The sequence below is a fragment of the Durio zibethinus genome, chromosome 17, assembly GCF_047325235.1.
Source record: "Durio zibethinus cultivar Kanyao isolate XHJ-2024 chromosome 17, ASM4732523v1, whole genome shotgun sequence".
Lineage (NCBI taxonomy): Eukaryota > Viridiplantae > Streptophyta > Magnoliopsida > Malvales > Malvaceae > Durio > Durio zibethinus.
This window is the reverse complement of record NC_143178.1, coordinates 2,438,397-2,575,366: the sequence shown is the minus strand read 5'-3', so window position 1 is coordinate 2,575,366 and position 136,970 is coordinate 2,438,397. Positions and strand designations below refer to the sequence as shown.

The 136,970-nt window shown below is 33.1% G+C and overlaps 20 protein-coding genes, 3 long non-coding RNA genes and 3 pseudogenes across 41 annotated transcripts; 17 read left to right on the top strand and 9 right to left on the bottom strand.

Annotated features, from left to right (window-relative positions):
* The first annotated feature begins 4,612 nt into the window (after nucleotides 1–4,612).
* On the top strand, nucleotides 4,613–6,861 carry LOC111318512 (increased DNA methylation 1-like). Its single transcript, XM_022921376.2, has 7 exons — nucleotides 4,613–5,422; nucleotides 5,518–5,617; nucleotides 5,698–5,777; nucleotides 5,896–6,125; nucleotides 6,232–6,318; nucleotides 6,426–6,525; nucleotides 6,630–6,861. The coding sequence occupies exons 1-7, from the start codon at nucleotides 4,613–4,615 to the stop codon at nucleotides 6,858–6,860; spliced, it is 1,638 nt and encodes a 545-aa protein (XP_022777111.2). The 3' UTR covers nucleotide 6,861.
* Nucleotides 6,862–15,554: 8,693 nt separating this feature from the next.
* Nucleotides 15,555–16,980, top strand: LOC149513960 (increased DNA methylation 1-like). Its single transcript, XM_089745788.1, has one exon. It carries the CDS (start codon nucleotides 15,954–15,956, stop codon nucleotides 16,578–16,580), a length of 627 nt encoding a protein of 208 aa, XP_089601914.1. The 5' UTR covers nucleotides 15,555–15,953; the 3' UTR covers nucleotides 16,581–16,980.
* Nucleotides 16,981–19,393: 2,413 nt separating this feature from the next.
* On the bottom strand, nucleotides 19,394–26,512 carry LOC111276855 (polycomb group protein VERNALIZATION 2-like). 10 transcript variants are annotated; one of them, XM_022862765.2, is made up of 15 exons: nucleotides 26,338–26,512; nucleotides 25,352–25,523; nucleotides 24,971–25,026; nucleotides 24,055–24,119; nucleotides 23,875–23,927; nucleotides 23,433–23,486; nucleotides 23,295–23,354; nucleotides 22,880–22,926; nucleotides 22,639–22,772; nucleotides 22,188–22,449; nucleotides 21,923–21,971; nucleotides 21,325–21,408; nucleotides 20,466–20,548; nucleotides 20,169–20,258; nucleotides 19,394–19,755 (listed from the first exon to the last, which is right to left on the bottom strand). In XM_022862765.2, exons 2-15 carry the CDS (start codon nucleotides 25,475–25,477, stop codon nucleotides 19,632–19,634), a joined length of 1,287 nt encoding a protein of 428 aa, XP_022718500.2. In that variant the 5' UTR covers nucleotides 25,478–25,523; nucleotides 26,338–26,512; the 3' UTR covers nucleotides 19,394–19,631. The 10 variants fall into 10 exon arrangements, with proteins under 10 accessions (XP_022718500.2, XP_022718509.2, XP_022718515.2 ...); XM_022862774.2 differs by having other exon boundaries at nucleotides 25,352–25,516; XM_022862780.2 differs by having other exon boundaries at nucleotides 20,469–20,548; nucleotides 26,338–26,511.
* Nucleotides 26,513–32,300: 5,788 nt separating this feature from the next.
* LOC111286550 (phospholipase A1-Ibeta2, chloroplastic-like) lies at nucleotides 32,301–34,072 on the top strand. Its single transcript, XM_022876572.2, has one exon. The coding sequence runs from the start codon at nucleotides 32,410–32,412 to the stop codon at nucleotides 34,009–34,011; it is 1,602 nt and encodes a 533-aa protein (XP_022732307.1). The 5' UTR covers nucleotides 32,301–32,409; the 3' UTR covers nucleotides 34,012–34,072.
* A 4,075-nt stretch (nucleotides 34,073–38,147) lies between these two features.
* LOC111276841 (RGG repeats nuclear RNA binding protein A-like) lies at nucleotides 38,148–42,193 on the top strand. The gene is made up of 7 exons (XM_022862743.2): nucleotides 38,148–38,543; nucleotides 39,238–39,541; nucleotides 39,668–39,733; nucleotides 39,868–40,000; nucleotides 40,505–40,660; nucleotides 40,750–40,803; nucleotides 41,639–42,193. Exons 1-7 carry the CDS (start codon nucleotides 38,360–38,362, stop codon nucleotides 41,813–41,815), a joined length of 1,074 nt encoding a protein of 357 aa, XP_022718478.1. The 5' UTR covers nucleotides 38,148–38,359; the 3' UTR covers nucleotides 41,816–42,193.
* A 51-nt stretch (nucleotides 42,194–42,244) lies between these two features.
* Nucleotides 42,245–44,534, bottom strand: LOC111276847 (GTP-binding protein YPTM2-like). Its single transcript, XM_022862755.2, has 8 exons — nucleotides 44,352–44,534; nucleotides 43,817–43,889; nucleotides 43,653–43,700; nucleotides 43,513–43,560; nucleotides 43,160–43,231; nucleotides 42,913–43,068; nucleotides 42,715–42,818; nucleotides 42,245–42,569 (listed from the first exon to the last, which is right to left on the bottom strand). The coding sequence occupies exons 1-8, from the start codon at nucleotides 44,363–44,365 to the stop codon at nucleotides 42,473–42,475; spliced, it is 612 nt and encodes a 203-aa protein (XP_022718490.1). The 5' UTR covers nucleotides 44,366–44,534; the 3' UTR covers nucleotides 42,245–42,472.
* Nucleotides 44,535–46,651: 2,117 nt separating this feature from the next.
* Nucleotides 46,652–49,351, bottom strand: LOC111286543 (monooxygenase 2-like). 3 transcript variants are annotated; one of them, XM_089746020.1, is made up of 5 exons: nucleotides 48,408–49,351; nucleotides 47,800–47,873; nucleotides 47,498–47,660; nucleotides 47,241–47,365; nucleotides 46,652–47,015 (listed from the first exon to the last, which is right to left on the bottom strand). In XM_089746020.1, exons 2-5 carry the CDS (start codon nucleotides 47,862–47,864, stop codon nucleotides 47,000–47,002), a joined length of 369 nt encoding a protein of 122 aa, XP_089602146.1. In that variant the 5' UTR covers nucleotides 47,865–47,873; nucleotides 48,408–49,351; the 3' UTR covers nucleotides 46,652–46,999. The 3 variants fall into 3 exon arrangements, with proteins under 3 accessions (XP_089602146.1, XP_089602147.1, XP_089602145.1); XM_089746021.1 differs by having other exon boundaries at nucleotides 47,241–47,345; nucleotides 48,408–49,297; XM_089746019.1 differs by having other exon boundaries at nucleotides 46,652–47,345; nucleotides 48,408–49,226.
* A 938-nt stretch (nucleotides 49,352–50,289) lies between these two features.
* On the top strand, nucleotides 50,290–52,302 carry LOC111286525 (HXXXD-type acyl-transferase family protein). The gene is made up of 2 exons (XM_022876543.2): nucleotides 50,290–51,111; nucleotides 51,265–52,302. The coding sequence occupies exons 1-2, from the start codon at nucleotides 50,593–50,595 to the stop codon at nucleotides 51,895–51,897; spliced, it is 1,152 nt and encodes a 383-aa protein (XP_022732278.2). The 5' UTR covers nucleotides 50,290–50,592; the 3' UTR covers nucleotides 51,898–52,302.
* A 2,433-nt stretch (nucleotides 52,303–54,735) lies between these two features.
* LOC111286514 (uncharacterized) lies at nucleotides 54,736–59,158 on the top strand. Of its 2 annotated transcripts, none has more exons than XM_022876523.2 (7): nucleotides 54,736–55,106; nucleotides 56,601–56,689; nucleotides 56,792–56,867; nucleotides 57,392–57,441; nucleotides 57,526–57,864; nucleotides 58,229–58,267; nucleotides 58,593–59,157. In XM_022876523.2, exons 1-7 carry the CDS (start codon nucleotides 54,935–54,937, stop codon nucleotides 58,770–58,772), a joined length of 945 nt encoding a protein of 314 aa, XP_022732258.2. In that variant the 5' UTR covers nucleotides 54,736–54,934; the 3' UTR covers nucleotides 58,773–59,157. The 2 variants fall into 2 exon arrangements, with proteins under 2 accessions (XP_022732258.2, XP_022732268.2); XM_022876533.2 differs by lacking the exon at nucleotides 54,736–55,106 and adding an exon at nucleotides 55,149–55,263 and having other exon boundaries at nucleotides 58,593–59,158.
* A 1,821-nt stretch (nucleotides 59,159–60,979) lies between these two features.
* On the bottom strand, nucleotides 60,980–62,316 carry LOC111286506 (uncharacterized). Its single transcript, XM_022876512.2, has one exon. It carries the CDS (start codon nucleotides 61,932–61,934, stop codon nucleotides 61,425–61,427), a length of 510 nt encoding a protein of 169 aa, XP_022732247.2. The 5' UTR covers nucleotides 61,935–62,316; the 3' UTR covers nucleotides 60,980–61,424.
* Nucleotides 62,317–64,275: 1,959 nt separating this feature from the next.
* On the bottom strand, nucleotides 64,276–67,041 carry LOC111286497 (putative glycerol-3-phosphate transporter 4 pseudogene; annotated as a pseudogene).
* Nucleotides 67,042–67,404: 363 nt separating this feature from the next.
* Nucleotides 67,405–72,033, top strand: LOC149513959 (uncharacterized). Its single transcript, XR_016329043.1, has 4 exons — nucleotides 67,405–67,535; nucleotides 71,201–71,306; nucleotides 71,419–71,450; nucleotides 71,903–72,033. It is a non-coding gene; the product is annotated as an uncharacterized LOC149513959 (long non-coding RNA).
* A 1,131-nt stretch (nucleotides 72,034–73,164) lies between these two features.
* LOC149513958 (uncharacterized) lies at nucleotides 73,165–74,349 on the top strand. The gene is made up of 2 exons (XR_016329042.1): nucleotides 73,165–73,576; nucleotides 74,214–74,349. It is a non-coding gene; the product is annotated as an uncharacterized LOC149513958 (long non-coding RNA).
* Nucleotides 74,350–75,063: 714 nt separating this feature from the next.
* Nucleotides 75,064–78,868, top strand: LOC111286490 (vesicle-associated protein 2-1-like). 2 transcript variants are annotated; one of them, XM_089746017.1, is made up of 8 exons: nucleotides 75,064–75,306; nucleotides 75,492–75,595; nucleotides 76,312–76,382; nucleotides 76,499–76,580; nucleotides 76,794–76,909; nucleotides 77,002–77,145; nucleotides 77,763–77,831; nucleotides 78,478–78,868. In XM_089746017.1, exons 2-8 carry the CDS (start codon nucleotides 75,535–75,537, stop codon nucleotides 78,610–78,612), a joined length of 678 nt encoding a protein of 225 aa, XP_089602143.1. In that variant the 5' UTR covers nucleotides 75,064–75,306; nucleotides 75,492–75,534; the 3' UTR covers nucleotides 78,613–78,868. The 2 variants fall into 2 exon arrangements, with proteins under 2 accessions (XP_089602143.1, XP_089602144.1); XM_089746018.1 differs by having other exon boundaries at nucleotides 75,188–75,296.
* Nucleotides 78,869–79,949: 1,081 nt separating this feature from the next.
* Nucleotides 79,950–81,457, top strand: LOC111318491 (carbon catabolite-derepressing protein kinase SNF1-like; annotated as a pseudogene). The gene is made up of 5 exons (XR_016329041.1): nucleotides 79,950–80,352; nucleotides 80,440–80,501; nucleotides 80,832–80,939; nucleotides 81,023–81,109; nucleotides 81,302–81,457. The product of XR_016329041.1 is annotated as a carbon catabolite-derepressing protein kinase SNF1-like (transcript).
* A 1,083-nt stretch (nucleotides 81,458–82,540) lies between these two features.
* On the top strand, nucleotides 82,541–84,484 carry LOC111276835 (bax inhibitor 1-like). Its single transcript, XM_022862731.2, has 6 exons — nucleotides 82,541–82,755; nucleotides 83,048–83,191; nucleotides 83,277–83,368; nucleotides 83,701–83,887; nucleotides 83,980–84,135; nucleotides 84,226–84,484. Exons 1-6 carry the CDS (start codon nucleotides 82,645–82,647, stop codon nucleotides 84,277–84,279), a joined length of 744 nt encoding a protein of 247 aa, XP_022718466.2. The 5' UTR covers nucleotides 82,541–82,644; the 3' UTR covers nucleotides 84,280–84,484.
* A 1,191-nt stretch (nucleotides 84,485–85,675) lies between these two features.
* Nucleotides 85,676–88,046, top strand: LOC111276821 (transcription factor IIIB). The gene is made up of 4 exons (XM_022862709.2): nucleotides 85,676–85,824; nucleotides 86,043–86,169; nucleotides 86,823–86,933; nucleotides 87,607–88,046. The coding sequence occupies exons 2-4, from the start codon at nucleotides 86,053–86,055 to the stop codon at nucleotides 87,838–87,840; spliced, it is 462 nt and encodes a 153-aa protein (XP_022718444.1). The 5' UTR covers nucleotides 85,676–85,824; nucleotides 86,043–86,052; the 3' UTR covers nucleotides 87,841–88,046.
* Nucleotides 88,047–88,258: 212 nt separating this feature from the next.
* On the top strand, nucleotides 88,259–90,543 carry LOC111276829 (protein BUD31 homolog 2-like). Its single transcript, XM_022862719.2, has 4 exons — nucleotides 88,259–88,501; nucleotides 88,913–89,014; nucleotides 89,108–89,295; nucleotides 90,121–90,543. The coding sequence occupies exons 2-4, from the start codon at nucleotides 88,921–88,923 to the stop codon at nucleotides 90,274–90,276; spliced, it is 438 nt and encodes a 145-aa protein (XP_022718454.1). The 5' UTR covers nucleotides 88,259–88,501; nucleotides 88,913–88,920; the 3' UTR covers nucleotides 90,277–90,543.
* A 5,221-nt stretch (nucleotides 90,544–95,764) lies between these two features.
* Nucleotides 95,765–101,602, top strand: LOC111276810 (GATA transcription factor 26-like). Of its 2 annotated transcripts, none has more exons than XM_022862682.2 (8): nucleotides 95,765–96,349; nucleotides 97,903–98,265; nucleotides 98,777–99,209; nucleotides 99,598–99,670; nucleotides 99,933–100,036; nucleotides 100,285–100,471; nucleotides 100,563–100,674; nucleotides 100,989–101,602. In XM_022862682.2, exons 1-8 carry the CDS (start codon nucleotides 96,310–96,312, stop codon nucleotides 101,291–101,293), a joined length of 1,617 nt encoding a protein of 538 aa, XP_022718417.2. In that variant the 5' UTR covers nucleotides 95,765–96,309; the 3' UTR covers nucleotides 101,294–101,602. The 2 variants fall into 2 exon arrangements, with proteins under 2 accessions (XP_022718417.2, XP_022718406.2); XM_022862671.2 differs by having other exon boundaries at nucleotides 95,767–96,349; nucleotides 100,557–100,674.
* Nucleotides 101,603–102,985: 1,383 nt separating this feature from the next.
* Nucleotides 102,986–104,866, bottom strand: LOC111276815 (uncharacterized). The gene has a single exon (XM_022862696.2). It carries the CDS (start codon nucleotides 104,603–104,605, stop codon nucleotides 103,166–103,168), a length of 1,440 nt encoding a protein of 479 aa, XP_022718431.2. The 5' UTR covers nucleotides 104,606–104,866; the 3' UTR covers nucleotides 102,986–103,165.
* A 249-nt stretch (nucleotides 104,867–105,115) lies between these two features.
* LOC111276806 (ATP-dependent Clp protease proteolytic subunit-related protein 4, chloroplastic-like) lies at nucleotides 105,116–109,148 on the bottom strand (annotated as a pseudogene). The gene is made up of 8 exons (XR_016329040.1): nucleotides 108,727–109,148; nucleotides 108,469–108,624; nucleotides 107,977–108,032; nucleotides 107,422–107,548; nucleotides 107,228–107,305; nucleotides 106,864–106,976; nucleotides 106,671–106,781; nucleotides 105,116–105,403 (listed from the first exon to the last, which is right to left on the bottom strand). The product of XR_016329040.1 is annotated as an ATP-dependent Clp protease proteolytic subunit-related protein 4, chloroplastic-like (transcript).
* A 592-nt stretch (nucleotides 109,149–109,740) lies between these two features.
* Nucleotides 109,741–112,391, top strand: LOC111276786 (light-harvesting complex-like protein 3 isotype 2, chloroplastic). Its single transcript, XM_022862616.2, has 3 exons — nucleotides 109,741–110,245; nucleotides 111,751–111,888; nucleotides 112,010–112,391. The coding sequence occupies exons 1-3, from the start codon at nucleotides 109,873–109,875 to the stop codon at nucleotides 112,252–112,254; spliced, it is 756 nt and encodes a 251-aa protein (XP_022718351.1). The 5' UTR covers nucleotides 109,741–109,872; the 3' UTR covers nucleotides 112,255–112,391.
* Nucleotides 112,392–112,502: 111 nt separating this feature from the next.
* LOC111276796 (uncharacterized) lies at nucleotides 112,503–114,346 on the top strand. Of its 2 annotated transcripts, XM_022862649.2 has the most exons (4): nucleotides 112,503–113,064; nucleotides 113,159–113,440; nucleotides 113,857–114,048; nucleotides 114,145–114,346. In XM_022862649.2, the coding sequence occupies exons 1-4, from the start codon at nucleotides 112,999–113,001 to the stop codon at nucleotides 114,178–114,180; spliced, it is 576 nt and encodes a 191-aa protein (XP_022718384.2). In that variant the 5' UTR covers nucleotides 112,503–112,998; the 3' UTR covers nucleotides 114,181–114,346. The 2 variants fall into 2 exon arrangements, with proteins under 2 accessions (XP_022718384.2, XP_022718373.2); XM_022862638.2 differs by lacking the exon at nucleotides 114,145–114,346 and having other exon boundaries at nucleotides 113,857–114,138.
* A 160-nt stretch (nucleotides 114,347–114,506) lies between these two features.
* LOC149513957 (uncharacterized) lies at nucleotides 114,507–117,481 on the bottom strand. 2 transcript variants are annotated; one of them, XR_016329039.1, is made up of 3 exons: nucleotides 116,743–117,481; nucleotides 115,626–115,927; nucleotides 114,507–115,089 (listed from the first exon to the last, which is right to left on the bottom strand). It is a non-coding gene; the product is annotated as an uncharacterized LOC149513957 (long non-coding RNA). The 2 variants fall into 2 exon arrangements; XR_016329038.1 differs by having other exon boundaries at nucleotides 114,590–115,089; nucleotides 115,801–115,927; nucleotides 116,743–117,462.
* A 10,097-nt stretch (nucleotides 117,482–127,578) lies between these two features.
* LOC111286483 (cationic amino acid transporter 6, chloroplastic-like) lies at nucleotides 127,579–130,626 on the top strand. The gene is made up of 5 exons (XM_022876480.2): nucleotides 127,579–128,028; nucleotides 128,143–128,365; nucleotides 128,778–129,108; nucleotides 129,230–129,458; nucleotides 130,056–130,626. The coding sequence occupies exons 1-5, from the start codon at nucleotides 127,641–127,643 to the stop codon at nucleotides 130,604–130,606; spliced, it is 1,722 nt and encodes a 573-aa protein (XP_022732215.2). The 5' UTR covers nucleotides 127,579–127,640; the 3' UTR covers nucleotides 130,607–130,626.
* A 3,649-nt stretch (nucleotides 130,627–134,275) lies between these two features.
* LOC111286477 (uncharacterized) lies at nucleotides 134,276–136,244 on the bottom strand. Its single transcript, XM_022876470.2, has one exon. The coding sequence runs from the start codon at nucleotides 135,864–135,866 to the stop codon at nucleotides 134,559–134,561; it is 1,308 nt and encodes a 435-aa protein (XP_022732205.2). The 5' UTR covers nucleotides 135,867–136,244; the 3' UTR covers nucleotides 134,276–134,558.
* Between the last annotated feature and the right edge of the window lie 726 nt (nucleotides 136,245–136,970).

The window sequence follows — 136,970 nt, the reverse complement described above, 5'->3', positions numbered from 1 at the left end:
GTTTTCTAAACCTAAAAATCTTCAAAAAAAATTTTACAACATTTTGCTTGCTGTGTTTTCTAACTTCTGCTCTCTTATTTTCTGTGTTTTTTTTTTTTTTGTTTTTCTTTGGCCTATGATCAGTGGGTATTTATAGAGTTTAATTAGAAAATTTTTTGACTAACTCTATAACTCCCACTTTGACAATAATTCAGCCTTATCTCATATAAATCTAATTCAACCATGATTCTGCCACTAGTCCAATTCACAGTAAAACCTTCTCTTTTTATCACCTAAAAAAAACTAATAATAAATCTAACAAAATAAGAATAAAAAAAATAGATAAATCAATAAAAAAATGAAGATTAAGAATCATCCCAATAAAACTAATAAAATAATAAAATAAATAAAAAGTAAAAAAATGGCCAATTATGCCTAATAACCTGGGCCCTATTGAGTTGGGCCCAATGGGCTTGGGCCTGGACCAAATAAGATGTCTACAAATACCCGATGATTGGATTTTGGGTTCATTGTGTTCCTGAAAAAGTTTAAAGTTTTTGGCGATCATTTGAATTTCACGATGCCCTAAATTAGGTTTTTGGCCATTTTTTGGAATGGGGTTTGATTTTCCTAGTGCACTTAGAGAGAGGTTAAAGGAAATTATTCGAGAAAAAGAATGAACCAAAGGTTTCTGAACAAAAAATAAAAATTCTTGATTTATATAACAAAGCCCAAATGACGTCATTTTGGTGAAGTGTTTGACTTGTTTGACCTACGTGCAAGACTCGACTCGATCACGGGTATTTTCTTTTCTTTTTTCGTTATATTTTTTATTTTGATTTTATTTTTATTTCATTTTGTCTATTTTATTTTCATTTTATTTTAGATTTTTTTATTTTTTTATCTTTAACTATTTATTTTACTCATTATTATAAATTAAACAATGCATTATTATTATTATTATTATTATTATTATTATTATTATTATTACTATTAAATACCTTTATGAATTTCATTTTATTTATTTATTTATAAAAAAAAGTGCCCAAAAAATGTTTCCAAAATAAATTTGTAAATCCTACTAAACTATTGGAAGATTTTTCATGAATTTAAATTTTTATGAATTCTACCAAACTGTTGGAGAATTTCATAAATCGATTTTTATAAAATTATTATTAATAAAATATTTTATTTTGATCATACCAAACTATTTGAGGATTTATATCTCAAATTAAATCTTACCAAACTATTGAAAGATTTAATGCATATTCTAAAAAATAAATTTACAAAGAAATCTCATTAAACTATTAAAATATCAGCATCAAAGTAAATATTACCAAACTATTTGAGGATTTTTTTGATTATTTTTTGAATAAAATATATTAATAAATCTGATGACGGAACCTTTTCAGAGTAGAATACTAGTTTTCATGAATATTCTTGAGGTAAGAGAATTATTTTAATTTGCTATCAAACTATTAGAGTAATTTTAAAATCAATTTTTAATATTAAATATTTTGGTAAATCATGAATATGGTTAAGGCTTGGATAATTTAAAATCAAAATAGTACTATCCTTTGTATGGGTGTTGTGATGGTACTATAATATTTTTCACGCGTAATCGCACTCCTGAATCTAAAATTTGATTTCGTAGACTAGAATATACTATTTAAATATACCCAGGTCAATCTTAGGATTCCTCTTTAAATGAGAGAAATTCTGTTAGATGACCAATCACATTTTAACAAAATAAGATTGATGGCAACTCCTAAGTTTATATTTAGCAATAGATCTATGAATCTATACATTATGATAGTATATATAATCTATATACTGATAATGCATAAAAAATAAACTCATAAATTAAACTTCTTTTTAAAGTAGTTAAGCATGCTAAGTTTGGTTCATGTTAGATTGTTTCAAATTTAGGGCACTCCAGGTTGATTAATTTAGGGCACAAATTAATTTAAATTATTAGATTAGGTGAGTTAGGTCAATTTTTGAAATATTGATAAATTAATTTGTGCTTCATTTTACTTTGCAAGCGAATGATAATCAATTTCAAGTTTAGACAAAATCATTTCGTGTTCATGTGATGATTTTTTCACGATTTCGGATTGAGTTGATTGATTAATATTTCAAGCATATCAACCAAAGCAACACAAGTTTTGTGACAATTTTTATTTTCAACTCTAAAACTTTTGACATTTCTCTAATAACAATGAATTAAAAATGTACTATATAAAAAATAATAGATAAAATTTTCATACTCAAAATATGTCTTTAAATAAAAGAATTTTTCAAAGGATTTAAGTATCAAAAATAAATCATAAAATGGTTTTCACCTAACATCAATTATATACGCTACAATGAAAATTCTATTGTAAAAATTTAACTTTTCCATACATAGAAAATATATTATATATAGCAACCAGTTTTTTTATAATTCTACTTATGGAAAATAAAATTGATTCCAACTGGCTGATAACATATTTAAAATATAAATATATAAAAAATATATTAGTTCACATATAATTTAGAAGAAAGGCCAAAAAAATTTAATTCACTTCCATACTAGTAAAAATTTTCACAACTGTACTCTAAATTAAGAGAAAATGTTAAATGTATACCAATTATAGCTAATATGTCTTATTTTGGTTTTTTTTTGTTAGTAGTTTATACTCATATGTTAACGGTGATATTTTCTATAAAACCGGTGAATCATTTTGAGAGAATCATTAAGAAAAAACTTTTGAAGTTTCTCCATCATTTCACAAAGTGAAACACTTTGCAAGATATAATTGCATGCAGTGTAATATTATTGCCTCGTTTTGCGTTTCACTGATCGAGTAGCTACACAATTTTGGCTTACAAGTGATAATTTTTTCAAATCCTAAATCATTGTTTCTCGTTAAGGTAAAACACCTTCGAAATGTTTGAATGTATCCAATTTTATCATTTTTGTCAAATTTCATTGACATTCATTTTGAATTACTTTTGTTTTTGATGAATTTTAATTGTATATTAAGGTGTTCGAAGAAGTTGCAGATCATTTATCTTAATCAACAATCACTGATATCGGAAGAGAATCACATGCATATCAAAACTAAATCGCAAAGTTTTATTCAAATAAAAAAAAAAGGTATACTTAGCCTTTTGCTTTTGTAATTAAAATAAAATTTATTATTACTTATGTTTAACTCACTATGTTGAAGGATTTATGGTTTTTGTGAGTAAAGTTTTTAAATGTATTAGCAAAATTGAATAGATCTAGTAATGGTTGGTGTTCCAAGAAAAAAAAAAACAAAAAAAAGGAAAAAGAGTGCTTATATTTATTTGATTATGCTTTTAGAACAGTTATTAATTACTAAATACTTATTGTGTTCTATAGACTTTTTTGTATGTTTTGCTATTTCTAATATTGAACTTCCTTACATTATTTTGAACATGGACAGTTTTTCATTGGTTCGCTCTCTAATAAAACTTCAATATATATATATATATATATATATGAATAAGAATTTATTTGGATTAGTGTAAGAGTTACCATTTTTTTAATTCTTAGATCGAACTTACATATATATATATATATATGAGTAAGAAATTATTTGTATTAGCTTAAGAGTTACACTTTTTTTTTTTTACTTTTAGATCAAAATTAAATCTATGACTCAATTCAATCAAAAATTTATTTTTGAATTAAGTAATTTGGATCCAATGGTTAAGAAAATGTGTAAAAGTTATAATAGTACAAGTGAATTCCTAATATATATATATATATATACACACACATATATATATAGAGGAAGGCTTAACTTACGGAAAAAAATTTATACTTTTTTTATTCATTGATTTTAATAAATTTAAAGGATGAGATTAAAATAATTTTTATTTCACTTATCTCTTTTGTCCTTTAGATTTATTAAAATCAGTGATTAAAAAAGTATAATTTTTTTTTAATTTTACATTTATGTAAATTAATCTCTTCCCATATATATTTGATAATTTCTCTCTCTCTCTCTCTCTTTATATATATATATATATATATATATATATATATATATAAGTATAATTCTAACAACCTCATAAAATATCCGGGTTTTATAGGTGTTTGTCTTTACCGGATTTAAAACTGCCAAATCAATAACTTATGTCACAATTGTACCCAAAAAAAATGATGACATGAAATAATATTCTTTTACATAAGTTCAGTCATTTAGATGGATTTGGTAGGTTTCTTTTTTGGAAATAAAACGTGAAAATTTATGTAAAATAAAATTTTTTTTTAAAAACAAGGTTTTGCTAGTTCTTTTGTTACCAAATATGATCAATGAAGATAACAAAAATTTAAGTACTTGTCCTCGTTTCAAAATCTACAAACATAGGATCAAAAAACATATATATATATTTATTTATTTATATGATTAAGAAAACTATAAGTTTGGAATGGAAACAAATGAAGCATTACAAAATCGGACAAACTTGAATTTGATACATTATTTGCATGCAATTAACCAGGTTTTTGTTCTCATATATATATATATATATATATATTTTATGGTTGTTGTTTTCAGTCCAGTTTTCTTCATTTCAGATACAGATGAAACAAGTTAATTTGAGGTTTCGGAAGATCATGACTTATAATTTGAGGGATAGGAACTTAATGAATATCAAGGCTACTTATTTGGGATCAAGTGGTTCGGATAATGACAGCCACGATGAAGCCACTGATTCTGACCCTGACTTTGGGAGGCCACCGCCTATGCCTAATCCAAACCAGAACAATGTTAGACTATTTGAAGCAATGCAGAGGAGTGTTGGTATCCAAATAGCAAATTCTTGGGGTGCAAATTCTAGCAGGAATACAACTGGGATCGTGGAGAGAAGGCGGCCAGGGCGCCCCACAAAGGCAAGGGCTAATGGGGAAGAAAATAGACAGGGCATCATAGAGAGACATAGAAGGAGGAGAAGGAGGAAAAGAACGAATTTTTCACAATTTCTTGAAGAAATAATAACCAAGAAAACAGTGTTGTCTTGGTTGATAAGATTGGGTATAGTTGAAGAAAATGAAGTCGTCCGGTACGTTCAGTCAGAGTCTCGAAATAAAATGGGAGAAGGCAAAGTCAATAAGGAGGGCATTTTATGTAGCTGTTGTTCTCGTCAGATTACAGTAGGAGAGTTTGAAATTCATTCCGGATTTAAAACCGGAAAGCCCTATAAGCATATAGTTTTAGCAGTGTCACAGCTTTCCTTATTTGACTGCCAAATAGAAGCATTGGAAGGTAGGAACGAAGAAGAAAAATGTACATACAACAACATGCAGCCTGAAGCAACAGCTGTTGACAAAAATGATGATGCTTGTATGATTTGTGCTGATGGAGGGGATTTGATTTGCTGTGAAAGATGCCCCTCAACATTTCATCCCAAATGCATTTTCATGGAGGTAATAATTATGACCACAATTTGCTCTATATATACTTTGGCATTTCTTTAACGTTTGTAATTAATTGATCTATATTTTTGGAGATGGGGCTGCAGAACATTCCTCAAGGTGATTGGCTGTGTCCATATTGTGTCTGCAAATACTGTGCCAGTGGGGATGGCCTTTTAAAGAAGTGTGTTCAATGTGAAAAACAGTGTATGTATTACTTAATATTGTTTAAGTTACACAACTGATCTATAACTATTTCTGCTTCATAACTTGAAACCAATTTACAGACCATAGCAAGTGTGGAGGAGAAAATTTGGACCTGATGAATTCTCCTGCCTCATTGTTCTGTGGAAGCAGTTGCACAAAGGTATTTATCCTCAATTTGAAAGCTATCCATTTTCCCCCATGATTTTTGTCTGAATTATACCATCATTTTTAGAGGTGATGATATTGGAAAAAAACAACTGACTTGAAGTTTGCAAAAGATATATGAAGGGTTACGGGGTATGCTTGGAGTTAAAAATAATCTTCAAGATGGCCTTTCATGGACTCTACTCCAACGGACAGAGCAACCATTCGGTTCCTACAAGTACAACAAAATACAAATCAACTCCAAGGTTGCTTTGGCTTGGCTGGTAATGAACGAATGTTTCTTGTCAACCATAGATCGCCATACAAGAGCCAATATTACCCAAAGTATTGTCTACAATCGAGGGTAATCAGTTCGAAACCTTTTCTGAAACTCCTTCAAAAAGTTCTTAAATCATGGCAATACATTACTGCTGACTACCAAGTACCAACATAATTTCTGTCATTCTCAGGTCCAATTTGACCCGTATTAATTATAGTGGCTTTTACACTGCTGTCCTGGAAAAGAATGACGAAATCATCTGTGTTGCATCAATAAGGTGTTTTTCTTGATTCTCATTCAAAGAAATCTATATAGATATGTCTAATTCTAGTAGCATGTGCAATTGCTTTTAACATGGCGTTCCATTTATCTGTTGGTTTCCAGGGTGCATGGAAAAAGGCTGGCCGAGATGCCCTTCATCGGAACCCGTGGGGTATACAGGCGTCAAGGGATGGCTCGCATCCTATTAAATTGTGTTGAATCTGTAAGCATAGATATTTAACTAAATTGAACGATTTCATCACATCACTGCTTGAGTCTAATATGCTAATCAATTGAAATGCTGCTGATAATATACTTGATATTCAGGCTCTTCGTGATCTAGAAGTTGAGAAACTGGTGATTCCATCAGTCGATCAACTTGTTGATATGTGGATTGGGAAGTATTTCTTCGCCCGCATTGAGGAGGTGCGGTTGAAGAAGGAGCTGTGCCAGTACAATACGGTGATGTTCCCTAGTGCAGTAGTAAAACTACATAAAAACTTGGCGATGCTTCCTGACTTGAACATTGGTCCTTCAGCAACCAATGGGGTTTTCTAAATCAGAACCACAATGCTTGTTTCAACACAGTTTCTAGGAGGAAGAGGATTATCTTGCTTGTTGACAACTTGGAAAATAATCTGTTAAGGTTGAAAATCTTTCAGTCATGTTATACACAGGATTTTTTTGGTTTGAAATTGTAGACTTTTCCCCCTTTATTTCTTTATGGATTTCTGTCATGTTTTATGAATAGATCAGATTGTTTGATTATTTTTTTCTCACTTTCTCGGAATTTAATCATGTCTGGTTTTCTTTAGTCAAATTTTTTTTATAAGTATAAAAAGGCTTATAAAAAAATTCAAGTTAAACCAAGAAAATATTAGAGAAAGAGACAGACAGAAAAGACAAAATCTTGCAAGTTGGAAAATAATTCCAAGTTAATATATGGAAATAATTCAGTGTTTAATGAAAAAATCAATGGAGGATTAATAGTTACTAATTTAAATGGGCACCCATCAAATCTTCCAAGAGAAGGACAATGGCTAATAGAAAAAATGAATAAGCATGCGACAAGTTAACGTTGACGGTGAAGGAGCAAACATACAGTTGGCAACTTGATCAGAGCAAGATCAATATAATAAAGCTAAGATTAGTAGGAATAAGCAATATAGCTAATGATCAAATAAATTAAAGTTTAAGAGAACAATAAAAATTAAGTTGAGATATGACTGAACAGTAATGTAATAATAAGAAATTAAGGAGAGATATAATTGTACAGGAAGTGAAACATGGTTATACTTAGTGCTTGTAGCAGTGATTACCACTTCTTAAATAACAAATACTTATTAAAAAAAAAAAAAAAAACAATGAGACTGAAATCAATTGACACTTCTTTATCTCAAAAAAAGTGAAGCTAGGACCAATACGAATAACGTATTTGTTGTCACAGCAAATGAGAAATAAGCATTTAGCTACCTTAAAGAAAGAATATTTGAGAACTGGTTCCAGCCGAAAAAAAAAGAAAATTGTAATAGAAAAAATGGAAAAAGGAATGAATGGGACACAACATGGGGTTCCCTTCCATGTTGACATAGGTAACACCTTTCATCTACCGCCACTATTCAATTTCTTAATTTATCTTTTATTGGAAGCCTATTTAATATAGTCATTCATACAATCATTAAGTGTTTTAAGATATGATACTAAAAATATATTAGTTTATGCTACTCAACCTTCCTTTGCTTAGATCTTATCTTATTCCAAACTATTGCAACAGAATAGCCATTGCCAAAGACATATCACACTTCAACACCATTTTCCTCTCTAATGAATTGGAGTGCAGTAGATCTAAGTTTAAGTAGTTTCCTCCAACTGTTGCCCTATTGCAATGCAACTTGCCATAAAAGTTTATATTTGATACACTTTTAGTATATAAATTTTATACACTATTAGTACATTAAATGGAGCCATCTTATTAATAATCAAATATAAATTTTTATTAATCCTTAAGATAAATACACAAAACTTAATTTTAAAAAAAAATTAATGATGTGGCATCATATGATTTACTGACAATGTATATAACTTATACACTAACAATGCATCAAATATAAACACATAGATTAAACTTTTTTAAAGTGATAAGTATGTTGACTCATATTCATGTTGGATTGTTTCAAATTTAAGGCATTCCAGGTTGACAAATTTTTGGGTCAACATAAGGTTAATTCAAGGCATTTTACTGATTTTAGGTTTGATGCAATATATCTGCTATCTAAGTTGATTGAATTCGTGTTGTTGATTTTTTAAATCAATTTAAAATATTGAATTAGGTGAGTTAGGTGAATTTTCGAAATGTTGATAAATTAATTTGTGCTTCATTTTACTTTGCAAAAGAATGATAATCAAGTTCGGGTTTAGATCAATTCATTTCATGTTCTTGAAATTAATTTTTTCATGACTCTGGACCAAGTTGATTGATTAATATTTCAAGCATATCAACCAATGCAATACAAGTTTTGTGACATATAATTTTTATTTTCAACCCTAAAATTTTTGACAATTCTCTAATAACAATGAATTAAAAATGTAATACATAAAACATAATAGAAAAAAAAAATTTCAGATTTAAAACATGTTTTTAAATAAAAGAATTTTTCAAAGGGTTTAAGTGTCAAAAATAAATCATAAAATGGTTTTCACCAGACACCAATTATATTGCTATAATGAAAATTCTATTGTAAAAATTTAATTTTTGCATTCATAGAAAATATATTATATATAGCAATATATATGGAAAATAAAATTGATTCCAGCTAGCTGATAACATATTTAAAATATTAGTTCACATATAATTTTGAAGAAAGGCCAAAAAATTTTAATTTGCTTCATACTAGTAAAAGTTTCCATGGTTTCCCTTTTTTCCTTTGTTTCTTATCCAACGTAAAATTTGTATCGTTAAGTGAGAGAGAATGGTAAGATTTATCAAAGGAGTCTCTGACCCTCAGCTCATCGAGATTGCAGTTGTCAATGAAATGGTTATGGTGATGAAATGCACCACTTCAATTTAATACATTGAATGAAACACAACATCAATATTTTTAGATTATTTATTCGTATCATGTTTCATTACGGATATATTTTTATTTATAAATATTTATTTTTTATTTAACATAAAAATTTAGTGATAAAAATATATTTTATAAATAAATGTATATTTACAATAAATGAAGATCGATTAAAATCCTTTATTTATGCAAAAGCTTGTCTAACGGAGAATTGTTGGAATAATTTTAATAATAATATATCACATGAATTATAGATAATAGTAAAAAGTTATTTTTTTTTAAAAGATATGATTATTTGTTAAGAGTTGTATTTGAAAAATTATTTATATCTAAATAGACACGTATTTGAATTGTTATGTCTATATATATATAGACATCTATTTAGATCATCATGCCTAGAGATTTTATTTTGGAAAAAAGAACAATTTTCAGATATAACAATTTATGTTAAATTATCATTCCATTGTTCAAATAAATTTTAAATTACTTTTATAAAATTTTGTTATATAATTTTTTGTAGAAGAATGATAGTCTTGTTATATGCCGATGAATACTCAATTGATTGATTTCGTTAACGCAAAATATAATCAATAATTGGGTTTTATTATATTTTTAAGATTTATCACCAATAACTCTTTTGCATACCAATTAATCAAGTGATGAAAGCAAATAAAATCTTAAATGAAATGACATTGACACACGTTTTAAAATCTTTTCTCAGTATCTCATGATTTCTGAACCCTAAGTTCTAACAAAAATGACACATGATCTTATAGCACATATATACATTTTGGCAAACAACCCATACAAAAATAATAATAATAATAATCCACAAAAAAAATTATAATAGAAAAATGTAATAATCGAAACCTTTTCATAAGACATTTAAGCAAGCTTAGTCACGTTCGTGTTGGATAAAATAATTCACAAAAATAATTATAATAGAAAAATATAATAAATTAAGAATTTGTATTGTTTAGATAAGTTATATTTTTTTACCCAAAAAAAAAATAGTAAATTGTTACATTACTTTGAAACTATACAATCAATCTACCAATCAAGCATTCTGCCTATTAACAATCAAATTATATTCTAACTATCAGGCAATATAGTTGTATTTATATTTTAAGCATCAACAAGTTCTTATTGACTAAGTCAACAACAACTAAATCTAATCCATGTAATCAAGCCCTAACAACTTCCTCAACTTGATGATCTTTTGATCTTTCTTCATTCTTAAATAATATGCAACACTTTTCATCCACATCCACTCCCCAATTTCTCAATGTATTTTTTGCTGGAAGCTTGTTTAATATAATCATCCATGCAATCATTGAGTGTTTTGAGATATAATATTGAAACCGGGTTAATTTATGTCACTTAACCTTCCTTTGCTTAGATCATATCTCATTATAAAACATCGCAACAAAATAGCCATTGTTAGGGATATGCCATAATTCAACACCATTTTCCTATCAGATGGATTGTTGTGCAGTAGATCTAAGTTAAAGTAGTTTCCTCCCACTGCAGTGCAACAAAATTTTTTCTAACCTTTAAGATAAATACATAAAACTTGATTTTTTAAAAAATATATATATTAATGATGTGGCACCATTTGATTCGTTGATAGTATATATAATTTATACACTGATAATGCATCAAATATAAACTCATAAATTAAACTTTTTTTAAAGTAGTTAAGCATGCTAAGCCAGGTTCTTGTGGGATTGTTTCAAATTTAGAGCATTCTAAGTTGACTAATTTTTAGGTCAGCATGGGGTTAATTAATTCAAGGCATTTTAGGTTTGATGCAATGTATCTGTTATCTAAGTTGATTGAATTTACGTTGTTGATTTTTTAAATCAATTTAAAATATTAGATTAGGTGAGTTAGCCTAATTTTTAAAATGTTGATAAATTAGTTTATGCTTCATTTTACTTTGCAAGCGAATGATAATCAATTTCAAGTTTAGACCAAATTATTTCATGTTCATGTGATGAATTTTTTCATGACTTCGGATCCAGTTTGTCGATTAATATTTCAAGCATATAAACCAAGGTAACACAAGTTTTGCAACATATAATTTTTATTTTCAATGTTAAAACTTTTGACATTTCTATAATAACAATGAATGAAAAATGTACTACGTAAAAAATAATTGATAAAAATTTTCAATTTCAAAACATGTCTTTAAATAAAAGAATTTTTCAAAGGGTTTAAGTGTAAAAAATAAATCATAAAATGGTTTTCACCTAACACCAATTATGCATGCTACAATGAAAATTCTATTGTTAAAATTTAACTTTTCCATACATAGAAAATAAATTATATATAGCAACCAATTTTTTTATAATTCTACATATGGAAAACAAAATTGATTCCAACTGGTTGATAACATATTTAAAATATAAATATATTAAAAATATATTAGTTCACGTATAATTTAGAAGAAAGGCCAAAAAAATTTAATTCACTTCCATACCAGTAAAAATTTTCACAATTGTACTCTAAATTAAGAGATAATGTTAAGTGTACACCTATTATAGCTAATATTTCTTATTTTGGTTTTTTTCTTAATAGTTTATACTTATCCATAGACAATGATATCTTCTATACAATTGTTGAATCATTTTGAGAAAAATATTAAAAAAATACTTTTAAAATTTCTCGGTTGTAGACATCTCAATCTGTCCAAGAGTCTACATTTGATTTTTACTAATAAAAAAATTAAAAAAAAAAAAGAAAAAGTGAAAAAAATAAAAAATAGGTAGTTGAGTTCATATGAAATTGTTGAAACTGGTTTGTAAAGTTAGAGTTGGGTTTAAGGTTGGAATTCAAAGGAAATTGGATTCCTTTTTGGATTGGAGTTTTCAAATTCAAAATCCTATAAATACATGCACATACAAATCATACAAACACACAAACAAAATCAAAGAGAGAGGTAGAAATAAAAAAAAACAGTCAATAAGATTTTTCGAAGATTTTTGGAGTTCTAAAAAAAATATTTTTTGAAAAAAATTAAAAAAATTCTCACATTTCGATGATTTTTTTTAGTCTTTGTCTTAAGCCAAGCCAAGCCGAGCCATTTTTTAAGCCATTCCATCTTTTCTCCCTGCAATCAAGTTGAGCCTTTTATCGACTGAGCTGAACCATTTTCCTGTTTGATATTTTTTATTATTTTTTTATTAATTTATTTTATTTATTTTCATAGTATTTTTGTGTGATTAAATTTAAAAAAAAATAAAAAATGTAAAACTTAATAAAATAAAATTTTGAGAATAACTAATAATTATCCAATGATAAAATTTATGAAAATTTCAAATGGTAGATTTTTATAAATTTTTAGGTGAGAAATTTTATCTAAATTTATTCCAAATGGTGGAATAATTTAGATAAAGTTTCAACAACAATAATTAATGTTTATTCTCAATAAAAAAACCAAAAAAATAAAAAATTTTGGTTGAAAATATTTTATGATTATCTAATGATGTGACTTTTAGAACTTTTCAAATCGTAAAATTTTTAAGAAATCTCTAGGTGAAAATTTTCTTTAATTTATCCCAAATAGTGAAAGAATTTAAATGAAATTTCAAGAAGAATAATTGTCATATTATTTTCTTTCCCAAAAAAAAAAGAGAAATAAAAAGAATTTCTAAATAGGCCCAAATGGTGAAAAATTTAAAAATTCAAAAAAATATACTTTTAAATTTGACTCAAATGGTGGAATAATTAGATATATTTTTAATAAAAAAATAAAAATAATTAAACCTTTTTTTTCTGATGATAGAGCCTCTTTAAAGAAACAAATGGGATCCTTGAATACTTTTGAGGTAAAAAAATATTTTTAATAATTCTACTAGATTGGTGGATAGTCTAAAGAATTATTTCTAATATTTTAACACAAAAATTAAAACCATTAGAGTCAAGATCTTAAGATAAATTTAAAATAAAATCTTACCATCCTAAGGATGGACATGTGAATGTGCTATAACTTTTTTCATATGTAATCGAACTTTTGAATTATGTTTTGATTTGTAGACCCGAACCTATTCTTTTAAGGACCCTTAATCAAGCTTAAAAGTTTCTTAAGATGATAGATTCTTTAGGTGGTCAATCACACTTAGTAAAAAAAGATTGATAGCGACTCCATTTGCTAAGTGTAGCTATAGATTTACGGATCTATATATTATGGCATTGATCATTTCACAAAATGAAATACTTTGCAATATATAATTGCATGTAGTGTAATATTATTATCTTGTGTTGCCTTTCACTAACCGAGCGACTACAAATTTTTAGCTTACAAGTGATAATTTTTCAAATCTTAAATCATTTTTTCTCATTAAGGTAACATACCTTCGGAATATTTGAATATATACCAATTTTATCATTTTTATCAAATTTAATTGACATTCACTTTGAACTATTTTGGTTTTTGATGAATTTCAATTGTATATTAAAGTGTTTGAAGAAGTTGCAGATGTATTTTAAGGTGTTCAAAGAAGTTACAAATCATTTATCTTAATCAACAAATATCGACATCAAAAGAGAATCGCGTGCATTTTAAAACCTAAATCGCAATGAGTCATTTCAAAAAAAAAAAAAAAGTATACTCAACCTTTTGCTTTTGCAATTAAAATAAAATTTATTATTACTTATGTTTAACTCCCATGTTGACGGGTTTATGGTCTTTATAAGTAATGTTTTTAAATGTGTATTAGCAAAATTGAATAGATCTACTAATGGTTGGTGTTCCAAGTCTTAAAAAAAAAATTAAAAGGAAAAAAGTGCTTATATTTGTTTGATTATACTTTAAAACAGTTATTAATTACTTAATCCTTATTATGTTCTATATTCTTTTTTTGTATGTTTTGCTATTTCTAATATTGAAGTTCTTTACATTAATTTTGAGCATGGAGTGTTTTTCATTGGTTCTCTCTCTAATAAAACTTCAACATATATATATATATATATATATATATGAATAAGAATTTATTTGTATTAGTGAAAGAGTTACATTTTCTTTTTGTACTTTTAGATCAAAATTATATATATATATATGAGTAAGAATTTATTTGTGTTAGTGTAAGAGTTATATTTTGTTTTAACTTTTAGATTAAAATTAAATATATATATGAGTAAGAATTTATTTGTATTAGCTTAAGAGTTACGTTTTTTTTTTTACTTTTAGATTAAAATTAAATTCTTAAGACATATATTTAATCATTTTGATTTAAAGGTACAAAAAAAAAGTGTAACTTTTATATTAGTGTAAGTGGATCCCTCCTCTTACATTAATGTAATTCTTATACTTTTTTAAATTTTTAGATTAAAATTAAATCTATAACTCAATTGAATCAAAATAATATTTTTAAATTAAATAATTTTGATTCAATAGTTCAAAAAAAGTATAAGGATTATACTAGTACAAGTGAATTCCTACTTATATGTATATATAAATATATATATATATATATATATTTATGATAAGAATCAACTTACATTAAAAAGTTCTATAATTTTTTTAACCGTTAATTTTAATATATCTAAAGGATGAAATTAAAATAATTTTTTTTTCATTTATCTCTTTCATCTCTTAGATTTTTTTAAATTAATGATTACAAAAACAAACTTTTTAAGTTTATATTGATGTAAATTAATCCATCCTCATATATATATATATATATATATAATTCTAATACATTCATTAAATGTTCGTGTTTTATCGGTGTTTGTCTTTCCCGTCTGCATAGATTTAATACTACCAAATCAAAAACTTATGTCATAATTGTACAAAAAAAAAATGATGACCTGAAATAATATTCTTTTACATCAGTTCAATCAATTAGATGGATTTGGTAAATTTTCCTTTTGGAAATAAAACGTGAAAATTTACGTAAAAAAAAAAATTGGTTTTGCTAGTTCTTTTCTTATTAAATATGATCAATGAAGATAACAAAATTCAAGTACTTGTCCTTGTTTCGAAATCTCCAAACATAGGATCAAAAAACATATATATATGATTAAGAAAACTATAAGTTTGGAATGGAAACAAATGAAGCATTATAATATGGGACAAACTTGAATTTGATACATTATTTGCATGCAATTAACCAGGTTTTTGTTCTCGTATATATGGTTGCTGTTTTCAGTCAAGTTTTCTTCATTTCAGATACAGATCAAACAAGTTAATTTGAACGTTTTGGAAGATCATGACTTATAATTTGAGGGACAGGAACTTAATGAATACCAGGGGTACTTATTTGGGCTCAAGTGGTTCGGATAATGAGAGCCATGATGAAACCACTGATTCTGACCCTGACTTTGGGAGGCCACCGCCTAGGCCTAATCCAAACCAGAACAATGTTAGACTATCCGAAGCAATGCGGTGGAGTGCTGGTATCCAAATAGCACATCCAAACCAGAACAATGTTCGACCATCGGAAGCATTGAAGCGGGATACTGGTATCCAAATAGCAAAACCAAACCGGATCAATGTTAGACCATCTGAAGCACTGCAGTGGAGTGCTGGTATCCAAATAGCATATTCTTGGGTGCAAGTTCTAGCAGGAATACAACTGGGACCATGGAGAGAAATCGGCCACGGCGCCCCCCAAAGGCAAGGGCTAATGGGGAAGAAGATAGACAGGGCATCATAGACAGACATAGAAAGGGGAGGAGGAAAAGAATGAATTTTTCACAATTTCTTGAAGAAACAATAACCAAGAAAACAGTGTTGTCTTGGTTGATAAACTTAGGTATAGTTGAAGAAAATGAAATCGTCTGCTACATTCAGCCAGGGTCTCGAAATAAAATGGGAGAAGGCAAAGTCAGTAGGGAGGGCATTTTATGTAGCTGTTGTTCTTGTCAGATTACAGTAGGAGAGTTTGAAATTTATTCCGGGTTTAAAACAAGAAAGCCCTATAAGCATATAGTTTTAGCAGTGTCACGGCTTTCCTTGTTTGGCTGCCAAATAGAAGCATTGGATTGTAGGGAGGAAGAAGAAAAACGTACATACAACAACATACAGCCTGAAGCAACAACTGATGACAAAAATGATGATGCTTGTATGATTTGTGCCGATGGAGGGGATTTGATTTGCTGTGAAAGATGCCACTCAACATTTCATCCCAATTGCATTTTCATGGAGGTAATAATTATGATCACAATTTTCTCTATATACTTTGGCATTTCATTTAATGCTTGTAATTAATTCATCTATATTTTTGGAATTGGGGCTGCAGAACATTCCTCAAGGTGATTGGCTGTGTCCATATTGTGTCTGCAAATACTGTGCCAGTGGGGATAACCTTTTAAAGAAATGTGCTCAGTGTGAAAAACAGTATGTATTACTTAATATTGTTTAAGTCACACTACTGGTCTATAACTATTTCTGCTTCATAACTTGAAACCAATTTACAGACCATAGCAAGTGTGGAGGAGAAAATTTGGACCTGATGAATTCTCCTACCTCATTGTTCTGTGGAAGCAGTTGCAGAAAGGTATTTATCCTCAATTAAAAAGTTATCCATTTTCCCTCATGCTTTTGTCGGAATTATACCATCATTTTTAGAGGTGATGATATTGGAAAAAAACAATTAACTTGAAGTTTACAAAAGATATATGAAGGGTTACAGGGTATGCTTGGAGTTAAAAATAATCTCCAAGATGGCCTTTCATGGACTCTACTCCAACGGGCAGAGCAGCCATTTGGTTCCTACGAGTACAACAACGTACAAATCAACTCCAAGATTGCTCTGGCGTGCTTGATAATGAACGAATGTTTCTTGTCAACCATAGATCTCCATACAAGAGCCAATATTACACAATGTATTGTCTACAATCGAGGGTAATAAATTCGAAACCTTTTCTGAAACTCCTTAAAAAAGTTCTCAAACCATGGCAATACAGTACTGCTGACTACCAAGTACCAACATAATTTCTCTCATTTTCAGGTCCGATTTGACCCGTATTAATTATAGTGGCTTTTACACTGCTGTCCTGGAAAAGAGTGACGAAATCATCTGTGTTGCATCAATAAGGTGTTTTTCTCGATTCTCATTCAAAGAAATCTATATAGATATGTCTAATTCTAGTAGCATGTAAATGTGCTTCTAACATGCCATTTCATTTATCTGCCGGTTTCCAGGGTACATGGAGAAAAGCTAGCTGAGATGCCCTTCATCGGAACCTGTGGGAAATACAGTCGTCAAGGGATGGCTCGCATCCTGTTAAATTGTGTTGAATCTGTAAGCATAGATATTTAACTAAATTGAACGACTTCATCACATCACTGCTCGAGTCTAATGTGCTAATCAATTGAAATGCTGCTGATAATACACTTGATATTCAGGCTCTTCGTGATCTAGAAGTTGAGAAGCTGGTGATTCCATCAGTCGATCAACTTGTTGATATATGGATTAGGAAGTATTTCTTCGCCCGCATCGAGGAGGTGCGGTTGAGGAAGGAGCTGTGCCAGTACAATACGGTGATGTTCCCCAGTGCAGTAGTAAAACTACATAAAAACTTGGCGATGCTTCCTGACTTGAACATTGGTCCTTCAGCAACCAATGGGATTTTCTAAATCAGAACCACAATGCTTGTTTCAACATAGTTTCTAGGAGGAAGAGGATTATCTTGCTCGTTGACAACTTGGAAAATAATTTATCAAGGTTGAAAATCTTTCACAGTCATGTTATACACAGGATTTTGTTGGTTTGAAATTGTGGCCTTTTCCCCCTTTATTTCTTTATGGATTTCTGTCATGTTTTATGAATAAATCGAATTGTTTTATTTTTTTTTTCTCTCTTTATCCGAATTTAATCATGTCTGGTTTTGATTAGTCAAATTTTTTTATATAAAAGGGCTTATAAACAAATTCAAGTTAAACCAAGAAAGTGTCAAAGAAAGAGACAGACTGAAGAGACAACATCTTGAAAGTTGGAAAATAATTCCAACTTAATATATGGAAATAATTAAGTCAGTGCTTTAAAATAATAAAAAAATCAAAAAAAGATTAATAGTTACTAATTTAAATGACCCCCATCAAACCTGCCAAGGGAAGGAAAAAGGCTAACAGAAAGAATGAATAAGCATGCGATTAGTAAACATAGACAGTGAAGAAGGAACAAACATATACAACAATATCAATAACAATAACAACAAACTAAGTTTCATATCTTATAACCCTGGGATTGATTATATGAAAGATCAAAAAAGAATCATATTAAATTATAATTTTTAATCTTCTTACACCATTCATTATTATCTATAACAACATTTTCATTTACTTCATTGACTTTCATATTAATTTTTATTATTTGCATGCATTATTTACATACATATATTTCGTAGTTTGTCTCTAAAAATTTTATTTTTTCTTAAATCTAAAAACTCGTATCTCCTAACTGGTGCATATATATTATACGTTTTACATAGTCAAAACATTTCAAACAGCCTCGTTTTTTACTCAATTCAAATTACTCCTAATTTTTTTTGAACATTTTAATTTCTGATTTTGTCGCTTCTAATTTTCCTACATATCCATTTAAGTATTTTTATCTCAACTATGTTTATTTTCTTTTAATATTATTTCTTTACAATCCAACACTTAATTTCATATAACAATGCAAACCATACTATTTACTTTATAAAAATTTACCTTTAATTTTAAAAACATGTTACGATCACATAATATATTTGATACACTTCGTCACCTCCATTATATTTGATACATTTTGTCACTTCCATCGTCATGCTTAAATCTTATAATTTACATCTTTTTTTTATTTTAGTATCTCTTTGACTACTTGATCCCATATATTAAAAATAACTACTCTTTAATACCGTCTCATTATTCAACTTAATTATACTACAACATAAACTTACATTACATATATTTAATTTTAAATCTACTCAATTTAAAGCATCGAAACTTTAATGTATGTCTTTATAATTCTAATTTGATCATTATTAGTTTCAGCCACTAAAACTGTATGGTTGGCAACATAATCAAAGCAAGAAAAATGAAACTGAAATCAATTGACAGTTCTTTATCTCAAAAAGATTGAAGCTAGAGCCAGCATGAGTATCGTATTTGCTGTTACAACAATGAGAAGGAAGCATTTAGCTACCTTGAAAAAGAATATACGAGAACCGGTTCCAGCCAAATAAAAGAAAATTGTAACAGAAAAAATGGAAAAGGAATGAATGGGGCACAATCTTTATCTCTAAACCCTAATGCTGAAGTTGCGTACATGATGTTTTAGCTTTTCATAACATCCAATCCCTCGTTTTGGCATCTTTGAAGAATCATGCTACAGTTGTTCATAGCGCAAGCATCAAGAAGACCATGATTCCAAAGTTTGATCATGAACAACCTCCAACACCTGAACCGGAAAATGTGTGACATTTCTAATATAGATATCAAAGATGACAACGATTTGCAATTATTTTAAATTAGAGAATACATTACAAACACAGTCTTACTACCTTTTACTACTATTAAACTTGCAGTATTCTGGAAGGAGATTTGGATGATATATTGTTTATAAAGGGCACAAAACGGATTCCTATCCATACCCTATATAAATTAGTTAATCTTTCGATTACCTGTTAATTATATCCTGGTTGGGAATGGACTGTTTACAGTTTTTTATCACCTCTATCTGTTAATGAATGGTCAACTCAAAGTACATTACTCAATGCTATTGGTATTGGTGTAGGCCGGAGAAATACAACTTCAGCAGTCAAAAGATATTAACTTATATAGAAATGGGCAAAAATTCTTCTAGAACATTACCAAAAGAGAGCAGCTGATTGGACCAAGTCTGCCCCATGGAGTTTAGAGAAAGCCTCGCAAGCCCATGAAACGTGACCATCAGCCAGAACCCTGTCAAATGAATCAAGAGAGTTTTTATCACAAAACAAGACCACAAGGAACCAGTATTAATTGGTGCTGCCTCAAGTAGTAGAATCTTCTTATAACTTCTTGACATACCACAATTAGAATAGTGAAAGGGGAAAAAACGTAAATGATAATCATGAATTCAAATGGCAAGAAGAAAAGGAAAGAAAGCTTGAAGTGTTAAGCACAGACCACCTTTGCTTTCTAACAAATGAGTTCCAAAGATGCATAAGCTGCTTCTCATCTTTGCTAACATCCACAAAATCATCAAGCATCTGTCACATATTGGTTTTATGTTAGCCTCTCACTTCTCAAAAGTAGAATAATCAGAACATCTTATCAAAGATGCAATAAGGGCCAGGACCCTAGCATGACTAAGTTGAAGCCCAATCAAACATAACACACTCCATTCTAAACCAAAATTTCTCACCTTTCTAGAAAATCTGATGAAACTCAATCAAGCCAACAGTAGATAAACAAGCCCATCTTCTCATAATTACTCTGGTTACTGTTGTTTTATACTTACATTTACAGAGATGAACAAAGAAATGCTCGTATAATATAAGCAAACACTAAGCAAACTACTACGAGTTGAGACAAATGAAGAGAATTGATTATCTAACCCCAACAGATCACTATTTATTTAATGACTTACTTTCTTCTGACAACTGATGATTTACAAACCCAAATAGTAAATGCTTGCTTGTTCACCAATTACCCCGGCTCCAACCAAAATCAAGTGATTTAAATACGTTTTTTTATTTTTAATTCCACACGTTGGCTCTCAGAATGCTAAAACACAGTTCTTCTTGTCAGTTCAATTACTGGATTATGAATCTTCCACCATTGACCACTGATTCAATTTTTCACAATCATTTTCAAATGTCCTAGTGAAGAAACTATTAATAGTTAGAGCGGATTTGCCTCTCAATTTACTGCATGCAAACTGACTTGGAGTTACTTCCTTATCATGATTCGAATGGTTGAATTTATAATGACATTAACCAAGAATCCAGATAAAACTTTTTAGATGCAAAATTGTAAACTATACCCTGCGGTCTTCAAGATCAGCACTGTCATCATCAACTTCGTCTTCACTGTCTCTATCTGACATTACTTGGTCGATTGCCATTGGCTTCAATTAGAACTAAGAGAAATGTCAGTGCATAGGAGAAACAATATTATAAACAGAAAAATCATAAGAATGATAAACAGCTCAAGGTGGAAACCTATTAATCATACTTTGCCTATCTGAACATGCAATAAAAAAAATTTGAAGCACAAGAACCCAAGCAAAGATTTTCCACGGAAAATTCAAGCATAAAGAGTAAAATCACCCTGACCAAAGTGTCACATCAAATAAAAACAGAAAATTAACAAATGAAATATGAATTGGTATCATTTTACATGCATTCCTGGGAATAGTTTGGTTTTAATGGAGATCTGATGACATCTGAACCCAAGATGAGACCAAAAGTTAAAGCAGATTTGTTTCTCAATTCTACTGCATGCCGAGTGACTTGGCGTTACTTCCATTCATATTCATATGGATGGAACTGACTCCGTGTTAAATGGAGATATCATGACATGAATGTTCATGAAAAGACTAATAGCATAATTAACCCAAGTAGATAGCTAAAATTAATCACCTGAACTCGGTGTGAATGAAAGAATTGGCGTTTCAGCAGGAGCATGCGGCTGTGAGAGAACAACATTTTAGAAGTAAAAAATAAAAATATTAGCATGCCTAAACTTAGAAGATTTTGAAAAGATAACAATTGTTATTAGCAAACAAAACCTAAGAAAAAAAAAGAAGGGCGAAAAGCATGCATAGCAATGTGATAAACAGGAGAGAAAGAATATAAAAGAGAAGGCCAAAACAAATGGGGAAAATCATTGCCTTGGAGAACATACTTCCTAGGTTCAGATCGATCTGCCACTATTTTCCTTGTTTTCGCAGGAGGAACAACTGTATCACTTCCAGATAATGATTTAATACAGTCAGGGTCCACAGGAGAATGAGCCATTGCAATTGAAACTCCTGGACCATCGCAACTAGTTGCAACCTGTGCAAGACACTCTGTTGTACTAGTATAATCAGACACATAGTTTTCCACACCATGCCATCCATTCTGCAGATCTTTCCCAATAGGAATTGACTTGGAAGCCCTCTCACCTTCACAGAGTTCAAAAGGCATATTAAAGAAGGTAAATATTGAGTCATTCTTCTAGTATTATTTACCTATAAGTTACAAAATGAGTTCAAGACGTAAAGCATTCACATGATATAAGAGACTATCTAAGACTGAGGCATTATGCGTAAAGGTAGATAAAATGTTATGACATGCATTACAGGAAAATTTACCATCATGATTCTCCAGAAATCCATTTTGCCCACTTTTACAGGCCATTTTGGGCGAGTCCAACTCCAAAAATTGTACATTGACATTCTTCTCACTCTGAAGAGGGTTTGTAGGCCTACGTCTTTGAGGTTTTGAGCTGCACATGCAATTCATTTTACCATTCAACCATCAGTATTTATTAACAGCATGTCAATTTGATAGCAGTTGAAAGCAACAAGATGTACCCAAATAAAGATATCCTACCAGAAGCTGAAAGTTTCTACTCGTGGGTCTACTCCACTTGCCACAGTCTGTAACAAGAATATTTTGGCAGGATATTAATGTTCGAGAAGAAGTCATTCATGCTTTTTGATAGAAAAACCTACAAGCTTAGTCACAAATTCGTTTCTTTAACTTAAAAAAGGCACAAAATGTAATGATGATACACACTTTATTTCATTTTTCAACCGTGTTAATTATGAACAACATTCCACCCCAAACCAACAGCCATCACTTGTGCTCATGCCATGATGTCTAACATTACAAATATTTCCTACCATCTTTGAATGGAGCAGGTTGTTTATTGCATTCTATTCTAAGCTTCCACATGAATCTTGAAGGAACACAGAAGATAGGAAACATACTAAAATATATTTAGGATGGGAAGAGATATTTTTACCTCAGATATTAATGAATCAATTTTCACTGAGACATTCACAGCTTGATACTCCTCTGTTACCTACAACATAAATGTCTTTTAAATGGTCTGGAAAATCTCAATTGAATGGCAAGTGACTTTACAATTTCAGCTACCAACCCAGAAGTCAAAGTTGAATAAGTCATGGGATGAGCACAAGTGATAACGCAGACCCTGTCAATGAAAATGTAGGATGGCCGAGTGTCAAACAAGCTTTTTGTTCCATAAAATAGAACTAGTTATCTATGTCTAATAAAAACAAAGGGCTGAAACCATCAGGAGAATACCTCAACTAGGGAAAGTAAGTCTCTAATGCAAAAGAATCAGAACAATGCCTGAATCCAACAAATTGCAATATCTTGGAAAAAGATTCATACAAGATGAAAAGCATGCTAATTTATGTGACAATGAGTTTATTTTATCATGTGCAAGGAAATTTAAATTAACACCCCCTTCGGTTGTTTTCTCTTAGATAAATTGAAATTTGATATAATGTGACTTAGCCCATCAAAATAATGAATGAAGCACCCAAGATAAGCAAAGACAACAGATGACCATCTACCTTAAAACTTGCACATTGCATCAAGCAAAATGGACAAGAGAAATCTTCAGTTACTGCAAGTTAAAAAGATTAAAAGAGAACATAGGAATTAGAGCTCAGAGAATCAATTTTAGCTTTTAAAGGTTAAGTAAATAAGATGTATAATGCAAAATTCAATCAAAATAAAGAAATTCATGATACCTTCAGTCTTTTGCAGCATATTGCCATAATCCTTATAGTTGAAAATTACAATTCCAGCCCTCAACCTACACAAACAGATCCTAGGTATGTTAACAACATAATAAGCAATAAATAAACCACATAATTGTTAGAAATCAATAAATTTTCTTTCCTCTTTGCTAGAAAAAAGGTTAGTAGCTGTAAACATAAAGTAGAAAATCAATGGAGCAATACACCAGCACTAGAGCAATCACTTTCCACTTTAGTTAGTATTTTGTAATAATAATGTCTAGTCTTTATTCCCACTGCTGGTAATATGTATGGCTTCAAAAAATCCGGGGCCATGATTAAAAATCTGTAGAGTTCTAGGATTTTGAAACTGTCTCAGGACATCTGTCTTAAAGACAATTCTTCTAGTACTAAATCTCCCCAACTCCCTATATCAAACTCATCATGCTACAACTTAGAACCAACTCTAATCTAGAAGCTCACCTAAACCACAAAGATTCAGTGTCCCCTTTAACTGAACAACTTTAATTGCAAATAAGGCACTTTAATTCAAATACCAAATAACCATCAAAGAATATTGCTACTTTTCATTTTTTCAGAAGCATGAAAGAGGAGAGGAGAAACAGATAATTCCTATTAACAATCCTTGCTTTCTCGTCAAAGTACTAGAGAATCATTTCTTGCTGTTCTTCTGAGGGATTTTCAGGTACTGTGATTATTAAATATATATAAACTTAAAAGTTTTCTATAAGGAGCAAATTGAAGCAGATGAAGCAGATGGTTACTGACAAAATTAATACGCTAATACCATAGTTCAGGGAAATAAGATTAATAAAATTCATAGTGTTACATATGAGAGCAATGCATAATAAAATTCATAGTGTTACTTCCGAGAGCTAAGCACGCATATAAAAAGGGAAGTTCATACCTCCTTCGACGCCTTGCCTGTATTTTGTATTTCAGACATCTTCGAAGAAATGAAGGCTGAGGCAGAAATGAGATTTGATTAGACAGTAGACTGATACAGAGAATGTTTTCCCATCAGGCCTAAAACAGTCCACACCCATGCTATGAGGCATTGTACCTCTTCAAATCACCAAATTAAGGTTATGCAGGTATGTGGATTATTGCAGAAAGATTAACTACAGAATCTATTTGACCTAAAAAATGAACATCTGAGCAAGAATTTCCAAATAGCATAAATAGTAAGTTGTGTTTGACATGGGAAACGCTCATCTAAAGAAGACTTCCCAGTCTAAAACAGATCAAAGAAAGAGATACATGTTCAGCAAGAAAAGCAAGGTATTACATTGTGTAAAGCGCGGCGATGAAGAATATTGTACAACTCAACAGGCTTGCAATATAGTAAGAGATTCTCTACAGATGTATCTGACTCCTCAGCAGACAAATGTAAGCATGAATTTTGACGGCACATGACCTTCAGTCCAAATAATGACAGCCTCAACCCAAGATTCTGCAATCTACATCACAACAATAAGAAAGAAAGAAAAAACATGCACCCAAACTATAATTTTCATCCCACACAAGGCAGAGCAGTGATAGATATCAACTCAATCTTTCAAAACATCTATGGAGATTATGACCTTAATCAGTCAAACAGCCAAACAAGCCAAAACATTAACATTCAATTTAAATATCCCAAACGAGAATAATAAAGATGAATATAGACCACGCCAAATTTGACAAGGATGTTAATACAAAGCCTTCATTAACATGGCTGGTTTACCCCAATGGAGATGTCAGCATTTCTTTAGCATGCCTCAAGCACTAAAAACATTTATTCCTAGGGATTACAATGAGAGTCTATATCAGCTCCTCGTTCTATAATAAAGTTGACAATTCGCAGCAAGTTAACAACAAAATCATATCCCCATTTTTTATATAGATAAAAACAAACAAACCCGAGATCTTGCATATGAGCATATCTTAGTCAATCAAACCATTCATGAATTCCACGACAAGGACAACATTAAGATTCTACAAAGTTAAAAGCCAATAACAGAAACCCTAATTCGACACGCATCTCACAAAGGCTTATTCCTGAAATTAAACTTGAATTTATAAAGAAATCCTTGAAGAGTAATTTGTAACCCAATTTCACGATAGAAGAACAGATAAATTAAACCGCCATCAAACCCTAGAGAACGTTGGAAGTAAAACATTAATAATGTTGATGTCAAAATTTGAACGTAAACAATGGTCAAAATTTCTTGAACAGGTCAAAAGAATAGATGAAAGGATATACATATTCCATGACGATAAAACTAAAATTACCAGGATAAGTTGAATGTCTCGACAGATCGGGAAATTTGTCAGAAAACTTGGAATTGGCGGTTTCTGAACCGTAGCCGAGCCGCGAGCGGGAGGAAGGAAAAATCAAAGGAAATCAGTTTGTTAACTTTAACGAGAAAATTACGAACTCTTTTTTTTTCCCCCTTTGTCTTTTCCTTGTCGATTTCCATGCTTTATTGCATTTGATAAATTGGGCTTGAAAAAGGTACCGAGTTCTCTGTTTGGATAGAGTTGGGCTATGGTATCAAACTTGAGACCAACTTTAAATTACTAGGCCCAAAGCCCATAAACACTTTCACCAGATATGCCATGCATGGTGAAATGCACAAATAAATAAAAAAAATTTTAATTTTACAAATGGTTTCTTATTTATTATGGTCTTTCTTTGCCTTTTTAATCAAAGATGAAATTTAAATATATATAATTATATTTCTCAATGTGTAGTCCAAAAATCAATGGTTAATGAATTTTTTTATATTTGTAACTGTTAAAATCAAATTTTAATTATTAAATTAAAATTTTAATATTTATCAATAAATCACATGATTATTAATATAATCAATAAATTTTTTAATTTTTTCACTTTCTTTTTCATTTGATTTTAGGTTTAAAATCTAATCTATTTCAAAAGTGTTAAAAGCTTTTTTCATACGATTGCATTTTTTAAGGTACAAAGGACCAAGAAACTAGCAAAAACCACACCAAAAAAAAAAAAAAGAAAGTTAGGAGCCAGCTTTTGCTGATTTATTCAAAGTCATGTGTACACATTACATATGGTCTCGTTGTTCTACGGGATTGGTTCGCAATTCGTCAAAATGCTGCAGCTAGCTGTCTGTAATCTGTTGGGAACAAATATTTTAAACCCTTTTGTTTCCTCGTCACTAGCAATACATTTTTTTATTATTATTTTCTTTTCTTTTCGTTTACTTATTCTGCTCAAACACCATTGTCTGCACACGAACAGTTGGAATTATTTCTTTCATTATAGTTGACCAAAAACTTTCTTCTCTACTTAATTATTTTTTTGACTGAATCATAAAAAAATCCTTCATTTTTATAGCAAATAACTAAATTATTTGGATGTGCATGAATATTTGGGCGAAAAATTCAACAAAGTCAGCTCATATTTCTAAAGCACACCCTTCACTTTCAGAAACCTAACTATTTAATACAAAATACCTACCAAGAGTCATAACCAAAGGATTTTTTTTTTTTTCCTTAAGGACATGCAAAACATTGGTTAACTTTTTCTAATACCTACTGATTCATGTATTTGTTATATCAAACAATTTAAGTTTAGTTAATACAGAAAGTTCGTCTGCTGCTTCTCCTGTGGGTCATGTATGCTTACAATATTACTCATTTTCGCTAATATCTTAATCCAAATGCAGTCATTTTCTGAATTGTTTGAGTTAATTTTGCTTCGTCTGCGTTTAACTATTTCTGAAATCTTATTTTTAGAGGACGCCGCCTCAGTATCTGTCTCCTTGTTCGCGCTGGTCAGTGATCTGGTCTCTGTTGAAAATGATATATAGGTTTTTGGCCCCCCTTTGGCCTTTTCTCATCATCAACTTTAAACAGATTTATTATTAGAATCAAAGATATCTGTTTGTGTCGAACTGTCTGCAATGAGTAAAATCCTGAAAACATAAAGAAGAGAGATCAGTCGATGATAAAGGTTAAGAGTTTTGTTGACGTTTGTGCTTGAACACTTAAATCAATGTTGAGTAAAAAAGTGAAAAAGAAAATAAAGTGGAATATATGCTTTAAGATTAGAAGTATTTAGATGGGGCTATTTATACATTTGTAATTGGGGATTTTGGGTCTAAGTGACCCGGATCAGTATAAGAAGATTAAGGTTGATCTAGTAAATTCGAACTAAACTAAAAGTTCACGATTCATCCGGTAAATGACAACTCAACACTCTCATATTCTAATATATAGGCTAATGAATTGATCAAACTAAGTTGGACTTCAATATTTCAAATCGATTTAACATTCCAGTTTGATCAAAATGATTTGAATATCTTCATTTGTCAAATAACTTATACTTCGGAGAAAAAAAATTCTTTTGCCCTTTTAAACACTAAAATGCCTTAGACAATATAAAAATGGATTAATTTTTTAATTAATTAATTAAAAAATGTTAAGTGTAGGGAAACGTATTGGCTGATTAAGAGAATAATTAATCAAAGAAAACATAAATAAGGAGCTTCACGCGACATGCGTGCTTCAATTATTTAAAGTAGGAAAAATGGAGTGTGAGATAAACAAAAGACTTATGAAGTATGGCCTGACATATACATGTGCATTTATCTCTAATATACACGGTATAAGCAAAATTGTTTGTTAATGAGTTTAAATAAAGAAATTAAAAGAATTTGAAACTTATCTCAAATTATTCATTCACTTCGTTTAAAAGTTAAATTCAAATATCGTCAAAAATTTGCAAATTTTTCTTTTTCAATTCTCTTAAGCTTTTAGTCTTTAAAAAAAAAAAAAAAAAAAACTATGAAGAAAAAAGGGTTTAAGGGCTTGAAAACTCATTATATATGCTACACTTGCATTCAAATTTTACAGTGATTACAAACATTAGAACTAAAGATATAATAGACGGAAAATTAGATGTTAGATTTCGTTTTTAACATGTCAATTTAGAAAGAGAAATCGCTTTAAACCAGATGGATACATAATGGAAAATGTGTGTATAGTTTTTCAACTCTTTAGTGCTGCTTTTTCAATCTCATTAGTGGAGAAAATAAGTAAATGTAAAGGAATAATGAGAAGCACTAGACTATTCACCTTTATAGTGCTTTTATATCAACCATGGCAAATGATGAAAAGATAAACACTCCTCCTCGGTGCCTAATATGTTTGCCAAGTTGCAAGTGGAGAAAGAGAAAAGGAGGCCAATCCTTTTAAATGAGTTTGAAATAGGAATTCAATTTGATTTATTTATTATCAAATAAAATTGAAATATAAAAAAATAAATTTTGATCAAACTTGAATTTAATTTTAATTTTTAAATTTTTTAATTAAATTAAATTAAAGTTTCATAATATATCGACTCGATTATATTCATAATTCCAACATGGGTTTAAAATATCTAGTGTGACATTTGATTCATGTATAGGAGAATCAAATATTTCTTATTTGTAAATGTATGACACGGTTGAAAAAAGAACAAAACCCCAAAAAGGTTTCAACTCCCTAACTAACATGTGATAAAGCAGTGACACCAAATAATAATTAATTCTTAAAAAAATCATTCTTTGCTGTTTTGATTATGATGATCTGCCCTCGATCGATCTGACTTTATTTAGTTTCAACCCTTCATTCTCACGCCCTTCATTTTCCACGTTCCTTTAATATTGTCTATGAAATTCCTAAATTGAGTGCCAAGGATGAAGATGATGCCCAAAAAAAAAAAAAAAAAAAACCAATGTTATTCTTTAGTAAATGCTATAAAACAATATAAAATAATACTATAGAAAAAAACGATGATCATGTGCAATAGAAATTGATTTTCTGACTGCAATACTCCATTTTGTTATCTTTTGATATTGACTTCAACTATTGGTTTTGTCATAAAAATTTTAAAAAATATATTTTTAATGTTATTATCCAAAAGTATATTATCATAATCATCTACAGAGAGGTTATTTTATAAATTTTTTATTATATTTTATATAATAAAAGATAATCATTTATCATGGTCGAGCATTTGAGAAATTTCTGAACCTTCAACTTTAAATTGTTAGTGCAGATTGAATGGCCACCAACATCTTGCACCAGCAACAGGACCTTCACTTTTCTAGTGATCCTCCGGACACTGGATTAGCGGTGATTGATTGGACTCCAATTATTATTATATTTGATATTATCAAATATTAAATTACGATTATGAATTAAAATTTTAGCATTTTATCCATAATTTACATGTGTTTGGTGAAGTTCGATCATTAGTCAAGCTTATGTATTAGTTTTCTTACACCCACTCTCCTTTTTGTATCGAAATAAAAAATTACCCACGATTTCAATGTAAAATATAAAAAAAATAATAAAAATAACATTTGTATATTCATTAATTTATTTCTAAATGGCGCCTTTGTCTCTTCTATTTTCGCATCTTTAGCTGATTTTCTATTGCATCATATAAAGACAACGGAAACATTTCACTAATTAAATTACAATTTAAAATTATTTATCAAAATTTTATATAAAACTCATACTTAGAAACGATAAATTTTTATATAATTCTTTATTATAATTAAATAATTATAATATTATAATAAAAAATATAGGTGATATGCTCTCGGAAACAACTCATGTTTTAATTAATGTTTTGGGAATATCAACTTGTTGCATCAAATATATATATTGAATTTTGTACGTAGTTTTTTTTTTTCTTAATTTTTATAAAAATATTTAATATGAAAAATTATCTTCAAAAAGCTCACCAGAGCACGAAACACGGTTTCAGAATTGAGGACTTTTAAACATGTGATCACAACGGAAATGAGAATGAACCTTCATAATTTTAAACATTTCATAATACATTGAAAGTTCAAATGATCTACCAAGCCAGACCGAATCAGCCTACATAAATTGCCTAACCATAATACTCCCGTACGATTTGTCTTTATCACAATATTGACCAATCAAACACCAGATATGTATAACAGAAAAACGGTTACGTTAATTTGGTGTATCATTTTCTGAAATTAACTTCCAATTAATCAAATTACCAGTATGATCATTAATTACATGTCAAAGTTTAGCTGAAAAAAATTAAAAATTTAATTCAATTAATTTATACAATTATTTTTAAAAAAATAACATTTAATAAATTTAAATTTTAAATATTTTTCTCTTACTTTTAAACTGTTGCCTTCTTTGAAAAAAAGAAAGGCAAAAAAGGAAAGAGTTGTACATGAACAACTTTTTTGGCATGCAAGGAGATTAATCCAAAAAGTAGTCATATTTGGGAATTGAAAACCAAAAGCAAGACAGAAACTTGAAGAGAACTGCTTGACCGGAATTTGTTTTCTTGCATTGAAGTTTCAACAAGAAAGCTCATTCCAAATTTAACCATTTACTGCATACACCTGGGTACGTAGATCGTTAATCTGTTTGGCAAATAGCCTAACCTTTTTAACGTTTGAAAAAGAATGAGAAATGGTAAGTAGGGTTTGAAATTATCTAAGACAAATTCAAAAGTAAAAACAAGAGACCAGAATGTTTCAATTTCAAATATATCAAGCATTCATGCAAGGACATTGGAAATGGCAATCCATCAGTATGGAATTGTAGGGGCAATAGTTTATTCCAGTTTGTCAGGAGAAAAAAAAAGAAAAACCATTTTTTGTTGAATTAAAAAAAAATTCATTAATCTCTATAACATAAACTACATCAAAACTTTTACAAATAATAATAGAATCATTTCAAAAGTCAAAAATTAATTCAAATGATTCATTTAATCAAGTTTCAATTCCATCCTTCAACGTATAAAAATGAATTTATTGTATCTAGGTATTTAACTAATAAAAATTAAAAAAACTTGTTCACATTTCATGATTCTATTGACTTGTAAACCGTACACGGTTTGGTTTACCCCCGACAGTCAACCCGTAACAACCAAGCCAAACCAAAGGATAGAGAGAAGGCCAAATCCAAGGGTCCTTTCGGTCAATTCAACTTTAAAAAAAAGTTGTCTCCCTTTCTCATTGATTGCAGACTTTTCTTGAAGCCAGTAGGGCTCAAGGGTTAACAGAAATGGTCAAACTTTCTCCATCTTTTCCATGTAACACAAACCAAAAAACATCTCATATTTTCAGTATTGCCATTGTACGACAATAAGGTTCTTTATGTAATTATGATGTAACGTGTAGGTTTTCATTGGAAATGTACGTCTATAAATACTACAACTGATCTTTTCAAACCTACTTTTTCTTTACTTTGCTGTTCAATTCAGATCTCTCTTTTCAGCATATTTCCTCTTCATTGACTTTTTCTTTGCTCTCTCCTCTCTCTTTTTTCCTGGTCTGTCTCTCTATGCAGATCGGCATCAGCTCGACTCTTCCGGCTCATAACTTGCAAGTCGTCCAAACCAGGCGAGCAAGCTTCAAGTGCCAGAAATCACCTCTAAACCCTTTAGCGAAACCCCAGCCATCTTCTCAAAAGCCTGTTTCATCAGCATCATCGACTGAGTTGGCTCGGCAACACCTTTCCAACCTCGAAAAGCTCCTCCAGAAGACAAACCTAGACGACCCGGAACAAGTTGTCAAAGCTCCCAGTAATGGATCAATCGAAACCAAAGGTAGGGGTTTACTCGAAGGGCTTAATCTTTCCAGGATTTGGCCCGAAATGAAAGCCGCTGAAGAGATGTCTCCACGTCATTTAAATGGGCTTCAGAGGCTTTTATCAAAAACAATTGAATATTCTCCAAGGAACAACCTTGGTTCTCGTTGGAGAGAGTACCATGGTTGCGATGATTGGTCAGGTTTGCTTGACCCGCTCGATGAAAATCTGAGGCGAGAAGTGGTTAGATACGGGGAATTTGTTCAAGCAGCTTACCATGGTTTTCATTCCAACCCGTCCATGTCAACCAACAAGGCTCCCTTACCAAGGCACGTGGCGTTGCCTGATAGGTCTTACAAGGTGACCAAGAGTCTTTACGCCACCTCGTCTGTCGGGTTACCGAGATGGGTAGACGACGTGGCTCCCAATCTTGGGTGGATGACGCAAAGGTCTAGTTGGATCGGGTTCGTAGCGGTTTGTGAAGATAGGAGGGAGATTCATCGCATGGGAAGGAGGGATATTGTTATTGCTTTACGGGGAACCGCTACATGCCTGGAATGGGCTGAAAATTTCAGAGCCCAACTGGTTAACATTCCTGAATCAGATGAGCCAACCCAAAAGGTTGAATGTGGATTCTTGAGCTTGCTCAAAACACCAGGTGCACACGTGCCTAGTTTGGCTGAATCAGTGGTCCAAGAAGTGCAAAGGTTGACAGAGATGTATAAAGGTGAGACCCTTAGCATTACAATCACGGGGCATAGCCTTGGGGCGGCACTATCTCTTTTAGTTGCCGATGAAATAAGTTCACGTGTACCTCATGTGCCACCAGTCGCAGTATTTTCTTTCGGAGGACCTCGAGTTGGTAATAAAGGCTTTGTCGAGCGACTTAATGAGAAAAATGTTAAAGTGTTAAGAATTGTGAATAATCAAGATTTGATCACTAGGGTTCCGGGTGTATTCATTGGCGAAGGATCGGAACAAAAACAAGATCAACAAGAAGAACAAAGAAGTAAAAGTTTTGCAGGAGTGTTCAAAATGCTTGACGATAATAATCCTTTGGCATACACTCATGTTGGAACAGAATTACGGCTCGACACTAAGATGTCACCCTATCTAAAGCCGAATGCTGATGTGGCATGTTGTCATGATTTGGAGGCTTACCTACACTTGGTGGATGGGTTCCTGTCATCAAATTGCCCATTTAGGTCAAATGCCAAGAGAAGTTTAGTGAGGTTGCTTCATGATCAAAGATCAAATGTGAAACAACTGTATACTCACAAGGCCTTGAGTTTGAACCTTGAAAGGGATAGGTTAAGCATCCCTATGCCTAGTTGTTTGCCTAGTCCATCTGGATAATATGCTAAGCACATTTTAATAGCAAAAGATAAAAAAAAGCTTGCACATATACTTCAAAGAAGGTGTTTCTGCTTTTTATTTCTTTTTCAGTATCAAAGTTCACAGCAATCCCAAGGGTATCAAAATGTCCTGTCCTGCATAGGGAATTCCCTTGACAAAAAGAAAATTTTACATTCTTAATTTTAAGCCAAAAACATTTGCTTACTAATATATATAATTAAGTAAATGCTGATCATTTATGAAAATGAAATGTTTAACCTAAGAAATACATTCCTGTCTCTAACAATTACAGCTGATGAGAATCAGATGGAGATGTTTTCTTTATATAACTTGGTCTCAGTTGGTTCGAGTATCAGTAGAATCCTCCCTCACATGTCCCGCAAAATGGTGGAGCCATTAGCTACACAATCCTTTCTTACGTTAATATGATTGTTAAAATGTCAAAATATGAAGTTAATACTCAACCTCTTTAAGTTTAACATAAGCTACCTGCTACTTATTTTTTAAGTTTGCATTGTAGAATTTTATAATTAATTTCCTTTCTTATTTATTTTGTGCTTAAAAAAAAATTGAAGAGCTTCTTCCAAGCGATTTTACCGGCAAAGCATATAATATAGCAATTTGCTCTGTACCCAAATAAAAAAAGTTTGCAATTTGTTGTACTTTAGTTCTTGTCGTGATTATTGCAAAGAAGGTTGGGGAAATTATAACCTTGTTCATCCAAATTATTCTAAGGTCAATCAGAGAAAACTTCTTGTCTTTTATTTTTCTTTAAAACATGGTAATGCTGAGAAGTATTTTTAATACCTACCCTTTTTTTCATATTAGTGTAATTGTGATTTTTCTTTAAAACATGGTAAGGCTTTCTCTCTTTATTTAGATTTGATTATAAAGTTATTCTAAATTGTGATTTTTTTTTAATGTATGGAATCTGATTATGATGATAAAATCTAATTCTAGCTATGTAGACTATTAGAAGTTGATTTGTTTATCTGAAAGAAATATGGGATTTTAAATTAAATATTTTTTTGTTGCACAATAAAGTGGATTTTCACCCCGTTATAATTACATTTTATGATTGAATTTTAAGAATACAATTAATAAAATAATATGTACGGTGCAATGAGTTAAACTCCTCCCACCGCACATCCTAATGATGGCCAAGTTTGTTGAATAAGTAAATTTTAAAGTTTCAAGTATTAGGGGAGAGAAACGATATAGGAGTGGGAGAAAATAAGAATGTTAATGGGTAGGATATGAAGTAGGTAAAAAAAATTTTAATCTAATTTTTTAATTTTTATATTATATTTATTTTATTATCTATACCTAATGATATTTTAAATATATTTTTATTTTCATCTTTATAGGTATTTAATGAGTATGTATAATCTCCATATTCATAGTTTAAAAAAATAAAAATAAAAATTTTTTTGTTAACTTTTTTTTTATTTTTATCTTATATATTTAAGTAATTTTTTATAAATATATATTAATATATATTTTTCAATAAAAATATATTAATTTTAATTAATTTAAAATAATAATTTATATTATTTAATAAAAAATTATTTACTAAATATATTTAAATATATATAAAATATGAATATAGAACGGATGTTACATTGTTTGTCTCGATCCCTATCTTTGTATTTAATAAAATTTAAAATCATATATATCTTCATCTTTATACCAATAATATAATATTTATTATCATTATCATTATCATATTTATAATATAATACTCATTTTCATATTCATATTTATTCAAATAAAAAAATTAAAATTTTTATTAAATAAAAAAATTAACATCCCTAAAAAAAAAAATAATGTCGACGTAGCAAGGCTACAACGACTATGGGTTTATGCCAAGGTTATAGGAAGTATTCAAAGCGGAATGTGATTGGAATAAAATGCGAAGCATATATGACTTGTTTTGGTAAATTTTTTTTCTTAAAAAAATATAGATAATACTAATAAAATAGAACTACTAGTATATTTTTTCAAAATTTGCCTATCAAGATCTGTCAAAGGTTTTCTCCAATTTTAATTAAAACGTTGAAAGGGCGAGAAAATTTTTTTTTCTATTAGAACTGTTGGAATGAGTAATAAATAAATAAAAAATGGTTGTGTGTCCAAACTAATTAATTAGAAAATGAAGTTATGCATTAATAATATTTTTTCAAAGTGCTTAATTACTTTGATGAGCTCAAATTTCTGACATAACGTTGAAAAGACTTATTGAGTCAACACGTTCAACGTAGGAATTTAAATCTTACGATATAATAATATAATATAAAAATAATTTAAAATTTTAATAAAAATTATAATGAATTTAACAGAAACAAAAATATATGTATTTTATAATTTTTTAACTAATATGAACTATAATATTTAACTTTTATATAAAAATATAATACTAATATATAAATTATTAATATTTTATGTTATAAGAATATTTAAATTTTCAAATTTGATGAAAACTGACTAAGACAAATCCATAGACAATGTTAGATTTCTGTTATCGACTGACCGAGTTGTTTTGAACATGGGCTGAACCCAAACATGATGGAGTTTGTTTCAAAGAACCAAAAAAAAAAAAAAAAATCCCACGTCCGTGATTACCTGTCTTCTGTTTGCTCGATTATCCGAACAAGAATCAAGAACGACTTTAACAATAAAAAAGAAAGATCTCCCAATCTGTTTTATGCTGTTTTTTTATTTCTCTTACAAAAATTTGTTGATGACGATAACATCATCTGTTTCAAAAACATCCTGATAATCAAAGAACCTGTCCATCGGTCCATGCGAAAACCAAGAAATTTTACCGCAAAATAAAAATGCACGATTTCCATCAAATTGAACGAAAATGCATGAATTAGTGTTTTCTCCGGGCCATCGGGTCTCCGGGCCCAGCAAGCCCATTGAAATAACTCCTCAAACCCATATATTATGGGTTTGTTGGATTTTTAGCTTTTTCTATTTTACTATCAAACTATTGTTTTTATCGGATTTAACAATTTAAATAAAAATATATATAGAATTATGTTTAGCATCCGTAAATAGTTTTAGCATTTTTTAAATAATTAATTTAGTTATTAAGATTTGAGATTTTTTTTTATATTTGTTGATACCGTGAATTAGAGAATGATAAGATTAGGAAGCATTTGAGAAGAGGTGATTAATTTAAAAATCAATAATGATTTGCATTTATTAATTATATTATTTTATTTGTATCAATTTAAGAAATTTATGTGAGAATGACGTTAAATTGTTGGAATAATTAGATCATTGTTTTTACCTTGAAGAATGATTTTTTTCCTCTAAAAACATAAAAAAAACTATTAATATAAAAAAATAATTTTTAATATTATTTTATAATTAATTTACCCAAAAAAAAAAAACATGAATAAAATCACAATCCCATCCAAATTGTCTATATAAATAAACTTTCATCATGAAAAAATTAATCATTACCTTCATCGTATCATTTATATTTTCAATATATATGATTAAAATTATCAAAATATTATGAGTTGTTTATAATATTGAAATTATACCATGAATTCATTCGTTCAGTAATATGGTCAAGATTTTATTAATTTGTAGAAAAATATTTATTAAATTGTATTTTTCATATAAATTTATTGAATTTATTTAATAAATTTTAAAAATTATCTTCATTAAATTTATTGAATTCATTTAATAAATATTTTAAATTCATTTAATAAATATTAATTTTTAAAAAAATTAAATATTCAATTATTTTTTAAAAATTATTTTGACTTTTTATAATTTATAATTTTTTTGATGTAATATCAAATATAATAATTTAAAATTATGAATGATGTATAACATTGTATAAAACATAATAATTTAAGATCACTAGTGATCAAATAACTTTGATAGAATTATCATTATTCCTTTTGTCAAATTCTCATTTATTAAGAAATCCATTTTTCGTTCAGAAGATTTTTTTTTTTCAATTTTTAAGATTCAAATTTTGTTTTCATTTAATAAACTATTTGTCAATCTCTTTTAAAACAAATAAAATGCAAAAGTTTTAAAATGAACCCGACCGCACATTAACAAAATCGATAGGGTTTTTAAGATTAGGTTTAGCCTCACTCTCTTCTCTCGGCCGCATTGGCTAGGGTTTTCTCTGTCCTTCTGCATTTCTCTCTCTTTTTTTTTTCTTCCCGTTTTAATGCCTTACGAACATAAATTTTAGATCTTATTATTTTTCAGTTATATTCACTGCAATGGCGTTAACTATACACTAGGGTTCTCTTGTTATTTTTAAAAAAGAAAAGCTAAAGTTTTTGATATTATTTCTTCTTTGGGTTAACAAATGGCAACCAAGAACCCTTTCGATCTCTTGGATGATGACACTGAAGACCCAAGTTTGCTTATTGCTGCTGCTGAGAAGCAGAAGCTTGAAAAGCCTAAGAAAGCTCCTGCTTCGGTTCCAGCTCAAGCTCAGCCGGCTAAGGCTGCTAAGCTCCCCACCAAGCCACCTCCTCCTGCTCAAGCTGGTAACTTTTGTTTATTGTTTTTCTAATCGGTTAGTTGATTCTCTATTTTGTTTTGAATAAACATACCAAAAAAAATCAAAAGATTTGTGGGTTTTTTTATTTCATGTATTGTTTAAGTAGTTTGGTGGAGTATCTTTTTCGGAATTGGTTGTTCGATTGGTGTATAGTTGTTTATTGGATTGGAAATGAAGTAAAATAAAAGAAATTTGTGAAATTTATTAATCTTGTGTGCCATTAAAATTGATCTTTTGTTAAGTCTTATTATTTTGTTGGAAATCAGGTAAAAGAAGAAAATTTTCTTGAAATTTATTAGTTTTATCTGTCATTAGATCATTCCTTTTGGTCAAGCCTATTGCTTTGAAGTTGTATGTGTTTTGATATGGATAAGTGGGTTTTTGTAATTTTTATTTCCTGGTATTATTGAAATTGAGGTAAAACATAAGAAATTGGTGAACTTTATTGACTCTATCTGTCTTGCGATATAAGTGATGTTCGAACTTTATTTTGGACTTCACTTTTATGATTCTTATGGATGATATGGTCATGTAATATTCTCGCTTTTATTGTTGAACTTTGCCTTGGATTTTGTTTACATTTTTGTTGTTTTATTGACAGTCACTTTTAATTATTGAAGTTTGGTATGTGCTTACTCGTTTATCTTGCATTTTTTTTCCATGTTTGCCTTGTTATGTAGTGAGAGAGGCAAAGAATGAGCCTGGACGGGGAGGGGGCCGTGGTATTGGACGTGGACGTGGGCGCGGACGTGGTGGGAGTGGGTTCAATCGTGATTCCAATGCTAGTGATAACTCCGATGGATTTTCGGGAAGGTACAGAACCACTGAAGAGGGAGAAGGAGGGAAGCAAGCTGAAAGGCGTGGCTATGGTGGGCCTCGAGGATCTTTTCATGGGGGTCGCCGTGGTGGTTTTAATGATGGAGAATCTGGAGAAGGGGAACGCCCTCGCAGGCAGTATGATCGCCATAGTGGGACTGGACATGGGTTAGTATTTTGCTTTATTGAATTTCCATTTTCTGTTGTGTGGTTTGTCATCTATAATATCACTATTGATTTCTGTTTCCTTTAACCATTTATGACATCATTGTTTCCATTGTTATGCATAACCAGGAATGAGTTCAAACGTGATGGTGCCGGACGTGGTAATTGGGGTAGTCCTACTGATGAAGCTGCTCCGTAAGTATCTGTTTGCCAAGCTCTTAAGCAGCAGACACAACTAAGTTCCTTATGTGATGTGCTTTATACATATATATATTTTTGTGTGATGCAAGCTCATCTGTTTATATGTCTGCTATTTGGGCCAAAATAAGAGAGACTGAAGAAAATGTTCCTGAGAATGAAAAGAATGTGAGCTCTGGGAAACAGTCTGGAGAGGAAGATGCTGTGGATGCTAACAAGGAAAACGCAGCAAATGAACCTGAGGAGAAGGAGCCTGAAAATAAGGTAGTTCTTTGATCACACTTAGGGTCTTGGTTTCCTAGAGATGTGGATAGGGGGAAACAAAACTATTTTTGCTGATTTGCCAATATTGTAACTCCTTTAATTATTGATCAGGGAGTAGGTAAATAGAATATGTTGTGATAACTTCCTTGATTTGTATTAGTTGTCTATTAGAACTTTTTCCTATATTGGGCAATGTGTCTAGTAACATCACGTTCGTTAACAGTTCTAATAGTTTCAAACTGCATAGCATCAGTGGTCAAACACTCAAACTTTAATTATAACTAGGCAAAATTTGTTAGATGAATTAAGTTTCTGAAATATTGGGTAAATTTCATCTACAATAATTTATATGAACGGTGGGATTGGCCATGCTTACTCTTTGGTTAGTGTAATCAACTTTAGAATGATCAAATAATCAACTTAATTTGAAATTGCCTGTTTTAATAAGTCTTGCTTGATGTTAATGTTCTAATTTTGAATGTGGACTTTTTCCTCCTTTATTAGGAGATGACTTTGGAAGAATACGAGAAGATTCTTGAGGAGAAAAGGAAAGCTTTGCTTGCTCTCAAGACTGAAGAAAGGAAAGTTGATGTCAAAGAGTTCGAGTCCATGCAACAACTTTCAAATAAGAAGAGCAATGATGACATATTTATCAAACTGGTAAGGTTTCTTAACTTTCTTCTGTTGTTGTATGTGGTTTCATCTATTTAATTTTATGCTGGTATATTGACTTAGCTTTTGATTGTTAGGGTTCTGAAAAGGACAAACGCAAAGATGCTGATAAAGAAGAAAAAGTCAAAAAGGTTTGCATGTTTTTCTCACATGTTATTGTTGATTAAGTGCTTCTTTTGGATGGATCTGGGTCTTGCATTTGACATTTTTTTCATGGATGCAATCATACTTTTCTAACTTTCTTATTTGGTAGTTCTGTATGCATATGCTTTGCAATGGAATCAAGATTCATTGCTAGTTTGACTCATTGTGATTTCTTTTGTCTTAACAAAGTATGGATGCATCTTTGGACTTTGTATTAATTTGAATATACTTGTTCCTCTTCTAAATGAATCTCAGGTTCATTTGTGTATGGAGTTTAGTTCTTTCACCATCGTTGGCTGTTTGACTTGTTTTTTCATATTCCTTTCGAATGTTGTTAGGTTAAACTAATTTGGCCATTAATGATAACTGATAGAGACCATGCTTAGTTCCCCTTTTGGTGTGACAGCATAATGGCTGCTCAGCAACAATGCAAATGAATCTGCAAAACCATTTGAGGATCAATAGTTGTGTTCAAGCTAATTTTGGCTTATATGCAAATTAACTTCAGTAAGTTGGTTTTTTTTTGGGGAGCGACAACTCAGAAGAAAATGCCTTATCCTATACATTACACAAAACATTTTTAAGTTCCAAATGTAAAGCTTTTGTTTGTCATCACATATTTTCAACTCGTCGTAAATGCTTCTTACTGTCATGTTATTGCATAATAATGTCAATTTCCAAAATTTTTCATTACATGATGAATGGGAAATGCATCTTTGTGTTAAGTTTTCCACCTTATCATTGGTATCGGTGCTGATGATGTAGATGTCACATTATGTTCTTCCCTTACTAAAATTCTGTATGAATGTTGTTTTGATGTAGTCTGTCAGCATCAATGAGTTCCTGAAGCCAGCTGAAGGGGAGAGGTACTATGGCCCCGGGCGTGGTCGAGGCCGTGGTCGCGGTCCCAGAGGTGGATTCGGAGGCAACACAGCTAGCGATGTGCCAGCCCCCTCAATTGAAGATCCTGGGCACTTCCCCTCATTGGGTGGCAAGTGAGATCAGCCACTGCAATCTACACGATGGGTTTCACTTGCTTGGAATTCATTGTGATCTTTCAAGAGGAATGATGACTTTATCAGAAACCGTTTATGTTTTTGTGTAAATTTTAGATAATTTACCCATGGGTCTACAGACTCATGGTCTTTTCCTGACATGCACATCTTTTTTTTTTTTTTTTTTGCCTTGAGTTTTTTGTTTTGGGTTAAAATCAGAGCTTATGGATTACAACTGAGAAGTAGTGGCATCGGTTTTGTCGGTTCGAGTAGGTTGAGACCGTTTTAGTTGGTCCTGTCTGAAAACAATGCATTCATGTTATTGTTTCTTTTAATCTCTATTTATTGATGATTTAATGCTTCACGAAAATATTTGCTGATATATGCTAAGGCTAAGCTCCCTCGGTTGTTAGGTGCGTTATTTGAAACCTGATTTGATCACAAATACTGCATTTCACCAATATTCCTATTTTGTACAAAATGTATCCTTGAAATCAAAAACAATTAAAAGAATAGAAATTTAGCAGAGTATTGAACAACAGACAAGAATAGCAAATCACGCTGAACCATCTTCATATCAAAAGCATTAAATAGGACTAGTATTACTACATGCAATAAATAACACAAAAGGACATCATGTGCCCACTGAAATTAATTTTCTTTAAGACGAGCAGCAACCAGACTTCTGGTTCACAGGCTGTCCTCGGATCTGTACTGTTGGAGGTCTCGCATTGTTCATGGCTGGTTGGCTTGCCATCCTGCAAACAACCATTAAGAGATAAGGACCAATAAACTCTAAAATCAGGGGCCAATCCATTAAAGAAGCAATAAATCCATCTTCCTTATATAAGTGTGTGTATGTGTCACTTCACCATAAAATGTAGAAAACATCAGGTAGAATACCTGTTCTTGATTGAAGCAGCCATGGCCATGAAAGCCTCTTCAACGTTAGTGGCACTCTTAGCACTTGTTTCCATGAAAGGAATCCCAATTTCATCTGCAAAAGCCTGTACAAAGAAAACAAGTCATGAGTGATGAAAATCCTAAACTTTTTTTGATACCGAATGTCATATAAATTTGAAACATGTGCAATCAGTTAACCTTAGCTGTCTCATAGGATACAACTTTGTTTGCTGTTAGGTCACACTTGTTCCCAACTAAAAGCTTGTTCACATTCTCACTGGCATAGCGGTCAATTTCATTTAGCCATTGTTTGACATTGTTGAAACTCTCTTGGTCTGTCACATCATAAACAACCTGCCAAGAATGCACTCAGTATGAGTTTAATCCTGCGTAAAGAAATTTAAGGGAGGAGAAACACAGCTAAAATGTAAAATATGGTACTTACTATGATACCATGAGCCCCACGATAGTAGCTGCTAGTGATTGTCCTAAAACGTTCTTGGCCAGCAGTGTCCCACTGCATATCCATAGACAAGCATAAAAAGGCAATCAACAATCAACGATTATCAAAAGAAAAGATACAGTCAAGCAACCTTTTAAGTGTATAAATCATATAAAAAAAATTCTAAACAAAGGAACTCCTAAAATTGACTAGAACTGAGAGAACGAACACAACCCAGTTAAAGCAAACCAAACTATGGGTGTACCAGATCAAAGTATGCATTCCAAATAGGTAAATTTGGATATTCAAACCCCAATTAACAAAAGACAAGTTAGCCAGCCAATTTAAAGACTTACAATTTGGAGTTTGATGGTTTTTCCATCCTGTTCCACAGTACGGATTTTCTGCATATGGGAACACAATTCAGAGTTAATTTACCATTCACATGTTTAAAACAAACAAACCAATACTTTAAAAGTACTGAGACAATACTTACAAAGTCAACACCAATGGTACTTATGTAACTCTCCAGATATGAATCATCCTGGTTCCCAAAAGAAAAATCAGTTTGTAAGCATCAACCTTTGGTGACAAAAAAGAAAACAAATCACAAAGCTAAGATCAAAAAGCATTAAAATCAAAGGGGGTCCAAAAGCTTACAGCAAACCTCAAAAGTAGACACGATTTCCCAACACCAGAATCTCCAATAAGCAAAAGCTTAAACAGATAATCGCTGCCATTATCACAAACAAACAAAATTCAGAACATAAAAAATAATTAAAAAAATCAAAATTTCAACATATAAACATACATAAAACAAAAACTCATAAAGCAATCAAGCTCCTTGTGGTTATTTCCATCTTTCAGCCTAAATTTATTTGAAATATTTTAAATTTCTCCATAAAACTGTTACCTAACTTAATAAATCACAAATTTTAGAGACAATTATTATTCCTTAGCTAACCTATAATGCTAGAAAATCAATAAACAGATCTGAAACAAAAACCAATCGGATCTGATTCACAAAGAAAATCAATTAATCAAAATAACAAAGAAACAAAGAAATTTTAGGAAAAAATAAAACAAATTTAATTCAAAAGAAAATTGAAATAAGAGGATCCATAGGAAAATAAATTAAAAACGATTAATTTAACATGAATACAGAAATAAAATTACACAAAAAAAAGGAGCTTACTATTCGGGATTCATGATGGTGACAAGTTAGAATCAACTGAATCACGAGATGTCGGGGGAGATATCGGAGGGAACGAGAAATTGGGCGTTACGGTGAATTTACCGCCAATTTGAGATCGTCGCCTGAGAAAGAGGAAGAGGGAGTTTTTGTTACCGGGACAATGGAAGGAGAATTTGAAGAAGCGAAGAGTTTGTGCTGGTGTATTGTTTATAAATGAAGAGCCAGAACAGTTGGAAATTGGAATTTTAATTTTTTATTAATTATTAATTTTGATCAAATTTAAAATTTGAGGGAAATTGGAGGTTGACGTAGCACTGGAAACAAAAAGAATGCCACGTATTTGTGCAATTGCGTATTGTTAAATTACAATTTTGGGCATTTTCTTTTTTTTAATCATTTTCTTGGAAAATATTCCATTCAATAATTATTTAAAACTTTGTATTCATATCATTTTCTTAATTTAAACGGTGGTGTGAGTATGATCCATAAATAGAGTATTATATTTTTATTTTTAATGATTTTAAATATATTTAATCTAATTAATTTATGACATATTAAAAAAATAGTAATTAATAAATATAAGATTTAAATCTTAACATTTACAATTTTACTTTTTGTTTTAAATTATTACATCTTTTAAAATCTTAAAAATTTCAAATAAAAAATATATTTTCTTAATAAATATTCTCTTCGCGAAGAGTTTGATGATTATTTGATGAGACTTCACTTATCAAAATATAAAGTTTGTAAACGTCCTTCGTATGCTCATGATCAATTTAGTTTGGTATAATTGTATATTTCTTTTTTTTTTTGGATAATTAGTTTAGTATTATCTTATGTCAAACAATTAGTAAGAGATTTTAAATGTAAAATTCAAATGTGAATAAGGTGATAAATAGAAGAAAGGCAAGGATAGAGATAATTTGTAACATAGTTTACTTAATTAGGTTAAGAGTAGTTTAGTTTGTATTATCCAATCCAATTAATGGATAAAAAAAATTAATGCCTTGCTTGCAAGTTGAAAAAAGGTGCAAGTTTTCTTTGAAAAAAAAAATAAAAAAGAAGTGTTAAAATTTAAATTTAAGCAATTAATTATCCATATACCTTATCTTCTATTGTATCACTTAATTAAGTATGTGGCATAAATTGAATGTTGTCCATATAATTACTTAACACCTTGAGTTTGAAATGGAGAGGATAAAATAAAGGAATCAAAGGGAATTGGATTCTTAATCATTATATAGTTTAAAATTTTGTTATCCTATGTCTTATTAGGACCACTATCACCATGCACAATTAGCTAGCAATTGGGATTGTTGGTAAAACATAGGTGGATCCCAAAACTAAGATATTAGTATCCAATTTGTAAAATATTATCTTTTTTATTATCGAGATACTTTTTTTTAAAGAACATTCTGAGGACAATTTTTCGAGAACAATAAAAATATATTTTAAAAATTTATAAGTTAATATAATAAATAATAAAATATTTACTAATATTTTAATATTGTTTATCAAATTTAAAAATTTTACCCATAATGTATAAAATAGTAATCCTATCAAAATTATGTATAGAATTTTTGTTGTTAAGAAAATAGTTAGGAGAATGACAATAACAAAGAGTGTATTTTAATTGAGCACTTAGACTGCTTTATCTATCTTAAAAAATCGTAAATAAAGGCAGTTGATATGGCATTTTTTGAGGATATTTAAGTCATTTTAGAACATTTAATTTGTTATTTAATGGAAGAAAAAATTTTCAACTGAAGAAAACGGACAGCCAGGTGTTTCCTGGCTGCTTCATTTACGTGTGTATTCTCTTGCATGAAGCATCCTTTGACAACGCGTCTGCCAGCAGGGAACCAGGGTGGCTGCTGCAATTTGCGAACAACAATGACCAAAGAGCAAATGCAAGAACGGGACAAACAAACATGTGGTGGTCGATTTTCCTTTTTGTTCATGTTCACAAAGTCTTTGACCACGCCCAGTTCCGGCGAGTGTTGTAGCTTCCTTAGGAATGAGGTCAATCATGGTGTCTTTAGAAAGTTCTTGAGAAAGGTTTAGCTCAAATAGCAAATTGCATGAAATAATTTTCCTCCTATGAAAAATGTGATCGAAAATCTTGACATCCATAAAGGAATTACATGGCTAATTTGTATAATTTGGATTTTGCAACGAAGGTGCAATAAGTTTTCTTGCTTTTTGTATGGTCAACTTTGAAATCTTACATTTTATGCTTTGAGTGGCTCACACGTGGATTATCCCATTGCAAAACAGATCCCACGAGATTTGTACCTATGGTTAGCGCCTTAGCGGAGAGACTCGAGGCCTTCTTTCCTCTCCATATGCCCTGAGAGCACCTACTATAGATGGAGGTACAGATTTAATTGCATCTGTTAACTTGCTTGTCAGAATCACCGTATCCTCTAAAGCACAGCAAGCACCATGCCCTTGGGAGTCATCGGATGCCAGGCATCCTTGACCAGCACAACTTTGCCAGCTGAAGCATATTACACCTGGCCATAGCCAACGGTCAACAAGGGGGTTTTATTCATCGTCTCATCAGGGTTGAGAGCAATAAATTTAAGTAGCTCCGTAGGCCAGTTCTTTACTAGTATCTATTTGCTTGCTTCTTCAGCAAAACTGGATCAGTTATCTTTGGACCTGCAACAAACCATGAAATAGATCATTAGAGCTCGGAAGGATTTGAAAAAATTTACTGGAAGGTGTTATATGGTTATTCGCTATTCGTTGTATGACTGAATGCTACTGTAAAAAAGAAAAGAAAAATCCCCGCAGAGAGCTGTTATGGCAGATAAACCAGTGAACTTTTGTGGGAGATACAGGAACACATCCTGCACGCAGGCCTCTTCCATCTATGTAATTAACCTTGGTGCAAAGGGCTGCCCGTTGGGATAAAATCCTAGTCCATGGAAAGCACAATGCCCTGCATACTTTGGCCCAGAGAAACCCATCCATTTGGCTATTGGAGACCTAACACATCCAATAACAATCTGTTGAAAAACTTTCAGTAATTTGATTTCTAATTTTTACACAGCTGGGAAGCAATGCTGAATTATAGTATTCATCACGATAGAGCATTGCTGTATACATGAACGAGAATGTTGAGACTTTTATGAATTAACCTTTGCAAGTAATCTAGTACCATCCGTAAGTTCCAAAAGAGTTTCACCATTTTCGCTTGACTCAATCTTTGAGAACTTCGAAGAAAATTGTATTGCGTCTGGTGGCAACTTATTGGCAAGCGTCTCCAGAAGTATTCTCCTCTCCAATGCACGAACTGCTTGGCTGCAACATCACGTTATCATTAGTTGATGAAACAGAGAAACATTTGTATACAATCATTTGAAAGGTAAAGAACGGAAATAGTGGTACAAATTAGATTAAAAACTGCCTCCAAGCTCCAAGAACGTAGAAGATTTAGTACTTTTGATCTTCATCTTTGAATTTGAAGGAGCGTAACTCCCTTCCATCTTCTGACTTCACCACCATCCTGCACAGCTGATGCAATGAACAAGTTCAGAATATGATAACTAAGGATACGTTCAAGTCTAAAAACCTACTATAGAAAGGGACCAAGTTCGCTAAAAAATGTAGGACAGCACTTGTCAAAAATAAGCGCTAGTGAAATTGACTTTGAAGTTCAAGAAATTGGCTCCTGAGACAATATGCAACACCAATTGCATCCAATACCCGCCACCCATTCTAGAAAAGGGTGAGTGAGGTTTCATCAGTTCTAAGTGACTCTGCTTGCTCAAGCACTAGTGATCCAATTCCTAGCCTGATGATCACTTAACATGAAAACTAATCAGAACAATTTGTGGAGATTCATTTCTTGTTGAACTTGCAATATCCAAATGCTGCAAATTTGAACATGCACCACCATTATCGTGCATAAAGAAAATAGAAAAAGATAGATTTTGCACAATTCATTGGTAAAGAAGAATCAAAAGAATCCTAGCAATCTGTAAATAGACACTCAAATTCAGACTAGAAAGGCCAGCAAGGAATAAAATTTAGCTCAAATATTCTGACCTGCGAAGGGACACTGCAGTGGCAAGACCAGCAATCCCAGCTCCCACTATGAGAATATCCTCCTTCTGAATACCAGCTTCATAATTGATGTGCGGATGGGTTTAAGAACGTCTGCAAAAATCCTCTACCTTGAGAATTGGACAAAGAAGGTCGAGACATAGGACAGTTGAGACGCAGAAGAGAAGAAGTGGTTATTGCTATGGTTCTGAAGTGTTGGGTTGGCAAAGTTTGTGATAATTTGAGACTCGAGAGGGCCACAATTATAAACAAAATGTCTCGAAAATAAGTGGCGGAGATGAAATGTTTCTTGTTGGTTCATGTTCAACCAGACTTTACCGGCAAAGGTACTTTGGTAACGACCATTCCGTTAGCTTGATCCTGGATCTTGTTTGTATTAGGCCCGAGCTTGATCTACGGTTTTTAGGCCCAAATCACCTTTTTGAAGTAGATTTTAGGCTGAACTTGCAATCAGCGTTAGGCCTTTAGACGCGGTATAATATTAAAGCTCCCACATAAGAGAGGGATTTTGCAAGCTGGTGGAATCCATCTCACCAACTGAGGGCTTCTAAATTTATTATATTCATCTTACCGACAATATTTAGTTACTCCTCCAGCTACCAGTCTACCACGAGCCTTGTTAGCTCAAAAAAAATTTACTTCTCACTTCACCAGCAACACTGAACACCCAAGTAGTATGCCCTTCTTTTGTACTCAAGAAAAAGGCATAGGGCATTGTCCTAAACAGGCATCCTCCGGTACCAGAACCCATTCTAGTCACGTCCACTGCTATGTCTTTCCTGCCTAAGCTCTATTTTTCTTTTGGAAAAAAAAAAAAAAATTTCCCTTGGCATTCCTTATGGAATGGGAAACGTACGGCTGCATATTCATTGCTTTTGGGATGACCATGGAAATTGGAATATTATTGGTTAACTATTTATGAGCTGCACATGCAACTGTCCTGGTACAATGAAATGATATGTCTCGTCTCATTCATTGCTCGTTTGATCAGGCCCCATATTAAAGTCTCAACACTCTTGAACTGTTGTTAATACTTTTTAATTTCTAGAAATGCTGTTCAGGTTTAAAGGAATTCAAACTTGAGAATTGTCAAAAAAAAACCCTCATATCAAAGAACCACTAAATTTAAACTTGGGTCCTTCAGCAAAAACCTAAATTATTACTGTTGTTTTCTATTTGATATTTGATGACTTTTTGTACAATTTAAATATTGGTGATCATCTGGGACCGAGACAAAAGAGTTTTCGTACAATTTAAATATTGGTGACCACCTGGGACCGAGACAAAAGATTTTATCTTTTATGCTGAGAAAGAAAATTCAATGTGTACTAAACATGAATAGCAACAACTTGCCTCCATATTAATTGCACATTGGTGGCGGTTTAACGAACAACTAGTGGCGATATAAGCACAAACCAACTTGCTTTAAATTTAGTGATGATGTGAGTTGCATGCTTTAATTTAAGGAGATTGGGCTGTTGCCTTTCTAAGAGCTTACAAAACTTAGTAAATGAGACCACCAACCGATCATTAATTGAAAATCTAGCCATTTCATTGTCTGGTCTCTAGTGATCAGCTATGGACTGACGTCAGGCCATGGCCATTGCCTCATTCCAACAGTTCATGACATTAGGACTTGATCGGTCCATGCACGTACAATTGGTTGAACTGATTTGACCTGAATTCATTTAGCCGATTTGCTTGTTTAAAGGGAAAAAAAAGACCCAAAAAGCGGAAAAAAGACGCATTGCCCTGTGCCAACTGAGCCAAAAAATGAAGTTACCAGCAATAATCAACCGCTTAGCAATGACTTGGGAAAGCTGGCTTTCGCAGTTGCGTGTGCTTCAGTAGGTATTTAACAGGAAAGGAAAACGACGTTAAGGGATAATAAAAAAGTTAGATTTTGTCTGATTACCAAATTTTGTGTAGAAATGAGACATGTTCCTTTCCTTTTGTGAATTATCGTGGTACATTAGGTATACCAAACAAACCAGCCCGCCCCGTTCAAAACTTCATTACTGGTCAAGCCAAAAGTTTTTTAAAAAGAAAAATCTCTGTTTATAATTCATAATACAAGTAAATGACATGCTCAGACTGCAACAAGCAATGGCATTTTAGTACTTTAAATTGTTCAAGCATGTTTTTTACTGGACATATTTCTATATAAATGCCGTCACAATTAGCAGAGGTTGTAATCCGTTCCATTCAGAAGCTTCACAAGATGGCAATGCACAGTGATAGCTTTGTCCCTATATTATTCGTTGAAGGTATTCAGACTGTGACTCCGATTAAGATGACTGAACCAAGACAGACACGACAAGTGTTGGTGGGGGAGCCTGTTGGTCCAGGGATTTTCCAGAGGTGCTTGAACATGGTCCAATACTACAGAAAGGAAAAGGAGGAAGATTCTGGCTGGTTAGTTGCTGGGTGGATTAAGGAGACACTTGGGAGAGCTTTGTTGGAGCAGCCAATGATTTGTGGACGTCTTCGAAAAGGGGAGGAAAATGATGGAGAATTGGAGATCGTGTCCAATGATTGTGGCATTAGACTCATTGAGGCAAGAATTCAGCTGAATCTGTTAGAGTTTCTTAGCATGAAGCAAAGGGAAGAGGCTGAAGCTCAGCTTGTTTTCTGGAAGGATATTGATGAGCAAACTCCACAGTTTTCCCCACTGTTCTATGTTCAGGTAATATTATATTGACATTTAGCTTTATTACCCCACTGTTCTGTGTTCAGTTAATATTATATGGACATTTAGCTGTATTAAAAAAACCTCTTAGGATAAGAATTATGACCTTGATTTCAAGCAGAGTCATGATCAGTTCTTTATGTTTAACAGGTGACCAATTTCCAGTGTGGGGGATACTCAATTGGAATTAGCTGCAGCATTCTTCTGGCAGACCTTTTATTGAGGACAGAGTTCCTGAAGACATGGGCAAATATTCACAACAACATTATCTACAAGAATAATGAACGAAAGCTACCCCTATTCTACCTCCCTGGTCTCAAGAACACCACCGGCTCCTCTCCTAACATAATCAGCTCAACTTCAAGCAAAAACTCTGGCAAAACTATGATCTTCAAGATTAATGCTGAAAGTGAAAGTCTGAAAAGTGAATGGTGCAGAAAAGTCGCGTTAGCCTGTCTTAAGGAGGCAGAGAACAATCTTGGAAGTGAAATGGGTGCCGAGTTTTCTTTGTTTCTTAATGAATCGTTTGAGGCCATCAAGGTAGAAAGCTGCTCAAAACATGGGATGTTGAAGCCCAAGGTGAACCTTAACAAGGAGTTCACGTATGCAAAATGGGATGATTTAGGGGCTAATGAAGTTACTTTCCGAGAAGGGAATAAACCTGTTCATGTTTCCTGTTGGTTTAGATCAACCTCGGGTGGGTTTGTCTTTGTAATTCCTTCGCTTGAGGAGGGTGCATACAAAGTGAACATCATTGTCACAATTCCTAATGAGAAGTACTGAGAGTGATTGTAATAGCTAAGAGTTTCACTTCACGCCTGTGCTTGAATTACAAATAATAATAGTTTCTCTTAATTTGTTGTTCGTTCTTATTTCCTTTACAAATATCATAATCGATGTTAGCACAACTTTCAGAGTGTCAAAGGACATCTGATTAAAAACAGCAGAGGAAACCAGTGGAGCATTAGGGAGGTTGAGAAGTCAAAGACCATGAAAATCTAATCCGAGGTGAATACGAAATCGACATGCACGCGTAAAGCGAGCACGGTATTCCTCTAGCAACTAGGGTGTTGGTAGAATAGGTGAAAGAATAATATAATGGTTCGCGCTTAGGTTCCGCCCCAAAGAGAAAGGTGTCTGGCTAAGCTACAGCCCATCATGCAGGGTTGTTGTAATCCACTGTTGTAATCAGAACATCTAATTTAGAGGGTAAAGTGGTTTTTAAGGGGCCGGGTAAGGTGGGTTTAACTTTTAGTGGTACAGTTTTTCTTAAATTTTTCATATTCATTAAGGTGAGTAGAAATCATTTTAATCAATGACTTAATCAATTGAAACTAATTAAATTAATTTCATTTGATCAATTAAAGAAAACTGTTTAGGCAATTAATTCGATCAACTTTTAAAATTAATATTCGAATCAATCAAATTATTTGATTTTTTAACAAAATTCGTCATAAGTTGTCTAATATATAACAAAAATTTAGACGGTAGTTGACCTCTCACATCAAGCAATCAATTTTTTTACGATAAAAACTTCGATTTTTCAATGAAATCAACAGATTTATTTCGATTAAATTATTTTCAATTATTAAAAATAAATCAATCAATTTCGATTATTTTTTTAAAAATAATTATTTAATTATTATTTTTTTACGAACAAATCCATCGACTAATCGTCCCTTTATAAAATCATTCGCATATGTTATCCGTTTCTAAACCACCACCTTTTTTTTTTTTTTTTAATGAATTTTACAGTTTAGTTTCGCATTAATGACATGTTTGTCCAAAGAAAATGGGCTTTTGTGATTTGTACCTTTTTGATGGACACATGACCACTAAGAATGGGTAGCTTGTGCCTGTACTTTTCTCTTGTCCCTAATTAAGGCAAAAAATAAATGAGTTCTTTTTACTTGGGGGATTTAACATGTACCAAAAATTATTCTTAATATATTTTTTAAATGTGAATGTGAATGACGTTTGGCATTAAAATAATGAAATATACTAATGACCCATTTGACATGGTAAAGAAAAACATGACATTATAAATAATTTATACCTTTGCAAACTCAGATAATCAACAATGCAATTGGGATTTAGGAAGGGAAGGAAGAATGAAGATTGACCCTTGTTACTTGCTATACCTTATATATGTGAACGTGCACGCCTTCAATGTTTACGAAAATGACAATTGCAGATCAATTATTTCTTGTTAATATTTTAAAAATGACTCAATGTTTCCATTTTTTTAAAAATCAAGTTGCAAATTGTTTGAAAGACATGAAAAAATGACTTCTTAAAGAAAAAAAAAAGTACTGAAGTTTTTGAAGGGCGGGACTTAAAAAAATGGAACGTCTAGTATAATTGCTTGTCTACTTGGACCTTTTCATTTATGAACATAGCTTGTTCAACTGCTTACATTAATATCTCATCAACAAATCATTTCATTATAATTCAAATTACCTAAGATCATTAAATATTGTTTACTCTTAACTTACCTGAACTTTTTTTGAGTTTAATATGCATTTTTCATCAACTATTAATTATATACGTTATATTATTGCTTTATATCTCATATATAAAGTAAAAGAAGATTTAAGTATAGGATTTTGAACCTTTCTTTTTTAAGCTTCTTTCGTAACTCTTTGCAAACTGATTTTCATTCTCTTTAATTCTAATTTCTTATATTTTGCTAATTTAAACATCAAAACGAGTCCTACAAATCAAATTGTAACACCTTTTAATAGTGTTTTCCTTGCTATAAGTTCAAATCTCTTCCCATTCACTGTTCAATTCACTTTTACGTGAAATACTCTCTCTCTCTCTATATATATATATATTTGTCTTGTTCATTCCTCTAACTTATCAATATTTTTCAAAACAGAGCCTCTCCTTTGGCTCTTATAAATAGCTAGTAAAAATTAAAATGATTTTTCACAGTTTAAATTATAAAGTGTCATAATAATTTTATGTTCGTTCGACGAATTTGAAAACAAAATAAAAACATAATGGAGTCGTCACCAATTATGTTTTAATAGGTGACCAATCACACTTAACCAAAAAAAATTGGTGACGACTTCATTATGTTTTTATTTCATTTCAAAGTTCGTTGAACAGACACAAAATCATTACACTAATGAGTGATCATGAATCGACTTAAATCTATCAAATATTTATTTTAATATTTTAAAATAAAAATAAAAATACTTTATTGGTTTAATATTTTATAAATAAAAGTTAAATAAAGATATATTAATTTTTAATAAAATAATTAATTAAATCAAACTAAAATCTAAAAATTCATATCCCTAACCCGGATCAAATTCATAGGCTTAAACAAGTAGACAATAGCTTATCCTTGGACGCATCTAATTCAAACAATTAACTTAATAAAGGAAGCCCATCCTTTACTTGTTTTGGACTAGCTTAAAATCAGCAAGCCTTTATCCCAAATACAACCAAAGACCCAATAGAGATCGACCCATTAACACAGTAACCTTACTCCACTCAAAAGAAATGCATTTTCCAATTTCCACTCTTAATTTGGCATTTATGTAAATTCAGCCACTTCCAAACCCAAATATGTTAAGTTGTTTACGTGGCAAGATCCCATTAAACCACACCTAAGAAGGAAACATGTTCTCTCAACAGACGGTATCTAACCACATTGTCTATGTTTCAGTTGCAGAGAGACAGGAAGCAGTAAAAGAGACAGAATTCATAGCTTCTTCGAAGAGAAAAGAACATGACAAAAATACCCATATGAAAGAGAGTTTTCTTTGGGATTTTTGCAAGAAGAAGAAAAAGATAGAATTGTTAAAGAATGGAGAGTGGTATCAATAGCAGTAAGAGTAAAATGGTGGCAACCAATCAAAGAAAAAGCTTTGAAGGAATCAGATTAGAGAATCCACTTGCTTTGAAAGTGGGTCAAGTATTTACTGGCTTTGGCATTGGCTGTGGTATTGGCATAGGCGTGGGTCGCCCTATAAATATAGGTACTGCTCATTAACACCCACTCTCTTATCATACACATTACTCATATACATTTTCTAATGCAAAAATCTTATCTTTGAATTGTGAAGATGAATTGGGGTGGTTTGTTTAGTCCCAAGAATGATGATATTTACTCCAATTTGCTTCCTAAGAAACCTTGTATGTGTCATTTTTGGTGTAACTTTCTTTTCATTTGTTTTGTTAAACCTATTGGCTAATGGGTAATGGCTTTTTTCTGTGGTGGGAAAATGTGGGTGTGTGGAATGAATAGTGGCTTTCTATTTGGATGTTTTGGGTTTTTGAAATGGTGAGTTTATTGATTTAGTTTGTTAAAATTTGAACTTTTTCAGTCTTCAGAGAGTGGTTTGGCTTTACCATTTGTTAGTCTAAATCCTAATTAAGAATTTAAAAAGTTTTTTTTTTTTTGGCCAAGAATTAAGAATTTAAAGAGTTCAATACATGTTAAAAAGCATCTATCTTCATTTTTTGTTATATATTCGCTGTAACTCTATATATGAGGGTTAAGGAAATAGATGAAATGGTTGTTTTTGATAGAAATGAGTGGCGCAAAAATTCAAAACTATGACCTAACGAGATTCCCTTTTTTGGCCTTTCGTATAGTCGACCCCAGAGTTATTAGATATAAGGCTTAGTTTGTTGTTGTTATTAGCTGTAACTCTGTAATTGTTTAGGAATTACATAAATGAGTACTATCCTGCCTTAGCTTAATAAGCCTCAATTTATTGAGAAGCTTTTGGTTGTCTACCACAGTGGAAATCTGATTGCTTTTCCCTGCAGTTGAGTACAAGATAGCAACATTAGAAAAATTTATGAGTTCAACCATGAAGACAGTGTAATTTCAAGACTTAATAATGTACCAGTTGCCTTTCAAGGTTTGGCTTGGATGATGTTTTTCTACATCTTTATGCATTATGATGGTGTCTTGCTGGATACAATGGGAATTTTCGATACTAAATGTGACCCTAATTCAATAAAAATGTCTTAAAGTTGCTTACAGTGAACCAATTCTGCCTTGTTTTTGTTAGCCATATCATCCTTTAACAATCATTGACTGAAATTTTTGATGTGAGGATATACCATTAAAGAATTCATAATTGTTGGACTTCAAATTTGCTAAATCGCAATCCTCTTGCAGGCTCTTAGATGCTTTTGTTTTATCCTCTTTGTCGTCTGTGTGCTTCTTTATATTTTTTTATCATGTCCATTGAGGCTGCTCTGTGGGTCAAGGCCTTTAGATGTCATGCTAATTCTAAAATTTCTGTTTATAATATCGATATTATTATGTTATATAGTTATGTCTAGAATTAGGAATGAATGGGGTAGGGCAAAACTTTTCTGATTGGTGAACATACCTTATGATGAAGCACATTAAATTGTTGTTAGCTGATGCAAGTTTTGCTCAAGTTCTGATTGCTAGTACATTCTTTCAAGGATATTTTGTTAATCTAAGGAACTTAACCTTTGCTATGTAACAGGTGCCATACCTATGCTGGGCCAAGTTATAACTGCAACTAGAGGTGCAACTGATGCATTTTCTGGTGTTAGCAGACATGTAAATGGTGCTGTAAGTCAAATATAGAATTTTCTGATTATTTTTTATACCTTTTGTTGATTGTGTTTTCTTATATATCACAATCTGCTTGTCTAGTTCTTCTCATGTTTTTAGTTAAGGAAGTTGGGAGCTAAGAACATTGAAGCAGGCATTGGATGTGGAATTGGTCTTGGCCATGGTTTTGGTGTTGGTATGCAATAATGTTGAAAAGAAATAACTGAAAAAGTATTATATATTGATGCATTTGTATTAAGGTGGGGTATCTTATAAAAATTGTGAAGTCCAACTGTTATTGAACATTGCAAACATATGGCCCTAGGTGACAGTATGTGTACCTAATTATTTTCTCTCGATTCCCTTATTACTTACTTCATTTTAGTCTTTGTACAAAAGTATTATGTGGTAAGTGAATGCTGATCCAAATAATTAACGTCCTAGTTTCAGAACTTGCTTATATGATCGTAGCAAAATAGCTGATTGATGTGATTGAGATTCTAACTACATGAAAATACGTTCATGCTTCCCCTTCTTTTGAAATTTTAAGCATCCGCATAAGGAGTAACGTTATCAACCAGCTGTGTTTCTATCTTTATACCTTAACTGACATTGATATCTTTATCCCCAGCTGCAGGACGAATAATTTGTATTCTAATGCTCTGCAATCATATGGACTAAAAACATCTTTCTTGACGGCAGAAGTTGTTTGTTTTACAGGACTTGCCATGAAGCCTGGGGTGGTGCATCAAATTCAATGTTGTGTTATAGTACGTTTAATTTCTTCTATAATAGCTATTTTTTCTAAGGTGTTTGATTTACTTCTGTCTAAATTTTTAATCTGAAACTTCTAGCAAGAGATGACAAAATTGATGGTGAAGCTCGGAATGGCTCCCAATTTACCTTTCAGTGAAGGTGCTTTTCCTGTATCCATTCAAAGTGCTTTGACAACAACAAATGGACCCTCTATCCAAAGCCCACGTGGAAACATGAAGCAGATGGTGTCAAAAGTACAAGATCCTATATCTCAAAGCTTGCATGGACCAGGAAATATGAGCAGCGGTTCAGCTTATGAAAAATTTTCATCAAAATCTCCAACGAAGACATCCTTTGGAAGTCAAACAGAAAAGGTTCTTAATAGTTTTTTGCGAAATCCAGTTTTGAAAGAAGATGAAACTAGCCTAAATGAACTGGTACGCAAAGAAACCTTTATGCTTAGTGTATGTTGCTTTGTAATTCATTACTTTGGGGTTTTGCTCTTTCTTATCAGCATGCCAGCATTGAATTTTAATGTGGATGTCAATTTTTATAAAATCTTATGGGAGGTCTATGATTTAAATTTGTGCAATATGAGGCTTGAGATCAGCTTATTTTGTACACTTAATGGTTGTGAGAGAAACATCATTTCACTCCAGCAATCAAGAGAGTTGCTGGGAACAAGAAGCTGTCAAAAAATGCTTTAACATGCAACAAGCAATTGCACTTGTTTTGAATTTTGGTTACCAGTAATAGCAGTAGGTAGCAGCAATAATTCACTTGGGTTTGGTTGTTTTGTAGGTTGGGCGGTTGCGTTCTGAAAACAACATGCTTCAATTGGTAATGCTCCTTACTAGTTTTTCAACCTGTTCTGAAGCCATTTAGTTTGTGCATTTTGCCAACAAGATTATTGATCATTAAGTGGAAAAAAACATAAATATTGACAGAAAACCATGGTAATCAGATGTAAAATGTCCTGAATGTTGGAGTTTACTGGTTGCCATATTCCAAATTTGTGTCAAAAGGATTTATTCATGACAGATTTACAGCTTTTCAACATACATTTGATTCATACAGTTGATAATAGGGCATTGTTCAGGATTGTACACATCCTCCTTTTGTTTAGGATTGTGTTAGATTGTACTGAAAACTTCTAGTCATTCAGGTGTTGAAACATCAGCAGATGATTGAGGAACTTATGGAGGAGAATCAAAAGCTTCGTCAGATACTCATGGAAGATCTGAAAATACCACCCAGCAAGCTTCAAGCCAGTTACTCAAGTAAAATTAAATCTCCATGTTCAGAATGCTTCCATTGCAGAAGGAAACAAAGGAAAAATAGATGATAACAAAGTATTGTAAGTAAACTAAAGACCATTCAAGTTCTATACCAAAGTTCTTATTTGATAACCTTTCGAACAGGATTTTTAGTTCTGGCCATCATCAATTATGAGCCAAAGGAAGAATACCTCAAGACCAAATCATCAAGCTGATTAAACAACACACATGATTATAATGAAACTAATGTGCAAAGGATTTTTTTTTTTTTTGGGTAGCATTGTGCTCTTTCAATGACATTTTTGTCCCTTGATGTGCAAGTCCTTGTTATAATTTCCATAGTAACTGATCATGACACTGTACATTATCGGTTTGATTTGTGCTGGTGAATTTCCATTAATTGAATTTTACGAAGGTTTGGCTGGGGAAAGAACCCATGTGCACATCACTTTCATACTGGAATGATTTGTCTTTTGAGTTTTAGGCCCACCACAACTATACATCAACTCCACACTCTCCTCCTTATGCTTTTGCACCATTAAAAAGGCCCATTCTCCTTTAGTACTCTTACCAATTTTTCTCACAAAGTAAAAGAGACCCCAAAGGCAACTCTCCTCCCCTTTCCAAAAAGTTAATTACACCGTCTCTCCTCCACACAAGTCTAACTTAACAGCTATCAACTTACCTTTTCTTCCTTCCAATATTCACTGGCATCACCCATTCACCACCACCACTAGTTGCACCTATATTTTTCTTTTCTACCTATCCCTCAACCAAACCAGGCTCATCTAAATGGGTTTTAAATGCATAGACCGGAATGCACATTTATGTACATTTTGAGTGTGTTAACAAACGTACACTGTTGTTTAAGCATTTTAAGTAACACATTAGAATGATAGTAAACTAATATATTGATAATTAATGACTAGAATAACCATTAGAGGGTATTTGGTTTGGAGAAATCCATACATTTTTTTTTGGAATCTTATTGTCGGATATTTGATTTCAACATTTGATCTAAGATAATCTGATTTCGAAGAAAATTGATAGATTTCTAACAGTATCAAAAGTCTTAAAATCAAAAACTCGTATTTCTGTGGTATTTTAAGATTATGTGGAGAAAGTAACGTTATTTTTAAATTTAATTAGAATAAAAAATTATGAAATAATCGTTACTCTTTTTAATTTTTTTAAGAGGATTATTTAAGATATTTTTGGATAAAAAATGTCTTAAATAATACCTTTTGATTTTTTTGAAGGAGATTATTTAATTCTTTATTTAAGGCATCTTTGGATGAAAACTTTTTAAATAATACATTTTAATTTTGAAAGAGCTTATTTAAGGTATTTTTGGATAAAAATATATTAAATAATATCCTTTAAAATGTATCAACGAATTTTTAAGATCTTTTTAGTTTAAAAACGTCTTAAATAATACATTTTGATTTTTTTGAAGGAGATTATTTAATTCTTTATTTAAGGCGTCTTTGGATGAAAACTTTTTAAATAATACATTTTAATTTTGAAAGGGCTTATTTAAGGTATTTTTGGATAAAAATATATTAAATAATATCCTTTAAAATGTATCAACGGATTTTTTAAAATCTTTTTAGTCTAAAAACGTCTTAAATAATATCTTTCAATTTTTTTTTATTTGGTTTATTTAAGATGTTTTTGGACAAAAGTTTCTTAAATAATCATCTTTAAAATGTACGAGTAGATTTTTTAAGACATTTTTTGTTTAAAAATACTTTAAATAATACTTTTTAATTTTTTTTATTTGACTTATTTAAAACGTTTTTGGACAAAACGCTTTAAATAATCCATTTTAAAAAAATATTAAAGATTATTTAAGATATTTTTGATCAAAAATATTTTAAATAATTCTTTTTAAAAAAATATTAAAAATTATTTACGGTATTTTTGAACAAAAACACCTTAAATAATTTTTTTTAAAAAAAATTATTGAAGATTATTTAAGATATTTTTTGATAAAAACGCTTTAAGTAATTTTTTTATATTTTTTAAATAGTGAACAGTCATTTTATATATTAAGTGTATTATAGTAATTATTTAAGATTTAATGTATATGAATTTTTTCTAAACAAAACAATGAATTTAAAAACAGGATGTTCTGAAAAAGAAAAAATTCTCGGATATTATATCTTTTCGGAAATCACATTTTTTCTTAAAGTTTACGATTTTATGAACTGGACGCCTCTTTACAACTTCGTGAATCAACAAATTGTTTAGTAGTTCAAATAAACATTTTTCTATTGGGACTATCCAAGTTCATATCTCATCCCCTGTATAAGTTTAAACTGTCTCATTTTTGTGCATGTTATCATCAGAGCAAGGGCATATACCGTAAAAAATTCTCCTTATCTGATGTGATTAAATGGTAAAAATAATTAACCTGATTGAATTCAGGTGAAAAATGGGCATCAAAATTAGCCTGCCTTTTTTCAACCTTTCTCCATTTTGTGTAGCAAAAATTAAGATGAGATATTGAAAGTCTCTCTTTATTCAGCTAAGTCAAAATGCTATAAAAAAAGTGTAACATCCAATGTAAAACTCCAAAAAAGGCCCCTCACAAATCACAAATGCAGCTCCAAGAATCAACCAGAAGAGAAAGAAAACGAAACAGAAAAAAAATACACAAATAAATAGCTTAATCAGATAAGGTAAAAAAAAAAAAAGATTAAAATAAAAAAACTGTCCTAAACAAAGAGTGCAGCTCCTGCAAGCAATGCTAACAAGGATATACTGTATTCACGTGTCGAAGCAGCAAAACTTGGTGATGACATAACGGGAGGCATAGTTGGCTCCCCCTCAGCGGAGGAACCAGGTCCACCAGCTGCCGCAGGTCCAGGAGGAGAAGCTATAGATGGCGAAGGAGCCATTGAAGTTGATGAAGGGCTAGGAGCCATTGGGGTTGTCGGGCTTGTTGGAGTCATGGAAGGAGGGTTGGACATGGTAGGTGGGGGTGAGGAAGTTGGAGTCACAGCAGGGGGAGGTGTCATAGTATTGGGTGGTGGAGTGGATGCTGTAGGAGGAGTACCGCCTGTGGACGGTGTGGTGCTTGAACTTGGTGGCATTGTTGGTGATGCTGACGGACTTTGAGCTACTGAACATGATATAAGAGCGAGCACCAAAGTTAAGGCGACCATGGCACGTGAACGAGCCATGCTAGTATATGTATATGTGCGAGACCTGAGGCCTGAGATCATGAATTGTGTGAGGTATGGGAGAAGGAAAGTACTGAGGTTGATTTGATATATAGAGGCAAGGAGAAAATGAAAGTTTGTAGAATCATTTCAAGGGTAAGTGTACGGAAATTTCATGCTGCTGGAAACAGGAATTGACGCGTGTCCCAAAGGAATGTGTGGTTTTTTGTGGTCGAACACTTCTGGTGATGCAGAGGATGTTTCCTTTTTCCTCTAACATGAATTGTTAGCCCTGTTTATTCTTAAACTAAGGTCATAACAATTGTTTATTCCACGGTTGCTCACCAGAGGATGGCTGCGGGGACCAATGACCATAGTGGCATTCATACTTTGCAGGTAGCCATTTTTATTTGTCCCACCAACCAAAGTGGTGACTGCTGACTTATTCACGAGATTCACAATGACAAAAGCAGCAAGAAATTAAAGAAACATATAGAGAAAAACCATGACTATACTAGCGTGTCCACGGGCCTAGATTTTGTGTTTTTTCTTCATTTTTGATCTAATTAGATTTAATACTGAATTGCAGCTGAAATGATTTAATACCTTACATATGAAGTACTAATAATATGCAGGTTTAAAATGTATTCAATGTTTGTTAGTTTGGTCGGTGACAGAATGGATGCAAGCTGTTAAAATTCAAACCAAGTTCGTTCTCTAGGCTAAACGCAGAGCATAATGGTGGCCAACAACCTAATTTTGGTCAACTATGGTCAAGTTTTAATGGTTCAAGATGGTCATGAAAAAACCATTCTGCAGGTTACATTTTTTATAATTTTGTAACATTACATCATTCTATTTAATGATTTATAACCGGAAATCAAGAAAAATAATTGAAAACAACATAATTAATATAGGGAATGAAATAGTTCTTTGATCTCACTGTCTGTGCAGTTCTTAGCAAGAAATAGAAGAGGATTTTTTTTTTCTTTCAATCCTAATGTAAATCCTTTTATTGACAAGTTTTCTTGTACTTGGGCTTGCAAATTACAAGCCATGAGACCATACGACAAGAATCATGATGTTGTTTGTTGGCACACGAAGAGACTTGGTGGTCCAATGATGGCCCGGACACTGGATCCGGTGTTGCCACCTTGCTAGCCTAAATTAATACAGAACCGAAGCCAGATGTATGACATTCTGTACTCTATCTCTATGGAGTGGACCTTCAATTTGTTGGCTAATTTCTGGTTGGCTGTATCCAAGAATCAAAGGCGATATAATAGTTTGAGACACTAGATTTACATTAGTTTAACATTACTTAAAGACTCAAATAGCTCCTTCTACATATGGAAATGGTGAGAGATCAAGAATTTCTAGAAGAAAATCAGTACGAAAAATGAAAATATGGCAGATGAGAGAGACAAAAGGGATGTAGTTTATGTGATCTTAAACAAAAACTTGTTGAAAGTGGAATATGAGAGTTTTAACAAATATTGAGACAAATTATGGTTAGAAAGAGTTATGTGACAACCAAGGAGAAAAAATTAGGATTCTTCAATTCCAGCAACTATAATGGCGATTGATGGTAATGTCTGCTTTGAAGCTATCAAAAAGGACACATTTGTTTGATACTTTGGTTACAATTGCAGAGATAGGGCCATGGCTTTAGCAGCTGATGTTACCGTAAAAATCTTTTTCATGAATAGAAACTGCATATGCTTGTAACTCGGAGAAGGGGAGAGCGAGAATCAACTGAAATGAGAGACTGATAAATCAAACTAATGTTACATATTGCTATCAGTGTGAATATATTACATAAACCAGACTAGCTGGTGATAAGCTGCAGTCATTGCCATCAAAATTTTGCAAATACATATGCATCATGTCTGTTAACTCAGACTATTATTTTTAGCACTTCTATCTATAGTATGTGTTCTAAACCCCATTAATTTTTATAGCTCCTTGACACCATAACCAGATTATCAGCTTTGGTTGCTTAGAAGGGGTCGGGATGCTGTAGCTGCAAGGAAAAGGTAGAGATCAGACAAGTCCAAAATGATACCATGTTGGAAAAGGCTCTTCACACATGCAAGGAGCAGGAATGGTGACTTGATTGAAGCAAATTTAGGACCTCTCACTTGAAAAATAACAGGCTTTGAACCTATTAAAGATAAACTTTTCCCACATATTATCTTCCTAAAACAGAAATTCCATGTATAATACAAAAGAATTACCTGTTGGAAAGTGCTTAAGTTTCTTTATCTTGTGCCTGGTAGTCTTGGAAATCACTAAATTTAATGTCTAGCATTTTAACCTCAAATACTACTAAGGAGAAGGTGGCTAGATAAAATTTTAGAGAAATTTAACATTGCAATACTCAGAATGCAACTTGCATGCATGATTACTGCAATAAAATTGGGACCAGATTACCTTCAAGAGTTTGCTGTCCATGGGATGATGGAATTGGTTTGTGAGTTCTCTCAGTAATTTCTGCTATGACCAAACGTGATAAAAGAAGTGCTGCAATAAGAGCACCGACCATTAGCATTATGAAAACTGAATCCCACCCCTTTGTCGAGAGAAACCCAGTGAGAAGAGGGCCAAGAGCAGCGCCAACTGATCCAGTGCCATCAATTATGGCAGTCACCGTTGCCAATGCCCGAGAATCCCCTCTGAGAGAACTGTGTGTACCAAGGTCTGCAGAAACTGCAGTTGTGATAAGTGCGTATGGCCCATTTACGAACAAGCCAGCAATCATCATAAGTACAATGTTGATGGTACGTGAAATATTTCCATATATGCGGTATAAGAGCATGGAAGGTATTGCAGCCAACATGAAGCTGGCTGCTGTAGTAGCTCGGGCATTAAGTTTATCAGATATGTAGCCAGCAAGGATCCCCCCAAAAATACCCCCTACATCAAACAAGGTAGAGAGATTCCCAGCAGACTTCACAGACACATACTCCCCACCAATTTCTGCAAAACAGTGGAATCAAACAGACGGGAAAACATTTTGCAGATGCATAAGAAAGAATTTAATGGTCTCATATTCTAAAAGATAGCGGGTTCATACGGGTAAAACATGAAATAAATCTCTTAAGATAAGACGGTTAACTACTTGAGAACCAATAGTCATATTTCGCACATACTATATTCAATCCACAACGAAATAAACAATATCTCTACTGCTATTACAAAGCAGCTCGATTTGATGCCGATATTAAGCACAACGTTATGCGTTTTTAATAGAATCACATGCTCCAACAACAAATAGGCGTCAGGAAAAAACATAGAATAGATAAGTGAAATTTATATAGCACACTAAGAGACCCAATTGTTTGATAGAACATCAAATACTTTATAAGCATGATTTTGTAAATGACTGATGTATCTTTTATTTATTTATTTTTCTTCTAATCTTGTCACTCAAAGTCTACAATACAGCGCATTCATCAACTAAGATCAGAAGATATTTGAGATAGATGCCTACGAGGCTTTGGGTTGCTTTAACTCCCATCTTGTCAATCAAGCAATATGCAAAGCTTGGAAACAAGAAAAATACCTGTCTGACTCAAATAAAACGGTAACCAGAACAAAAATGTGTAGGCCACGAGCTTTGAGAAGAAGAGGCACAAAGCATAAGGAATCACCCCTGGTATCGAACTAGCTTCAAAAAGTCCAATACCTTTTCTGCTCCCTGACCCTTGTTTGAGAGTAGAACTTTTTTCTACATCCACTGCAGTTCCCTTTTGAATCTGAGCCTCCCCATCTTGAGGCACCAAATCTAGATTCACAGATGAAGCATTTGCACCACCAAAACCAATATCCTCTGGATAAGCAGGCAGGAACAAATAAACTAGTACCCCTGATGAAGCAATTAGTGCTCCTGGGACAATAAAAGACCATCCCCAACCATAGTCCAAAACACCAGCAGCAAGAAGAGATCCACTAATATTCCCAACTGAAGTATGCGCATTCCAAACACCCATTATCAAACCCCTCTTCCTTTTTCCAAACCAATTTCCCATCACAGCCACAACTGAAGGCCAACCAGTAGCTTGAAATAACCCAGCAACCATTTGCATCACAAGGTAAAACGAAAAGACATGAATGTTCCAAAAATATCCCATCCCAAACAGCCCCACAAAAATGCCACTTCCAATCATCCCAGCTGTCAAGAACAATCTAAGGTCCAAAGTATCACCTAAATGCCCTGCAACATACATTCCCAAAGAGTAACAAGCCAGAAAAGCAACATCAATTTCACCCAATTTTGATGTACCATCAGTTCCATTAAAAGGATACCAACCCTTGTTTTTTACCCTATTTCCATCAAAACGCACAAATTCTTCCTTGATGAAGACATTTCCAACAGGCCAAGGGTTTCCCTTAGAAGCTTTCAGGGGGTCAGGATACAAAACGCTCTTAACTATACTACTAGGTTTCCTAGAGGCATGATAACTAGCATATGCTATGAAGGTAATCAACAAAACCATGTATCTACATGATTTTAGGCTCCAATCTTTACCTCTAATGCTTCTGATAAGCAAAATCCCCGGTGGGATTTTCCTCTTTGTATCTGAATTCCTTGACATATTTCACAAACACACAAATTTAACCACTGTAAACCAACAAAAATGCCAGTTTTTTTCTTACCAATCTTTCATAATCATCATAATCATAAAAACTCCATGCTCAAACATCCTTAACACAATGTGATTAGCTTGACAGACATAAAAAAAAAAAAAAACCTTTACCTCTAATACGATAGCTAGCCTTGATTCATTAAAACAAAACCTTTTTACTGGTTCTTGCTGAGTGAGAAAAAGCAAAAATTTGTCTTTTTTAGGGGAAGATAGAGAGAATGGTGAGAGGGGGAGCGAGGATGGCGGAAGAGAGACACAGAAGACGAGTTTGCATGAAAACGGGAGACACATGCTACTATTTTGGAGCTTCAACCGTAAACATCTGTACGTAAGCGCCACGTGGGCGATCAAGGTAATGATAGAGTGACAGGGCTTTAAAGCAAGGGAGAGTTTGTGAATTTCTACGTGATTGCCACGTTGCTAAAGAGGAAGAACCATTGCAGTACTATAAGATACTCCTTTTTTTTTTCTTTTTGGTGCAATATAAAGATACTATTTTTCCTTGCTTTGTCTTGTTTCTAAATAAACAGGTTAGTTTTTCTTGTACCATTAATTAATAAATTAAAAAAAAAAAACACAAAAATAGTCATTGGAGAATGCAGGTGTAGAAAACCAAGCCGCCTAACGGTCAGTCAGAGTCAATGCCCTGATTTCGGGAAATTTTCAGTTAACTGTAAACGTCATCACCATTCGTCCCAATGGCTGCAGGCCACCGCCTCACGGTAATAAATACTATTCTTTCCAGTACCTTCCTTTACAAGTATGCCCGACTTGTTCTTAAAGAAAAAGTCACACTTTTTTTTTTTCAGAAATAAGAAAAAATTATAGATTTTTTCTTCTTCTTTTTCTCAAGTTTACAATCTTTTACATCTTTGTTTTGATCTGTTTCTTGGATAATCAGATTCAAGAATCGAACAAAGGAAAAGAAAAGAACCTTGCAAAGATGTTTGAAGATCAATAGCTTACCTCACGATATTTGGGAAATTACATGATAAGCATCTCGAGATAGTGTTTGGTAAGGTTTGGGACATTTTTTTTCTTTTTCTTTTTATTTATTTTTTCTTTGTTGTGTTATAGTATCTGAAACTGTTGATAAAATTCAATGGTTTTTCCTTCTTCTATTTTTAATATGCTTTTATTTCAATGTTTGGTGTCGGGATCAAGACAGCCCTAATATCATTAGTTATACAAAAAATCTCTAATTTAATTAAACATTCACGTCAGCGAAAACGAAAATAAAATAAAATAATTAATTAATTATAAAAAAATAATTTAACATAATTCGATTTAATCATTTATATTCACAAATAAAAAAAATTTATTAATTGTAAAAAATTACAAATATATAATTTATATCAATAAGCATTCAACAATCAATATCATAGACATTTTAATCCTCTCTAATTTTATGAAGTATTTTTAACCTAAACAAACACATTCATATATGCACCTATGCATTATATCTATATTGACCATTTCAATCTCCTTTAGTCCATCTAAAATCTACCTAAACATTCAAATATATACATTCATAAGGTGTAAATATATACACTTATAAGATGTAAATCTCTAGTAGTCCTATAACTATCTATCCCATAAAATCTTATAACTCTTTTATATATTTTTCTCATATCTAACTCTGTAAAGATTTTATCTATTTATAAGCATACAAACTTGCCTATCAAGAATTTTTTTACTTTTAATATTCTTTTTCTACAAATTTTCTTGTCTATCAAACAATTTTTAATCAATCTCATATAAATTTTTTATGAGATTTGAGGCACTATTCTCAACAATCTCCACCTTAACTTAAATTTAATCAAATTATTGATCTTCATGTTAGACATGCTTGACTCCACATGCAATAAAAGTTTCATGACAATATTTTTTATGTATCTTTATACTTCATGCAAATTGATCTATCAAAGCATAAACTTGAACTCTTCCCTTGAATCAAGCTTCTCTAAATTTATTTTTTTCTAATCTCGAACTTTTAGCTTTGATACCACTTGTTGAGATCAAGACAGTTGTCATGGTCCTAAAAAGGAGCCATAATCCTACATTGGTTGTGTACTGAAGTTGGTATTAGGATATAAGGGTTTACATCCCTTCAACTTATGAGGCACTTTTTTATGGGACAAAATCATGAGGTCAACGGGCCAAAACGAGCAATACCTCATAAGCTAGTGTAGATCGTGACATTTGGTATCAAAATTGGCTTTGGAGGTACTAACGATATGTCATCAAAGACGGTGGGCCTCTCTTGGAGTGGGAGAGGATCTCATGATCCTAAGAGGAGTTATGAATCTCACATCAATTGTATACTAAAATTGATGCCTATTGTGGGACAAAATCGTGACATCAGCGAGCCAAAATGGATAATACCTCACAAGTTAGTGTGGACTGTGACAACAGCTCTGATATCACTTGTTAAGCAAAAAAGCCATTAATTTAATTAAACATTTACGCTAGCAAAAGCAAAATCAAACAATTAATCAATAACAAACAAAGTAATAATTTAACGCGGTTTAACCCAACCTTTTTACTTTCATGGATGAGAAAAACGATTCACTAGTTGTAAAGAATTATAAATATACAATCTATAACAATAAGCACTCAACAATTAACACTCATAAATTATCTCAATATTCTCTAGTCTTATGAAGTATTTTTAATTCAAATAAATACATATCTATGTATACTTATACATCATATCTATATAGACCAACTTAATCTCTTTTAGTCCACCTAAAATCCACCTAAACATTCAAACATACATATATATAAGACGTAAATCTCCAGTAATCTTATGAGGTGTTTATCCTATAATACTCTACAACTCTCTTATTTTTTTTTTCTTAAATCTAACTTTGTAAATATTTTACCTATTTATAAACATACAAACTTACCTATCAAGGATCCATTTCCTCTTAGAATTTTTTTTCTATAAGTCTTCATGTCTATTAAGTAATATTTAGCCAATATAAAATAAATATTTTATAAGATTTGAGTCACTATTCTCAACAATTTTCACATCGACTTAAATTCCATCACATCATCAATCTTCATACTAGATATGTTTAGCTTTACCTATAATAAAAGTTTCATGATAATCTTTTTTTATGTATTTTCACATTTCATACAAATCAATCTATCAAAGTATGAATTTGAGCTCTTCCTTTAAATAGAGCTTCTCTAAGCTTTCTAAGCTTGCCTCTTCCTAATCTTGAATCTTTAGCATTGATACCACTTGCTGAATCAAGACAGCTCAGATATCATTTGTTACATAAAAAACCTATAATCTAATTAAATATTTACGTCAGCGAAAATAAAATTAAACAATCAATTAATCACAAAAAAAAAACAATTTAATATGGTTTGGTTAAACCGTCTATGTCACAAATGAAAAAAAAATCCACTAATTATAAAGAATTAAACATACAATCTATATTAATAAGCTCTCAACAATCAATACGCATAAACCTTCTCAATTTTCTCTAGTCCTATAAAGTATTCTCGACTTAAACAAATATATACCCATGTGCATCTATGCATTATATCTATGTGGACTATCTCAATCTCCTTTAGTCTACCTAAAGTCCACCTAAACATTTAAACATATACACTTATAAGATGTAAATCTCTAGTAATCCCATATCAATCTCCTTTAGTCCACCTAAAGTTCACTTAAACATTTAAATATACACACTCATAAGATGTAAATTTTCAGTAATTCTATGAAGTGTTTATCTTGTAAAATCTTCCAATTCTCTTATATCTTTTTTTTATATCTAACTCTATAAAGACTTTATTTATTTATAAGCATACTAACTTATCTATTAATAATTTTTTTTCTATTAGAATTCTTTTTTTGTAAGTTTTCTTGTCTATAAAGTAACATTTAGCCAATCTCAAATAAATTTTTTATAGGATTTGAGTAACTATTCTCCAAAACTTGAGTGATTTGGGTTTTGAAATTGGATTTTTTTTTAATTAAATACCATCTTGTTGAATGATTTATTCTCTTTGTTGCTTAATCTTTCTGTGGATGGAAATATTGATAGAACTCTGACCACTTAGTCTTGTTTCTAAGCGATAAACATGGAGGGCTATATATCTTTGTTGAATTCGTAGGCATGGGGTTATAAGCATGTTTGCCACCATGAATTATGGAAGTCTTTACGTCTTAGTTCTGTTTTTATGTATATTATCTACCAATGTGACTTCCATTAGATAAAAATACCTTTTCTACCCAACGTTTAGAAGGGGGAGAAACCTGAAAAAAAAAATAAAAAAATCTAGAGGACATTGGGAGAAATCTAAGAACGAGAGAATTTATAATGCTCAATAAACAACATTGGCCTGAGGAACTCAGAGCTGTTGAGGTTGCTTAAAATAGGTTTGGAGATGCAAAAAGGTTTTGATATTGATTGGGGGAAGGGTATGGACTATGATATTGAAGATTTATCTTTTGAGGATTATGCAATTTATTTATTTGATTAAGGTTTATGGTGAAGAGGATAGTGTAAGATTGTTTGGGGCAGTTTAGGAGTTGTGACAGGGATAGGAATAGTGGTGTTTTTGCTTCAAATAATCAGTATGTATTAGTAGGTTACTTCCCTAGGATTAAATGTGTTTGTTTTCTTGATGTCTTCACTTATTTTCTCAAATGTAAAATAGGGGATGCTGAGCTAACAAACATGCAGTTGAAGCCAGATGCACTTAATTGCATTGAAGTTGCCCGTGACGGTTAAGATGGGATTTCTTGGATAAGTTAAAACTCAAGGTTTGTGATGTAAAATATTGTTGTCACAAAATTTTATCAACTTATCGGGCCTTGCTCTATGTTCTCAAAATTTTTTTTTTTTGGATTTTCTGGGCTGAATCTGCAACTTTAGTTGAAAGGTGTAGTGAGGATGCTATTTTGCAGGTAAGGGCTTCTATTTAAGAGATTTGTTTTTATAAAGAATTAGCGTGATGTTTTCGTTTTAGCTGTTTTAGCAGTTTTTGTCCTTAGCTGTTTTATAATGCTTCTAATGATACATGGCATTTACAATATCTCCTGCTATCTATTGAAAGTTAAAAATTCAGGGTAAAACTCATTATTGTGCATTTTGCACTAATGGCATGCTTCAATTTTTCTCTGATATTTTAAAACCTGCTGCTTTTCTTCCTTCCAGTGCCTGTTTATGCACCTTTACTTTTGTTTTATGAATAGCAATGGTCTGTTGCATAAAATGACATGTCTTAAATTAACACCCCTTCCCTAGACTTCCTTGGCTTTTTCCATTTCCAACTTAGGAAACGTTATTTTGCAAATTTCTGCTGGATCTTGGGAATTCAACATCCATCTTCTATCAGTTATCTTTCTTGATGTTTCAGATGACCATCACAATGCGAAATGCGAACACTGATGGCATCCAGCGTCCATATGTATATATGCGGGTGATGCTCCATCTATGTGATGCTGAATATGTGGCTGTACTTTGTTTGTTTTTAGATACTGGCATAATTGATCTGTATGACCTCTATTAACATGATAGGTGACCGATATATTTGGGCCTTGGTTGATTTCTATAACAATCTTTAACTAAATCAGATTCTCCAAAGTTCCAACGTCATTCAAGTTGACCCAGATATACGTATTGAGTAAGACTAATATTCTACCTCTTACAGCTAGAACTTGTAAATTGTCATATTAATAGATTTAGGAGGATGATTTCTGTAGAATGCTGGGAAGTCAACAACAATGTTGGCTGGGTGATGCCTTGATAGAATTTACCTGAACCGCTATTCCTTGTTCATTATCATTGTGGGAGGTAATTAGCAAAATGTTTTTGATAATTTTTTCTTTTTTGTGATATTTTCATGATTCAGTTTCAATAGCTCCTTTTCTCCTCTCCACTTTTCTCTGTCTGTTTGGTTATGTAATCCCGCATGGTGCATTCAAGTGCTCGTGCACAGTACACGTGTAATTTGCGACATGTCTAACCAGTTTAAGGCATACGAGAATTTTCTATATCCAAGTTGAGTTGACTCTCTTTGTTATTTAAATTTATTTTTTACGTTTCATTTTTCTTGTTCTCAGTTTCGCCTATGCTTTATTTTGGTAGAGAATAAAGCTCTATTCTCATGTGTAACAGCTAACAAGTATTGTTCAACTTTAGCATATCTATATCATCACATCAAAGACTCTACTGTGGAGTAGTTTATGGCTCTGATTATGATATGTGAATGCTGTTTTGTTCCTTCTTTTTGATTTGATTCACTAAATGAATTTTGATAACATTCTCTTGAAATCTTTATTAACAAAATAGGTGGAGATATATTGATAATGTAATGTTGTCATCATTACTAACCTCTAAAACAAAATTCACTTTTTCTCATTTGACTAATGAGAAATCCCAAGCCAAGCCAGTAATTATTTCAGAATGCCGTTATGCTCAACTTGAAGCACTTGAATTCCATGTACAAATCATGTTGTAGTAGAAGGATTAATATTTTATTCAATGCTAGCTCTAGTATTACAAGAACTTCTCCTTAAATGGAAAGTGTTGAGAGGAAAGATTTCCCTTTTTTTTTTAAGTCAAGAGGATTCATCTTCATCATGAAATGTTTAACTTATTAGAAGAAAATATTATTTAGGGGTTTGAAGCTAAAATGTAATAATTATTTTTCCCTCCTCTTATCTTTTCAGCCTAATAGATGTTTGGGAAACAAGTTTGAAAGAGTCTTTGCAGACAGCACCAGCTTAGAGACCTCATGGGGTTCTGGGTGTATGGAGTCCTATACTTTCTGCTATATGAAATGTGGAAAGACAGATTCATGCAGAGAAGTTCCATACTTCCTGCAATTGGAAACCGCATTTGGGGAGATTTGATTCATAACCCTCTTCATTTGTTAATTTCTGTGGATGTACTTGGTATGACTAGTTCGACCTTGGCTTCTCTGAGTAAAGGATTTGCAAAGCTTTCAACTGATGAACAGTATCAGCAATTGCGCTCAAAGCAGGTAGATCTGTCAGCAGATTAGGTTTGGTGAAGGAGAATCAATGGGGTAGGTGATGGAATTTAAGTTTTGGCATTGCAATTTTTTTCTTTTCTTTTGAGTTGGTTAGGGAGTTGAGGAAGTTGAATTGCCTACTAAAGAGAGAACCTTTCGCCCAATTTTGAGTAGTTGAGTTGAGTTGCTTAATAAATGAGCTTAACTTTGCTCAGCTGGTTTGAGATCCTTTACCAAGATGTGTGGCTGATTGATTCATTATTCAAATTGATGACATAATTGCTGTTTTATGAGTAGATATTGAATAAAAGAGAAATTGAAGAATCAGAAAGGGAAAGACCGGTTCCAGATCATAGCACAGGTGATATTGTAGAGATTAATGTGTTGGGCTGAAAATAATGAAACCAACCTCCAAAGGCAGAAATAAATTTCTCATCATTAGAAAACAACGGAAGTTACATTTCTTGAATTTATCTTTTGCTTAAACTTTCCATGTGTTTACGAGCTACGACATGATATTTAAATCTGTAATAAATTGGAACCTGAATCTAGCTTATTTCCCTAGCTTGATGCTGCTGCTGCATGAATCTCCTGGATTTTGATGATGATTAGGCAGACACATTGCAGAAAGCCATTTCTGAAGTCTGTTGTATATGTTTGCTGATCTATGTTTTCTCCATTGTTATTTCAGTTACTCACTGAACATTATGGAAATTAACGTAGTCAAACACAGGCAAGTCAGGAGGGCGAGGCTGTATTAACTAAGAGAAAAGCTTCCCAGGATGTCAACTTTCAAATACGGACACTCATGCCTTTGGTTTTTTTTCCCCAAAATTCCAAGCAGTTTCTCAATTGCATAGAGATATTGTAAGAGCCTTCAAACGCTGCTTCTTTCTTGATTTATCAGATGAAACAGAATCATCTCAATTTGCAGAGTTGCAAGTTCACTTACATTTTCCATATTGATATTACATCAAATAGACAAATTACAAATTTATTCTGTAAAGAGGATTTATACAGGATCTGGAGCCTTTGTTCAAAGCAATATCTAACCCCATATTAGTTCATGTTTCTGTTTTTTAACTTGTTTTTGCTGATAAAGTTTCTTTGCAATGAAGCCTTGCCTTAAATTTTATCAGACTTGGATTATTTAAAAATGTATAGTATTTTAATTCCTCATGAAATTTTTGATGCATGCAAGATTGAAGAATTGAAGAATTGAGACTACAAACATATTTTCTTTAAGACTTTCCCATGCAACCAAAGTTTTTTCAAAGTGTTAACGGACACTTCCAATAATTTCTTAGATTTTTCTTTAACGACAAAAACAAAATATGTAAGTGCCACTGGGATAAGGGTTGAGGGAGACGAGACTTAAAAAATGAACGAAAAAGACACGTAAGAGTTTCTTTTTATTAGTGCCACGTCAGTGCGTCCCACTTCCAGGGTGTTGTTTAGAACCGGGTCTTCATCTTCCTTTTAAAATGACACGTGTCAACATCCATTTCTCCTTCTTCCCTTCTCTTCTCTCTCCCTCTGATGGAACCGCACTCTGCCTATGACATTACCAGTGACAGGCGGTGCACACACGCTCCAAAACTATACCATTTTTTTTCTCTTTAAGTGAAAAAGAGAGGAAAGAGTTAAATCTTATTCGGACCAGAAACTTCGACATTGGTGGCGACCATTTCGGTGACTCCTTTTCCCACACCAAAGATAAAAGAAAGAAAGAAACCTCGGATTTGGACCGAGCCAGTTGCAGTTTTCACCACATGTTAGTTCCGGTAATTAATATTAACTAAATTTCTCTCTCTTGAAAAAACTAAAGTAGAAACTCTGTTGGAGAATTGGTTTTTGAGGGCTCTGTTTGGTTTTTTTTATTATTATTATTTTTGGTTATGATTTTTTTTTAGGTTTGTGAAAGATTGTTGTGGGTGGTTTTGATTGAAATTTTTTTTTTTTTCTAAAGAGAGTAAAGATCTAGTGGTGGAGGCGGAGGTGGGGGCCCAGACATGACTGCTGGTGAGGGTAATCAGTTGATCTCTGTTCATCCCAATGACCTCAAGTTCATTTGTAAGTTCCACCTTATATATGATTGTACTTGCATGCATGCATGTGTATGTATGTATGTATGTTTACTTGCATGAAACTGTTTATGTAGAGTCCCATTGGATGTATGTGAAAGTTCATGATTCAATTCTATGGTTATGTGGTGAACTTGGAAAGGGGAAAAATATGGTGCAAACTGCAAAGTGTTGGTGTTTTGTTGAATTTCAAATGGAGGTAAGGATTGGGATAAATATGTATGACAAGTTTATGGAATTAGATTTGTGGAGAATGTAGTGATTTGTATGTTGATTTATTTTATTTTTTGAATTCTTGACTTCATTGGGGTCCCTTGATATAGAATTGGCGGTCAATGCTGGTGTTTTTTGGATGTTAGCATCGACCAATTCAGCATCCCTTGACTCTTCCAACCAGAACTTGTATAAATAATTGGCAATGCAAATTGATTTAATTTGTGAATGTTGATATATTGTTCTTTAGAAGATGCAGGGAGAAGAGAAGCAGTTTAGGAATTTTCTTTTTTCGTTTCTCAGTCTATGTAACATGTCGTCATATTTAGCTACCTTAATTTCTGCCTTTGGAGGTTGGTTTCCTTGTAATGATAAGATCCCTCTTATATCTCATTGTGATCATTTTCTTTGCTATATGTTTATCCTTGAAAATTTTTGTTGAACAAGTTTTTTAATTTAGTTGACTTTTGGTCATGTTATTCATGATTTCAGTTGAGCTTGAAAAGCCAAGTTTTTCTCATCTTAAAGTGGTCAACAACACAGAACACGATGTGGCATTTAAGGTACTCTTTTCTGTTACTGTTGCAAATGTGCATGATATCTTGTTATGTGTGTTCTCCAACCATTTCGGGATATTTCTATGATTAATTGTAATCTTCCCAACTTGTTATGATGTTAGGTTAAAACAACTTCACCTAAGAAGTACTTTGTGCGACCAAACACTGGTGTTGTACAGCCTTGGGACTCATGTGTCATTAAAGGTATTACTTTTAGTCTGATCTTTCCAACAACTAGTTCATTTCTTGTAAAGTAAGAAATTCATGATGGCATTTCAAAGCGCAGGTATTTTTAGGTCTAAGAATTGTTATAGCTAGCTTACCTTTTCTGAGACAAGTCACTCGGCTGCTTTCCTCCGTTACTTTCTTCTGTTAGTTCATCGAGATTCTGATCATATTAACCTGCTTGAATTCCAGTCACTCTCCCAGCCCAACGGGAATATCCTTCAGATATGCAATGCAAAGACAAATTTCTGCTACAGAGTACTATAGTGCCTCCAAATACTGACGTTGATGATCTACCAGCAGATACTGTACGAATGCTGACATGCAGAATAATGTTTTCATATGACTACCTTTAAAACAAATTTAATTTTCGGGATATGATCTTTGTCTTTGCATCCAGTTCAATAGGGAAAGTGGTAAGGAGATAGAGGAGTGCAGGCTTAAAGTTTTCTATGTATCTCCTTCCTCAGCTCAAGGGAATTCAGAAGATGAAGGTTTAAAGAGCTCCAACGAACAAAGCCCTGATTCAAACTCTGTGAGACTAGTCAGTGATCTGCTTTATCTATTATTATTGTTTTGGGAGGTGGGGTTATTTTATTTTATGGGAATATTTATGTTTCTAACTGCTTAAACTCGCAACACATGTACACATGCACACCTTGAGGTTTTGAATAAAGGTTTAATCGATACCTTTGATAATTCAATCGGAATAGGTGTTGAAATCAGTACTGATGTGGGCAACTGAAAACTCTCCTTCTAATCTCTTTGTTTCTCATGCTTTTGTTATATACTCAAGTTCAAGGCCAAAGTATTTCTGGTTTTGTTTGTATAGTAAGGATTATGATTTCTAGTTTTCTGACTGTATAATGTTACTCTAGTTTTGTTGTATAACACTCGCTCTTCTGCCTCATGAGAAAAGGGGAATAAATGCATGCTTTAGACCTGACTTATTATGGGATTAAGGACCTTCTTTTCCTAAAAAAAAGAAAAAGGAATTTGGTTAGGTATTGCAAATCATCATATTATCTTGCATTTGCAGTTAGTTCTTCATTGTTATATGCTTGCCAGTTCACCTTCCGTTTAATTATATTTTCTGGTGTGCAAGCTATAATCATATTTCTATGTCTTTATATCTTACATTTCCTTTCTGTATTCAATCAGACAGTGCTGCACCTGAAGGATGAAAGAGATGCAGCAGTTCGGCAAACACTGCAGCTGCAACAGGAACTGGTATGTTCTTACTTCAGACCGTTTGGTCTTTTGATCACAAGTTGACAACTATTCCAATAAACTAAAATATAGACATGCACATACGGAAAAAAAAAGTTGAAGAAAAAGAAGCAAAACCCGGCTTCACTAATTTGGAATTGCACCATTTTGCAACTTTCATTGAAACTTTTAATTTGGCAGTTGACAGAAAGGCAATGTAAAGGGACAATAATTAGGTGATTTATAAGAGATTATCTATCTTGAAGTACTAGATGATTGACCTTGAAGCCCAAAAATCTTAGTGTTGTAAATGGATTGGGTTATGTTTATTTGTTAAGATGGCTATGTTATTATAGTCATCATAAATTCGTAATGCAAGCCTCAAATTTCCACCTGGACCGCATATAATATTGACTGGTTGTTTCCATCTACCTTTTTTCCTGATGTTTTATGCTCTGAGATGAATAAGAGCTAGATTTGAATTGTAAAACTTAGAAGTTGAATCAATAAAATGATATTATGCATACTAGAGCAATAAATTACCAGTAAAGTTTTAAACGCCCAAACTGAGGAAGCAGATTGTCATTACCCATATATATGTATATACATGTTTACTACTTGCAACAGCCATGACCAATATGTAAAAGAACTACTTTTCCTCAAACAGGATTTTCTGAAGAGGAGAAGACAACGTGGGAATGACTCTGGCTTCTCCATCACATTCGCAGCCTTTGTGGGCCTGATAGGGATAATGGTTGGCTTTCTGTTGAATCTTTCCTTGTCTTCACCTCCCATGGAATGAAAGGATGCCCTTTATAAGTGTGGAAACCAGTAATTTTGTCCACTTCATTGTATAATGCTGAATGTTATGGTGGATGGAGGGTCTGTCCACTTTTTGTATGTTTGATCTCCAACTTGGTCAGCTGGTTTTTCTGAATGTATTTTCATTCAATTCATAAGTTGATATGTTACTCTTTCAGTAAATAGGAACTTGTCTCTCAAATTTCCATCAAATGGAAGTTACTGAGTTCAATTTGTTGAGTTTTGATATTATTTCCAAGGGAAATTGCAATAATCCTCCACAATCCTAGCTAGTAAGTTGCACAAATCATCATAATAACCAAAGACTTATTGATCAACAAATTTCAGGTACATTACCATCTAACTGATGATATCAGCAGAACTGTAGAATTGAGTGATCCGTTGGTCTTGGTAAAAAACATTGTGCTGGGCTTCTGTTTGTTAGGTGCTAGACAATTAAGTTGTAAAGTGGAGGCCATCGAAAATGTAGAAAGCAAAATGAACGAGGAAGACTATGGGGGGAGAGATTTCAGCAAAGAATTGGTAGCTAGTGAGCCTGAAGTAGAACCAATCGTTCCAACTGGAAAACCAGATCACGGGATAGAAACTGAACCAGTTAAAATCGATCCTTTATACTCTCCAAAGTGTGCGAGCAGAGCAATATATCAGTAGTGGTGGGTGGAAAGTTTTATGTGGATTGCACCACAACAAATTTTAGAATTGTAGACAATGAAGTGGCTGCTGAGGACAGCAAGAAAGAGGAGAAACTTGATTTGACGAATAAAAGACAAGGAGTAGAAGATCTTTCTCCTTCATTTAACATAGCTTTTCCAATATACTGCCTGGAAGAGATTTGGAAAGCCTTTTTATACTGCCTGGAAGAGATTTGGAAAGCCTTGATGAGGATAATTGCAATCATAAGATTCCATCTCTAGGTGAGGAACAACCGTTGTACCAGCAGGTGCTAGTGTTATACATTCCGCTACCAAACTCTCTGTTCCCAAGGAGCAGCAGTCAAAACCTTCTGAGAAGGCAAAGAGTAATCAGAGGTGTATGGTGGCTCCAGTATTGCAAACCCCCAACAAGTTTTAGGGCATACCAAGGTTGTTAATACTTACAAAAGGAAGCAGCATTGTGAAAGAAATCATTTATCACCCCGTGCTGCACAGAAATCAATTCAGAACCATAAGGACATGCATGTCAAAGAAAGAAGGGGAAACTCTACCTCTATTTCTTCTCTAGTAAGCTCACTTCTCCATTTTTAGTTTTCTGTCTCATGTAGGATGTTCTATTATTTTTTTTCTTTTGTAGGTGGAAGTCTATTCAATGTGCCTGAATTGACTGTCTTGCTTTAGGATCAGGTTAACTTTAGAGCCGAAGAACATGAGGAAGACAACAAGTCAAAGGAATGCTGATAATAACTTGAGCATTTGGAATAAAATAAATAGTCAGGGTGCAGATGGTTCGGGCATCACCTCAACAAAGAATGTAAGTACAAGGACTCCTTCAGCAGAAAGGCTCAGAGAACCTTTTCCATGCCAAGGTAGGAAAGAGCTCACCAGCCTGGTACAGGAAGCAATGCAGAGTCCAAACCATGGACTGTCATATGTTCCCCCTCCCTTGAGAAAGCGTGTTGCCCCTCCTCCAGGAAAAATTGATAGACAGGATCTTCATCCTATTCCAATGCCTTTGAGCTCAACTAGCTTTGCTATATCTGGAGCTGGCTTTACCAAGAACAAAGGTAAGTATTTTTTCGGTTAGGATTAAAAATTTTGGTTCCAAAGAGCAATTTTCCTTAGTAAATTCATCAAATTTTATTCACTTGTAGGGGATGGGAAGCATAAGAGAGAAGGTCCTTGTGCTGGAACAAAAGGCTTCCAATCTCCAGAGGTAATGAACAATAAACTTTAATTTAGGTTTTAGTTTTAAATAAATAAAAGAAAAAACCTTAGAGTTAGATAATTTGGAGTTTCCTGATGGTGTTCTTATGGTTTGAATTAATAGAGAAGTGAAAAGCTTTTCCAAAAGAAAACTATTAATAGCCTATAGCAAATTTTAGCCATTTGACCAAAGAAAGAAAATAAATTTTCTGCTATTAAACGAACAGGAAGATATGGCCAACTGAAGTTATGCACCTTCAGACCCTGATTAACGCTCCCTACTTGATAAATGATATCGTATTTCCAATGAATGGGGCCTCAAGTTGAGTAACTTATGCAGGTCTTGTTCAGATCTCAACATCAAGGTCCAAAGATTGATATCTGGTCTGCTGGGGTTACTCCTCTACCTAATGATTGGGAAATCACCCTTTTTTGGTGATCCTGAACGGTAAGACTTTTTTCTTTAATCCAAATCACTTGATCCTGTTTTTGCTTTATGCCTAACGTTGCCAACATCCCTGGCACTTTCAGGAACATAAAGGATATTGCAAAGCTGAGGGGCGGTGAAGATCTTTGGGAAGTTGCCAAGTTACATAATCGTGAATCCTCATTCCTGAGGTATAAATATCATGCATGATTGCCTTTAGCTTCTTGGTCTAGTGGTTAAGAAGATTTAGGAAGTAGGAGTTCGAACCCTACCAACCCTATCCCTTATCCAATGGATAAAAAAAATATCATGCATGATCTGTAACTATAATCTATTCAAAAGTAAAATTTGATTTCTTATTCAAGATTACGATTTTGTTGTAGGAACTCTATGGTGAAAAGTTTTTGACGTCTATGAAACTACGGAAGTGGTGCCAAATGAATACGAAGAGACGAGAATTCCTCCAGTAGATACCGAGCTCACTTTACGATCTCATGGACAAGTGCTTAACAGTGAACCCAAGATTAAGGAGTACAGCAGAGGATGCTCTTAAGCATGAATTCTTCGCTTCAATACAGGAAAACCTGAGAAAGCAGAGGGCATTCAAGCAGGGACTCATCTTGGGCACTAGGACCAACAATCTTTTGCTGGGAGAAGGATCACTAGATCTTTTAAGGCTTCTAATAAAAAAGCTTGATCTCCATTTTTGAAGGCTTCGCGAAAGGTGCGAAATCTTTTCTACATGTTCAAGTTGTGCAACTGTATCTAATAGCCATGTAAGGTTCAGCCATCCTTGACAAATTGGAGGAACAGAATATGGAAAGAAAATCATCAGTGGAAACATCTCTGTTTTGTCAGAGGTCTGTGCTTATATGCTTTAACCTATTCCTTGGGTCAAATTAAACTTGAACGTTCCGTCATGCAAGGAATTTAACTTGTCAAGAAATTTACTTCAGCCTAAGTTTCAGTCATTCCTTGGTCTGGTTCTTTCACCAATTGTCAGTTCCTGGCATTCCAGAAGGCTCCATTCTCAGATTAGATGACCAATTTTTCGTTTTCCTGGTTTCTTGAATGATATCGAGTATAGAGAGAAAATAAGAATTTGCAAATTCAACTGGAAAAAGTTCGCAAGAAAATGACGTGGCAATGTCCTATTGGTTCACGTGACGCAGCGGCAGCGGAATATTTTTTCCTTCGCGGCAAAGCGATGTTTGCGATGAACACTTTAGATCTCTTTGCTTGTTATTGCGAAGCAAAAGTCAACCTATGAGACCGCGAATTTTCCAGAGCAATTGCCCTTTTTCATTTCCTTAATTGCCCCTCAAATATCTTAATCGCATAATTCCAATAGTTGCCATAATTAACTCTAATTATTTTAAATTTTCTTAATTTTTTTAGTTAAGAAACTTTGTGGCAATTATTCCTGAACTAAAATTTAAAATTTTTTTTAGTAACTAAAAATATTCTCTTATAAATCAAAATTTACGACATCAAGGAGCTAAACAGAACTCGTTCAAGTAGTTGGGAGAATTCATAAATTAAATGAAACTCAAGGGCATTTTAGTAACTTAACTACTCGAAATTTCCAGGCAATTATCTGAAGGAGCTCTGTAAATGCCGTTGTCCACTTCGAAAACGTAATAAACAAATACCCAATTCGAGAGAGTTTTCTTTAATCTTGTCCGTGAATTGTCTTGCGACTTTCTTCATTTTCTCTTAACAAAATATGGATGCGTTCTCTTCTTTCTTTGATTCTCAATCGAGAAGCAACTGGAATTATGATACTCTCAAGAATTTCCGTCAGATCTCTCCGATCGTTCAAACCCATCTCAAACGGGTAATCTTCCCTAAAATTATGATTTTTTGAGGGAAAAATTCCTTAATTTCTTCTGAATTGGCCCCTAATTTGCTAGCTAGGGTTTTGCTAATTGATTTTTTGGATTATCTCTTGGGTTGACTCTTTCTTGGGTTCTAAGACTGAAAACGAATAGCAGTTCTTATCTTTATGTAGTTCTGATGCCTATTATGATTTTATCTTTGATTTTTAAGACTAATTTATCTATTTAACTATTCTTTGTTTCAAAATTTTGTTTTCTTGATTATCTGAATATAACGTTTTTAATTTGCAGGTTTATTTGACCCTGTGTTGTGCACTGATTGCCTCTGCTGTTGGGACTTATCTTCATATCCTGTGGAACATTGGGGGTTACCTTACCACATTTGCATGCTTTGGAACCACTATTTGGCTCCTCTCAACCCCTCCTAATGAAGAGGTAATAATAATCTTTCTTGATTTGTATTAGCTGATGCCATTTCTTTTTGCGTGTTTAGAAGTTTAGAACTCATCCAATTTTGCAGCAAAAGAGGGTTTCTCTTCTGATGACATCAGCAGTGTTTGAAGGGGCTTCAATTGGTCCTCTGATTGACTTGGCCATTCAGATTGACCCAAGGTATTTTCTCCTATAACAATTAAATGGGTAATTTTGTGTTATTGAAAATATATCTATGCGGTGAAAATACTTGGATTTTGAATCAAGTTAGAATTTTATTCATTTGGTTTTACCTTTGGAGTCTAATATACATGAAAGAAATATGACAATTGATATTGAAGTCCCTAAACTCTTTTAAAGGCTAGGGGCCTTTCCATAGTGGTGGATGACTATGCTTAATTGCATTTTTACTTTTGTGGGTGACTTTGTATGTTTTTTCTTCTTTCCCACTTGATCAATTAAGAAAAGAAAAGAATGACTTGTACTTATTGTGTTTTTCTCCATTTTGACAGTGTTTTGATAGCTGCATTTGTGGGAACAGCGTTGGCCTTTGCATGTTTTTCAGGAGCCGCCATGTTAGCAAGGCGCAGAGAGTACCTTTACCTTGGTGGCTTGCTTTCATCTGGTGTGTCCATGCTTCTCTGGTTGCATTTTGCTTCCTCGATCTTTGGTGGTTCTACAGCCCTCTTTACGGCTGAGGTGAGTGAATATTAGTTGGAAACTTGCTGTGTTCATGTTGTACTTAAAAAGATGCTATTGACATTCCTTTTTGTCTATGATTGTTCTCACAGATCTACTTGGGGCTTTTGGTGTTTGTGGGCTACATGGTAGTGGATACACAGGACATAATTGAGAAGGCACACTTGGGTGACCTGGACTATGTAAAGCATGCCCTGACTCTTTTCACTGATTTTGTTGCTGTATTTGTCCGCATTCTGGTAATCATGGTGAGTGAAGCTAGAATACCTGATAAAGCTTTGTAATTTTTTCAATAGCTGACTCGGTTTATATTAACATCAAACATACTTGTGTTGCAGTTGAAAAATTCAGCTGAGAAGAGTGAGAAGAAGAAGAAGAAGAGGAGTGACTAAATCACAAAGAAGCAGCTGAGAAAGTCTGCTTGTCTAACGAGCCTTGGAAAGATGGAAGTTTGTTGTCAATAAAAGTTGTGTTTTTGCTTTTTGTACTAAAGCACTATGTTAATGGACGGAAAAGATATTTCGTAAGTGTTTCTGCGTCTGCTGATGGTTGTTGTTCGGAACGTTGTTCAAACTAATGACATGTTAAATTTGCTTTCCCATGTTCGCAATTTATTAATTTCCCTCTCTGTATATGCTAAATAATTGATGTGATAGTAATAATCATGTCATCATATAATTTTATTTGAATAATCTTTTACACTTTCGACAACTTTTGCCACAAGTTTGCTCGGTGAAAGCCTATTTATAAAATGAGTTCCACTGACTTCAATAATTTAATTTTTCTGTCAGTCTGAAAAAGCAACTCCGGTACCAAATTTTCTACCATGGAAATGCTGAGTGTAAGTGGGTGAATACTTTGTGAGGAGTTATTGAAATTCTTTACTCCCGAGAAACGTCATTCCCCTTTGCATGTACGATGGGTTTGCCCACCAAAGGCATTGACCAACTCTCAGTTTCATGGGCCACTTTCACCCCGATTAAAAAAAAAAAAAACCCTCCTGCGTTGCTATAAAATGTAATTGCATACGAACAGAACCTGGAAGAAGCGAAAGAAACAGGGATGTGGATAGAGGAACGCATTTTTTATCTCTATTTTCGAATTTTTATATTACATTTTTTTTCGTATTTATATCTAATAAATATTTTAAATTTATTTACATTTATATTTTCGTATATATTTAATAGATATTAATAATCTTCGAGCTCTAAAAAAAATAAAAACAAAAATTTATTTTTTAATTTTTATCTTATATATTTAGATAATTTTTATAAATATATATTAATACATATTTTTCAATAAAAATATATTAATTTAATTAATTTAAAATAATAATTTATATTATTTAATAAAAAATTTATTTACTAAACACATAAAAATATATATGTAAATACGGATAAGGGACATGTATTATATTATCCATCTATAACTTTTTACCCAATAAAAATTTTAAATTATATTCATCCTTATTTTTATCATTATATTCATAATATAATATTTATCCTCATCTTTATTTCAATAAAAAATTAAATTCTTTATGAAATAGAAATAAAATTAACATCCTAAAAAAAAAAATAGCGTGTTTACGAAGCTAAAGACTCTTGGGTTTGTTTGGTCACTTTTTTATATCGTTTTGGGTTTTGGGCAACATCATTTGATAGGTGTATGTTTTCTATAGGTATAGACTATAGCCCATGGTGAGTGAGCCCAAGATAAGCCCATTTTCGACCCAACGCAATTGGAAAAAACCAAAAATAAAAAAAAGGACAAAGAAAGAGTCAAAATGGTAGCGATGACTGATTAGTGAATGAAAGTATTCAGGTCGGGCTGTTATCGATCTTGGTTCGCCAACCGCCCTCGGGTGCAATCTCTCTTCCCTCGTAATCCTCCGCTGCTACCTATCTTCAGGCTAGCTGGTTTAAATTGGCGCCCTCCAGGTGTGTTCCCTTCGTCCCTTTCTACTTCTACGGGCGTTTCTTTTTATAATTTTTGGGAATATCGTTTCTGTTTTTTAACAAAGTTAGGAGTGGGTTGCAGTCGATTTTGAGGATGGAATTTGAAAGTTGTTTCATAAATTTTTCATTAATTTGGCGGTGTTGAAATCAGATAATTAATTGTGTGATTGATTTTTTTTAATTATTTTTGGCTGCTAAAGGTGAAATAGAATGGATAAATTGAGGGAATTTGGGAGAAAAGCATTGTTCTATGTAAGGGTTCTCTCCGGATATGAAGAACGTAGAATTCGAAACCATAGATTGCAGCTCGAGAAACGTCTGCAACAGGTCTTTCAATTTCTTTACTCTTCCTTTTATTACTCTTTTGGTTTCTCTTTTTTTCTTAACTTAAGTACATTTGTCGACCTAAAGCTAATTTGATGGTAACTTTGACATTTAACATGGAAACTGCTTTGCTTTCTTTGATACATCTGTTGTTTGCAGCTGCTCTTAATCGTGTGTCTCATCACAAAGTTTTTTAGTATGTCATGATTTACTTCCTAAAATATGTAACTGAAAAAAATTATCTCAGAAATTTAGGATTGTGAGAATTGTGAAGAAGCTTTATTTATGCAACAAGGTGACTGCATTGAGTTCATAGTTGAAAAGGGTATGTTCTAATATGCATATAAACTTGGGGAAGTTAACTTAGATCCATTAATAATATCTTGGTTTGATGCTTAAAAACTAAATTTGAATTGTGAAGAAGCTTTATTTATCCAACAAGGTGACTGCATTGAGTTCATAGTTGAAAAGTGTATGTTCTAATATGCATATAAACTTGGGAAAGTTAACGTAGATCTGTTTATAATATCTTGGTTTTGATGCTTAAAAACTAAATTTGGAGTAGACATTATCTGCACTTTGTATCTATGGAACTTCTTGACCCAAAATCCTAATGTCAGCTCTCTCTCTCTCTCTCTCTCTCTTCATTTGTACAGGCACAAGAAAGGAAAGCTGCCTTAAGAAAGATTCCTGAGCAGACTGTATTAACAGAGGTTAGACGTATGGTTGAGGATATGCAAGCTCTAAATAGAAGGCTTGAAGAAACAGTAAGTTTCACTTGCACTTGGAGACAATAATTGACAAGGCAGTGTAAAATTACAGTTTTTGCAGCCTAAAATTTGAATATAGTTGGTTTTTGAAATTCTTTTAGTATTTTTTTAAATTCAATATTGCCATTTATAACCTCCATTCATCAGTGAGGAAACTAAACTAATGAGCTTTAACTTGTGTGATTTATCATTGCTCGAGTTTTAAAGAAAAACATCCATTCATAAGGCTCATGCCGCTTTTGCTTGGTGATACTTTCTTGTATGAAGTTTTAAAGATCGATAAGACCAAATTTCTTGTATGTTTGACCCGTGATGGTTGATTTTATTCCAAAGTGAACTCCAAGAAAGAATGAAGTCATTAGATTATTTGTATTTATCAACAAATTCCTTGCTTGGTCATGTGCCCTTTAGTTGCAAGGTTCAGATCCCTGCTTTCAGACTTTGATCAACTCCCGTTGAAACCTCCGATAAGAAATTTAATGATCACTTTGTCTAAATACTGCCCACGTGTATTTGCAATCATTTTTCCTTTTCACTGAGACACATGTCATGATGGGAATCCTTTCACTGTTAGTTTTATCAGAATTATGAGGCATTTTTCCTTTCCTTATATTTCTCTTATTTCAGAATGATTTTTGTTATTAATAACAAAATTGTTGTTTACTTTCAGGAAGCTGCCATTGAAGAATTCTTCAAACCAATAGACAAAGAAGCTGAGACGATAATGAAAATCCAGCTTGAAGGAGAAGAGAAGACAATGAAACAGATGGTGGCAACAATGCAGAAACAGGCCTTGCTTGAGAAAGTTGAAGCTGAGAAAATTGCAAAAACGCATCAACCAGACCCAAACCAAAGTAACCAGGATGCTACCTCCAGCAGCAGTCAACATGCTCAAATAAGATAATAATCGAAATTGATACCATGAGTGCTTTAATTTTTTGTTTCTCCTCTTTGGGTTTGTATGTACGTGCATTGAGAGATAAGTTTGAATAATTGATTCTCTCAATAAGAAATGTTGAAACCAACCAAAGTCTGAATTTTGTCATACAAGCTGGAGTTGTTATTATTGCTTAATTGTACTAATGATCCTATAGGATGGATAATTTTCCATGGGATGAGCTTAATTGTTAAAATATTTGGTTTGGACACAACCACACAACACCGGTATCTTTAAGACAAGAGGTTTAACGCTTAATAAAGCATACAAGGGGGATTCAACTTCTAGACTCATTATCGAAGTGAACGAGAATTTAGCCTCGAAACGCTGTCGTTTCCATAAGTTTATTTTACCTATTAATCATCAAACGTTCACACGATTCCTTCCTTTACAACCCAATTGATGCGCGTAGGCGCTGGATTGTGGAGTTTCCCTCTCTTTGTTTCCCTTCACACCCGCAGGTTGTCTATCCAAACACCACAAAATCGAAGCACAAAAGCTGTGAACCGACATAGCTCTGTTTGAAATCTCGATTCCTGAGGCAACAGACCCTGCTCGAGTTCTGTCGAAGATAGATTGACTGTTAGCCTAATTCCTCTTTCTCTCATCCAAGCTCCGTTCTCCAGAGGTGCAATGAATCCTCTCTCTCTCCTTTTTGGTTTTGTTTGAGAGGGAAAATTTTCAATTGTCTCGATGCCTTGCGGCTTTTTTCCTTTTGAGATTAAAGTAAAATTGAAAGGAAAACTCTTTTTATTCAGTTGGTTCGTTGTGGATTTAATTTTAACTTTCATAAAAAAATTGGGTAATACAAGCAAGGAATCTGCTCTATTCCAAGAGAAAAATAGGGTTTCTTCTTCAAGTTTGTGGAAGTTCTGCTTCTACTTAAAGCTCATTTAACTCCTTGTGTATAATAAGCTGTGATTGCAAAATTCTCAGCAAGATGCCTCTAATTACAAATTTTGATTTAGGGTTTGTGGCATTATGTGAAAATTACTATGAAAAATATGTGGTGGTAATTTGTAATGGGCATTGGTGACAGGTAGAACAATGCCAAAGGTGAAGACAAACCGTGTAAAATACCCGGAAGGATGGGAATTGATTGAGCCTACACTTCGTGAACTACAGGCAAAGATGAGAGAAGGTGGGATTTTCTTTATCTAGTATACTTTTCTTAATTATTGAGTCTTTTTATTATTATCTTAACGTGGTGAACTCGTATCAACTCTTTGAACAGCTGAGAATGATCCTCACGATGGTAAGAGAAAATGTGAGACATTGTGGCCTATTTTCAAAATTGCGCATCAGAAGAGCCGCTATATTTTTGACCTTTACCACCGGAGGAAGGAAATATCCAAGGAATTGTATGAGTTTTGCTTGGACCAAGGCTATGCTGATCGCAATCTTATTGCGAAGTGGAAGAAGGTTTGCCTCTGCTGCTTCCACATCTTAATTCACTAGCATCATCTGTTCTCCAATCTGATTTTTTACTTATATGAGACTTGCATGCTTAACATGTTTTCTGTCTAGTAGTCAGAAGGAAGCTTGGGTATTGATGTTAGAAAATATGGTATGAGTATCTTATTGTCTTTCTGGGACTAATGAGTTGATAGATTATTAGGCAAATTAGTCAAGTCATAGACTTATAGTATTTGATTATATACTCAGTTATTTCCCACCAAGGGTTGGTTGTTTTGTTCAAAATTCCAATGGTCATGTATAGGGTGCATGTGTGTACAGTCATCTATATCACACACACTTAGGTCATGTGTGGTACACAAGATTATGATATGATAGGATAAAATGATCTTATGAATGGGATTAAATTAAATAATATCATCCCATCTTATGTTTGATATTTGTAAAGATGAAGATAGGATAATTTATTTATTGGTCAAAATTATTCTTCCTTAAAGTTTATACAATTTAAATTATTGATGTAATTTTTAAGGGTATAATATGATATGTAAGCTTAATCTTATGAATTAAAAATAATCTTCCACACTTTGGGAGGATTGAATCATCCTATGCCAAGAGTATGATAATCTTCCTTGAAATTCTATCCCTTTCAATTAGATACAAACTAAACATAATATAGAATGATTATCATACTATCTTTTCCATCACCTTATGCACCAAACATGACCTTATATATATTCTTTTTTTCCTTCTCTTGCACTCAATATTTCTGAATATTTAATTTAATCTTGTAGTAGTAGATCTTTATGGTTTTTGTTTTATTTATTGCAGCCGGGTTATGAACGTTTGTGTTGCTTGAGATGCATGCAACCACGGGATCACAACTTCGCTACAACTTGTGTCTGCCGTGTGCCAAAACACTTAAGGGAAGAAAAGGTTATTGAATGTGTCCATTGTGGATGTGGAGGCTGTGCAAGCGGAGATTAGATTTATCTTGTTCTTTTGGCCTCTTCCAAGTCTGTAAGGGGAGCTTAGACTGTAGTTGCTGCCTCACCGCTCATCAATTTAAGTAAATTTTCTTTGTGCTACTGTAGTTCTGAACCTGAATCTTTGCTATGAATGCTTTATCTTGGATTTAGATTATTTGCTGTGGCAATTAACCGTAGATAAGACATGAACTTTGTTGAGGCAAATTAGTGTGCTTTGCAACTTTGCTGAAAGAGCAATCTGAATTGATTGAGACTTTTTGTAGCACTTTACTGACTTGTGGTTCATGTTTGGAACTTGAGTGTGTAAGAAATACCAATTGTTTCAACCTGATTTTGATGCACTAGTGAGAATCGAAAGGCAAAGTAAGCTTTGAAGCGCCCTGATGGTGTCAGTTTAACTTTCCTCGGGAACATTACAGCAACAGTCCGTAAGACTGGCACACGCAGTCCTGTTGGAATCAGACAAGTCCTGGTGGGATGCTTGCTGCGTGAGTGCCCCTTCGCATGAGAGACAATAAGCCAGGTAGTGTTTGTTCATGGCAAATTAACCCAGTAACCCACAGTCTGATTTTGGCAAATCCTTGGGCTAGTGGACTCGTATTGAAAAAGCTATTTATTATAAGGCTCCTAAACTGAAAATTTCTCTCCTTTTTAGGTCGGAAAGCCTTGGTGGTATGATACCACAAGCTTTTATAGGGCGGCTTAGATCAATAATTAAGTCCATTCAATGAACAAAAAAAATCATATCTTCCTCTCAAAATCTAAAAAACAAACATTAAAAGGACGGGATAGGGCCATTTTCAAACACAATTTCCTCCAATTTCTATCTCAATGTTTATAACATTAAGATACAATCGTATTCAGGTAGTTTTTATTCAAAGTTTGAATCATTCCCTCTTTTACCACACCCTTATAATATCTAATAAAACGTCTTCTTCATATACTTATCTACTAACCATACATTCTCCCACCGCCCAACGTCAAATCCTTTTTCTTTTCTTCTGCATTTGTGCGTAGTGTTAAACCATTAGAATCCAAAAAACAAGTGTTAAACCCAATCAATAAAAGGATATGTACCACAGTGACAAAATCCCACCCTGGCTAATGCCTAACCCTTTAGAAAGTAAACGCAAAGGGAAACCACTTTCCTTTTCATTCTTTACAAGAAAAGTTGTATCACAATTGGGTAAACCCCAAAAACATGCCTAATTACTTGATCAATGGATGATCTTAAAGCCAAACATATGGTATCTTCATTAAAAAATAAGAGATTTTGAGTCCTAACTTATTCTTTTGGTGCCATACCCATTTGTCATATCAATTTGCAAATCCTGATCAGAGCCCACCATCTATGTTTGGTTGTTTTTTTTACCTTATCCTTTTCCTTTGAATTCATATTTTACATAACCAAAGCTTCCGTCACTTAGACCTAATTTGGTGGTTGGATTATTGTTGTCTTTTTACCAATTTGAACTTATTCAAATGTTTTAGCAACTGCTGGAACTTGAATAGATCATTTTTCTTTTCATTTTGCCTGACCTTAGATGCCCTTAAATGGGCAAAGAAAATGATTTTAACTGCTTTTCCAATATCCAATTAACATTGCTCATTCTATTTCATACTTCAAAGGTTACAGTTTAAAAAAAAGGAAAAACAATTTGGTTCGATAGACCGTCACTGAAACAACATTCAACCATAAACCTTATTATATTTTATATATATGTAAAACATCACAATCCAATTTCAGAACCCATAACCATATTAATTATATGGTTCAAAAACGTTTAAAATAGTGAGGGACCATTTCATGAAGTGCTAAGTAACATTGACTTGTACATACCAAATTGTTGCATGAGTCATTTTCTAATTAATTCAAAGATTTCTGTCGATTTACCTACCACTGTTTTAAGTAACCAAAAAACTGGGTTATCAAAGGATTTGTGAATTGTGAGTCATGGGGCCTACCTGATTTCAATGATATGCCGTTTGGTAAAGGATGGATTTCCCATGGGAAGTAGGTTTATAGCTTCTTAATTTGCCATCCTTTAAAGTTTATCATTAATGTTCAAATAATTATGCTAACCATTTGTGCAAAAAGATATGTAAATCTAAAACGCAATAGTTTTTACTTATAACATGTGTTAAGGGTTTTTTTTTTAGTTTAAAGGGTAAATAAGTCATTTTTTTATAAAAAATTATTAACAAATAATCAAAAGTATTTTTAATTTTTGAATCGATCTGACATGTATTATATCATATCAACTTTGTTACATCATTATTTACCCTACATATTTCTCACATTCTACCTATAAATAAAATCATTCATATACTATTTATTTATTTGTTATTTTTTTTATTTTTCTATTCTCTTCTCCTTTTGATCTCTTTTATTCTAATTTATAATTTAAATATCGAAATACAAACATAAATAATATCTTTTTCCTTTACTTTTAATCGTTTTTTTTTTCTTTTATAATTTTAGAGTTCTGTGCTCAGTGACACAGTCAATAAAAAAACAAATAATTAAAGTAGGGTGCCTTTAAAATTTTGAAACATTGTACTTACATCCCACTAAACTCAGTAGGCCAGATAATTCCTTCCCATCAATGTATATCTTATTAGGAATATAATATAACAGTAATAATAACACAAAAAATTGGAGACCATCCCCATGTTCTATTACCCCAAAATTTATGCCATTTTTACATTTATTATGCAGATAGTAAGATCTTATATTGAATAAGCATAAAAGAAGATGAGGAAAGTTAGGCCAAAAACTAGAAAGTATATTGCCAGATACATTTAACCACCTAATGTATAGACTTCTTTCTCAAATAATTTAGCTTAAAATAAAAACATGACATTCAAGATCCCATCAACTGGCCTCTTTCAATGTCTTATTTTAGCTGTTATATTTATCTATACATTGGTTGTCTGCATTTTTATCTACTCAATTCAAAATGTATATAATTCAAAATATAAAAATGTATTTTTATATGTTTATTAGTTATTTTTATTTATGTTGTTGTAATTTATCTTATGCATGTAATCTTACCAAAAAAAAAAAAAAAAACCTCAGCCCTCTTAAAGATAGATAAAAAATTTATATTGTTAATTGATAAAAAGCTTTCAACCGAGATGCTTGGAAATTAAGTCTTATAATTTCGACCCCAATTAATGGATAATGTGAAAATAGAAAAAAAAAAAAATTAATGGGGATAGCCTTGGTAAAGCGATTAACCTTATTTGTGCTGTGCTAATGACTGCACCGTAAGCTCCGCATTTTGACGTATGGAGAGTAGTTGGTGAAGGGATTATGAGGGAATTTCGGTAAAATAAATCCAAGAAAGGGGCAATCTGGAAATTTAACAATAGTTTTACGTTGCAATATTTAAAAAAAATGAAAATTGTTCATTGGACGCCGTCGATTTTAAATATAAAAACAAAATAATTAAATTAAGGATTGATGGATGACTTCCTGTGTGTCAGCACATTCTCCAATCATGCACTTTAGTATTACATTTTTACACGTGGATTTCCTTATACATCAAAATTTAGTTTTTTTAAAATTGAATTGAGTTGAAATAAAAAATTAATAATTTAGTTGACTGTAATAAAATATTAAAAATTTAAATAATTATTAAATTTTTATTTGAAAAATTTTTAAACCTTTTTATCTAATAAAAAATAATTTATAGTAAAATTTAGAAATAAATATTAGTATAAACTAAATAATACTCGTACTAAATTAAAATAAATGTTAAAGTAGGAATGGTTACACAATATATTTACCAAAAAGTAGTCTATGAAGTAAGCTAGTTTAAAAAAGGATCAGCAGTTATGAGTTCCTCTAGGGACCCACCCATGACCCAATATGTACTATATTATATTATATTATATTTTTTTTTTTATTTTTAATTTTATTATTCGTTCCGCTTTATTTTAATTTTTTCTTTTAATTTATGAATATAATTTTTTTTAACTTTTATATATTTAATATTATAAATTTAAAATTTTATAATATTGGTGTATCATATTTCATATTATCAAAAAATAAAAAATAAAAAAAATTTTGAATTTAACATATTTAAAATACTAATAATCAGTTAAAAAATTTAACAAAAAAATAATTATGACATTTTAATTAGGAACAAAAAATAAAGAATATTACTTATGTACTGCCTATTTATATGACATAGATGAATAAATTTAAGCAATTTTATTAATATATTTATTGAAAAATTCAAGTAAAATTTGGTACTAGTATTTTTTTTAATCGAAAAAAACAACTAAAGTAATTTTAAAGTCATATTAGTGGGTCGTTGGTACGACTTTTTGGTAAATTGACCCATCCCATCGGTTAAGTCTAAAAGATTGATAATTCTCAGCCGTCAGATTTGGAAAATGATATCATATCAGTAGGTTTTGTGTCAAAATCCTTTTGATGAAAAACAGCCATCTTCTTCTTATCGAATGGGCTTTTTTCCCATTTTTTGTAAAACAAATTTGTAATAAAAAATACTGAAAAATATATATTTTAAAAATTTTGTAAAAGATAATTTTGAATTTATTTTAGGAAATTTGTATTTGAAATTTTGCTTTGATAAGAAGTATAAATGAATAAAAAATAAATAAATTTTATTATATTATTATTTATTAAATAATAAATTTTAAATATTATTTATAATTTTTTAATAAATTTAATAAGAAAAAAAAATCTATTAACAAATTATTCATTTATATTTCCTTTTACACAGGGTTGAAGCCTCCGTTTAATCAACCCTCAGATCTAAATAAATCACAAAGCTAAAGAAAAAAAAATTAAGTGGGACCAATTTGACAAAGCTTTTAATTAAATCGGACGGTGTACAATGAATTGTGACAGGGATCATGTATCACGCACACAAACAGGAATATTACTAAATAAATAATATTAAAAATAACATATTTAAATTATCAAAATATTCTTTATAAAAAAAAACCAAACAAACTCTCTTTATTTTTTTACGATACGATAATTTCAAACAAAATATAATATAATAAAAAAATATAAATAAAAGATAAAAAATAATATGATTTAAAAATTTTAATAAAAATTATAAATAAATTTAATAAAATTAAAAAAAAATATTTTTTTATATTCATAAAAATTATGACTCATTAATTTTTAATAAAATATAATATAAATATATATTATTAGTATTTTATATTATATAAATACATAAAATATTAAATAAAAAACTTTTTTATTGTTGTTGTCTCATGGTGGCTTTCCTTTTTCTTTGACCATAATTTGTTTCCAAAAATTCTATTTTTGTGGGAATTTTTATTTCATAGACATCAACAAAGCTGAAAAGTCTACAGTCAACAGCAAATATGCAATAATATTTCATGTTTTACTATTATAATACTATTTCTTTTTGTTTTCTTTAACATGATAACTGTTATTTTTATCAATTAAAACATCAATTAAAATGTAAAATATACATAAAAAAAATTGCAAAAGAAAGCACACTGCTTCTCTCTCTTTTTCTCTTTGTTTTTTTCTCTTGCTTCCCATTTCACCTTCCTTTTTCATAGCCATTTATTAGATTCCTCTCAATTAGTCTTTTTCTTAAAAATTTTTTTTTTCTCTCCATTAGATTGTGCAGATGCCTAGCTGAAATACCCGTCTCTAAAATCTTTTCATTTCTTTTTTTTTTGGCTTGTTTTTATTGCTTTTTTTTTTAATTTCTGTTTCTTGGACTGAGAAAATAGACATAAAACTCTTCTGGGTCATTTTCATTTTTTGGCTTTTGCTTTGTTCTGCAAACTAAAGTAGCTCTCTGGGTTGTTGCAGAAAAGCCTTTAATTCCCAGTTGAATATGTCTTATAAAGCTTGAAGAAACCAACCAAATTTATATAAAATGTTTTCAAAATTCAGTCAAAGTTTTTGTCAATCATAAATTTTTCTTTTTTTTTCTCTGTTATTTTCAAAATTTTTCTTTTTTCTTTTTAATTTTTTTTCCTCCCTTGGGCAAAAGAGAAAGACATGGGCAAGCAAGGGCCTTGCTATCACTGTGGAGTTACTAGTGAGTTCTTGTTTCTCCAGCTAACTTATTGGATATGAAGGTTTTTTTTTTTTTTTTTTTTGAAAAAAAAGAAAAAGATTTTTGAGTCCTTGGATATATGTAAATGTTCAACCTTTTTCTATGAATCATTATTTTTGGTGTATGATTTTATATGGTTGGATAAATAATTATATCATTGGAATATGTAAGGGGAATAACTGTATGCATAAAAGGAACAGATTACATGGACAAAGATAATAAATTTTACAATATATGCTGTTCTTTGTGTTATTCTGTTTGTATATGGATTTAGAACAGCAGGTGTCCTTTTTCTCAATCCATGTAAAGCTTTAAACTTGACTTTGTTATTCAATTCAATTGTTTCTTTCAACCTCATTCATTTTCTCACCTTTATCTCTTGGGTTTTTTCTTCTTTGACATTTGTTCTAAGTTCCAACATATCTCACAAAGGAAAGTGAGATTGAATTCTATTGGATACTGGGGAATTGAAGAGTCTGTGTTGTTGAATTCTGGGCAATTTCAAATTCAACATTAAATTGGTATTGCTTTCTCATTGCTCCATTGATGCTTATAAGCCTGAACATCAAGTCAAACCTCAGTCCTCTTCTGTTCAATTGAAAGGAATGTATTTGATTGCAATATCCTTGTTTTGACTCCTATATTGGTGCACTTGTCATTGAGTTCTTGATGGATTTCTAGCTCATTTTCTATACTTAAATAAGCTCTTGTCTAAACTCTATGCTAAACACTTTTTTTGGTCTGTGTTGTTAAGAATTATTGACCTCCATTGGACTGGAATTCTAATGTGAACCACTTTTCCAGAACTGCACTCATATTCATTTTAAACAAAATTTTTTTATTCTTTTTCTGTTCTGGAGTACATTCAATTCTAATTTGAAGTTCTTCGGTTTGCCTCTTAAGCCTTGAAACAGTTCAGCCTCATCAGTATCATTTGCATTTAAACACTCTGAATGACTTCCGAGCTTTAAATTCATTGAACCACTCTTCAAACATTTGAAGTGTTTTATAGTCTTAGAACTTAGTGTATTTGCACCAATTACTGCAACACAACTTATTTCAGCTGTATTCTAATTTTGCTTTTCATTGATATGAATGTACAATTTGTGTCAAGTACAAGTGTTAATGGAAGCTCCAATTGTCCTTGTTTGCCTCGGTGGAGGCAAGAGCATCAATCCTGAATTTGTTTTAGGAATTGCTCCCAACATTAAGAACTTAAAAAATGGTGTTGTCAAATGCCAACTTTTGAAGACAAATGCAAGTTCATCTTGACTCTTACTCGAGTCTATCCTTGATAGGCTAAAGACGTCTATCCTATTGGCCATAGTTTGAAGAAGATTTTTCTGATGGTATTATGTCTTTGAAATTGGCCATGAATGTACTAAACTCTTTGGTGCACTCTTTTTTTCTCTGCTCATGGTTTTGGCACCCTTTAAATAAAATTTTGCTAATGGCTCTTGTTAAAATCTTATCACAGTTGTAATCTCTTTGTTCTTATTCAGTCCATACTTACTAACAACAATGCATTGTCATAGGCACTCCTCTTTGGCGCAATGGACCTCCTGAGAAGCCAGTATTGTGCAATGCATGTGGGTCACGGTGGAGGACTAAAGGGACACTTGCAAACTATACCCCACTTCATGCCAGGGTTGAACCTGATTATTATGAGGATCATGGGACTTCCAGAGTGAAGAGCATATCTATAAATAAGAACAAAGAAATAAAACTGCTGAAAAGAAAGCCAAATCACGATATAGCAGTTATTGCCGCTGATTACAACCAGGGTTTCCATAAGATTGTGGATGAAGATACTAGTAATAGGTCAAGTTCTGGATCAGCAATATCTAATTCTGAAAGCTGTGCCCAATTTGGCAGTGCAGATGCTAGTGACTTGACAGGTTGGACACAATGCCGTCAGTGTTCCTCATTGCTGTTTTGGTTGTATGAGAGTAAATTGCATTTTTTTTTTGTCACAAAAGGAAAGAGTCTTAGTGGATCATATACTTGATTCAATGGAATGTCTCAGTCGTTTGCTTGCGAACTCATTGGAGATTCATGAGTGCCATCCTTGGCATAATTGAAAATGATTCTGGAAAATGGTTGCAGATCTTCCTAAAAATATAATCATTATGGTTTAACACTTATGATGCACACACTTTCTTAATGGTTTTCCCAATGAACAGAACAACTGAAGCAAAAAGGTTTATCATATCTTTGAGATCACTAAATTAAAATTGTAGTTATAAGTGGAAACGATGTGGTTGACAATGTGATTCAGATTATACCACTTTCTTTTATGTTAAAATTTCTCCTTTAGTGGTTCATCTTGATGTTTTAGCTGCATGTTTTGTACTTTTAAAATGGTCCGAAATACTGATTTAAGTTGTCTTCTTTTTTATGTTTCTTCAGGGCCTGCTCAATCTAATGTGTGGGACTCAATGGTACCTTCTAAGAAAAGAACATGTGTAAATCGTCCAAAGCCATCTTCAGTCGAGAAACTTACAAAAGATTTATATACTATTTTACATGAACAACAGTCTTCATATTTCTCTGGATCTTCTGAGGAGGATTTGCTTCTTGAGAGTGACACACCCATGGTTTCTGTTGAGATTGGACATGGAAGCATTCTAATTAGACATCCAAGCTCAATAGCTCGAGAAGAGGAATCGGAGGCTAGCTCCCTCTCAGTTGAAAACAAACAATATTCAATGAATGAGGCTTATTCACATTCTTCAAGCTTCCCTGCATATAATGATAGCAAGGGCATCAAATTTTCTGGACTTGGAATTGAAAGGGCTAAGAACCCTGCTGGACAAGGGATGCAGCATGAGCAACTTAAGAGGTAAATCTTTTCCCTGTAATATTTTACTAGTTGCAACAGAATTTGCCAGTTACAAAACTAGCATTGGTGTAGACCATTTGGTTTTATAACTGAAGCTATTATGAAACCTTACTGTGGCCACTCAGAAAGGTTAAGATAATTATATTTGTGGGAATAGAGAAGGTACATCTCCCACAACAATGTGAAGAATGGAATTTATCTCAAAAGCTCCTAGTAGTAATGTCTTACCCTGCAGTTTTTGAGGAAGACTTTTTGGCATCTAGTGTTATCATGACTCATTAGTCATGGGCGATAAGATAAAGCTCGTAGCTGCCGTGCAATGGGAAGAGAAATTGGAGACTGTTGCTTTCATGTTGATTAATATTTTTTTCCTTTTGACATTTGGCAGGGACAAGGCTCAGCATGAAAAATCACTACTGCTGGAAAGTCAGAATTCACCACTGTGTAACATAGATTTGAATGTAAGTTCCCTTATTTCTATATTCTTTACTTGCTTTTCTTAGGGGATAAGCTACAGAACTCAATTCTACAGCTGCTATATTGTAAAAAATCTAAATTGAGCACTAGGAACCTGTAATTTTGTATACATTCAGTGACTGAATGTTTTGCAAATCTTTCACATGATTCCTCCATCTATGCAAAAGATTGAGTTACCATGAACTATTCATATCACAGCACATATGTTCATTCTTCATTATGTGATGATATTTTTGTGTGGTGCAGGATATTCTCAACTTTGAGGAGTTTGTGAAACTTTTAACAAATGAGGAACAGCAGCAGTTACTGCAGTATCTGCCTCCACTTGACATTGCCAAACTCCCTGATAGGTATCTTCTTTCCTCTATTATCAAGATGTCAAAAATAACATCTTTCTAGTTCATGTTTTGTGTATAATAGAATGCATTTACTGATAATAATCATGTTTTTATTTCGATAGTATCTGATGCACATATAGTGCACATTAGATAATTGAGGAAAAGAAAAAGGGAGAAACCAGTAATGGCTATTATTTAAGGAGATGGCCAATAGTTGAAACATGATGGGGAATCACTGATAGTTATCCTTGCACCTGCAGCCTCAAAAACATGTTTAAAAGCCCCCAATTCAAGGAGAATTTATGTTACTTTCAGCAACTGCTTGAGGAAGGGATCTTTAATATCTCTGCCCAAGGGGTGAAACCTGAAGACTGTAAGACTTTGAAAAGACTTGCATTATTCAACCTGATGAAATCCCAATGGGTGGAACGCCATCACATACTGAAGGTTTGAATTGGTTTCTAAAATAGTGACATCTTGACATGAATTTATTTTGCTCACTGGAGGCCTAAATATATTAGTATTTCTTTAGTTGCAGAAATGTATTAGTATTGGAGGGTCTGTGACTGCTAGAAGACCAAATGCCATTACATCTAATAATTTGGTGGTTATGAAGAGATCATGCGACAGCCAAAGTCAAAATTTTCCAGGTTCGAAAAATTTCTCTGCTGTTATTGCTCTGTATAAAATAAATCTTGTTAAATTATATTGAAGATTAGATGGCGACATTGAATTTTAAACTGAAAATAACAAGGAAAAAAAAAATAAAATCAGAGTCAAAATAGTCATAGAGATTAATCAGTAAATTGGGTGAAAGAAATAAAGTTAATGAAGCCAAATGAGGAAAATTTCTCTGCAACTAAATAAATTTCACTTTAAGTCAAGTGTTCATCTTGTGAGCTGTTGCGATTGTTACGAGTGACATTGGCATTTTGCTTAAGAAAAACATGTTTTCATTTTTCAGAAGCAAGGACTTTAAAGAGCCCCAAACAGGTGATGACAAAGGCTACTTATGAAAACAAAGAACTCATAGACAATGATGGTTCTTGCTTTAGTCCAAGAAGCCTATTTGCCTTGCCTCCTGATGGTAGCTCTCTTGTGCTGGATTCTCTCCATTTTGTCGATGAAAGTTCTGACCAAGATTTGCTGCTGGATGTACCATCCAATGGCTCATTCCCACAGGCAGAACTGCTTCACCCTACTATAAGTTTTGGGCAACAGGCAAGCGCTAGCAGTAGCTCAGCACACCCACATCCTGTCCATCCCTAGCAATGGTTGTTAATTACTAGAACTATAAAGGTCTGCTTCTTCTGCAAGATCCCTTGAGTGGGGTCGACCTATTTTTCATGCCAAACACCAAAGTCTGTGAATGAGGTTTGATGGTTGATCTTTTTTACCCTCAACCTTTTCAAACTTGGAATGCTAAGGGATGAATTCCAGGTGGGTTTTTTTTGTATAGGTTGACAACAGATTGTAATATATAGCTCAAAAAATGCAGAAGAGGTGGTAATTTCCAGAGTTTTGTATGCAAATGTAGTTTATGCATGGAAACATAATTTTATATATCTCCTTGGTCAATTTGAGTCTTATCCCCTTCGGTTTCGCTGAGTGGGGAAGAAAAATAGAATAAATGGGTTATGAAAATAGCTTTATGGGATGCATGCGAAGGAATCACCATCTATCCTTTATTGGTGCCTTTTGGAGGATACTTGATACCTGCATATATTAGTAGATTGAATGGACCTCAATAGGATTTTGTCCCTTCATGCAGTCACCTTAGGATAAGAAGGGGGAAAGAGATAAAAGGAGTGTGAATATGTGATTGGAAAGCAGAATTCAAGTAGGAAAATCTGTGACTAGTTCGCATAAAACTATTCCATTTGAACAGAATTGTGCATGACTGGTCATTCTAGAAAACCAATAGAAAATCCACTCTATATTAATGGAGGTTTATTCGTAAGAACAAAGAATTAGGAACAATGTATAAATAATCAATGACATTGACATCAGAGGAAGTGCCTGAAAAGGGGCGAAGACTCGCAAGTGTCATGTCACATCCCGAACAAGCCACGGCTAAAAAGGTCTAACTTTGAGACCACGACCATTCCCACACGACAGTATTGGATGTCAACTTCCTGTTTGTTGAGAATAAATATGCTAATGATCTGATTCCGGAAATCTACTCAATCTTGTTTTTCGGATGCAAAAAATCTTATCCTTACAGAACATGCGCCATCTTTCTTTCTTTCAAATTTCAAAACACAAAGTTAATTCGATGTAACCAAATCAGATCAAACCCGTTACCAGATGCCATTTGACTAAAGTCAGGTTTGGGAACTTCTCAAATTTTGAGAGTAGATATGATATCTATAAAAGAAGACTATGGAAGGCAAAAAATGAAAACCAGACTGTGTAAATTATCCACTCTGCTCACACCAGAAACTATACTACTGCAAGTGCGATGATGTAGTGGGTCGACCGTGGGGCTATTTTGTTGGCTAAGGCAGGTAACAATTTGCTTTGCCTATCCGGAATGACCTACTAAAGTGGGTACCTATTCCTTTGGATGACTTGTGAACTAATGAAAATGAACAAAGAGTGCACTAGACTATGCTTTAATGTAAATGCAAGTATTTAGTATTATAACTCCCTTAATTGATGGGGAGAAAAGGAGAAAAAAGGTACCTTTCACCTGTTTCCTTGTTTGACAAATATTATCACAAATCACTTTTCATCTCAGGTCCTGAATTTTGATCCACAAGGTTTGACTTGAAACAATAAATAATTTCTAGATATTGCTCTAATGGTACATTTCCATAACCCAACCAACCGATAAGGCATCAACACAGGTGTGTACACAAGCACACCTGTGAAAAACACCGGATTGATGCATATGCGCATGCGCTCACACACAAGAACTACACAGGCAAAACAATTTTAAGCGAATTTTTGCAATCAAAGTTAGAAATAATAATATCTTTATACACAACCTAAAAATATTTCCATGTTAAAACATTTCAAATTATACAAGCAAACAATCCATATATAGCATGGATTTGAACTACAAAATATCTAGCCTAAAGTTTTACAAGTTCCCATATTTCAGTATACCTGTATATGAAACACTTGTCGTGCGACCTATCATTTGTCCAAGGAAAACGCACCCCATTTTCTCTCTGCAACCTCCAAAAGACTAAGACATTCTAGACTCTTATCCTCCTCACAATCCTCTTTCAATTTTACTAACACATCCAAGAGTGTAATTTCCACAAAATCCTCACTCAAACTATCTGAATCCATATCCAAATCGACCGTCTCCCTTTCATTAACATCAAGTTCCTCATCAGCTCTCTTATTATCCCTCACCCTACCATTAGCCCACGAAGGCAAATCTGTTTCATTAGCCTCCACTTCTTCATCAGCTCTCTCAACATCCCCCACTCTCCCATTAGCCCATGAAGAAAACTCCTTTTCATTAGCCTCCAATTCTTCAACGGCTCTCTCATCATCCACCTTTCTCCCATGATCCCATGAAAGCAACTCCTCTTCATTAACATCCAATTCCTCATCAACACTCTCATCATCATCCTCTCTCTCATTATTAGCCCATGAAGGCAATGCCCGTTTTCTCTCGGTTTTCTCCACCATTCCACGCGAATTTAAACCATTCCCTACCGTGTCTCTAACCTGATCAATATCCTCTACAACGTTCTTGTTTCTCTCACAATTTCCATCACCATTTTCATTTTCTCTCACTATGTTTCTTTCTTCAGTATCACTTTCGATATCCTCAGTCCGGAAATCAAGCCTTCTTTTCCTAACATTTCCTTCACCAACTTCACCAGTAGATTCATGATTACGCTGATTTCGAAGCTCCAATTCCGAACTAGCTCCAGGAGACGGAGTAACATTCTTGAAGTTCCATTTCTTCAACGATTTCAATAATTCTTCGGTGCATCTCTCTTTTGGAGCGCCCAAAGGTTCATTTGGTAATTCAAAATCCAAACTTTTTAACCTTTTAGAGGGAGATTCAGTTGAAAATTGCCCTTTTGGGGAAAATCCTCTTTTCCAAACCCTAATTTCTTCCGATTCCCATCGAAACGTGCCGTCTGGATTCGAATTAGCTTCAATCCTCTGCGCCGAATCCACTTCCACTTCCGAAAACCCTAGGTCGGTATCCCTTTCCAAATCAACGGCCCTCCTGCTGTCCGCACTATCAGTACCAATGGCCACAGTTTCTCCATCGATATCAAGACCATTGCCGATCATTCGGTCATCGTAGCAGTTATGGAAGGAGGTAGAGGTGGACCTGGACTCAGGAGGGGTGTGGAAGATTTCCCGGTCTTCTGGAGGGGTATATTGGACATTTAGTAGTTCGTCCTGCGGTGATTCCGGAGGAGACACCATTGCGATGCCAGTGGAAGCGGCCGGGATATCAGGCGGATTTCGCCAGCCGGAGTCGGAGTCTGAGTCATCAGAATCCGACATGCCGAAATAAGAGCAGAGACGTAAGCGGGACTCCTCAGAGGATGACACCTGGCAGATGTCCGTTATCCAATCAAAAGGATCGTCTGGTTCCATCTACCAGTTTTAGTCTCGTTCTACATGAGAGCTGAGCCCTTTTTATGCTCTCACAAAACCAACTATATTTTTATTTATTTATTTTTGTTTTAATCTTTGTAGATTTCTTTGTTCATTTTACATATTTTCTTTAATTTTTTTTAATTTGTTGAGGAGATTTCCAGCTTTTGAGCGGGCCCTACATTAAGACAATAACTGGGCCTTTAACTGAGATTTAGACCATTTTTTTTGAATGAAAAGCGTAGACAGCCTTTCTTCTCGGCCCATAGAAAAAGATAACCCCCATAGGCAACGATCTGATGATAGTTTATTTACATATAAAATGATTTTGTAAATTTATTAAAAAAACAAAGAAAATCATATTCTTAACTTCTGACCTTATGACTGTCTTGTTGAATTGAATTATTTACGCGAATTAATACTTAATTTTTATAAAAAATTTCTGAGCTTCGTCAAACTTCGTTCATATTTGATGTATTACATGCAGTTTCAATCAATAATCTAATCTAAGCGTAAAGCACGTTTCACCCTTCAAAATTATCTATAGTAGAGTAGTTAGTGTGACGCAGGAAAGTTTTTTTTTTTTTTTTTCTGAAACAAGGCAAAAAAAAAAAAAAAAACCCAAAATTTTAATTGCAATTAATTGGGGTTAAACAACTAAAATAGAATTGACTGATAATTGTGCTGAGACAGCATAACCATGACTATGATTTTCCCATTCCCAAGCCTTTGCTCCACGAACAGAGTACAGGCTGTTCTCAGCTTCTCTGGTCATCCTTTAACTCAATCTATACCGTGCTGCAGTAAACATCCTTTTAGAGAAGGTAGAAAATATTGGAAAAGATAAATTTTGACAAAAAATCTGATCTCTTTAAACATGTATTATGTACTTTATTTCAATTAAACTGATATTCTCACATTTCAGAAAGATAGGCAAGAACGATTGAGAGAGAGAAAAATAAGAGTATTGACATAGTGACAGTCATTTTTATTGGCTTAAATAATGACATCACTCTCCATTAACAAGTCATTGACACTTTGAGCAAATCATGGAATAGACACTGTTGAGAATTGGGACCGAAATACTTCCATAGTCTATACGCAAAATACCATCTTCAACTTAGAATTAGAATCTCATTCTGACGCTTGTGATGTTTAGGATGAAGAGAGGAGAAAAATGTAACGTAATGAGGGAGCTAAACTAGCAATTATGTGCAACAAAAGCACACCACTATCCAAAATTTCCTCTTCAATCATTCTCAATACAACTGCAGCAAACTTAGCAAACAACAAAAAGGCAAATGCAAGGTGTAAAGCATATGAACATATAGTCAAACAAGCAACAATAGCTGATGCACTTTTCCAATTTTTTTTTTTTTTTCTGCAGATTTTAGAGTGGACAGAAAGAGCAATGATGGCAAAGGTGGCGAGACCATAAAACAACAAGGCAAATACTTTTCTATTCCAGAACACACTAGTAAAGAAATGTACTAGTTACGGGAAGAACCTAGGACCATTGTGGGTGTGGAAGTGGAAAGAGGGGCTCATGATAGAGATTGAAGAGCTAACGTTTGATAAAGGCATAACACGTCTAAAAAGGTTTATTCCACTTTCAACCTCCACAATTACCAATCAAAGCCTTTAAACATAAACAGGACAATAAATTATTTCATTTGAGAGGTAGAGATTTTGCACAACATAACCAACACCCAGCTACATCACAGTATATTGCTTGGCAACATATCTAAAAACACTAGAAGCCACATGGGGAGTCAAAATGCATCTAAATATCAATACTTTATAAAATTAATCCATGCTTAAATAGATGTGAGATTAATTGGATCCTGTGGTAATGAGTATCCTTAATTTACTACAGTCTAAGTTCCATCAAAATTGTGGAAAACAAAAAATATCTTTTAGACATACTGCCTTCTAAAATATAACCATTTATTTTTAGTGGAGAGCTATTGTATAAAAAGATATCTAGAACATATAACATGCAATGTAATCAATCATACAATTCAAGAGAAAACAAGAGAAAACAAGAGAAAACAAATGGTTTTACCTGAGCGGTTTAACAGTCACAATACAAGCTCTCCTATGTTCAGATAAGTTGTGCCTTTTTTAGGTCAGAAACAACACCACGATCTTCAGCACTCCTTTCATTATATAATACCTGCGGAATATTATTGGAAAAATATAATAAAGCAATGCATGAAAATTAGTACAGAACAAATAACTCCTTCAAGTAAACGAACCTTATCTATGATGCCATGTTAACTGCTTCATTGGGGCTAAAATATTTTAGGCGCCTGCTATCTGCTTCAATCTGCTCAGGTGATTTCCTCAGGTGTTTTGCATAGAGTTTCACCTTGTGTATAATCCATATAAAACATGCAGTTGTATTAGCTCAAATCTGGATGCAAATCCAACAGCAAAGTTTGCAAAGTTAACTTTAATGAGTAAATTTAAAAACAAATATACACAGTTTACAGTCTGCATTTTAGTCATAGAAGTGAGAAGTCCAAGCAAATACAGAGCTGTTTAAGCTGGACCGTGGAGTTTTCAAATGTAAGTTTGGTGTATAATCAGAATCCTTAACTAAGTAGATTATTTTCTTACCAACTTTGTTTTCACATTTTTTACTTCCTTTCTTGCAAGATCAACATCTGTTGCTTGACCTTGAAATCTAGCAATTGGCTGCAGCTTGGCAGAGTAAAAAATAATAAATATTAAACATTCAGGTTAAACGTGTCAAACATATTAGAAGAAATTGATAGTTTAAAGCATCATAGATCTACTGTCCAACAACCAACCTGCCTTATCATTATTGTTGATGAAGGAAGAGCAGAACGATTTCCTGTTGCACCAGCAGCTTAAAGAAATGCAGCTTCTCCCCAGGCATTACCAACACAGAGAGTAAAAATAGGAGGCTGGACATACCTGCAGTGAAAGAAAGTATTCAGAAACACATAAATAAAGCTTGGAAGCTCTTCAGGAAGGACAAGGACATACAGAGGTTTGTAGAACATTATACATTTAGAAATGTTTCCAAGCATAAGGCAGCTAGTAACTAAGCAGTGCCTATGAAGAAGAAATCTGCAAGTGACTAGGCCTCATCATGACTAAAAACTGGCTATAGAAATGTGGATGGTACAAGGGCCCCAGCATAATTCACAAAGAATGATGCATTCACTATTCAAGAATAGTTGATACTGATGGATTTTGAAATCTAGGCTGAAACTACCACCCTGAATCCAGGAAGAGAATTCAGATTATTCCAACATTTAATAAACTCATATTTTGTGCAGCTTATAAAACAAGTCAATTTTGAAATAAAGCATTAGTTAAGAAGAGAAAAGAGTAATGACCACATAACATCATAGATCGCAAAAGCCTCAGTCTCATAACCCAACTTCTCGCCACCCTGAAAAAAGTGAAAAATCCTGTTAATAGTGTTAAAAAGGGAGCAAACAAATGTGACATTTTGTTTAATCTTTTAAGTACCTTAATAATGCAAAAGAAAAAGAAAACAGAAACTATTTACTAAGTTCACATTGATTCAGTACATTGATAAGAAGTATGGAAAGAGGTGAAGATGGAAATTTCTTAATCTAATGGTTAAGCTAAGGAAAGTGGTTATAATTTTTAACTATTGGATTAACAAGTTTTCCATCCTCATCCTTTTCGCAAAGCCTTAGAGAAACTAAAATAAGACAGGTTCAAAATACTTTCTAAACAAAAGTTTGCATTTTTATCATTCATTTAGCATCCAATGCAAATTATGATGCCACTAATCACAGAAAAAAACTACAATTATACCTCTAGAACACGGTCTTCAACTTCCAATAAGAAAATCGTACCTTGATTGTTCCAGTGGAGTTTATGTACAAGTAAATAGGCTTCTCCGCATCTTCATATTGAAGGAAAAGAAACTCAGCCAGTATCAACTCTGTGACCGAAGGAACAAGCGACATTCCCAAGTAAACTATCCTATACTTGTACAAATACGGAATAACCTATCCACAAAATTCAAGTCAATCACCGAAAAATGAATTTGAAAACCCTATATAAGTAAAGCGAAGAAATTTGGATTAAATTAGAACAGTTTGAATGTGTACCATGGTGACAACACGTCGTTTGGGCTTGGACCGGGAGAGAGAAGCTGTGTTGCGAGTGTAGGCTGGTAGCTTGAGACCGGAGAAATCTCCGGAGACGCTGCCGAAGACCGGAAAGGGAGAAAGGAAGTTGGTGGAGAGAGAAGCACGGAAAGAAGTTGACGGAGGAGAGGTTAGGGTTCAGTTAGGGCTTACGGTTCGTGAGGCGGTTGGTGGTGATACAATGTGCGCGTGGAGCGCGAAGCTCGATGCGGCTGCAGTTGCGACCTCCATTGATGGCCATGGTACTTCGATAGAGCAGCGTTTTGGCAGAAAGTAAGAGAATAATAGCAACAAAAAAATTTAACAAACCCAACAATTATAAAATATAAACCCCGAAACTGACCAAATAAACAATTGTTTTTGGTTGGGAGTAGATTCGGTAATTGCCGCGGCTGTATTTGTTTATTTTATATTTAATATATGTAAAATATAAAAATTCTGTTATAAATAAAATATAAATTTTATTTTTTATTTTTATAAAACTTATATAATTTTTTTGAAATTATACATAAAAATTATAATTACAATTAAATATTATATTATGGTATATTTAAACAAACAAATATATCAATTAATTAAAAATTAATTAAATTAAACTCACGTAATTAATATCTTTACTGTTATAGAGTCAAACCTTATTGGAAATATTTATTAAAATTTAAATCCTTTGATTTTTGTGTTTTATTTAATATTAAATTTTTATCATTGTCATCAGGTTTAAAATTATAAAATTAACAGAGGAAGAAGTCTATGCGCAATGTAATTAATTTTAAGTAAAAATTTCATTTATAATTATTATAATATAATTAATTAATAATAATTTAAAATTATGTGATATTTATTAAAATTTTATGTGAGATTTATATTTATAAATAATAAATTATTACATAGTGTTTATTATAATTAAATGATTATAAAATTATAATGAAAAAAAAGTAAGTATATGCTCCAGTAAATAAGAGGATTAGGTGACAGCCTCACAAATACCCCACCCACCTTGAAACAAACTAAACTCAGCCAATGAACCTGTACTGAAAAAGAAAAAACTCATCACTTAATCGGGAACCCAAACCTCAACATACAAAATAAAACTCAAAAAACAGATCAATGTCCATATCCATGGCCTCATTTTCTCCGCCTCCTACCTCCTTCTCTGTCAAACCCCATTTCACTCACAAACCAACTCCTTTTTTCCGTCTTAAGAGACCCTTTCTTCTCCTTTCCTCTCTCAAGTCTTTACCAGACAATGGAGCTGGGGTTTCAGCTTCACTTGCTGCTGCTGAAGACCCAAGCCCCAAGCAGAAAGACCTGGTACTTGAAAAGGCCATGGAGGGGTCTGCCGGGCCTAACGGGGTGGCTACGAGCACAGAAGTTGAGGCTTTGAGCAAGTTTGAGGATCCTAGGTGGATTGGAGGAACTTGGGACTTGAAACAGTTCCAGAAAAATGGGAGCACTGATTGGGATGCTGTTATTGATGCTGGTAAGAATTTTTATTTTTTAAATTTTCGTTGGTGATTTGTAATTTAATTGCTTCTTGGCAGCTTTCCATTTTCATGGATGAAGTGACCAATTCTTGGTTTCTGCCCAAGAAAACAATATTATAATAAAGTGACAATTCTTGTGAATTTTGTTTTTTTTTTTTTTTTTCACTTTTTCTGCATGTAAACCTGAATTATTATATGGATTAAAATCCTAAAGTTGATTGAAAGGCGTCTTAATGCAACTAATAGAAAATACATTTCCTTCGAAGCAAACTTAAGCATTTTGTCCTCGTCTTGTTCTTTGATAAGAGAGAAGGAAAGAATGGTAGTTCAAAGTGTTAGTGAAGAAAAGCTTTCTCTCTCATTGGCAGTTGCCCATCTTGGGTGAGGTACAACGAGGTTGTTTAGGTGAAATGGGAATGCGGTGGTCCAAAGAATAGGAAACAATTATGGTGATGGAGTTCCCAAGTAATCAACTCATTGTAGATGCATGAAGTGGTTGATTATTGATTCAAAACAGATTACCGTGAAAGGCTATATTTTCTCAAAGTTCTGAAGGGTTAGACATGGATATTTGGTAGTTGTTGTGAGTTATTGCTAGTATGAGAAAGAATGGTAGTTCAAAGAGTTACTGAGAAAAGCTTTCTCGCTGACTGCCAGTTGCCCATCTTGGGTGTCATACAACTAGGTTGTTTAGGTGAAAATGGGAAGGTGGTATAAAGAATGGTGTAATGGTGGCCGATGGGCTTCCTGAATTATTGATCACAGGTGAATGAACTGGATGATTATTGATTCAAAACAAATTAGCCTTTAAGGCTATATAATCTCAAAGTTCTGAAGGGTTAGACGTGGATATTTGGTAGTTGTTTGGAGTTATAGCATGTTTTAGAGCTTCAGTGCAAGCTCTACTGTCCCATTGAAACTGAATTAATGAAAAATGTTGCTACAACTAACTCGTTCAATCATTAAAAAAACCATAAGTCGGCTTGTACTCTGATAACCATTTAAATATAAAAGGATATTTATCAAAGAACCCTAATTGGAGTCCACCAAAAGGAAAGGAAAGGAAAGACGGTGTGTGGTTAGCGGCTAGGCCTGAAGATGCAACAGGAATCCTTTTGTGATTAGTTGTTGTCAAGGCCCAGGCTTAGGTTATTAGCAAGCGTAATTGCCTTATGATTCTTTTGGGATATCCCATCTCTTGCATTCTTATGCTTTCCAGAGTTGAAATAAGTGGATTCCCATGAAAGATTCTGAAGTATACTAAATTCATATATTAGCTTCATGAATGAAAGTTCTTAGGGAAAAGGCAGCTATCGGTTATTGGTGTCAGCCTTCTGTTTTTAGTAAACAGTAAATGTTTGTTTGCATGTTTTATTTCTGTTTGATATCAAGGAGGGTGGATCCATTGAGGCATATATATGCTATATTGGTAAGTGTAATATTTCCTGTTGATTCTGTGATTCCTTTGTTTGTAACAAGCTTCCATTGAACTCCTTCTCAGAGGTGAGGAGGAGAAAATGGCTCCAGGATAATCCGGAAACTACCAGTAATGATGACCCTGTAGTGTTTGACACTTCCATCATACCTTGGTGGGCGTGGATGAAGAGGTTCCATCTACCTGAAGCTGAATTGCTTAATGGTTTGTTCAAATATATAATATTCTCTTTCTTGACGAAGATAAGTCTTTTGATAGAGTGTGGATCAGGTAGAAGCAATACTGTCTTGTTTAACCTTAGTTTATTGTAACGAGTTTTATGCAGGTCGTGCAGCAATGATAGGGTTCTTCATGGCATATCTGGTTGATAGCTTGACTGGATTAGGTCTGGTTGACCAAATGGGCAACTTCTTTTGCAAGACACTATTGTTTGTAGCTGTTGTGGGAGTTCTTTTAATCAGGAAGAATGAAGATTTAGATAACATCAAGCAGCTGATTGAAGAGACAACCTTTTATGACAAGCAATGGCAAGCAACTTGGCTGGATGATACCAGTTCCAATAATAACTAGTTGAATTGCTGTTTTTTGTCCTTTTAACAATTCATGTATTTTTTTCACCTCTGCTGTGGTAGTTGTAGTTTCACCCTGCTGTTGTGAGTATGATTTTAGCGTCGATGAAATGCTTAGAATATGAAGATTTCTGTTAATGCTTTGACATCTGAATGACATGCTGCAACTCTTTTGCTCGTATATAACCATAATGTTAAAAAAGAGAAAAAAAAAAAAAGTCGATCCAAAGTAAAACATTCAATAACAATGTATCAGGCATCACCTTGCATATAAGTATCTAGTAAATAATGGAGAACTCCAGAAATTTTTAGTAATTAGGTGCAACCTTTTTGTCAAGTTTAGAAATGACAATCAAGGGGAAAGCAATGGAACAGAAGAATGGTGATTCATCAGCCACTTGATTTAACTATTGATTACGATATTTTTCCTTTCAAAAATCAGGCAAATATGCTGTGTTGTTGTTGTACCATATATTTAAGAAATTAATTGTTAAAGGTAGTTAATATTATTCCTTCATCCAATCACCATTTTCTTGCATGGGATTCACTTTTTCTTTAAGGTAGGGTATTCTTAGTCAAAATGTCCCTAATCAGTTTGTTGAAATTCCATCAAATGGTTTCTTATATTTGGAACCTTTCTAGCATATAACAATGAGGTTGGTTGATCGATCCGACCAATGATTCCAAAGTCGGCTTTCTCTGTTTGGTTTTGCATTTTTAACATCTTGTCTTTGCAACATTAACTATGTCATCTTCCGATGATTTCTCCAACCCAAATTCTCTCCCTGTCAGCAACATGCCGACCAAAATGGTAAGCCTCCTCCCTCTTGTTTCCTCTCCAGCTTCTGATATTTTTATATGATGAAGATAATACAACTTGGGATGATTCGCAAAATGAGTTTCAGGCAACATGCTGTAAAGCGGTGTTGGTAACCGTTTACGTGGAGAAGCCCCGGATGAAGGCGTTCTCAAAACAAAGCCACCATCATCGCCACCATTATCTTCATCACACCATCCAAAAAGAGATAATTCAACATAAGCATGGAGGTGCAGCTGGTAAAGGTTACAACAGAAAAGCTGAGCTTCTTCACTACTCTCAGCGCCTACGGGAGTCTGCTCGATCAGCGTCGTCCACACCATTTCAGTCAAACCCAGTTTCTTCCAATGATCAGCAGCCTTCAAACCAAGTATCCCACTAAGGCTTAACTTATTCTATCATTTACTTTTATCCAGAAAAAGATTTTGAGATTGATATTGTGTGTGTTCTTTTTTTTCCCTATAAGAACTATTGAATCCTCGGATCCTTATCTTTTCTTCCACTTTCGGGTCATTAGTCTACCAGGATGCTTTTCTCATTAATGATACTGTGCTACAACTTTGATATGATTAAATTTCAAGTTTGGTGACATATTTCCTTCCTTGAATAAATGAATACATATAGCAACTGTCTAGTCCATTTAAAGTGGAGGAAAGTAGAAGCAATGTGGTTTAAAGAGAAGAAGGAAAAACCTATTTCAACCAAAATGGGTCCATAGGCTTTTTATCGTTGAAAGTGATTATTATGACAGTGCAGTTGTGATTCCTTAATTTTTTGCTTTGGTAGATTATCTCCGTCCAAAGAAAGCCAAAATATTCCAAGACTCCTACTTGTTTTGACAATTGGGGAATTCTGATCCCAAGTTTTCTTAGATGTTTAACCAACCTCCAAGCCAAGAAACCTGGAAAGAAAATGAAGAATGGTGGATCCACATCAAGCAATAATAAGAAGATGAAAGCTGTAATGAAAGGCCTACAGGTGATGTACAGTGGAATTTCACATTATCGTTATTCTTATGAGCTATTCCTTGGTTCTTTATTATGAATGAAATGACTCCCTCTATCTCTCTCTCAGATGCAAAAGAATTGGAGATTAATCAAGCATCGGTAAAATTTCCAAATACTAATCAAGATGCATTCTTTTCCCTGTGTTGCTTGGAGTAATGGTGATTTCTCTTTATTGAACATGAATGTGATGATGATTGTCTACTGAACAAGTTCTTAACTACATAATGGGTATATATCTTATGTGGAAAGTATAAATCTGTAATGCATAGCAATCTTGTTTCTTAAACTGAGAAAATGGATTTGTCCCACCAACAAACATTGTTTAGGGTTATTTACGAGAGAAAATGTAGACTCAATGACCCCAAAGCTTGATGAAAAATAACACCTATGATAATTTAATAAATTCTAGGGTGACCAACCACATAGAACATGAAAGTAATAAGAAAAAAGAGATGGGAAGAATGAGTTTTTAAAAAGCTGGAATAAGGATTTTAAAGAAATATAGTTTCTTCAACTACCATATATGTAAGAAATCACATAAAGAATCTGTAGACTTCATGTGTTATTTTTGAGTATCTAGAATCCATTATTACTTCAAAAATCATGAGAACAAATATGCTCCAGCATAAAGGTAAAGGTCATTGTAGCAGAGCTCAAAAAAGAGATTCATAATTTTACCACAACTGCTCTGCAGAGCCTATTTCCAACTAAATGCCTGTAAGTGACAACATTACTGAGAATGAAAAACAATAAATATAAATAAATCTTTCTTGCAAAGTTAACTCAATTTTATAGTTTTCTATAAGTTGCATTCTACTATATAATGCATAACTTGCATCCAGGTAACTTGAATATTGATGCAAAAATTTAGCTGCATCCTCAATCGTTTTTGAAGAGTAGAACTCTTTCACTACCTAAAAATCGAGCAAAGAAACAACCAGGTGAAATATTTATCTTAGCTCACAAGATTCAAAGCAGTATTACCAGTCAAATAGCTGTAGTAGACCACCAACTGCACAAATTTAATGTAGAGTGTGAGACAATAATCAATAAAGCAAGAACCAAACTTCAACATTATTACATGAAAATTTTATATAAAAGCATCTTACTTAGGTGGCTAACTAGAAGGGCAGAAAAATAAAAGAAAAAAGAAAAAGAGAGGAAGAGAGAAAGAAAGGATAAGGGAGACACCATTTATGAAGATGCTCAACCTAAGTCAGTTCCAAACATACATAATTAGTCAGTTCGTGCTACTCCAGGCTTTCGAAACTTGGACTGAAACACGAGGAAGTTTAGAAGAAAATGCATTTTGTATTTGATTGCACGTCAATGACAGGTGCTTGATTATAGAGAGAAAGAAAACGGTAAAAACAATGGTGGCTTGTTTGTGTACTGAAGTCACACATCAACTGAGAAAGAAGAAACAAGGGCAAGTCTCAAAAAGTGAAAGAATTCTAAGATTTATCTCTTATAATCTACTTCTTTAATTGCGCTTGGTGATATCATAGCACAAAATATTCTTTGCTAGCTTTCAGATTCAGGACAAACCAAAATCATGGTGGTGCACTGGATCATTCAAAGCTTCCATCAATGGACCAAGAATGAAAATTTTAGGTACTGACTTCACACAGCTTCCATCATGCATCTAACTGCATTATGCCAAAAAGAAAGAGAGCAGGAACACAGTAGCACTAAGTTTATGATAAATCATAAATTAACTTACCCCTAATTAATGTCATGCTAGCAAGACGTCGATAACTTGGGGATTATCATGACAAAAGCCTCGCTTCCACAACATTGATAACCAGCAAAAGACTTCATCCCGACTTTCTGACTGATTTTGGACACCTCTGCTAATAGTACCCACAAAGTTATCATGCAAGACAGAAAACTAAAGCAACAAAGTTATGCACGAAGCCATTACAGTTAAGCAGGCAGGCAGCGTAGAACTGAGGTACTAAAAAAGTTTTGCATCCTACGAAAAAGAGAGCAACAAATATTTAAAGACAATATGTAAGATACAATAAGGTATCTTCATTAGCACAAGAAAATAAAGGTTGCTTCACATTTGACAGCAAGGAATGGGACATAACGTGTTAGAGAACAAACTAATAGGCATGCCATTAAAGTGGAAAGCTGACCATTACTACAAAAAAAAAAAAAAAGTTGATTGCTTGCATAGATAAACCTTCCAAATAATAAGTCGACTAAGGCATACAGGCGTGTCAACATTTTTTCATCATATATCCTGTGCAAAGAAATTTGAGCCACTTCATATAAAGAGACTGACAGAAACCTATATGCTGAAACCAACAAGTAATTAAAGAATCCTAAAAGGACCATGAGAGAATTCCATTTTCTTTTTTGCGGATAAATAACATATTTATTCGAACATATGCTAGTTGCTACACATCCAAGATGCCTAAAAACTTCATTCCATTTTATCACATGCTGCATTATTTATTTACTTCTAAAGTTATTAATAGCTTATCCAATAAATTAGCTTTGCTAATTATTCCAAATAAAACTCCCCGTCAGCATTCTTCTGTCACTATCATCATAGGTTACTCTATCAATGTAAAAACAGGTGAACAAAGGTCTATGATCTATGTAATGAAACCAACTCAAACCATATTTTATAACAAGAGCGGATTTTGCTCGGTACCTGATGATTCCAAGCAGCTATTACAAGGTGAGCACAATACTCTTCAAGCATTTCAACTAAGAGCAAGAAAGCCTCCCACTGCTGCTGACTGTTCAAGCCTGAATCAACTAAGTTGTAGAGTTTCCCTACCCTTTAGTGACTTTACTTCATTATAAGCCCACAGCTCTCTTTGCCATGCCATGAGCAACTGAATGTTTCCCTTGGGATCTCTTCTCTGAAATACCAGAATGGCGGATAGAGGAACTTGTCCAAAGGTATTTGAGAGAGACGAGATAAGGGCGGCCATTGGATGGCCTCCGTTGCACTCATCCTTGGTGGGAAAATCACAGAAGGTGAACATGTTGGTTTCAAACGGCTATATCTTGTTCTATACTGCCGTATTGTTTGCTTCAAACGGCTATATCTCGTTATGGGCCGGTTTATTTGTCAGAGGTATATTGATTTTATGGGCCTCTATTTTCTGTTTCATTGGGTAAGAATTTTGGGCTTTGTGAAATTGTGGGCTTTTTTATTTTAAGTATATATTATTATATTTGAAGGACATGGAAGCTATTTTTAATTTGTTTAGATATTTTCATGTCATTAAATGTGAGAGTTTTTTTTTTATTTTTTGAGACAAGATATTTACAAGTATATTGAATCTTAGTACATAAAAAATTATTAAAATGCTCTTTTATAAGATAGTTTTAGGGGTATTTTAAAAGTTTTAAGGTTACACAGAATAATATTAAACTATCGTTGATAGAATCAAGGGCTTTAAAGGATATTTTAGAAGTTTAAGGTACGATGCACTCGAAAAAACCCAGTCACGTTATTTGCTTGATAAAGCACTGTAGTCACAGAGGGCATGATATTAAACTGGAGCAGTGTTTTTTGTTAACCTATAATCTAAGTTGTTCTAAGTTTTCATATTAAATTATAAAATATATCATGTTTGATAATTTAAAAATAATAATCATAAATCATACATTCAAGTTCAATAAAAAATCATACACAGGTTTTGAAACTAAAATTTTTATATTAAAAATAACGAATTTTGTAAATTGAGCCTTGTTAGTGAACAATGTTTGTTATCGCTCGACTGCAGGTTTCTCATTTACTGTGAAGAACTGATTGAGTCAAGTGCTTAAGTTAATAATGTTGGGAGTTTCCTTCTCCGCATCTGTAATGAAGCAAAAAGTCAAAAATTTCCCTTAAGATTTGTATAGGCTGTATTGATAATGTAGCTAAGAGAAATGAAGCTCAATCTTTGTTGTTTAAGGAGGCGGCTGAGTACTACAAGATCTTGGCTCTGTCTCTCCATCACATGGGTCTTACAGGTGGAACGACGGAGCTGACATGACAGAGGGAGCTTGAAAGCAACCCATTCATCCATGAACAGAGAAAAATTGACAATGTGGATTCTGGGCCACCGAGTTTGGGGTAGCTAAAAGATGCAAAACTTAGCTAATGAATTAGAAAAGGAGGAACAAAAATCATTGGAAAATAATGTAACCATGATCAGTAAACTATTATTTAGAAGCCCTTAACTCTGAATACAGTGACACTGATAGCACTATGAACCACTGTTTGAGGTTGACTTCCAAATTGCTTTGAACTTTCAAGTCAATAAAAACTGCGAAACATAGCAATACTAGAATTAGATGTAATTTAGAGATTGACCCTACAAATATAATTAAATCTAGTGTTCAAATTCCATAGGGATCTAGTTCTTGATTGATTTGTTTCTAGTGTTTGATTCAATGTAGCATGAACTTTATCTCCACTAAATATAGAAAATTCTGAAAGATTTATTCCTTTCAGAACTACTTCTACTCCAAAACCTGTCAGTACTTGTACCTTTGTGAAGCATAACATATTCTTTTTAATTAATAAGCTAGTTAAATCCCAAACCTATGCTAAGATAGCCAGTCAGCTTTTTTTAAGCATTTTGGAGAATTTTGGAATCATTTGTACAAAAAAATTGGGTTAAATTAACAAGATTATCATGTGTGTTTAACCTTTGAAAAAAGGCCAACACCCTTGGAGACCTGCAATTCCATGGAGAGTACAGAACAGCTGGTTCAAGAACTTCCACATGGTTCTTGCAGATGACCATTGCGAGTGAAAGTATTGATGAGGTCCCACAAATAAAAGGCACCATCACCTCCACCGCAAGCACCACTGACCCAGTCCCTTCACCACTCCTTTCCCATTTTCTCTCAACTCTTTGGTGGGATGCCTCAAATCAGGCTTTACCAAATGAGGAATATTATGATATACAATATCTACTTTTGTGAGAGAAAAGTTTATTATCTTTCTCTTTCATTAAAACTTCTTTTCCTTAAAGTTATCATTAGTGGCATTAATATGTTACAAATTCCCCTTTCTAATGGCTTTTTCTTAGTCATGAAATTCCCTTCCAATAGCTTTATTTTGATTATCTCACTTGCTAATATAATAGCTAGATAGATAACACTTATTCTAAAACAATATTCTCACTGCTGTTTTAAACACAAATATTTTTTCCATTAAGAAAGGTTGGGATTCTGTTTTTTTTCAAATCTAAATATGTGATCGGTGTCAGCAAAGGGATTGGAGGGGATTATCTCATTTGGCATAAATCCTGTTAGCCGACAGCTCCAGTGACTCTTGTCAGCCAACTTATGCATACAAAAGATACAGGTGGAAAAAGAGTTAGAAATGGATATTTTATTCAGCATTGCTGTACCTTTGCCACATGAGCTTAGCTTAGGTAGCATTGCCAACTTTTATTAAGAGAGATTTTCCATTTCAATCTTTGGTTCTTTACTTCTATTGTCCTTCTATGCCTTGAATAGATAAATCCATTGGCATTCTGTCAGATCTATTTAGCCTTTATCTGTGTCATATTGTAGTAAACTATGTGAAAAATGTCTGTTATAACTCCATATTCACTTTATTCTTCATTTTGATTTAGAAGCTTGATATCTCAGCCTTTTCACTTACCAAGACAGTACTATTATCTTGATTCTGAACTGAAATGCACCTTTGACAGGCTGTTAACTCTGCTCTTACTTGAGTTGAATTTTCCTGTCTTGAGAAACCAAAACATCAACAAACATGAATATATATATATATATATATATATATATATATATATTGCTCACCATGTTTTAAAATATTCCAAAAATATTCAAATGCTTTTTGCTAGTGGTTTGTTGCTATCCTTGATGATGTCCTGTTTGTGGAAAGTTCAATATCAAATCCCATTGAGGCTCTTTTGACTTGTAAACAGATGATTGTTGTGTTCCACCATTTTCTGTTCATTGAAATTTTGGAGGTCAGTCTTTGGAAAGTGTTTAGTGTATTATATGAGACAACGAGAAAAGCAAGTAGTAGCTTTATACTGTTGCTTTGCACCCCAACCGATCAATGGGATGAAGAGACAGCATATGTACATAGAGTGTCTTCAATAAGGTTAGAACAACATTCTAACCTAAATAGCAAAACCTCTTTCTCCTAAATTACATGGATACTTAAGCTAGTTTTCTTACATTGATCTGTCCTTAATCTATTGATGAGATTTGCCTCCATTCATTTATATTCTATTCTTTTGTCTCTTTAAAAGACTTTATATTCCTAAAACTTGTGTAACAATACCCAAAAAGAGATAGGCAGAGGAGCAAGTGAACTCAGATTTTGCATATAAGAAAAGGAACTTTGAAATGATTCTTGAGAAAGGAAAGCAATAGCCTGTTAGCTATCCCTATCAGTCAAACATGATCTCTAGATATATACGTGTAGCAAGTAGCACCATAGAACTAGCAACTACTAAAGATTCACCTTATCTTCTTGCAAAACAAGTGCACTAAGGCTTGCAACTTGATGTAAATTTTCCAAATGAACTTGATTTTTCATGAAGTCGTAAAAATCTAAGTAATTCAAATCATGGTGTTTTTTTCTGATATACGCCTTGATTTTCAACTCCACTTATTCAAGACAAGTGAAGATAATAAAGTGTAATGATTATATCAATCTTGTCAATGTCTTAATATTGTTGTTTTCTGAAGAACATATATACAAGAAGATCAAAAAGATACGCACATTTAGAAAAGGCAAAATAATTTGCTTTCTGAACCCCAATCACCTATGAGAACCAGTCAACTGACTATTTTTGTTGGATGTTGATATGTTGGGATCAGATCATTTAGAATTATGTTTTCAATTAGAAAATATGGATCTCTGAGTAATTAACCAGTTGGTATATCTATGTGTGTGTGTGTGTGTGTGTGTATATATACGCATTGGGTAGGGAAGGGAGGGGGAAGGCATCTATGTTTGCTCTTACTAATGCAGTGAACTTCAGTAGAAAATTTTTCTGCTAAAACTTTATGCTAGTTGGCATTAGACCCGACCTTCAGATGTTGGTTCAATGAAAGCTAGGAGAATGTTCAGATGTCAATTCTTTTTTGGTATGAATAGTGATAAATGTCAATTCGTGACAGCTGCATTCACTTCTTAAAAGGAATTCCTGAAACATTGCTACCCACTGTTAATGTTTGATCATCAAAAAGTTGGTGGCTGTCCATGACATATTTACATTTATCTTCATCCTTTTCCTGACAATAGTGGAAATTGAACCCTAATTCCCCATTTCAGATGCATCCATCTGGTGGTCCTTATTTTTGACCCTACAAACCAAAGGCTACTTGGAATTTTCTAGAAAATGCTGACACCTGTACAAATTTTAGCTTAAAGTCAGATATACACTATGCATTGATCATGTCTGAATTGCATTGATAGTTGAGTGAATTGTATTTTCCATTTTTTTTCCAATGGATACATACACATAGGGATAGAAATATTTTATTTTAGTGGTGTCCATGGAAAGGACACATGCTAGAAAACATAGGAAGATTTTAGCTCATGTTGGTTGGATTAGTGAAAGTGGCATTTACATTGATGGCTATGAAAGTTGAGACTTTATTTGAAGTGAATTGATGCTGAAAGCACTCCTTGCAGACACAGAATAAAAGTGATGTTCAAGCCTTATGGTGTCCAGCCTCAAAAGTAGTGTCTTGTGTGGACTTTGTAGAGACCTTTTTTCTTGGTTTTACACATTCTTTGCTTTTGCCTATCCTTCTCCTTAGCATATTATTTGGCTTTACATCTTGTTTAAGGGATAGAAACCAATGGCTCATCCAAGGCATGAAACATCAGTCTTCCACCTCTCCTTTAATTTTAATGTAGGTTTTCCGTGCAAATCAGGCATATATATCACCTTCCATTGGCAAGCCTGCGCATGTAAGATAGAAAATATTAAAATTTGCAGCATGCGGGCCATGGAAGAGTTATTTAATCCATTTTCTTTTTGTTCCGCGAGTAGAAATAATAGGTTTCTTTTCAGTCATGGCAGACCATGTAAATTAACTACATTAAATTCTCAACATCTTAACATTGTACGAAATCATTTTAGTACGTGAAAGATAGTTATTAGATTAATTACATCTGTAGGTTCTCTTTTTGTCCTGAGTGAGTTTTTCGAGCTTCCGTATTCCCTGTATACATTATGTACTTTTTTGCCACTTTCATTTAGCTTTGATACACATTTCTCCTGTTAACAATTTAACTCATTTCCTGACACCATAGTTATTATATACATTCTTCTCCCTTATGGGTAGGATTCTCATAATCTGGATGTTGATTTGAAACGTTTAGAACCAACTGAAACCGTGATAGCTGAGAAAAAAAGAACAAGAACAGGAAAAGGCTGGTTTTTTTTATGTGGCATGTTATGCAGGTGATCACATTATGAAGAGCTTCCATTATGTAAAGTTGATATAAAATACTGGTCTATGTTGCTTGTTGGATCTCATAAACCCACTATATAAATGTTTTAACCAAAATAGGAAACCATGTAGATTCTACATGACATAATTATTCCACTAATTAGATCGGCTGTAGATGGCGATCATAGCCACTCAAGGCCTCAGATTATATGTAATCACTTGGTCCATATATAAAGTCTGTGTAAAAAGCGTTAGCATGAACCAACTGAGTTAACTCTAGGTTTAAAAGGATAATCTTTTTTAGTTTTCCTGAAGTTAATCTAGTTTATGATTTTTATAGTCATGGCAAGTATTTTATTGGTTTAGGAATTGGTTCTGTGAGCCTTTGGTTTTCAACTTTCTACCCATTACCACCCTTGAATTTTGGCTTTTGCTAATAAAATATTGAATGTGGTAATGAAATTATAATCATTCTCTAACAAATTGCTGTCATTTTGCTTTATATTATATAACAGCACCAGTCATGTGAAATTCAAAAGGTGTCTTCTTCATGCTTCATTTGCACAATGATAACAGGTTGCCATAATGGATCTAAAAGGATGTCGATAAATAGCCTCCGGAAGCTCTCTCTATAGCTTAGTAGCTCTTAATTGATCGATCATGATAGTATATAATGATAATAAGCATGGATGAAGACTAGGTTGCTAATACATCCATGCCAACCTCTTGATTAGTGGGGGGGGGCCTTGCATGGATTGCTTGCACAAATTAATCTCAATCGAAGTGCAGCTGCTAAACATGTTATAGTCATTCAAATTTGGCGAATTACAAAATAAAAGAAAACAATTTACATTAGAGTAAGTGGATTCTTGTTAAATACATTAACCGGTATTTTTAAACAATGCGTTTCCTTTGGTAAGTTAATGCTAAGATTGAAATTTCAGACTTGTTAGATATTATATTATCTCTCAAAAATAACTATGTAAACAAATTGCATAAAAAAACTAAACTAAACCGTTTATTTTATATGTCAAGATTGGAAATAATAAAACTTCGAATAATTTCCTCAAAGAAGGAAACAACAATAAGATAAATGATCATTGGCTAGTTACAAGTTACCGTAAAGACATTAACAGGCTATATCCTAGCTAGCTACTAAATCCCAGAAAGCTAGTTGCACAAGGAAAAGTTTAAAAGGCACCTAAAATTAAGGATTATGCAGGCTGATTCCTTCCGCCAAAAAGGCACATGGTTCGCAGGAAACGACTCCTCAATATTCTTTTTTTTTTTTTTTCACCTTTTCATTAGTGAAGTTTCTCTTCTGCTAATAAAAACAAAACAGTTTAACTCATGGGCTAATGGCATGTCATGATTCCAATGAAACTAGATTGCTGGAACAAGAAAATAACATTACAACGTTTAGTATATAAAAAAAACCATTGCTTAAAATCTTGAGAAAGTGTCGTTATGCTTTCTTATAATATGAGAAAATAACTTTTTTATCCTCTTTAAAGGGAATTAGATTATCATGTTTTGCGGGAATGTGATGCCCGTAACAAAGTTACATTTCAAAAAATATAACATACCAAACATATATAAAAATCTGCTTCCCCCAATTAATCAAATGCCGTTGGCACAAGAAAACACTAATATAGTTAACAGAACAGGTACTTTGACAACACTCGATAAGGAGGGAGAGGTGAAGAGTGAGGTCAACGGAAATTTAGATGACCCGCTTTAACAAAATTAAAAGCAAAAGGATCCAAGAGCTTCCTACTACCTTCCAGAATGCAACTTAAGTACCAATCATTTTGAAAAAAGCACAGAAAAATAAATTCCACTCCCCTAATGCTCTACTTATTTTAGTTGTGTGAATATGCTTACTACTTTTTGACAGGTTTTAAAAATCCAGTACCCATATCTCAATTATATGTGATTAGTTTGTGGTATCTTACACAAGAACATGGCTAAAATGCTTTAGTTTAAAGCTAAATCCAAATGGTTAACTGTAAATTGGACTTTTAGAAAGACAGAGATGACTATGATCAGTAAGGCAAAGACTAAGAGCTTTATGTCATAAGTGAGGAGGAATTATATATAATTGTCACAAATTCATCTTATGTCTGAGGTCAGCCGTGTGCTCATTATGTTCTCAATTGAGATCAAAATGAAGGACAGTAGAAAACAACTTGGTCTCCTCTTTTTCATTTCCAAGGTTTTAAATATCTCATCTTTCTTGAAATTATAACCACGAACTCTTAGATATGGCAGCCTCTTCCTGTTTGGCTGCATGCTGATGAAGCAACAATGGTAGCTTGAAGTCAACCTTCTTTTGGCCTTTTGTGCAGCAAAAAGTTTATTAATGGATCAAACACAAACAAGGAATGTGATAGATGGATTTTTACAAAGATTGGGAATTTTTTTGAGTCAACTCCGGTGAAGAGTTTCTTAGATATATATATATATATATATATATATAGTTCTTTATACAAATTGCATTGCATAATTCAAAATAAAAATTTCTTTCTTCTTCCACAAGGGTTTCATTTTGAAGATTGAGATTTGAGAAGGGGAACTTATCTTATTCTTTTTCATTTTCCCTTGATAGTTCAGTGGAATTAATACTATTTAATCTAACAACTAACTATGTAATTAAGCATTGGTTGCATTTGACCTTAATTGTAGTGCTGTTCAGTGTTCACTGGAAGTCTTTGGTGAAGTTAATCGCTTCAATTTGTGAAGCAATATATGACAGGAAGCATATCAATCAAGAAGCACATACATATGGAATTTAATTGGTTTCTAATTGCATTATTCTTCATCATTTTGATTTATATCAAACCATTTCCACTTAACGACTCATGATTTCACTTTGAATCCTAATTAAAATTTAGATAACCACTTGAAGATTAGCTATACTATGGAGTGTGGACACTTCCAAGTGGGGTATTCTGATAGCTTATCCTCCACAAGTATCGAAATCCATGTAGATGTTGACATATAAACAGTCCAATACAGGCAAACATCTGTGTCCCATTTCGACATGTGTGACACGCAGCTCAACATGAAATTTCTTCAGCAATGGATGCTTTTAGAATCACTATCAAGAAAAAATTCATGAGTTCTGTTGTTATCAATATAAGGAGGTGTTACGATGATTGGATTTGAGGTTTGTAATTAAATTTTATCAAGAAGGGCGCTCTTCTCTTTGTTTTCTTTAGTTTTTCCAGAATATTGGCTTTTGTTCATGCCAAAGACGAAGTGACTTTTAACCGTGACAATGAGTCTTGAGGACAGAAAAGAAAACCAAAATGAAAAGCATGACAAAAAGGAAGAGAGCACTAGGATAGGCTCGCTCGGAGATGGAGGTAAATAATGGTGAGTGGTCACCACCACCTCCCACTTGCGTTTTAATACAAATTTCTGGTTTTGTATCTCAACTATATATCAACTGTCACAACCGATTTCCATCCATTTTCTAGCTTTTACTGAAAGTTACATATAAAGCCCTTCTTGGATGCTTATGCAGTATCCTTGAGTCTTATCTGTAGGCTAATTAAAGGGCTTCTCGAGCACTGATCAAGTTGGGAATAGGCTGAAATCATGTTATTTAGAAATAAAAAACAGGTATATACTATATAGAGCTATAGCCTCTATGAATTCACTAGATGGGAAAAAGGTACATTCATCAGGAAGATGAAACCAAATCTTGATAATTCAGAAGGTTGGTAAATGATATATTCGAGATGCTTGAAATATTAATTACTTATTGCATTGTCCAACTGATTTGATACTTGAGCCAATTGTAAATGCCATGAACTTTACCAAAAGGATAGCTAGAGAGAATCATCAAACTTACAATATATTTCGGTGAAAACAGAACCTATTCAACTTAGAAGCATAATGTACGGACTGTTAATCGATAATTTTATCTATCTCTGTTGATGGTGAAATGCGCTATCTTGGTATCTTTTATTTTCATTTTGTTTTTATATATGTGGCTAATGAAAACATGATTTTATCTGTTTTATTTATTGAATTAGTTGCTAAAGCACTAGTGACGATGAACTTAGGCCGTCTACTTGAATTCTATACTTTTAACAGGTAATGAGGGTTTAAAAGGCCTAATAAGGGAAAGGACAGGATTGCAATCTGTTGCTTAGCCTAGCTGTTGCACGACCATAGAAGTGAAGCGCCGAAAGCTTTATTTCTCAATGAGAAAAGGAAGAAAAAGCTTTAAAGGCATCTTCAGAGTGACGGAAGAAATCACATGATGGATACTCTTAACTGTGAAAATTAACCTAGCCATGCTGTTGGAGAGGCTTTCTATATACCTGATACTCAATCTGATATTATTTTCTAAAAAGTGATCATATTATAGAACTGTCAACATTATTTACCATATTTCAAGACCATATGCCAACTGGTTTCACTTTTAAGCAGAACTTTCAATGCAAAATTATATAAACATATACAGTTTTCATAATTCCTTGAATTAATCATACATCATTCAGACCAAATATGGTCAGTGGTCACAGTTTTGGTAAAATAATTAGAGAAAATTTCAATTTTTGTTTTTAGTGCATATGCACGTGTTACACTCTTAAATTTCAAGATTTTCTGAAGAGAGCATTGTTACACTACTGTATCTGCTGCAACTGTGATGTTCTATTGAGGAATCAAGTCCAATTATTCTTGAGACTGAAGCAAGCTTTACTTGCTTTAACAAAGTGTATGGGGATGCTTATCATATCTTTTCAAAGTTTAAGATGGGTAAAATCCAAAAGATTAGGTCAAAGTCTCTCTTATAAAACTTGTTTTCAAAATGGCTTGGCCTTTTTCTATCTTTTTCTTTGCATGCTTCTATAAGAGAAGAACCCCTTTGGAGTCTTGGGTCTATAAAAAGCTGCTTGTATAGGGGAGAGATTAAAGGGTATAATTGTCAGTCTGAATACACCCAAGGACAAGTAGGTACTTTCAGTAAAGCTAAGGGACACCAATTTGGTTCTCCATCAAACTTTAGAAAAAGAATATTGCAAATAGCCAAATATACCGTCTCTCTCTCTCTCTCTCCCTTAAATGCATATTTAAACCCTCACCTCTAGCTTCTCATGGAAAGCCACAAAAAAACTCATTTCCTTCTCAAACATGGCAACCATTCAATCCACACAGAACAAACCTTTCTGCTTCAACTATTTCCAATCTCTTTCCCAAACCCCTCATAGGCTTAGAAAGAGAATGTTAGCAACATGGACCCCAGATCAAGAGCTTAACGAAGTAAGGCTAAGGTCTGGTGCTGATATGAAGAGGAAACTTAGGTGGTATGATTTAGTAGCTCTTGGTATAAGTGGAATGCTAGGTGTTGGTGTTTTTGTCACTACAGGAACTGTAGCCCGCGATACCTCTGGTCCTTCTGTCTTCATATCATATATCATTGCTGGAATATCAGCACTCCTCTCTTCTTTGTGTTACACTGAATTTTCAGTTCAGATCCCTGTTGCTGGTGGTGCCTTCAGTTACCTGAGAATGACTTTTGGTATACATCATTACATCATAACACTTGTTTTCTCCATTTCTTGATTGAAATTATTATAATATAGCAATATATATCATCAACTTCTCCATTTCCCATTGTTTTGGAATGTTATAGGAGAATTTGTGGGCTATTTAGCTGGAGCAAACATATTAATGGAGTATGTATTATCAAACGCCGCCGTTGCAAGAAGTTTTACAGAGTATTTATGCTCGGCCTTTGGAGTAAGCGATCCAAACTCCTGGAGAGTGGAAGTTAATGGATTGCTAGAAGGCGATAACAAGTTGGATTTCATAGCTGTTGCTGTTATTCTTCTTCTCACTCTCTGCCTATGCCATAGGTTAGATCTCTAACTACCTTTTTGTTGTGTACTTCAAAATTCTTTAATATTGTTTGCAACTATTTCTATTAATCTTATGGCAGGCAGGGTTTTGTAGCTGCATATTTCTTTAACCAGAGAATTTGTCAAGTGGGGCATTTATTTTAGTTAGTGGCTTGGATAATTGGGTTTGGTCTTTCGACTGGAGTGATTAGTGTCATTGGATCTATGTCCATGAACAAATTTTCTGATTTATTATTTGTTGTTCCCATTAATCTATTGTCGTTTTTTGTTTTTACTATGATCAAGCTAACAATTACTATTACTCTTTTTATTATTTTTTATAATTTGTTGAAGGAAAACAAAAAGAAATTGTTATTCTTGTTTCGCTAGATTTAGAAAGTGATGGATGTTCCTTTTTTTGGGATTGCAGTACAAAGGAAAGCTCAATCTTGAACCTTATTATGACAATCTTTCATGTTGTTTTCTTTGGATTCATTATAATCGTCGGTTTCTGCAATGGGAGTGTCGATAACTTGGTGAAGCCAGGAGGGCTAGCTCCTAAAGGTGTTAGAGGTGTGTTTGAAGGAGCAGCTAAAGTTTACTTTAGCTACATAGGCTATGACTCAGTTTCAACCTTGGCTGAAGAGATCCAAAACCCTCCTGTAAGCCTTCCAGTGGGTATCGTCGGTTCTGTTCTCATTGTCTCGGGACTTTACTGCCTCATGGCCTTGGCTTTGTGTATGATGGTTCCTTACAATCAGGTCAATCATTTAAACTTGATCAAACAAAACTCAAAATCCTCAAAAATATAGATGTCAAGTTTTTCTTAGTGGAACAATATTGATATACAATTATATGGCATTCTTTTCATATGATGTATAGATATCTGAAAAGGCATCGTATTCAATGGCTTTCCAAAAAATTGGTTGGAAGTGGGCGGGGAATGTTGTTGGGGCAGGAGCAAGCTTGGGGATAGTAGCTTCTCTCTTGGTTGCCATGTTAGGCCAAGCCAGGTACCTCTGTGTTATAGGAAGGGCCAGGCTAGTGCCATCCTGGCTATCTAAGGTGCATCCTTCAACAGGCACCCCATTGAATGCCACACTCTTTTTGGGTATGTTATTTTTCCAAATTTTGTAACTTCTTCATGAACCTTTTATGTTGTACTAACTTACAATTTACACTTCACAAAGAGTACATGACATGGGAATGACAAAGGATAATTGGGAAGTGCTCGATATCATTTGCTATAAGGCTATCTTGATAATTCATTTTGGTGTATTTCTACACAAATTTCTCTTTTATATCCAAACCCCTCCCCCTTCTCGCACTTGACCTCTTCTTTTATAAGGAAAAAAAAAAAAAGAGAAAAATTAACAATGAAGAGCTCACCATGAAAAACATTTATGATTTGCATTTTAAAACCATATTCTGGTTGTTATTAGATATACCTTGTATCTATCATCATTGAACTCATGATCAAGGGGAAGTATTCTATTTCATGTAGGGGACATGAAATAATAAAATAATATATTTTTTCAGTCAAACAAACCATATTGTAATTGTGGTTATCACTGTGTTCTCTTAGCCTATCACATCAACATGAAAAAAAAATCACATAAAGGAGGGATTATTACTATGTTAATAAAGTCATTTCAGGAAGGAAAAAAAAAGAAATAATAAAGAGAATTGCTATGTCTCCATGATGTAGGGCTTTGCACAGCATCAATAGCACTCTTCACAGACCTGAAAATAGTGATTGAAATGATCAACATCAGCACATTGTTGGTGTTCTACCTGGTGGCCAATGCTCTTATCTATCGAAAATATGTGATAACAAGCAAAAATCCACCTTTCCGTACACTGTCCTTCCTCTTCCTCCTAACATCAAGTGCAGTAGGCTTCTCTATTTCATGGAAACTGAAACAGCAATGGTGGGGATTACCTCTATTTGGTGGAATCATGACCACCATTACAGCCTTCTTCCAGTACATGGTCCCTTGCCTTGGTCAGCCTAGTGAGTGGTCAGTGCCGTTCATGCCTTGGCCGGCTGCCACTTCAATTTTCCTTAATGTCTTCCTTATGACAACACTAAAGTTGCTCTCATTCCTAAGGTTTGCTATATGTACATGCTTGATAACTGTATTCTATGTGTTATATGGAGTTCACTCAACTTTTGAAGCAGAAGAGATGGAGATGGAGATCATGGCTGCCAATGAAGTGCCAAACCCATCTATCCTACTAATTAAGCTTGATGTTTAACAATTTAAGTTCAATCAAAATTAGAATATCAAGCTTTTCGTCTCATTGTGTTCCATTTTCTATTTTATTTAAGCATTTCCTTTTTTCTTTCTTAACCAGTTGATTAACAATTCCATAAACCTTTACTCATTAAACCAAGTTAAAGCCTGTAAGATGATACCAATGATGAACAAATGCGACTACTCCAATACGATAAAAGCATGGCAAAATATACCTTAATAGGAAAAACAACTGAGAGAGAAAGGTACTTTTTTATATCTTTCCTGTTCTTTTTCTCCCTTTCATCTGTGCCATGGTATTGATCCCATCACCAGATGTGTGAGAGAGGTCAATACCATACACTTTTTAGGAGTGGCAAAGATGATTGAATATTTGGGCCATATACCCTCCTATGATATGAGCACAATATTGAACCTCGTGTGGTAATAGTATAAGCCAAGCAGCCAACTCGGTTGTCTTTTTGTCATTTACTTATCCAAAATGGGCAGGTTGTCAGCTAACATAAACATTTTCCCTTTGTATATAACAAAGGTATCGTTATCCCGTAGAATAGAACCTACAGCTTGAAAAGGAATAACATGACCGATATATACCTTATCTATCCACCCAGATGAGTTATTAAGGTAGATGTTCACACTGCCAAATGCCAATGGCCTTCAATTCATGGTTCCCTGAGGTTTAATCTTGCTAGAAAACAGTTACTACTATATATGTTAATGAAACTGATTTTTTACTATGTATAAGAATATGAGGTTTGATTATGAATATGTGCCTTTGATGCGTTTCTGGGTTAGATAAGAGTAGAGCTAATTAGAGGTTGAGTTGGTTCATAGAGAAAAAGTTCAGGGAGCGTTAAAGTTAGAATTTGAGGCACACTGTAATGCCCAAGTCATTGAGAAGAAAAGTAATTAATAGAGAAGAAGAAAGAGATACAGTAGGCTGAATGAGATCTCCATCCAAACATTTATCTGGTGCCTTTTATATTTTTACCTCTAGTTTATCAGGTGTGATCCAGGTGTGATATGAAATCAACCAAATATAATGCACGAAACATGCGGTGGTTTGAGCTGTCTTACTCTCGTGGAACCTCGTGAGCCTGGTTTATTGCGCAAACAAATACTACAAAGCATGCAACTGGTTTTCAGAGCTAGTTCGCTAGCTAGCTTCTTCCATGAAAGAGGAAACAAAAACAAGAAGTGAACCCTAATCAAACAGCAACCGTCATATACCATTAATTCAACCATGCAAGATTGTACTGAAAACTATAGAATTTTCAATGGTAAGAAAAGTTTTCGTATAAACGAAAATTATTATGAGTGACATAAAGTAGTTATCTGTTCATATTGTTCAAGATACTGATTATTTGAGTTAGAAGGATCTTATATTTTAGTGAGATCTGATGTAAAATACATTTTTTTAGGTACTTGTTTGCGCACTTTGATTGGTGAAAAGAAACCTATTCTTCCCTAGTTTTTGGTGGCCCAATGTTTTAGGTGTTTTCTCACACACCTTTTTCCCTTTATATTTTTCAGTTTCTTTTCGTCGGTTCACACTTCACAGTCCCTTGTTTTCTCCTTAGCTCTCATTTACATCAAGAATCCAAAGTTGATTTTACTCTCTCGTCTTCGTTGCCATCCTTGCATTTGTCTGATGTTGGAACAAACTATTATTACCTTTATGAAACTAACACGTCATCCGAATATCTGTTTGTATCTTGTAATAAAATAAAACAATACGATGTCGTCGTATTTGTTAGCATTTTGGTTCCAAGAAACGCTAAGCACGCATAACTTATGCAACTCAGAATTTAAGACAAATGTAAAATAAAGAATGCCTCCCACGCCTGAAATAGCAAAGGGTGAAAATTTAAGGCAACCCAAAATCATGTTCAAAGGGTTCAAACGGCAAAGCAAAACATTCATGAGCATTATCATCAAAACTAGATAATGCACGCTCACCATGTGAGTGAAAATGAAGAAAATGTAAATTAAAAAAGAAAATTATGTTTTGATGTCGAATGAGTAGTTAGCTTTTTTTTTTTTTAATTAAAAGATAATAAATAGTTTTAATTTTATTTTATTATTGTAATTTTAATTTGATTTCGAAATAAATTTATAATTAACTTGTAACTCCAACTCAACTAACCATTTTTTAATATTATTATAGATGTTTGGAGCTTTAATCTTCACCTAATTGAAAGAAAAAAGAATGCAAGGAGTAAAAATGAACTAAGAAATAATATTAAACTAAAAAAGAAAAAACATGATGAGGTCTTTCAAAAATGGATTTCGGCCATTACAAAAAGTCTATACACCAAGGTAAACTTGTGATGAAAATTAGAATAAAATTGTACGATAAGTTGTGTGGATATGTTTAAAAAGAGAAGTTAATCATGAATCACTGACAATAGAAGAACATATAAATATTGCTATTTGAACATTGCATACACAATTCGTTTAACAAAATTTGTCTTTTCAATTTTTTTTATTTTGATTTAATTTTAGCATTTGACGAAGATAATATTAGTTATTACATGCCAAATTTCTGTTGATAAACGCATAAGCATGTTTTAAATTGAGACTTAAGTCGAGCTCAAGTACAACCGGTTTCTCTTTCAAATGGAGCCCGAGCATGAAAAAAGATGCTCAATCATGTTTCAAGCCTCAAATTTCATTGTTGAGTATAAATGCGTCTACTTGACTTGACCACACCCATATTAGTTACTCCCAGAAATGCTTGAAATGGGTTAGAATTTAGACGTAGACTAGACCTAGGCTATCACTTAATTGTTAACAACAACTTAAAAAAAAAAAATTTTTTTGAAATTAGAAGGTAAATAGATTTTTTAATCTTTTAAGATAAGATATATCGTATTTAATTATAAATCATAGATTTAAAATGATCTTAATTTCCAAGAGAATTCGAACCAGAATATTTTCATCAAGATGAAGAGGATGAATTTAATCGATAAAATCAAATCACTTAATAATAATTTCTTAAAAAATTTTAAGTTCGCTAAAGGTGGAGAAAAATGGCCCTACAGGATTCAAAAGCAGTACACCCTGCCTTCCATAGGTCCTAAAAGTTCCAACTTCCAAGAACTAGAGGCCCAGAATTATGAATTTAGAAACCAAAATTTTCTCTTTCTCTTAGTTAGAAACCTTAATGGACGGACAGAAGTTGAAGCCTCAAAAAGTAGAAAAAACAAATGCAAAGAAATAAGAATGTGTATCTCACAATTCAAATTAAACTGGATATGAATCTTCAGTTTCATGGTTTGGTTTTGGTTTTTGGTTTATCCACTCTTACTTGATTCTCAAGCTTGTAAGGGGAAACTTATATGCTCAGAACAGACAACTTAAGTGGTACAGCATAAATGTGCAAATATAGAACAAAAGCAATGAACCACACTCTTGAACCTCTCATGTTGCACACTATGTTTGTTCCAGGTCGAACATTTAACAACAATGCATCAATACTTCAAAAAGGTAGATAAAGATGCAATGTCATCAATGTGAGAACCATCATGAAAGAAACCTTCAAGTGCTGCTTTCTAAGATGAAAGAACATACAGAGCATGCATACATACAGTTTTATCTGTACCCTATGTAGCATTAAATCTAGAAGAAATGTGCATTTCACATAAATCTAGTCATGACTCATGCAATCTAAGAAAAAGGAATTGCATTTATTAAATCTAGATGCAGAAACTTAATCATGTTGTTTACATCATAGAACTTAAGGCGGGACTGAAAGCCACTACAAATTCACAGTGAATAGATCAAGAACACTGGCAAATTATGGGAGACAATCTCCTCCTTTAAATTCATTTTAATTTTGAACAGAAAAAAGAGCATCAATCTAAGTTGCTCTGTTTCCAAAAACATTTGGTCAACTTAAAAGATTACATAAATAAAACTATGTAACTAAACTATACTATCTGAACATTAGGTTACAGTACATCTAGCTTTTTTGTTTCTACCATGTCATCACCTTGCCATCCTTCAACCCCATTTCCATTCACATTAGGTAACAGCGTGGACAGTTTCTTTTTCCTTTTCTTCTTCTCCAACAAAGCCTTGGCAAACGCATCCGTGATCTTTTGTTGTGACTCAAGTATCATCCCATTATGCTTCATCTCCATCTCCATTCTCATCTTCTCCATCTCCTTCACCATCTCTATCTTCATCTTCTCCATCCTCACGAACCCTTCAGCCAACAACTTAATGGAAGAAACCATCTCCTCAACTGGATCCACACCCCTCTTGAGTCCAGCACTACCATTCTTCCTGCCAAGCCGTGGCCTTGAACAAGAAGAAAATCCGTTCAAACCCCCACGGTCAACAGCAGGGTCAAAGCTCCTATCAACTCTACCACGTTTCTTCTGATGAAAACCTTTAGGCACTGAATCCCAAGCACCTGAAACTTTTGTCCGAAACCCCATTCCTTCATCAATGCTATACTCTTCCAAATCACTATCATAATCATAATCTAGATTAGGGTTACCATAATTCTTTAGCTTGAATCCCAGCTTCACGAAACTCCTATTACCTAAGGTCTTGAGAGGAAACCCTCCAACACTATCAACACCTTCACCAAAACTATGATCAAAATCAACCGTAGAACCATAAGCATTGCCAACGCTACCATTACTCTTCAATTTTGTAATCCCTCTAGCCACAAAATCCCTATTAACATGACATTTCACCCCAAACCCACCTCCGAATTTGTGATCAAAATCAAAATTTGATCCACACCAACCTCTAAAATCAGGATCACAATCTAGATTAGACCCATAATTCCCATCAATACTTTCATGCTTCTTCGATTTCAAGCAAAACCCCTCAAATATACTTACTTTATGATCAACAACATGATCATGATCATCAGATCCAACGACCGACGTCGAGGCAAAATTCATAGAATCAAGCAGAGGAAACAAGTCCCAAGAAGAATAAAACTTGCCTGGATTTTTAAGGCTCCGTTGCTTCTCGGCACGATATCGCTTCCTCAACTTCTCGATCTTATGCCGGCACTGAACAGACGATTTCGTAGTTCCAGTATCAATGGCGAATGATAAGGTGGCGGACACGGCGTCCCAGTCAGATGCCTTCAGGTTCCCGCGTCGGAGAGCGAACCATCTATCCTTGTATGCCCCAATCAACGCCATGGTTTCCTCCTTACTCCAGCACGGTGGAGGGACCCGCCGTGTCGCGGTGGCGGAGGAGGATTGCAGAGGAGGAGAAGTTGGAGTTGACATAAGGGTAGCGAAGGTGGCGGCGGGAGTAGGATAAGGGAAGAGAGGGGAGGCGTAAGTTAGCAAAGAGGGGGAGCATTTGCTTTTTGAGGGTATGACAAAAAACGGAGGGCCTGGAAGGATGTAAAGAGGGAGAGAATGAGGGAAGTGGGGGCGGTTGGTTTTGGTTGGTTTGGTTACTTGGGTTGCCTGATGACTAGAAGCGGCAAACCTGGGCGGGGTGGCGTGTGCACGCGACAGCAAAACACGTACGACATCAAGTTGGCTGAGAGAGAGGGCTGCGCCCACTCACTCCTTTAGTTGATGTGTCAAAGGGAGACAGAGAGGTTTGCGTTGGGACTTATGTGGTTGCTGATGAAACTTGGTTAGTTGCACTTCGATTGGATACACTAAAAAGTGGTTGAATATTTTGGGCCTTTAGTATGGATAATAGACCAAGATGGATAAGTAAAAATGAATTGAAATTAGGCTTAAGAGTTCAGTTTAAGATCCATTTTTTATCCCAAGGCCACAAAACTGAGGTTTTTCAAGGTGGCGTTTCGAGGGTGAAAATATCATTGTTCTAATGTTAATAATCGAATGAGTAAATGATGTTGCCATTATCTTAATAGGCTCAAATAGTAATCATAGCCTTAGCCCTTAACCAACATAATTTCAATGATTTGAAGAATAATTATCAAATTTCAGTTAATCTTGTATTGCTCTTTTATCCTACTTAATTTTGATTGAACCCATAACTTAATGATTCAAAATTCTACCTAAATTTCTATAAATTTTCAGTTGGGTGGTTTATGAATTGAATTGGATTTAAAGCCATTTATGGGCATTAGTCTAAAGCAGAGGACAAAATGTTTGATTATCTCTGTTGAATTTGGGGTGGACTGTAAACTAATGGAGTCATATGGTAAAACCTTGACAAAATGGTATCACTTCACCACCTGTCGTGAAAAGGCCAAGATGCCTGCTGGACAGGTTTAAACTTCACGCTATCAAATTTGTGGATCAAGCAGTGATCTTGTATTCATACATTGATTGGTAAGCTTTATTTCTTTACTGCTTTCAATCGTTCTTGCCTGCCAGATCTCATTATCCCAAATGAGCAAAGGA

Bases quoted from the DNA above. Each gene is read 5' to 3' on its own strand.
- LOC111318512 (XM_022921376.2), top strand. From the start codon at position 4,613: ATGACTTATAATTTGAGGGATAGGAACTTAATGAATATCAAGGCTACT. The intron at 5,778-5,895 runs GTATTTATCCTC...AGTTTGCAAAAG, and splicing joins GTGGAAGCAGTTGCACAAAG to ATATATGAAGGGTTACGGGG. The intron at 6,126-6,231 runs GTAATCAGTTCG...TGTCATTCTCAG, and splicing joins AGTATTGTCTACAATCGAGG to GTCCAATTTGACCCGTATTA.
- LOC149513960 (XM_089745788.1), top strand. From the start codon at position 15,954: ATGGAGAGAAATCGGCCACGGCGCCCCCCAAAGGCAAGGGCTAATGGG.
- LOC111276855 (XM_022862765.2), bottom strand. From the start codon at position 25,477: ATGTGCCGTCAAAATTCATGCTTACATTTGTCTGCTGAGGAGTCAGAT. The intron at 25,027-25,351 runs GTAATACCTTGC...TTTCTGCCTCAG, and splicing joins ATCGCCGCGCTTTACACAAT to CCTTCATTTCTTCGAAGATG. The intron at 24,120-24,970 runs GTATGAACTTCC...CTGTTTGTGTAG, and splicing joins CAGGCAAGGCGTCGAAGGAG to GTTGAGGGCTGGAATTGTAA.
- LOC111286550 (XM_022876572.2), top strand. From the start codon at position 32,410: ATGCAGATCGGCATCAGCTCGACTCTTCCGGCTCATAACTTGCAAGTC.
- LOC111276841 (XM_022862743.2), top strand. From the start codon at position 38,360: ATGGCAACCAAGAACCCTTTCGATCTCTTGGATGATGACACTGAAGAC. The intron at 38,544-39,237 runs GTAACTTTTGTT...CTTGTTATGTAG, and splicing joins ACCTCCTCCTGCTCAAGCTG to TGAGAGAGGCAAAGAATGAG. The intron at 40,001-40,504 runs GTAGTTCTTTGA...CTCCTTTATTAG, and splicing joins AGAAGGAGCCTGAAAATAAG to GAGATGACTTTGGAAGAATA.
- LOC111276847 (XM_022862755.2), bottom strand. The intron at 43,701-43,816 runs GTAAGCTTTTGG...TTTGGGAACCAG, and splicing joins GTCTACTTTTGAGGTTTGCT to GATGATTCATATCTGGAGAG. The intron at 43,069-43,159 runs GTAAGTACCATA...CATTCTTGGCAG, and splicing joins GTGGGGCTCATGGTATCATA to GTTGTTTATGATGTGACAGA.
- LOC111286543 (XM_089746019.1), bottom strand. From the start codon at position 47,864: ATGGTGGTGAAGTCAGAAGATGGAAGGGAGTTACGCTCCTTCAAATTC. The intron at 47,661-47,799 runs GTACTAAATCTT...GTGATGTTGCAG, and splicing joins TTCAAAGATGAAGATCAAAA to CCAAGCAGTTCGTGCATTGG. The intron at 47,346-47,497 runs GTTAATTCATAA...TGGATGTGTTAG, and splicing joins GTACTAGATTACTTGCAAAG to GTCTCCAATAGCCAAATGGA.
- LOC111286525 (XM_022876543.2), top strand. From the start codon at position 50,593: ATGCCGTCACAATTAGCAGAGGTTGTAATCCGTTCCATTCAGAAGCTT. The intron at 51,112-51,264 runs GTAATATTATAT...TATGTTTAACAG, and splicing joins CCCCACTGTTCTATGTTCAG to GTGACCAATTTCCAGTGTGG.
- LOC111286514 (XM_022876523.2), top strand. From the start codon at position 54,935: ATGGAGAGTGGTATCAATAGCAGTAAGAGTAAAATGGTGGCAACCAAT. The intron at 57,865-58,228 runs GTACGCAAAGAA...GTTGTTTTGTAG, and splicing joins AAACTAGCCTAAATGAACTG to GTTGGGCGGTTGCGTTCTGA. The intron at 58,268-58,592 runs GTAATGCTCCTT...CTAGTCATTCAG, and splicing joins AAAACAACATGCTTCAATTG to GTGTTGAAACATCAGCAGAT.
- LOC111286506 (XM_022876512.2), bottom strand. From the start codon at position 61,934: ATGATCTCAGGCCTCAGGTCTCGCACATATACATATACTAGCATGGCT.
- LOC111286490 (XM_089746017.1), top strand. From the start codon at position 75,535: ATGACTGCTGGTGAGGGTAATCAGTTGATCTCTGTTCATCCCAATGAC. The intron at 75,596-76,311 runs GTAAGTTCCACC...TCATGATTTCAG, and splicing joins CAATGACCTCAAGTTCATTT to TTGAGCTTGAAAAGCCAAGT. The intron at 77,146-77,762 runs GTCAGTGATCTG...GTATTCAATCAG, and splicing joins ATTCAAACTCTGTGAGACTA to ACAGTGCTGCACCTGAAGGA.
- LOC111276835 (XM_022862731.2), top strand. From the start codon at position 82,645: ATGGATGCGTTCTCTTCTTTCTTTGATTCTCAATCGAGAAGCAACTGG. The intron at 83,192-83,276 runs GTAATAATAATC...CCAATTTTGCAG, and splicing joins CAACCCCTCCTAATGAAGAG to CAAAAGAGGGTTTCTCTTCT. The intron at 83,888-83,979 runs GTGAGTGAATAT...TTGTTCTCACAG, and splicing joins CAGCCCTCTTTACGGCTGAG to ATCTACTTGGGGCTTTTGGT.
- LOC111276821 (XM_022862709.2), top strand. From the start codon at position 86,053: ATGGATAAATTGAGGGAATTTGGGAGAAAAGCATTGTTCTATGTAAGG. The intron at 86,170-86,822 runs GTCTTTCAATTT...TCATTTGTACAG, and splicing joins TCGAGAAACGTCTGCAACAG to GCACAAGAAAGGAAAGCTGC. The intron at 86,934-87,606 runs GTAAGTTTCACT...GTTTACTTTCAG, and splicing joins ATAGAAGGCTTGAAGAAACA to GAAGCTGCCATTGAAGAATT.
- LOC111276829 (XM_022862719.2), top strand. From the start codon at position 88,921: ATGCCAAAGGTGAAGACAAACCGTGTAAAATACCCGGAAGGATGGGAA. The intron at 89,015-89,107 runs GTGGGATTTTCT...CTCTTTGAACAG, and splicing joins ACAGGCAAAGATGAGAGAAG to CTGAGAATGATCCTCACGAT. The intron at 89,296-90,120 runs GTTTGCCTCTGC...TATTTATTGCAG, and splicing joins TTATTGCGAAGTGGAAGAAG to CCGGGTTATGAACGTTTGTG.
- LOC111276810 (XM_022862671.2), top strand. From the start codon at position 96,310: ATGGGCAAGCAAGGGCCTTGCTATCACTGTGGAGTTACTA. The intron at 99,671-99,932 runs GTAAGTTCCCTT...TGTGTGGTGCAG, and splicing joins TGTGTAACATAGATTTGAAT to GATATTCTCAACTTTGAGGA. The intron at 100,472-100,556 runs GTTTGAATTGGT...GTATTTCTTTAG, and splicing joins AACGCCATCACATACTGAAG to TTGCAGAAATGTATTAGTAT.
- LOC111276815 (XM_022862696.2), bottom strand. From the start codon at position 104,605: ATGGAACCAGACGATCCTTTTGATTGGATAACGGACATCTGCCAGGTG.
- LOC111276786 (XM_022862616.2), top strand. From the start codon at position 109,873: ATGTCCATATCCATGGCCTCATTTTCTCCGCCTCCTACCTCCTTCTCT. The intron at 110,246-111,750 runs GTAAGAATTTTT...ACTCCTTCTCAG, and splicing joins GGATGCTGTTATTGATGCTG to AGGTGAGGAGGAGAAAATGG. The intron at 111,889-112,009 runs GTTTGTTCAAAT...AGTTTTATGCAG, and splicing joins TGAAGCTGAATTGCTTAATG to GTCGTGCAGCAATGATAGGG.
- LOC111276796 (XM_022862638.2), top strand. From the start codon at position 112,999: ATGTCATCTTCCGATGATTTCTCCAACCCAAATTCTCTCCCTGTCAGC. The intron at 113,065-113,158 runs GTAAGCCTCCTC...AATGAGTTTCAG, and splicing joins GCAACATGCCGACCAAAATG to GCAACATGCTGTAAAGCGGT. The intron at 113,441-113,856 runs GTATCCCACTAA...TTGCTTTGGTAG, and splicing joins ATCAGCAGCCTTCAAACCAA to ATTATCTCCGTCCAAAGAAA.
- LOC111286483 (XM_022876480.2), top strand. From the start codon at position 127,641: ATGGCAACCATTCAATCCACACAGAACAAACCTTTCTGCTTCAACTAT. The intron at 128,029-128,142 runs GTATACATCATT...GGAATGTTATAG, and splicing joins TTACCTGAGAATGACTTTTG to GAGAATTTGTGGGCTATTTA. The intron at 129,109-129,229 runs GTCAATCATTTA...TATGATGTATAG, and splicing joins TGATGGTTCCTTACAATCAG to ATATCTGAAAAGGCATCGTA.
- LOC111286477 (XM_022876470.2), bottom strand. From the start codon at position 135,866: ATGTCAACTCCAACTTCTCCTCCTCTGCAATCCTCCTCCGCCACCGCG.